This window comes from Ursus arctos, unplaced genomic scaffold, assembly GCF_023065955.2.
Source record: "Ursus arctos isolate Adak ecotype North America unplaced genomic scaffold, UrsArc2.0 scaffold_2, whole genome shotgun sequence".
Taxonomy (NCBI): domain Eukaryota; kingdom Metazoa; phylum Chordata; class Mammalia; order Carnivora; family Ursidae; genus Ursus; species Ursus arctos.
The window spans coordinates 97,998,786-98,102,180 of NW_026622874.1; the positions used below are offsets into that span (position 1 = coordinate 97,998,786).

General features: G+C 43.9%; 6 protein-coding genes across 37 annotated transcripts; 2 read left to right on the forward strand and 4 right to left on the reverse strand.

Annotated features, from left to right (window-relative positions):
• Positions 1-10,569: 10,569 nt before the first annotated feature.
• LOC113267897 (putative olfactory receptor 1F12P) lies at positions 10,570-11,514 on the forward strand. Its single transcript, XM_044390288.1, has one exon. It carries the CDS (start codon positions 10,570-10,572, stop codon positions 11,512-11,514), a length of 945 nt encoding a protein of 314 aa, XP_044246223.1.
• A 9,255-nt stretch (positions 11,515-20,769) lies between these two features.
• ZSCAN25 (zinc finger and SCAN domain containing 25) lies at positions 20,770-33,483 on the reverse strand. 8 transcript variants are annotated; one of them, XM_026516195.4, is made up of 7 exons: positions 33,407-33,483; positions 31,777-31,894; positions 30,496-30,911; positions 29,096-29,297; positions 28,402-28,493; positions 27,760-27,886; positions 20,770-24,059 (listed from the first exon to the last, which is right to left on the reverse strand). In XM_026516195.4, exons 3-7 carry the CDS (start codon positions 30,880-30,882, stop codon positions 23,227-23,229), a joined length of 1,641 nt encoding a protein of 546 aa, XP_026371980.1. In that variant the 5' UTR covers positions 30,883-30,911; positions 31,777-31,894; positions 33,407-33,483; the 3' UTR covers positions 20,770-23,226. The 8 variants fall into 8 exon arrangements, with proteins under 8 accessions (XP_026371980.1, XP_026371979.1, XP_048080693.1 ...); XM_026516194.4 differs by having other exon boundaries at positions 30,496-30,914; XM_048224736.2 differs by having other exon boundaries at positions 30,492-30,914.
• A 9,507-nt stretch (positions 33,484-42,990) lies between these two features.
• On the reverse strand, positions 42,991-73,256 carry TMEM225B (transmembrane protein 225B). Of its 4 annotated transcripts, none has more exons than XM_057315239.1 (9): positions 73,022-73,251; positions 72,622-72,777; positions 56,094-56,312; positions 54,379-54,457; positions 52,844-53,054; positions 51,220-51,277; positions 50,729-50,799; positions 50,266-50,403; positions 42,991-43,333 (listed from the first exon to the last, which is right to left on the reverse strand). In XM_057315239.1, the coding sequence occupies exons 3-9, from the start codon at positions 56,252-56,254 to the stop codon at positions 43,161-43,163; spliced, it is 891 nt and encodes a 296-aa protein (XP_057171222.1). In that variant the 5' UTR covers positions 56,255-56,312; positions 72,622-72,777; positions 73,022-73,251; the 3' UTR covers positions 42,991-43,160. The 4 variants fall into 4 exon arrangements, with proteins under 4 accessions (XP_057171222.1, XP_057171220.1, XP_057171221.1 ...); XM_057315237.1 differs by having other exon boundaries at positions 50,658-50,799; positions 51,220-51,366; positions 73,022-73,238; XM_057315238.1 differs by lacking the exon at positions 50,729-50,799 and having other exon boundaries at positions 51,220-51,366; positions 73,022-73,130.
• Positions 62,759-63,271, reverse strand: LOC130544239 (zinc finger protein 22-like). The gene has a single exon (XM_057315127.1). The coding sequence runs from the start codon at positions 63,269-63,271 to the stop codon at positions 62,759-62,761; it is 513 nt and encodes a 170-aa protein (XP_057171110.1).
• Positions 73,257-76,088: 2,832 nt separating the features above from the next.
• Positions 76,089-90,202, reverse strand: LOC113267894 (zinc finger protein 655). Of its 16 annotated transcripts, none has more exons than XM_057315229.1 (6): positions 90,074-90,201; positions 88,928-89,070; positions 87,652-87,737; positions 87,126-87,300; positions 80,286-80,390; positions 76,089-79,777 (listed from the first exon to the last, which is right to left on the reverse strand). In XM_057315229.1, exons 2-6 carry the CDS (start codon positions 89,061-89,063, stop codon positions 78,384-78,386), a joined length of 1,896 nt encoding a protein of 631 aa, XP_057171212.1. In that variant the 5' UTR covers positions 89,064-89,070; positions 90,074-90,201; the 3' UTR covers positions 76,089-78,383. The 16 variants fall into 16 exon arrangements, with proteins under 16 accessions (XP_057171212.1, XP_057171214.1, XP_057171211.1 ...); XM_057315231.1 differs by having other exon boundaries at positions 87,126-87,252; positions 88,928-89,090; XM_057315228.1 differs by having other exon boundaries at positions 88,928-89,090.
• FAM200A (family with sequence similarity 200 member A) lies at positions 89,583-99,432 on the forward strand. 7 transcript variants are annotated; one of them, XM_057315236.1, is made up of 3 exons: positions 89,623-95,050; positions 95,728-95,756; positions 97,422-99,432. In XM_057315236.1, exon 3 carries the CDS (start codon positions 97,670-97,672, stop codon positions 99,338-99,340), a length of 1,671 nt encoding a protein of 556 aa, XP_057171219.1. In that variant the 5' UTR covers positions 89,623-95,050; positions 95,728-95,756; positions 97,422-97,669; the 3' UTR covers positions 99,341-99,432. The 7 variants fall into 7 exon arrangements, 6 of the variants coding, with proteins under 6 accessions (XP_057171219.1, XP_057171218.1, XP_057171217.1 ...); XR_008960422.1 differs by lacking the exon at positions 95,728-95,756 and having other exon boundaries at positions 89,583-90,259; XM_057315235.1 differs by having other exon boundaries at positions 89,623-95,756.
• The last annotated feature ends 3,963 nt before the right edge of the window (positions 99,433-103,395 follow it).

Sequence of the window (103,395 nt, forward strand, 5' to 3'; positions counted from 1 at the left end):
GAGGCCTACTTCTCCCTCTCACACTCCCCTTGCTTGTGTTCCCTCTTTCGCTGTCTCTCTCTGTCAAATAAATAAAATATTTTTTAAAAATATCAGCTATGTTCATGCACATTAACAATGAATAGCCCAAAAAGGAAATTAAGAATTAAGAAAATAATTTCATTTATAATAGCATCAAAAAGAATAAAATAGGGGTGCCTGAGTGGCTCAGTTGGTTAAGCGTCTGACTCTTGATTTCCACTCAGGTCATGATCTCAGGGTCGTGAGATCAAGCCTCGACTGAGGCTCCATACTCAGTGAAGAGTTTGCTTGAGATTCTCTTTCTCCTCCCCCTCTGCCCCACCCTGCCAAGACAGATAAATAAATCTTTAAAAACAAAAAGAATAAAATACTCAGATATAATCAACTAAGGAGGCAAAAAACCTATACACTGAAAAACACAAAAAGTTGCTAAAAGAAATTAAAGACACCAATAAATAGAAAGACACCCCATATTCATGGATTGGAAAACTTATTGTTAAGATGTCAATACTACCCAAAGCAATTTACAGATTTAATGCAATTTCTATCAAATTCTAAAAGGCATTTTTTTCAGAAATAGAAAAATCAACCGTAAAACTTGTATGGAATATCAAGAGACCCTGAATAGCCAAAACTATCTTGAAAAAGAAGAACAAAGTTAAAGGTCTCAGACTTTTTATTTCAAAACTTACTACAAAGCTACAACAACCAAAACAGTGTGGTACTTGTATAAAGACAGACATGTAGACCAATGGAACAGAATAAAAAGCCCTGAAATAAACCCTCATAGTATGGTCAAATGATTTTTGACAAGGATACCAAAACCATTCAATGGGGAAAGAACAGTCTTCAACAAATGGTGCTGGAAAAATGCAATATCCACATGCAAAAGAATAAAGTTAGATCCTCACTTTTCCACATATAAAAATTCACTGAAAATGAATCAAACTCTAAATGTTAAGAGCTAAAGCTATAAAACTCTTAGAAGAAGTGGCGCCTGGGTGGCTCAGTTGGTGGGGTGGCCAGCTCTTGATTTCGACTCAGGTCATGATCTCAGGGTTGTGGAATGAGCTGTGCTGGCCTCTGCACTCACCACAGAATCTGCTTGTCCCTCTCCTTCCCCATTGCCTCTCCCCCAGCTCTAAAATAAATAAATTTTTTTAAAAAATTAAAAAATTTTAAAAAGTTAGTACAGCCACTTTGGAAAACAGTGTGGAGGTCCCTTGAAAAGTTAAAAATAGAGTTACCCTGTGATCTAGCAATTGCATTACTGGGTATTTACCCCAGAGATACAGACGTAGTGAAGAGAAGGGCCATATGCACCCCAATGTTCATAGCAGCATTGTCCACAATAGCTAAATTGTGGAAGGAGCCGAGATGCCTTTCAACAGATGACTGGATTAAGAAGATGTGGTCCATATATACAATGGTATATTACTCAGCCATCAGAAAGAACGATTACCCAACATTTGCAGCAACATGGACAGGACTGGAGGAGATTATGCTAAGTGAAATAAGTGAAGCAGAGAAAGACAATTATCATATGGTTTCACTCATTTATGGAACATAAGAAATAGCAGGAAGATCAGTAGGAGAAGGAAGGGAAGAAGAAAGGGGGGGTAAACAGAAGGGGGAATGAAGCATGAGAGACTATGGACTCTGGGAAACAAACTGAGGGCTTCAGAGGGGAGGGGGGTGGGGGACTGGGATAGGCCGGTGATGGGTATTAAGGAGGGCACATATTGCATGGTGCACTGGGTGTTATACGCAAATAATGAATCATGGAACATTACATCAAAAATTAAGGATATACTGTATGGTGACTTACATAACATAATAAAAAATTATTATTAAAAAAAACCTCTTAGAAGAAAACATAGGGTAAAACCTTCATGCTATTGGATTTGGCAGTCATTTTTTGCATATGACACCAACAGCAAATGAAACAAAAGAAAAAATAGATAACATGAATATCAAAATTTAAAACTTCTGTATATCAAATGACACAATGAACAGAGTGAAAAGCAACTTATGGAATGGGACAAAATATTTATATATCATATGACTGATAAAGGCTTAATATCCAGGATATATAAAGAACTCCTGCAACTTAATAAATTTAAAAAAGACCTCATCAAAAAATTGGCAAAGGAACTCTGGAAAACAGTATGGAGGTTCCTCAAGACGTTAAGAATAGAGCTACCCTATGACCCAGCAATTGCACTACCAGATATTTACCCCAAAGATACAGATATAGTGAAAAGAAGGGGCACATACACCCCAATGTTCATAGCAGCAAAGTCCACAATAGCCAAACTGTGGAAGGAGCCGAGATGTCCTTCAACAGATGAATGGATAAATAAGATGTGGTTCATATATACAATGGAATATTAATTACTCAGCCATCAGAAAGGATTAATACCCACCATTTACATGGACATGGATGGAACTGGAGGGGATTATGCTAAGTAAGTCAAGCAGAGAAAGACAGTTATCATATGGTTTCACTCATATGTGGAACATAAGGAATAGTGTGGAGGACCACAGGGGAAGGGAGGGAAAACTGAATGAGAAGAACTCAGAGAGGGAGACAAACCATGAGAGACTCTGGACTCCAGGAAACAAACTGAGGGTTTCATAGGGGAGGAGTGTTGGGGGATGGGGTAACCAGGTGATGGGTATTAAGGAAGGCACGTGATGTGATGAGCACGGGGTGTCATACACAAATAATGAACCGTTGAACATCACATTAAAAACAAATGTTCTATATGCTGGCTAACTGAACATAATTTTAAAAAATTGGCAAAGGATGTAAATAGACATTTCTCCAGATATACAAATGACCAACAACCACATGTAAAAATGTTCAAAGCACTAATCATTTAGGAAATGCAAATCAAAACTTCATATCCATTAGAATGTCTACTATTATATATATATATATATATAGTATAGGTACATATATATGTACATATACGTGTGTGTGTATGTGTATGTGTATGTGTATATATATGAAATAGTATCCGGGGCGCCTGGGTGGCTCAGTCGTTAAGCGTCTGCCTTCGGCTCAGGGCGTGATCCCGGAGTTCGGGGATCCAGCCCCATGTCAGGCTCTTCCGCTGGGAGCCTGCTTCTTCCTCTCCCACTCCCCCTGCTTGTGTTCCCTCTCTCGCTGGCTGTCTCTATCTCTGTCAAATAAATAAAATCTTTAAAAAAAAAATAGTATCCACTCTACCTTCCTCCCAGTTGCACAAAATAATTACAAAAGTTTCAATTATCATGGTTAAGGAGGCGCTTTTGCAATTCCACCTTATGCTGGTGCCTGAGTTCCCTCTGGCAAGACAAAGTTTTAGCCCCTTGACCATAAATTCATAGGTGGAAGCGTCCAAGTCACAGTGCCCCTCCCATGCTCGCATATACTTGCTGACACTGGTGTCTGTGATTCCCTAAATGTTTCACATGTATATTATATTTATTGATGTTCCCTCTGCAGATTCTTCTTTGTTCTTAGTAAACTTTAGTAAGTAAAAACAGAAAATAAGTGTTGAGGATGTGAAGGAAGTAGAACCTTCATGCACTGTTGGGAATGTGAAATGGTACATCTGCTGTGGAGAACAGTATTGGAGATTCCTTTAAAAAATTAAGAATAAAACTACCACATGCTCCAGAAATTCCATTTCTGGGAATCTACCCAAAAGAACTGAAAGCAGAATCTCAAGGAGATATTTGTACACCCAAGTTTGTAGCAGTATTATCCACAATAACCAAAAGGCAGAAGCAACCCAAGTGTCTCATCAACAGATAAAAAAAGAAAATGGACTGTATCTACGTGGTGGAATATTATTCAGCCTTAAAAAGGAAGGAAATCCTGACATCTGCAACACTGATGAACCTTGGGGAGATTACGCCAAGTAAAATAAGCCAGTCACAAAAGGACACATACAGAATGATTCTACTTAGATGAGGTACCTAGAGCAGGCGAACTCACAGAGACAGGAACTACAGTGGCGGTTGCCAGCAAGCGGGGGGAGGGAGGAATGGGGAGTTGTTCCATGGGTACAGGGTTTCAGTTTGGGAAGATGAAAAGAATTCTGGAGATTAGTTACACATGATATGAATGTACTTAACACTACTGAAATGTACACTAAGCAATGGTTAAGAAGGTAAATTTGATATTATGTGCATTTCATCACAATTTTTTTAAAATGACCATCAACCTGAACGCTGATTGAATAAACAACATGAATTCCCTACACGGAAGGTAAAAAGTAAGAAAATGTTAAGACTTTCCCTGTAGACAAAAGTAACAAATAAAACCACTGGAAGTAAAAACTTTTCAGTCGAAAAACCCTAAGGAGATGATGTGTCTGGAGTCCAGGAGAATCGGGCCCAGCCAGACCCAAGGCAATTACTGCACATTTATTTTTAACAATGCCCACTGAGTATTGCTCCCTGGAGGCCAAGAGCAGCCCTGCAAATAATTCAAGTGTGAGCCCCACATATCTCTCCTTGGTCCAAGAATCAGGGAACGAGCCCTGCTCTCTCAGCCTCCTTGCTCACCCTGCCTTCCCCCTACACACTTGCTCTGCATTTTGCTTCCAATGGGGCCCGGGCTTGAGTCTCTGGCTCTAGGATGTTTATGAGCCATCTGTCTCCCCTTAGAAAGGAGGCACAACTCAGGAGGAGGCAGCTTCCTTGGGTGGGCTTGACAGAAATCACACCAACTGAACAGGTCAGTGATAATGTGGGGACAGAAGAAGCCACTCCTCTCTCAATGCCCCCAAATGTGTAAGCCTAAAGATATCTACTCCTCCACTTCTCAAAGACAAGCAGAATCAGAGACGTGTAGGGGACCTTGGAAACCATGCAGGGATCCAACCCCATCAATTTCCAAGCTCCCTAAACTCACACGGGACTAGATTTCGGGACAATCTCTTTCAACCCCACCCTCATTCCCGACTATGAGGGCCTACGCAGTATTCCCAACACCTTCTAATGCTTATCCTTGACAGAGACATCTGAAAATGTTTACTGGTGCTCAGATATGCTCAGAAGCACTGCGGGTGACTGCCTACAATGGCCTAATCCTGTTCAATGGAAGCAACTTAGCAGAGAAAAAACTAGCAGAAATTAAACCTCAAACTGTTCCCATTACCCTCCAAATTAACATATTTTTGTTGTCAGATGTACATAGATGTCATCTGTATGTACCTGCTACCTTATGTTCTGCTTTTAAAGTTTATGTCATAGACAAATATCCGGAAATCAACACACTTTTTCATTTTTAATATCTGTATAATATTCCATTGCATTGATACATCATAGTTGCAAAGATATAGACTCTGGGGTAGAATTTAAAAACTAATGTTTAAGTACTTGGTACAGTGCCTGCTATAGGGTATATATTTATTATTAATAATATATCTATATACTTGGAAGCATGATCATCTGAATTAATTAAAACCTTTCAATTAGAATATATTTCTGTTTTATATATTCCTTTACTTTACCCATCATAATTTCCTTTGAACAAATATTTCATTTTCCAAGTTGAATTAAAATCCAAATATTCAATTTCATCATTGATAGAAATGAAATCACCATTTTCATTCCTTTTTTTTGATAGTTATTTACTGTTAATCTATCAGTAAGCAATTTACTAATTTGTGTGTGACATTACACTCTACAACTCTGCTCAGCTAACTTTATTTTTAGCAGTGACTTCATTTCTTTTAATAGCTTAGCTATGAGATAGATATTTTGCAAAAAGTTATGTTTTTATTTCTTTTTTCTTTTCAGATAGTCATCACCAGCATTTCTAGCAAGATATTAAATAAGGAATGAAAACAGAAAGGGGAATGAAGCACGAGAGACTATGGACTCTGAGAAACAAACTGAGGGCCTCAGAGGGGAGGGGGGTAGGGGAATGGGATAGACCGGTGATGGGTAGTGAGGAGGGCACGTATTGCATGGTGCACTGGGTGTTATACGCAACTAATGAATCATCGAACTTTACACCAGAAACCAGGGATGTACTGTATGGTGACTAATATAATATAATAAAAAAATATGATTATAAAAAAAAAAAGAAAGAAAACAGAGAATACCCATATTTTGTTCTTCTCTTTAGGGAAAAAGTAAAAGTCTTCAATGAACATGACATTAACTCTTGTTTTTAAATACACTGCTTATCATATTAAGAAAAAATGATGGGTAGTAAGGAGGGCACGTATTGCATGGTGCACTGGGTGTTACACGCAACTAATGAATCATCGAACTTTACATCAGAAACCAGGGATGTACTGTATGGTGACTAACATAATGTAATAAAAAAACATTAAAAGAAAAAAAGAAAAAAAAAAGCACTATTACTGTTTTCAGAGTTCTAATCTATAAGGTTTTGATAAATTTATCTGGATCTCATTACAGGAGTTGGTATTTTGTTTGTGTTAAACTAGGTTAATGGATTTCCTTGAATCTGATGGATAATCCTTTTAATTCACCGTTTTCCTGGCTTGCACATTTTTTCACTTGGGGCATTTGGATCCATGTCTACAAACAAAATTGGTCTAAAATATTCCTTTCATTATCTTGTTTAGTTCAAGTTTAAAATCATATTTGCCTCTAAAAATGAATTGAAGAATAATAACAGAATAACAATAGCCAAGTTAAGTGGGCACCAACTGTGTGCAATGCACTGTTCTATGCACATTATGGGTATTTCCTCATTAAATGTTCATACCAACCCTTGTACGTAGATATTATTAATCCATTTTACAGATTATTAGTATGTCATAACTTTTGTTTTTATACTCTTTATTATTGGATTAATTGGTCCTTAGAAAGTTGGAATATTTTCTTCATTGGAGACAGACTGTTTAATAAGTTTGTATTTCTTTCTCTGTGTTATATTCATGCTCTCTAATTCTTTTTGCATCTTTGGGGCATATTGAGCATATCTGTGAGTAGCCAGCTATTTTATTTGACAAGATGTATTAGCCTCTAACTGAAAATAATAGTCAACTTAAATACGAATCTTTTGTACTAGTTATTAAATATTCCAAATCCTGACATCATTCTCATTTTCGTTCTCATTTGGTTATCAAAATTGCTTATTAACTCTTTTTCAAAGAATCGATTATCAGATTTCTGCTTAAATTATTTTTCTTTTTCTAGGTCATTCATTTTTACTTTTATTATCTATATTTTAACTTGTTTCCCCTTCTCAATTATTTAAGCAGAGCTAATTTGGCTCGATCACTGGATAAAATTAAACATGAGGACTCCAAAGTCAAAGACAAGCATTTTCTCCACCCCTTGGGCTCTCGCAAAACAGGTCCCGTATTCAAGCCAACACAAACCCCAGAGCTGTCGTGGTCACCAGAGAGAGGTGGAGGACTGCCGCTGAAGCAAAGCACAAGGCCAGTCTGTGTGCTAGCTGCCCAAGATCAGACCTCAACAAGTAGGTGTCTGAGTCCAGGTATGTATGGGTTAGTGCCGTGTGGAGCCTGTACCTACGGGGGTCTCAGTGCTGGCATTAGGTGGTTTACAAAGTTGAAGACAAGTAGCATCAAATCACATGGTGAGAAAGTGATTCCTTTTTGAGTTCTCCCTCAGCCTTTCTGACTCCCTCTCAGAGAACTCCTCAGGTGCTATTTCCCTAACTCCTCCCTAGGACTTCACATTCTCTTTTTTTAACCAAGGAAACGTAGGTTTCAGACTCAGAACTCTCTGCCGGTAATGGTATCTAGCTAAAATTCAGGAAGTGATACTGTTTTCTTACGGATCGTGGAGTACAAATTTTCATTTTTAATAAATGAACTTCAATTAACAAAATCAGTGAGTTAAATAAAAGTATTAATGAAACAATAATACAGGTGATAAGTAAATGTGAGTGACATTTGGGAGACACGAGGTTGATATCAGGTGAAGGAGGACTACCTTTAAGGTCTCACCCGATCTCAAAGATGTATGGTCGCAAAGGGGAACATTAAAAACAGTTATCCCTTCATCCAACAACAGGATAAAAACACTGAGTGTCTCCTTTAGTCCAAGCATGGTTCTAGAAACTGGGGATATAGGGGTGCCTGGGTGGTTCAGTTGTTAAGCGTCTGCCTTCGGTCCAGGGCCTGGGTCCTGGGATCGAGCCCCGCATCGGGCTCCCTGCTCTGCTGGGATCCTGCTTCTCCCTCTCCCACTCCCCCTGCTTGTGTTCCCTCTCTCGCTGGCTGTCTCTCTGTCAAATAAATAAATAAAATCTTTTTTAAAAAAAAGAAAAGAAACTGGGAATAAAGCAATATATAAAAATAAAGCTCCTGCCCTCATGAGCTTATGATATAATAGGTCAGAAGAATGAGGAGGACTGAGAACAAGAAACCAGTAAGACAGGAGAGGTGCCATAAAAAAAAACTGTGCCTTGAAACCTGATGAGGAATGTGTTTCCAAAAGGTGGAAATGACTGACCCTACCAACTGCGGCTTGCTGGTTTTAGTAGGATGGAGCCTGAGAACCAACCTCAGATGTGGCAATGGTGGCCTTGACCAGGGAAGTTTCACGGACTGTGGGGAACGCTCAGAAGGGGGCTTCATGAGGAAACAGGAAGAAGGGAACTGGGGTTTGCGTACTGGCCACAGTTTGAGGACTTTTGTGGAAAGGGGGAGTCGAGAAGCGAGCTGACAGCCAGAGGGGAATGTGGGTCAAGGATGGATTTTTAAAACTGGGTGATGTCTGCATGCTGACAGGAATGATCCAGAAGCTAGGAGAAAAATCCTTTTTGTTTTAAGTTAGACTCTCTTAGCTTGGGTTTTCTTCAGATAGGGAGTATTTGGGAAGAGTATTTTCCTAACAAGTGGGAAGTAGTAACAAGAAATTCTTCTCCTCCCACATCTCTGGGGAAGTGGAGAATTGGAAGGAAAAGAGGATGGTGTCACCCTGGTTGGAAAAGAGTGCTAGTCAAGGAAGGGACAGAGCATTTGCCACTACACACGGCCGCAGCTCCCCGTCTCAGAATGTATCCCTCCCAGTATAGGCGATCCTCTCCCCACCATGTCCCTGCTCCATCCCACCGGCTCCACCTCTTCTCCTGCCCCAGCGCCCCTTCTCCTGGCCACTCAGGGAAGCTCTGACCTATGACCCATTTACACAGATGTCCCAAGGCTAAGTTCACCTGGAAGCACTTTTTTGGTCTTTTGGAGAAAATCAAAGCCGTGAAATTGAAGGAGCACGTTTACCTTCCACACTAAGGAAGAGCTCTCAACACAGGCCAAGAACTCAGCTGGGATCTACAGCTTAGCCAAAATCTCTATCCCACCTTTACCCTCCCCACCTGCACTGGTAAGTTCTTTGCTCCAAGCGGGCTCCACCTCAGCAAAATGGTGGGGTGGACAAAGGCAACCTCCCAAGATGGTTTTCCCCTTGTCACTCCCTGCCCAGTACCTGGTGGGCCATAACCCCACCCCCATGGCTTTTCCAGACTGATTTCCCCTGTCAGCTCTTCCCCCATCCCCGCTCAGCACACCACTGGCTCAAGTTCTTCCTTTCCCCCTTCCCTCTTTCTGATTTACATTCTCATAGGACCCAAATCCCAACTATGTCTTGTGAAGCAGTGAAAAATAATTGATATTGTATCTAATGAAACTTCAGCTGAGCTCACACTGAACTATTATGAACTCCAGTTTAGTGCGGTCCTATTGTTTCCCTTTTACCCATTCCATTCCTTTGAGCAATATTATACTTGTAGTGTCTCTCTGTTATCTGCAGGGGCAACTCTTACCCTCCAGAGGCAAGTCCCTTCCTGGATAAGCCCAAACGGAAGGGCTGGCTGAGCTGTCCCAGTCAGCAGGCTCTTCTGTCCAGGTTGTCCTTACACACTCCATCCACATCATCATCACCAGGACCCAAGGTGACCCCGGGCCTGTGACAATTGGCAGCCGGGGCACCCTAAGCCCTGGGCCATATGTGACTAGGGGAACAAAGGGAGACCAAGTATTTGAGGGGGAAGGAGGATATGTACAAATAATACCCTCTGGTTCTATATATGTGCCATTGTGGTTCCAGAATTCTGTAGAGAAAGGGGCTTCCAGTGGCTATCTTATTGGGAGTAAGAAGAAACTATATTTCTATGGTTCTTTAGTTAATAGTGAGATAACATCAGTTGCTCAAATCAAAGAATGAAAGTACAACAGAAGTCTGGGGGGCAAAACACCCTAAGCACTCTTTGTTAGCACCACTGAGTACCTGGCCATATGTCACAAGGATTCTCCTTAGAGGGATGGCAGATGGGGCTTTGCAGGTTTGGGATCAGCAGCATTTTGGTAGTGAAATAATTAAAACCCTGACTTTGGGGTCTGTTGGGGCCATAAGACTCCCTGGTTGAAGCTTCTCCTTTGGTAGATGGAGAGCCTTCTTTGGAGTTCATACCAAACAAACAGAGAGATGAGTTAGCCAGATGTGAGTTGAGGGGTTGTATGAGGGAAGAAAGGAGGCATGGGTGCCACCCCCTATTCCCTATAGCCTGTGCCTGGTCTGGATCTCCCAGCAGGACCGATCATGGAGGGAGAAAACCACACGAGTGCCTCTGAGTTCATCCTTCTAGGGCTCTCCAGCCAGCCTGAAAGGCAGGAGCTGATCTTTGGGCTCTTCCTTGTCATGTACTTGCTCGGGGCAGCAGGGAACTTGCTCATCATCCTGGCCATTGGCTCAAATTCCCACCTCCACACGCCCATGTACTTCTTCCTCAGCAACCTTTCTCTGGTGGATTTTTGCTTCATCTCTGCCACAGTCCCCAAGATGCTTGTGAACATCCAGATGCAGACTCGGTCCATTTCCTATGGCGGCTGCCTAACCCAGATCTACTTCTGCATTTTGCTTGCCAACATGGACAACTTCCTCCTGACAGCAATGGCTTATGACCGCTATGTGGCCATCTGTCACCCCCTACGCTACTCCACCATGATGAGTCTGCAAATCTGTGCCCTGATGCTGGGGAGCTCCTGGCTCATTGCCAGCCTCCACTCCCTCCTACACACTGTCCTCATGGCTCGCCTGGAGTTCTGTGCCAGCAACGTCATCCCTTACTTCTTTTGTGACCTCATTCCCCTGCTCCAGCTCTCCTGTTCTAACACCCAGCTCAACCAGCTCATGATTCTGCTGGTGGGAGGCTTGATTGTCCTCATCCCCTTTCTCGGCATTCTTGTGTCCTACACCCACATTGTGTCTGCTGTGCTCAAGATCCCATCTGCCCGGGGCAAACAAAAGGCCTTTTCCACTTGTGGCTCTCACCTCACTGTAGTCCTCCTCTTCTATGGGACCATCACAGGGGTCTACCTGAATCCCTCATCCTCCCACTCAGCTGACAAGGAATCATTGGCTTCAGTGATGTATATGGTGGTCACACCCATACTGAACCCCTTCATCTACTGCCTGAGGAACAAAGACATGAAGGGAGCGCTAAGAAAACTATTTGGAGTGAAGGCTTTATCCTGTGGGCTATGACAGCAAAGACCCCTCTCAGGGCTTCTGTGCTGAGAATGGGATGAACCAGGGACAGGCTCCACATACAGAAGGCTGGAAGAACACAGACCTCATTGGTTTGGGTCACCATGGCCAGGGAGTTCTCTCATTACTCCATAAGTAATTTGCAAGCCCCTTCTTGGCCCCCACACACAGACTACTGAGGGGCATAAACTCTCCCCTAAAGACAGAACCACATAAACAGATGCAAATTATCTTTATCTGCAGACCTTCTGGAGAGGGTTCATGTGAAAAAGGTGAACTCATAGGAATCTATGGCCTGTGCTGATAGCCTGTGCCAAAGGGATGCCCTCTGAGAGCCCTAGACACCCCCAGTTCCTCAAAATCCTTAACTCTCATGCATCGCAATTTCTAAACTCCTCCACTACTTCCTACTTCCTCAACCATCATCTCCACATTCTGGGTTGAATCTAGCTCTGGAGACAGACTTGATTATCCTCGAAGCCATCCCACTCTTGGCCTTGGATGCTGCTGGGTGGGGTTCCATACTCTAGGTACTTGCATCAGGAGTGCCTGCAGCAATATCTCAGCTGAAAACCTAGGCAGGCTGCAAGGGGTATGGTAGAGCTTGAAAGAACATTACACAGAAAGTCCTACCCGCTGGCTGCTAGTCCTGGCCCCACAGTTACTGGCCATTTGACTCCAGTCCATCTGAAATTCACCATTCTACCAAACACACTGTGCTTTTTTAGTCTCTACTTTTGTGGTTCCGGCAGGCCCAACTTGCCCATTTCTATCAAAATTTCAGGTGTCCTTTAAGCTCAGATAAAATACTATGCCCTTCAGGAAGCCACCTCACATCACCCCAGCTGACAGAGAGTATTTTCTCTCCACTGGAATGCCATATAATTCTGATTCTGTTCAATCCTTTTCATACCTGGCTTTGCATGATTCATGTTCACCACAACTCCACTCCAAACAGGATGGTTGTGTCCTTTTTAAATTTTATAAAAGGTCCAATTCATCTTAAGAAACTCATCCTCAGAAGACTCTTATCCTAGTGCTAGGTTTAAAATAATGACTCAATAAAAGTATGCTGCTAATAGATGCTGATGATGACCATGACAATGGTAGCACACACTGCAAAAAGAACACTTATGTCCTCTCTCCCCATGATTTAGTCTTAACCAATACCTTTCTATCTCCTCCTCCCCCTCCAAGGAAAAAGAGTTACCAATCTGGCTGGTCAGAACCTAAAGAGTTCACTGGTGCATATTTTACGAAGGGCAGTGTGCCCTAACGGGTCAGCATCCAGGGATGAAGCCCCTTTCCTTCCAGCCTGCCCCTGGTTATTCCTCTTCTATTCATGGTCTCCCTGGAGTCCTCATTTTGGGCCCTCTCTCTATATACATCATGGCTAAGCACACAGATCCTTGATTCCGATTTGGGCTGAGAGTGGGAAGGGGGTAGGTCTAGACTATTTTCCAGCTCACCTTTGACAAGTGAGTCCACGATAGAGGTTACTGGGTAACTCAGACACTAACGAAGTGGCACTCTGGCTCAAAGTTTGCTATTGTTCTTTGAGCATATTGTTTCCTTGGGAGCCCTCAGGAGTTGGGATGACTGGCAGGGCAGGATATAGGCTTCCCTGGGCCTCTGACCATAAAGCCACAACAATACCAACAAAATCTCACCTGAAACCTGTAAAAACGATATGAGAAAAGTTGACGTCAACCACCCTCGGCAACATAAACCCAATCCCATGAACGTACCAGAATGTTAATTTTAATTTAAAAAAATAAAGTATTCAACAGGGCGCCTGGGTGGCACAGCGGTTAGCGCCTGCCTTCGGCTCAGGGCGTGGTCCTGGCGTTCCGGGATCGAGCCCCACATCAGGCTCCTCCGCTATGAGCCTGCTTCTTCCTTTCCCACTTCTCCTGCTTGTGTTCCCTCTCTCGCTGGCTGTCTCTATCTCTGTCGAATAAATAAATAAAATCTTTAAAAAAAATAAAATAAAATAAAATAAAAAATAAAAAAAATAAAAAAATAAAAATAAAAAAATAAAGTATTCAAGAAGAAAGGAAGAAAAATAGTTCCATTATCCACATTTTAAAAATAGCATTATTAAGTACCACTAGTAGTAAAGTGGAAGTTATCTTCAAGAATAATGAGAATAATAAATATCACCTATACAGCATTTTCCAAGTCCCATGTAATCCTTTCACGCCAATACCTTCTCGTTCCTACTGCATGCCTTTTCCACAGCAGAGGGCCACAGCTACATCCACTTAACACATACAATTTGAGCTCAAGTGACAATTCTGTACCAGGTACTATACTCTAGGCACTGGGGATATATCAGCAAACAAAGTTTCTGCAGCTGATGTTCCATGGGGAGGAAAACAGAAAAAAAAAAAAAAATACACACACACACAATATGTCAGAAAGTTCTAAGTGCTATAAAGAAAAACATATCCAGGTCAGGGACTAGCAATTGATAAGGAGTGTAATTGTGGCAGGGTCATGCTTCAGGTGTCTGCTGCAAAGAAACAAACTACCCAAATTTAGTGGCTTAAAATAACAATTGCTGGAGAGGATGTGGAGAAAGGAGATCCCTCCTACATTGCTGGTGGGAGTGCAAGTTGGTACAGCCACTCTGGAAAACAGTGTGGAGGTCCCTTAAAAAGTTAAAAATTGAGCTACCCTACGATCCAGCCATTGCACTACTGGGTATCTACCCCAAAGATACAGACGTAGTGAAGAGAAGGGCCATATGCACCCCAATGTTCATAGCAGCATTGTCCACAATAGCTAAATCGTGGAAGGAGCCAAGATGCCCTTCAACAGATGACTGGATTAAGAAGATATCAGTCCATATATACAATGGATATTACTCAGCTATCAAAAAGAACGATTTCTCAACATTTGCTGCAACATGGATGGCACTGGAGGAGATAATGCTAAGTGAAATAAGTCAAGTAGAGAAAGACAATTATCATATGGTTTCACTCATCTATGGAACATAAGAACTAGGAAGATTGGTAGGAGAAAAAAGGGATAAAGAAAGGGGGATAATCAGAAGGGGGAATGAAGCATGAGAGACTATGGACTCTGAGAAACAAACTGAGGGCTTCAGAGGGGCGGGGGGTGGGGGAATGGATAGGCTGGTGATGGGTAGTAAGGAGGGCACATATTGCATGGTGCATTGGGTGTTATACGCAAGTAATGAATTATGGAACACTGCATCAAAAACTGGGGATGTACTGTATGGTACAAAATAAAATTTATAAAAAAAATAATTATAAAAAAAATAATAAAAGATAAACTGAAGCATATTAAAAATGTTAAGAGTTTGAGCAAAAATCAATTCCCATCAGACAGTACAAACCAGAAGTGGCTAGCAGCATTCCACCCACAGAAGGTAGCAGCCAGACATTTATAAACATAGGAAGCAAAGCAAAGAAACTATTTGATTGGCTATAGCTTAAGATTGCCTTATAGGAGAAAGCCAAAGGCTATTTGTGATTATTTGCCCTCGTGTTTCAATTTCTTAACTTTGAGACATTGACAGACTTAGGTTTTGGGTAGCTTATGTGGGCTGCCATGGCATTAGAATTACCTGTTTAATGGCCTTCTTTAATTAATTTAACACCGTGAAGGACAAAATCTCCATCTGGAATGTTTTAGGGATAGTTTTCACCTTGAGTATCAAGTATATCAAGGACTTGCCGACTCCACCCCCAGCAAAGGAGTGAATAAAGCTCAGCAAGCTGACAGAGCTGATTTTACTGAGTGTTGACTACCACCCAGAGGCAGCAATTTTCTCTGCAGGATCACGGAAACAAGGGAAAGGTTTTAAGACAGTGGAGCTGGATCACTCACTTCTAAGATCTTTTGAGTCAGATGCCATTATTCCATGAGCAAATGATCTTCTAGAGTCCAACCTCCTACGATCTAGTTACCCCTCCTACTGCTCCCCTGAGCTTCCTGAAGCACTTCAATGTAGAGGTATGATCAGTGCCAGGTGGGATTTGAGAAGCATCTGGGTCCTTTTTGGAGTCAGGGAGGGTACAGAAACCAGGGAACAGTAAGGACGCTGGAATGTTGGTGGAACAGCTTCTGCTGGTCTAACGGTGCATGAAGACACTGGCTGTGGGCTGGAGCTGAGGTCCTCTGAGGTTTGCTAGGCCCTGGTGTTAGGGGAGCTTTCAGATGTATACCTACAGTCACTGGATGGTACATAAACTCTGTTACACACTAGAGGTGTCAAGCGAATGCCTACTCAGTGCCTAATTCCCAGCATATCAGCTAAATCTAAAAAACAAAATACACAAAAAAAGGAGGCTTTCTGAAGACCAGTCCCTAACATCTAACAATCCATCATATTCAACAATTCTAAATTTAGACTTACTTTTCCTTTTTAACTCATTGCTGCTCAAACCAGTTAACCCTCCAGATTTCATTTATATGACCATCAATTTTGCCCTATTATAGAGGTCTGTCATAAGCACCGAGTAAGTTACAAATTGTGAAATAATTTCAAAACTGAGACTAAATGCCCACAGGGATACCTGTACGTTTGTATTAACCAGAACATGAATTAGTTACCAAAGATGCTCCCTGAGGCGATGGGCTAAAACCAGTAGGTCTGGGGAAAATGGTCCCGTATTTGGGGCAGAAGGTATAATGTAACTGAAGGCACCTGGAGAGGCTACAAGGCCTTAAGCAAATGACCAGTGTAAAGGCTGAGGTGAAAGTATCCTGTGAGTACGCCCACACAAAACCAAGCCCAGGGTGAAGACACTGAAAACAGGACCTTCCATAAAGGAAGCTGCCACAGGAAAGGTCTGTCTTCAGCCACTGCATGAAGGAGCCTTGGCCAACCACGCACACAGTGAAAAAAGCACGGGAATGAATCTGCAGCTCTTGCACAAGATGAGGTATGATGAATTCAGTGCATCTCATCAGCTATACGCTGCATCACCCTCCTGCTCCCACCTCAGGGCCACTATCATCGGACAAGGACTTGCTACACTTTTCCTCCCACATTCCTAACTAGTAAATCCTGTCGGGTTTTTTTTTTTTTTTTAATTTTAAATTCTTATAATTTAAAGCTTACAGAAAAAGTTGCAAAAACAATAGTGCAAAATAGCCACATATCCTTTTCCCTGATTCATTTATCATTAACATTTTTACCTTCCTTTCTTCCCTCCTCTCCCCTGCCTCCACCTCCCCTCTGTACATACATGTATGTATATATTTGTGTATGGACACACACAATGGCCCTTTATCCTTAAATACTTCCGTGTGCATTGCCTAAGAACACAGATATTTTCTTATATAACCACAACATAGTTATCAACACTAGTACTTTTAACATCAATATGATAATTTTATCTAATCCAGATCCATATTCCAATTGTGAAAACTGAACCAATAATGTTTTTTAAAGCTGCACAAGACTACGTTGTGTGGACATGCCATCGTTTTTTAATCACCTATCCTGCATATTTACATAGCTTCCAATATTTTTGCAGTTAGCAAGAAGGCTGTAATGAATAATGTTGTGCATATGTATTTTCATATTATTAGAGGTGTCACTTTAAACCCATCCATAATTTTGTAAGATACTGCTAAATTCTCCTCTGCATGAGGTTGCACTGTTTTGCATGCCATTAGCAACACAAAAGAATTCCTGTTTCCCCACAAACTCATCAACAGCCTGTACTGTCAAGCTTTGGAATTTTGGCCAATCGGATGGAAAAAAAATCTCTCGGTGTAGTTTTAATTGGAATTTATTTTAAGTGAAAGTCAACGTCTTTGAATATGGTTAATAGCCATTTTTTTAATCTTTTTATGAAGTCAAGTTTGTCAGTTTTTTGATGCGATTGTTTCGTTTGGGTTTTTTTTTTCTCTTTTTTAAAAAAAGTTCTTTGTATATTAGAAATATTAGAATTTTGTGTTATGTTGAAATTACCTTCTCCAAACCTGTCATTTGTCTTTGCTTATTGTTTTTGCCATTCAGAACTTCTTTAAATTTTTATGTGGGAATGCACCAATCTTTTCTTTTATGCCTCTGGATTTTCAGTCCTAGATTGAAAGTCTTTCCCTGAACCCGTGTTTTAAAGGAATTCACATCCACATTGCTATCTGGTACTTGTATAATTTCATTTTTCACATTTGGATTCCTGATTCATTTGGAGTTTATTCTTGAATGTGATGTGAGAAATGGGTCTATTTTTATCTTTCTCCAAATCACTGTTCAATTATTCCAATGCAACTTTTTAAAAAAATAAATCTTTGGGTGGCTCAGTCCATTGAGCGTCTGCCATTGACTCAGGTCATGATCTCAAGGTCCTAGGATCAAGCCCCATGTCGCGCTCCCTGCTCAGCAAGGAACCTGCTTCTCCCTCTCCCTCTGCCCATCCCCCTGCTCCTTCTCTCTCTCTCTCTCAAATAAATAAAATCTTAAATAAATAAATAAGTAAATAAAACTGCCCAGTGATCTGAGATTCCATCTTTATTACAAACTAGATTTCTATACAGAGCCGGGGCTATTTCTCAACCTTTCCTGCTATCCCATTCATGTGCAAATCCCACACTGTTTTAACTGCTGGGTTTCTTCCCATCACTTATTTCCCATTCCTTCCATTAGTGCCTCAGTCCCTGCAGCAAGAACCCTTGGAAATAAAGGCTGGAGAAACCTCGTTCGAAGACTGGCTCTCAATAATAAACTACTTATCATTCATTCTACTTTTCCTGTTCATACAACATGCTGAGCCCTTTTGCAGGAGTCAATGACATTTCTAGATGATACAGATCAGGTTTTCCTCAACTGTTTCAGAGACAGAAATAACACGCAAATAGCTCCCGGAGGTGGGCATCAAGAAGGCATAAATGGCCTTGTAGCACCTCTTTTTCCCAACCTATCTAAAGGTTAATCTACTACCTTCTCCAGAGATTACAATTTTTACTTAGGAAGGGAAAACACATGAGGCAAGCTCCTGAGTTTGCTGCCATTTCCTGGTGTCTGGCCACTCAGACGACAGAGCTATGGCTGGAGCATGTGGCAGTGATGGCAGCCCTTTTATTGGAGCCTATTTGCTCTTCCAGAAAACTGAAATTGCTTCTCCCAAGTCCTTCTGCTTGTCAAGGCACAACACCTGCGTTACCCAACCCTTTCCACCCTCTCTCTCCTGGCAGTTTAAATTCCCAGCAACAAACACAAGGGAGAACATTGCCTGCCTTAACAAATTTTTACTGAAATTTGTTAAAACGTGTCAATACTAGGGACAGGACTGACACGATAAATCTCTAGAAGTGTGTCCTTCAGAAACTGAGATAATAAAGGGAGAAAAAAGTAAGACAGGAATACAAAATTGTAGGAAGCCCCAGTGAACTTCCTTGGCTTATAGAATTTCTAAGTGATTTCGACAGGACCCTAATTGGTGGCACAGCTAGAGATGACTGCCATATCAGAAGGGCCACTAGGGGCGATGTCCTGTTTCTTCCTCAGACACCTGACCAGCCTTCTAGCTACTGAAAAAAGGCAGAAATCCAGGCCTTCCAGTCATTCAAATATTTACTGTCTACTGTGTGCCTTGAAGACCTTATTACAGAGGAAAAAAAGGTTGCACTGGCTGCACTAACCTTAAGTGGCCCCACCATACACATGCATTTACAGGGAAGATGAATCTAGGCCCCAAGAAAAGTTCTTTATGATGTAGAGGATCCATGGGAGGTGCCTACCTAAAAGGAACCCAAAGCAACAAGCCAGGTTGCCTGCATAGAAACCACCTAGGTTCTAGATTTCCAGGCCCCTATCCTGAAATTCTATTCCAATAGCTCTTGGCTCTGCAGGGCAATAATACATTTAACCCAAGTGATCTTTCATAAAACTCCTTTGTTTTCTATAAAGTTAGGCTGGGGCATTAAGCTTAGCAGGAAATCGCTCTAGTCCTTGCGAGGCCAGTCCTTTCTTTCAGTAACTAAACAATCTGATTCGCTTCAGCTATTATCCTGAATACTATAAGCAGTGATTCTCAGCCAAGGGTCAATTTTGCCACCCAGAGGACATTTAGCAATGTCGGGAAACCTCCTTCATTGTTACAATTGGGGGGTGCTACTGGCATCTAGTAGATCGAGATAGTAGGTTGAGGCCAAGGATGCCACTCCACATCCTACGATGCACGAAACAGCCAGGGCAGCCTCCAAAACAAAGAAATATCTGGCACAAAATGTCAATAGTGCAAAGGTTGAGCAGACCTTGGGCAGAAAGTTACCTGGTTTTTTCACCACCGAAATGATAAGGAGGGGTTTCTCTTACAAAGGTCATACCCCTTGGCACTCTTCATTATCATAGCAGCATGGCACATGCAGCCAGCCCTGAAAGTGCACATTATAGTTGGGTGAAGAAACTGCAGACCCCAATCACACACGATGAGGGCTGTAAACAAAGTCACCAAATATCCCTGTTTGTCCTGGAGTCCCACTTTACAATACTGTCCTGGCATAATTAACAGCACTTCCTTCACAGTCAAAGGGAGCAGGAAATGTATGAGACGAGCTTGCAACATCTTGTCATACCAGAAAGCAAGGAAACTATCAAAGATGATTTAGGGTTATGTCAATAGGAATCAGAAGCCAAGTTGAAAAGGCTCCTACTGACCAAAGGTGAAATTATCTGAGCATCAATAAGAAGAACTGCAGTGGACTGGTTTAAATCCACGAATGCATTTTGATTGAAAAAATAACTATCACAGTTACAGGAAGCAAAGCAACAAGATCCTTATTGTGAAAACAAGCAAAGGGAAGAATCAAGCATTTCCTTTTCTGTATGAACTGTATCTAAAGGTAATCTATTAGTTAATGAGGGGAAGTTTCTGATAGAAGCATCCCAGTTAATAAACGAAGAATCATTTATAGAATTAATGAAATAAATAGATCTAGGCTCCTAAAAGCATATATAAACAACCAGACATGCCACCATCTCTAATGTGTTCTTGCCAAAATACGAGAAGTGAATCTTGTTACACCTCTAGACTTGCAAGTTTTCAGTTAATACAGAGGGCAGAGAACTATATTAAATTATGTCATGAGTATGCAAACAGCAAAATTCAAAGACAAGAAATTCTACAGGATAAATAAATAATGTAGTCGTTTCAATGAATGAATTTAAAGAGAAAAAAGAATAGGAACTATAGATTTTAAGACTTAGTAGACAAAGCAATCAATTGCAAGTTATGGATCTTATCTGGAGAGTAACTCAAACAAGCCTTTAAAAGGTACATGGTTTTTATTAAACATTAATTACAAATGAAGGAATTACTCATTTTTATTGGTATGATAATAGTATTTTGGGTTTTCTTTTTCAAAGAGTTCTTGCCTTTCAGAGATACACACTGAAATATTTATAGACAACATTTGAGAGCTGTTTCAAAGTACTTCAGTAGGAGTGGAAGAGAGGGAAGAGGGGGTAGAAAGAAAACAAGACTGGCTATGAGTTTATGATGGGTAAAGCCAAATAACGAATACACGGGGATTCATTATATACTTGATAAAATAACGTGTTTCAAAGTAGACTGAGTAATGCAACCATGTTGAAGTCATCATTTATCTTATTTACAATGAAAAATGGGGAGGTAAAAACTCAGGAAAAGAATCTAATATTAAAAGGCACTGGGACGCCTGGGTAGCTCAGTCTGTTAAGCGGCTGCCTTCAGCTCAGGTAGTGGTCCCAGAGTCCTGGGATCCAGTCCGGCATCGGCATCGGGCTCCTTGCTCAGCGGGGAGCCTGCTTCTCCCTCTGCCGGCCCCTCCCTGTTTCTGCTCTCTCTCTGCCTCTCTCTGACAAATAAATAAAATCTTAAAAAAAGGGGGGGGGCACCATAAGGGACACCTGGATGGCTCAGTCAGGAGTCTACCTTTGGCTCAGGTCATGATCCCAGCATTCTGGGATCAGCCAGCATTAGGCTCCCCACCGCGCGCCCCCCCCACTCAGCAGGGAGTCTGCTTCTCCCTCTCCCTCTGACCTTCCTCCCTGCTCATGCTCGATCATGCTCTCTCAAATAAACTTTTTAAAAAATAAATCAGTGAAATAAAAATAAAAGGCACAAGACAAATCACATCTTGTAATTACAGTACTCAGACTAACTCACTCAGCAGCCAGCATTCAAAGGCACAGCACTATAAGGATACTGCAGTGTGGTCCATGCTCATTACAAAGAACTTTAAGCAGAATATTCCAGAATTTTAAACAGAAAGGAAACCCTTCACTGATGGCAAAATAAAAAAGCATGAACAGTTACAAATACTGTATCTTCTCATTATTATGTATTTTTAAATGCCTACAAACATCTTTATTTTTCCCGAATTGGCACTCATGCAACACTGATCACTACCACCTCATCATCCCCAGTTGGCGACCAAGAGCCTCTCAGATGACAAGGATCTAGATATATCAACAGAGACTATTTAGTAACAGGAGGTAGGCGGCGAATGCATTTCAAGGTAAGACATTGACAGGACCAAGGACAAAGGCTCAGATCCCAGGTCCAGAGTGTTTATGGGAGTATCGACGGGTTCCACCTTAGGTGGTTCTGAAGATCAAATATATTCACTAAAACATAAGCTCTACGAGGTCAAGGATCTTTTCCCATTTTATTCACTGATATACGGCAAACACCTAGCTGAGTTCCTGTTGGGCCTCAATAAACGTGTGTGGAATGAATAAAATAAGAATAAAAAAAAAAAGCATCTTATATGCTGTAAAGTGCCATCAAATATAGGGTATTAATTAATACCAGTTCATCTTTCAGATTCATTTAATTAGATCTTTATATAGAACTGCTTTTTAAAATACTTTCATGTTTATTTAGTGATCAATAACAAAATATTAATTTCCTAATGGATGGGTGAACAGTTGTTACAATACAAAGAATAATGGGGAAACTTTACAGATGAGGGTACAATGGTACAGAGACAAAGGGGGCTACAAATAAAGTAAAACAAACAAAGCTGCCTGAGAGATCACAACTGGGGAGGGAAAGATCCAGCACCTGAGCAGCAGGGCAGAACGAGTGAGCACCAGAAACTATCCTCTCACACAGCACTTAGCACAAACATAACTTAGAATGCCTGGAGTTATTAATGGTTCTGTGTGTTTCCATTGCTAAATCACAAGCTCCGGAAGCTCAGGTCTCATGTGTCTTGTTCACCAGTGTTCCCAGCACCAGGCACATAGTAGCTGTTCAATAAATATTTGTTAAGTGGAAAAGAAAGAAGGCAGATGATCTTGCAGGTAGATACAGCCCTCATAAAAATGAGGTTTAAGCTGCCAACATGGGACAGAATTTTGCCTTTACTATCAGACTTGCTCAAGAGGCAGATATAAACATCCCACCAAAGGAGGCTCTGAAATTCAGGATATCCTTCTCCAAAAGACGGTAAGAAACTGTTCACGCCACCTGGATAAGAGACATGAGGAGCTGTACCCTCTGGAAACTCAAAATCAATGAAGGCCTTTCCCTAGTTCTGTTTGACAACAAATGGAAAGAAAATTGGTCAAAGTGCCTTTCTGCAGCCCATCACTCTTCAACCCCCACCTCAAAGCCCTTTGGTGACCAAACACGAATGCATCCTCCAATGAGGTCTCCCTCCAATTGTGGTCCTGAAAGGTCCTGCACCTTCCAGGACCTTCCATCCGCAAAAAAGGTGCATTTCAGCATGGCACCCTTACTGAGCCAGGGTTTCCTGGCGATGCTGAGTTTTCTGGTGCCGATTGAGGATGGACCTCTGGTTGAAGCTCCTCCCGCAGGCAGGACAGTGGTAGGGCTTCTCCCCAGTGTGGATCCTCTGGTGTCTGACCAGCCGCTCCCCTTTACTGAACCGCTTCCCACACACCTGGCACCCGTACGGCTTCTCGCCTGTGTGGGCTCGCCGGTGCACAGCCAGGTTTGCGTTCCTGCTAAAGCTCTTGCCACACTCACAGGTGTAGGGCTTTTCCCCCGTGTGAGTTCTCCGATGCACCTGCAGATGCTGCCTCCGGCTGAAGCTTTTCCAGCAGTCACCACACTTGTAGGGCTTCTCCCCTGTGTGACTCCTCTGGTGGACCTCAAGGTGGTGCCTCTGGCTGAAGGTCTTCCAGCACTCACTGCACACATAGGGTCTCTTTCCCAGGTGTGTTCTCTGGTGCTTCATGAGGTACTCTCTCAAGGTGAATCCCTTCCCACATTCAACGCACCCATAGGATTTCTCCTCTTCATGAGTTCGCTGGTGTCTGACAAGATTTGAGCTCCGACTGAAGCCTTTTCCACACTCGGGGCACTGAAAAGGCTTCCAGAAGGAGCTGTGGGTCTTGAGGTCATCCGGAAGGGGTATGACACCATGCTGAGGAGGCGGCGGCCCTGGCATGTTTCCCACAGAACTACTGGGCTCCTGCTCACACGTTCTTCCAAGCTCAGGGCTCTGAAGCGTGGCTTCCCCAAACCTCTCTGATGTCACCCGAGCAAGTGCCCCTTTGAGGTCTGCCTGCTGGGTTTTAGCCTCCTTTTCCTTGCTCCCAATGCCTACAGGACAAAGGAGATACAGGCTGATTCTGCAGCAACTATGAAAGTAAACTTATATGTTAGAATTTGGTTCCTAAGGGTGTCCTCCTAACAATTCCTTCTTTTTCCCTTTGACCAACAATCTCAATACAGTTTCCTTTCATTGACTCTAAAACCAGACTTTGCTCTATTTCTTTCCATCTGTTAGGACTAAATGTCTGTGTCCCCAACCGCCCAAATTCATAGGTTGAAGCCCTATGCCCCCGATGTGATCCTATCAGAAGTAATAAGGTACAGTCATGAGGGTGGAGCCCCCCTGTTGGGATTACTGTCCTTATAAGAAAAGGAAGAGAAACCAGAGCATTTTGCACACAGAGGTCATGTGAGCATGATTCCTCAAGATGGGATTACTGCCCTTGTGAAAAGACAGAGACACAAGACGGATCCCTCAATTGTCTGCCTTCTGAAGATGGTGAGGTGGCAGCTGGCTACAAGCGAGGAAGAGGGCACTCTCCAGACACTGAATCTACAGGAACCTTGATCTTGAACTTCCAGAACTCTGAGAAATAAATGTCTGTTGTTTATTTCAACACAGTCTATAATATTCTATTGTAGCAACATGAGCTAAGACAATCTCTGTACCTTTTTACAGAATAGTCTGCCAAAATGCCCACTCACTTAACTTTCTACTAACTCAGACTTTCATTTCCTTCTAAATCTAACTCCATGATTTCCTTGAAGAAACATGCCCTGCTTGCTTTCTTCAGCTAATATATACTGAATTAGCACTTGGCTTATCCTGTACTTATTTACATACAATCTTGCTGAAAATGCAATTTTACATTCATCAAGGTGTTCTGCCTTCCCTAGAGATTATAAACCAATTCCAGGGATGGTGAACTACTTGGAGTTCTCCATATCCTCCCTACACTTGCTCACCAAGTGGTCCCTGCTCACGCTGTTCCCTCTGCCTAACCAGGTTTTATTAATCTGGGTCTCCTGGGAGCCTGGCACAGGCTTAGTGGCTGCTGCATGAATGAACAAACCCACTCTGTCACTGACCGCTACCAGACTGAAATGCCCATAAATGCTACTGAAATGCCTCAGCCCTTCTAGATGTCCTTCCTCTGATTCCTCTTTCACTCTCTCTAAATTAACAGAACAAGTATTTACAGAACAGGAGGAAGGTGAAAAAAAGGGAAGGCTCTAGGGAGCAAAGTACCCAAGACAGAAAAAAAGAGAGACAAGGGGTGCCTGGCTGGCTCTGTCTGTGGAGCGTGAGACTCTTACTCTCAGGGTTCTAAGTTCGAGCCCCATGTTGGGCATAGAGATTACTTAAAAATAAAATTTTTAAAAAGAGAAAGAGAGACAGACAACAAGCAGCACTTAGGGATGGAAAGGGTCCTTTCAGGTGAGGCTGTTAAAACACAAAAAGAAAAACATCACATGCCTCCCGACCTAAACAAAGATGGACACAGCTCTCACCGCCGATGGATTCTTTTGTAAACTTCCCAGGAAAGTAAAAGTGCACAAAACATAACTGTAGAGTTCAAAGAATTTTCATAATGAACACAACCATGTAAACAGCATCCAGCTCAAGAAACATATTACCAGCATCCAGAAAGCCCTCTCCCATGCCCTCCAGTGACTATATTCTGCCCCCCAGGCAAACATGCTATCCAGACTTTTATCACCATAAAGTGTTTTTGCGTGGTCTTGAACTTTATGCAATGGATTCACACGTTGTTTCTGGCTGCTTCTGCTCATTATTATGCTTTTAAGATTCACCCACACTGTGAAACATAGCTATAATTACACTATGTTCTTTTTCGTTGGTATAAGGTATTTCACTGTAATAATATATTGGAATCTATTTATTAACTTGGCTGATGTTCATTTGGGTAGTTTCCAGTTTTGAGGTGTTATGAATAGTAAAACTGAAACTAAATGCAAAGCACAAGCCTTACCTGGACCCTGAGGAGATGTAAATATGTGCTAGGTATTACGTATCATGGAATTCTGGTTTCTCAGGCCCAATCCTACACAGCTGTCAATGCAGGAGCCACAGGTACATGGGACTAAATCCCAGGACGATCTGAAGGTTGAGACAGCCAGTGGATAGTATGTATGGGAAACGGATGTTGGCCCACCCAGACTCAGCATAAACACTCAAGGAAGTGCTTAGGTTGTCTGAAACAATGGGAAGAGGACAAGCACACAGCCAGACACTCTAGAACAGTCAGAATCGCCAAGGGCATGTAAAAACCCTCTGGGAATAGGAAGGCAGAATCCTTTCAGCACATGGCAGCACCACTGGCAGAATTTCATCCCTGAGGGGGATCAAGGTTCTGGAATGCTAGTACCACCATCTCAGGCACACTGCACGAGCTCCTCCACTACACGGTTATGTCTGAGGGTTTCCACATCCTCTACCGTTACAGAGGTCTTACATTTCTTTGTAATATATGTTGGCAGTCTCTGACCACTCACATCACTGCCATGGTGTGACAACCCTGTCCTGGACCCAAGTCTCCTAAGCTCCTCCTCTAGTGCCCCTTACACTACTCCATAATGACCATTATTACATACACTTGGGCTCTTCATCTGAACTGCTAAGATCGTAGAGGCAAGCACCTTTAAGACTTCAAAGTCACCGGCAGAATGTTGGCCACATAGTAAGTGCCAAATAAATATTTTTGGGTCAATAAATAAATGAACGTTGACTGACTCATAAAGAAATAATATTTGTACAGCTAATAAAAATATCTAGCACTACTATATTCACCAAACAGTAATCCTTACAATGCCATGAGATTTCTATGAACGTTCCCAATTTGCAATTGAGAAACCAGAGGCCTGAAAAGGTCACCTTTTCAGAAAAGGTCACAATCAGTAAGTGATGGAGCCAGAATGGGCTCTCATGTGCTAAAGGCAGTATAGTGATACTCTCACTCACCACTCAAGATGAAAAATGGCCAGATGGGGTGGGGTCAGTAGATGAGTAGTCAGTACATAATTTAGAAAGTTATGAAAGAAAAAGCAGCAGACGGAACAAAGGAGATGGCCATTCCTTTTGCTGCTCCTCCTCCAGCGAGCTCTTTTCATGTGCATCATGGTCTCACACTTCCAGCTCCAATCCCAGGTAAAACCTGGCCACCACCTGAGACAGGCCCAGCCCAGGGTCTGCTCGCTCTGTTACCTGGGCCCACATGGACCCCTCCGGTTTCTAACTTCATTCTGTCCATCCTCCTGCCATCCTCTGTACACACACGTCCTGCTCCAAAGGCTTCCCTGCCTTTAGTCCTGCCCCAACACAAAGCTGCTAAGGTGGGGCCAGCACCCAGGGGGGGACTCAATAAATCCCTGCTGAGTGAACAAGATCAGAGGATCATCTTTTGCGGCTCTTTTGTTCTCGAGCCTGGGTACTCTTCAGTCACAGACAGAGTAGGTGCTTCAGGAATCCTAATGACCGACCGGTCTCATTACAGCCAGAACAACTAACTACCTGGTGTTTTCTTGCCCCCTTGTCTGCTCCTCTCCTGACAGGAAAGCACAGGGCCAGCTCCTTAAACTTGGGTCCACACTCTTTCCTTGGACCTGTTTACTCATCTTTTTTTTGTTGGTAGTACCAGGTTCTGAAATCTGGGACAAGGGCAAGAACCCTGACCTGTAGCTTTCAAAATTCCTCAGTTTCTTACCTTTGGAACGGAAACAGTCTTACCTGGAGCTGAGACCCCACAGTCCCGGGGTTCCACATATTCCCCAAAGCAGTCTATCTGGGCTGGGGTCACATGCCTCCACTCTTCCTCGGGGAAGGCCAGGGCCATATCTTTAAATGGCCCCAACCCCTGAAACAACAGGAGACTGTTATGGATAGAGAAATAATCCCAAGGTAGGAAGAGTCTAAAAGCAGGAGAGAACACAGGGGACAACACTCTAGGGAAGAAAAGAGCAAGAAGACAGAAGGAACCGGGTCGCTAGTGGTCTTGGGAGAAGGGCCTACCTCTCAACAGTTTAATAACAGGGAAGTAATGGACTCGTCTGAGCCACTGTATTTCCAAGACTCTGCTGCAGCCACTGAGCTTATGCCCTCACAACCACAGAACCCAATTCCCATTCAAGCCTTGGAGCTATTTATCCCCTCATCTAAAACTGATTTTAGACCCTAAGGCCTAAGGCTCAACTCAAGTTAACAACTGAAGATGATAAAGTGGAGAAAACAAAGCTGTCACATCCATCAGAGTAAGAAAGGTAGAAAAATTCAACTTGTGAATGGCACCTTGTTATGCAGAGAAACCTTAGGGAAAGTGAGCCTCATTCAAAGCAACGTCATGGTCCCCAGAAGGGCAGAGGTACAGCTCACCTGGGATCCAGCTGTAAGGAACCCAGCTGCCATCTCTTGGTCTCTGGTGCTCACTGGAGGCAGGCCTGGACCAACCTGAAGAACTGGCAGAGCTAAGCAAAGGAAAAAAGCATGTGAAAGATTAGCGCTGCCTTGCAGTTAGCTTGTTCAAAGGTGTCCAATGTCTGACACATAGAGCCCTAGGAACCTTAAGGAGACTCCACACAGATGGGGTTTGGGTACAGCCTACCCTGTTCTCAACTGGAAAGACAATCCCGACCCAATACGCTCTGCCCCTTGAAGGCTAGCCATGCTCCCTGGTCACACTCTGGCAATAATTCCCCTTTGAGATTCAGTAACACGATGAAGTCACATATTACTTTTAGGGATATGGGTTTGTCTGCCCACTTAAAAAAATATCCCTACATGTCACCTGCGTATTTCCAGGAGGTTTCTAGAAAGGGACGTGAGGAAAAAGAGAAGAAAAGAAAAGGTAAGAAAGCACAATCCCAGGTATCCCCTGCAGAAATCAGAGAGTCAAGATATAGAAAACAATTTCACTTCATCTGTTTCCTACTGAAGTCAAGGAAGTAACCAGGAAAACTCATAATTACAGCCCACAGGTCACTTAATTTATCAATTGCTGGGCTTGTAAAGGACAGGGTCACAAAGCATGGTTTTCTGTGTCCTTACTTCTTTACTGTTTGCATCTTACCCTGCTCCTGGAAGGCTTGTGTCCCAGCTCCAGGGTCCTGACTGAGTTGCTCCTCAGTGCCTTGGTCTAGGCCTTGAACTCCTTCCCCATGGGGCATCCCCCACTCGGGCTTGATCTCCACCGGCCCCAGGTGGACACCTGGTTCCCAAGGGCCTCTGCCAAGTGCTGTCTCCTGCTGCTCTCCCTGCACGTGGCATGGAACCTAAGGACAGTCCCCAACATCTATTAGAATGAGGCCTGGGTGAGGGATTTGAATTAAAACCTAAAATGAGAACCAAGAAAAGAATCATTCCAGCTGCAAGGGAGGGGAATAAAGAGCTGGCTAGGTTCTTCCCCAGGACGTCAGAGAGAAGGTGAAAAAGAGGCTAACCTCTCTTTATTAGGCTCTGAACAGCAGTTATGTGTCCATGCCATTTGGCAAGGGTCCCTTCGGCCGGACCGAATTCCACCATGAATAATACCAGAGAGACGCTAAATACTGTGTGGTTGAGAACTTTAGCCCAAACACTCCCTACTAGAAAAAAAAAAAAAAAAAAAAAATCCCCCAATTATAAATGCTAAAAGTAAAAAATACAAACCTTGATTCTGTAGTGAATTAGCTAGTGAGAAAAACTTGCTCTAAAAACAGCAAGGAAAATCAGGACAACTCACATTGAAACACATTCACAAAAACAGGCCCTTTTTGGTCTACTTTTAAGCTCCTAGGTTGGAAGTAAAAATAAAATTCTTAGGATTATGGAGGAAGTCTGGGGTAACTACAGTAGGAAAAGGAAGGATGAAGTGAAGAAAGACGGTTACTTGCAAGCAAAACAGTAATCTTAAGTCCTGCTCTCTTCTTTCCCAGCCAACAATCAGGTGACTATACCAAAGAGTCACAGACACGTGGCCAAAGTCCCAAGGAAGCATCTGAGATGCAGCTGCCTGGTGTCACCAGAACACCACCACAGAACCGCTAATGTGAGCCAGTTGAGTCGATATCCCACATGTGGAAACAGCACTGCGCAGACCGTGTTTCTTAGTAAGAACATTCACCCAAGTGGAATTCTCTGCATTCCCACATGCATCTCTGCCCAAAGAGGAATAAGTCTATGAGGAACCTTAAAACTGGTCACAACTACCTTCTTTAGGCCTGAGGCTCACAAGGAAATATGGCCAGGCCTCTGTCCTGATGACTAAAAAGGAAGCTAACTGCCCTTCTACAGGCTCTGCATCTTCCCTGAGAACAGCTTTTCCTGCTGAAAACTCCACTGCCCTCCAAATAGTACCTCAGGGAGTCTGGGAGCAGAGGAAGGAGACTGTACACCTCATCTATTCCCACTGCTTCCTCAAACCTTTCAATTCTTTAAATCTCCCCTTCCCACACCAATGAAACAACACCCAGATACCCCCTTCTCACCCACCGCCTTGGCCTCCAATGTTCTCTCTGTGAAGTCCTCCACCATGGCCACAAGAGCCTTGCCACTCTCCAGGCCATGCTCCCGAACCCAGGCATAGAACTCCCGCGGCAGGATGGTCAGGAACTGCTCCAGAACTAGCAGCTCCATGATCTGCTCCTTGGTGTGCAGCTCAGGCCTCAGCCACTGGCGACAGAGTTCCTGGAGTTCCCTGAGGGCTTCCTGGGGACCAGCTGCCTCCTGGTAGCGGAACTGCCGAAACCTCAGACGAAAAGTCTCCGGACTAGGGTCCTCCTTTCCCCTGCCCCATGGCAACTCTTTCTCCAGCTTTACCACAGGAACACCCATCTGCTGCTGAGGGTCTTCTGCCATCCCTGGACGCTCCTTAAGCATCTTCACACCCCTCCCAGAAGACTGAGGGTCTGCTGGGAAGACCAGACAAACAAAAATGGCAGCATAAATGAGACAAAGGAAAAGTCAGTGCGTTCCAGTTCTTTGTCTACATCAATGGATCTTCTGCTGAGAACATGACAATTACTTTCAAAAGACTGAACATGTACCCTGAAAATCATGTCAATTCAATAAGTTTATGCTAACCACCTGGTATGTGCAGAAAAATGTACAAGGTTTACTTTATACCCATAAACGCTGCAGGATCTCATTAAGGAGATAATACTAAAATCAGAGAATATAAAATAGGTTATAATTAGATCAGTCACATGGGCCTACTCTTCCAAAGATGTAATACACTTTCAGTAACTATATATGCCAGACCTGCAGAAACTAGAAATATAATACAGAACAAGAGAAACAAGGCACTTACCCTTTGCTACTCATACACTACTGCAGCAGAGAGAAGAAATATATAAGCAAATAAATTAAAATTATAAATGGAGATAAGTTCTAGAAAGGAAATATGTAGGGTACTCTGTTAATGGAGGATGAATGATTTTCTGAAAAGATGACATGTAGGCTGAGACCCAAAGGATGAGAACGAGCCAGTCATTCAGATTTTTCCAGGCACAAGGACTGAGGCCAGAAATCACTCTGTGTATCTGAGAACAAGCCAAAGTGCAGTACGGCTTCCGCAGAATTAAGTGAGGAACAAAGCTGCACAAGAAGAGGTGGTAGAGACAGGCAGAAGCAGATTATCCAAAAACTGGGTCAAACTAAAAATTATAGCTTAACCTTACTTTCACAGGGAGACATGTTTTATAAAGGTCATTTTGCCTTTGGCATGTCAACAGACAATAGGTTAAAGGCGACAAGAAGGGAAGCAGCACTTACAGTGGTCCAAGCAGGAGAGACTCAGGATGGTCTCTGCAGAGCAGAAAGAGTCAAGACATATTTTGGAGGTAAAGCCAATAGACTTGCCAGTGGCTTGGATGTGACCATGTGGCTCAGCCTAAAGAAAACAACCGAGTGACACATGTATCATTACAATTGATCAAAAGATTTTTAACTTGTGGGGCGCCGAGGTGGCTCAGTCAGTTAAGGGCAGACTCCTGATTTCCCTCAAGTCATGATCTCAGGGTCCTGGGATCCAGCCCTGTTTTGTGTTCCACGCTCAGTATACAGTCTGCTTCAGGATTCTCTCCTTCCCCCTCTGCTTCTCCGTCCCCTGCTCTTTCTCTCAAAAAAAAAAAAATAATAATAATAATAAATTTTTTTTTAATGTTTAAAAAGATTTTTAACTTGTGTACGCTCTACCAGTTAGAAAGCCTGTGAACACACACTCATTTAAAACTTAATAACCAGGGGCGCCTGGGTGGCACAGCGGTTAAGCATCTGCCTTAGGCTCAGGGCGTGATCCCAGTGTCATGGGATCGAGCCCCACATCAGGCTCCTCCGCTATGAGCCTGCTTCTTCATCCCCCACTCCCCCTGCTGTGTTCCCTCTCTCGCTGGCTGTCTCTATCTCTGTTGAATAAATAAATAAAATCTTAAAAAAAAAAAAACTTAATAACCATCCTGTATAGGGAGTATTACTCCCCTCTACTTTTCAAATGAAGAAACTGGAGATGTAAGAGGTTAGATGGCCAAGGTCTGCCTCCCAAAAGATACAGCACAGATGAGCCACACGGGGAGCCAAAATGAGAGAAAGGTTAATGTCGGTTCAAGTACTCATGAAAAAAGAAGGGGCTTACACTAGACTAGAGGATGAGTACTATTTAATCTCATGATGGGTTCAGGGCAGGGGTGCAGGGTCTCCAGGCGGAGGAGGCGGACCTGGGAGTCCAAAGTGGGGAAGGGGCTCGGTTTTCAGAGAAGCGGAAGATCACTCTTAATGCCACAAAAAATGATTAAACTGGCAGAAGGTACTTCCGAAGCTTCTACTTCATATTCCACTGGGTGTCTGTGTACTTAGATACCCTCCTTAAACCCATTTTACGTTTTCAGTCGATTCATTTTCTCCGCTGCACCAACTGAGATTTCCCTTTCAAGACTTCCAGCTACTGCATTTATTCACCCCCCTGTTGCATTTAGGGCACTACGGCGCAAATGTTCACCAACGCGTCTCCGACTACCTGATTCCCTGAAGGCTAGAAAGGTCCTCATTCATCTTTCACCCCTGGCACTTCACGAAGAGAAGGCTTGAAGAGAAGCCATTCTCTACCTTGAGTGTCCCACGTCTTGCTCTAAAACGGCTACTTTCAATTTTCTGACAGATCCGCGCTGGTTCCAGGTCTCGAGTTCGAGGACGGCCCCGGGCGCTGAGGTAACCCTGGCCGGGCGGGCCCAACCCCGCTCCCACCTGAGTCCCCGCGTCCCGCCCCTCCAAGGCCTCCGGAGAGACGTGCCGTCCGCGGCCTCAGCCCCGCCGCCACCGCAGCGGCCCACAGCGGCCGCGAAGCCCGGCACCGCCGCCGCGGCAGCCTCAGCCCAGCCGCCAGGCGTCGTCCCAACCCGCCTCTCACCTGCGGCCCCTCAGCAGCGCCCGCCTACCCCGAGCCCTCAGCGGACCGGAAGTGGGCCGCGGACGCTGTCAGACAGGTGCGTGAGGAAAGAGCCCCTTCCGCTTCCTCTCTAGGACTCCCGGAGGTCGGTGCGTCTCTATGGCTGCTGGTCCCCTGGGTCTGTCCCCGGAGACCGAGCGCCTCTTCCCAGGCTAATTCGTCCCCTAGAGGCTCGCGGTCCTCGCGGTCGTCAGGACCGTTGGCGCCTCCGTGCCTTTGCATCTGCTTTTCCTCCGTGAGAAGGACTCTCCAGACATACTACCTACCAAACACGAAGCCTCTGTCAATGGGCTTTAGAGGCCAGTCGGTCAACACGTGATTATTCCGTGCATCTTGTACTTTGTGCGAGGCACAGAGGCAGAGGGTGACGGAGGAAGCATCGAATCCTATAGGTTCACATAAGAGGGGTCTCCACCCGAGTAGTTGGGAGGCGGGAGTCAGGGAAGGCTTCCTGGAGGAGCCGGCACCTCAGCTCAGATTTGAAGAGTGAGTTTTTAAAAAGTGAGTTGAGGGTCCCCAGTGAGTGTGGAGGGATTGACGGCATTCCCACACCACCTGGGCCACTCGAGCAGACGGTTAAACTAGGTATTTCGGTTGATAAGTTAAAGGCAATGGGAAGCCATGGAAAGGTATAAAGGTGGGAAGGGACACACTTTGGAAAGATGCTGCTGAGAACACTTTGAGAAAGACTGAGTAAGAGGGGAAGGAGGTGGACAAATGAGATGGCCGACTGTCACATAAAAAGAGGCTTATAAACTGCGGAAGGAGCCGAGATGCCCTTCAACAGACGAATGGATAAAGAAGATGCTCCATATATACAATGGAATATTACTCAGCCATCAGAAAGAATGATTACCCAACGTTTGCAGCAACATGGACAGGACTGGAGGAGATTATGCTAAGTGAAATAAGTCAAGCAGAGAAAGACGATTATCATATGGTTTCACTCGTGTATGGAACATAAGAAATAGCAGGAAGATTGATAGGAGAAGGAAGGGAAGAATGAAGGGGGGTAAACAGAAGGGGGAATGAACCACGACAGACTATGGACTCTGGGAAACAAGCTAAGGGTTTCAGAGGGGAGGGGGCTGGGGGTTGGGCTAGCCTGGTGATGGGTATTAAGGAGGGCACTTATTGCATGAAGCACTGGGTGTTATACACAAACAAAGGTCATGGAACACTACAGCAAAAACTAATGATGTACTGTATGGTGACTAACATAACATAATAAAAATTAAAAAAAAAAAAAAAGAGGCTTAAAAAGGCAGTCCAGGAGAGAGAGGATGAGACAGACCTGGGGCAGTTGGTGAGACCAGAGATTGCAAGGAGTGATTTGATAGGAAACTTACTGGGGAAGTAAAATTGCCAAGGTTTGAGGACTGATTGGATCTGGAGGATGAGAGAGAAGGTGGAATAATTTAGTAAATGACCAAGACCACATATATCTACAAGAATGAACATTTAAAAAGCACACAACTGGTTGGTCATCTGGAAAGAGATAATGTTGGGTCCATACCTTATACCACGCCTCCAGGACCAAGTCCAGCTGGGCTCACAGGATCTCAAATTCTTTTATATTACAAATTACATGATCAATCCATCGTGGAAATAGTGTCAGATAGCCTCCATCCACTAACATGCACTGACATCTGAGAGGTATGAGGCAACTTTGTCATCCAGGGCCAAATGAAACTGCATTATTGCCTCAATCTGTCTGGGAAAACTGAGCCATTCCTAGTGATATCAAAAACCTTCCTTCAGCTTGCCATGAGAAGACAGGGAAGAGAACATTCTGGCAGAAGCAGGAGGAGATTGGATCAGATCAGAGGTTTCCAGGGCAGCTTTAGAGAAGAAAGGGGCTCCTCTGAATTGGGAAGAAAAGAATCAAAGATGAGTGATGGTCTAGGTTGGGGCTCAGCAAACTTTTTCTATGAAAGGCCACAAAGTAACTATCGTAGGTTTTGCTGGACACATTTTCACATATTCTTCATTATTGCAATCCTGTAAAAATGTCAAAGCCATGTTTAGCTCACAGCCAGTACTAGATTTGACACAAGGGCTGTAACTGGCTGATCCCTGAAGTAGATGGTTTTAAAATCATTCTACAGTTGGGTAGCGCAGTCGTTAAGCATCTGCCTTCGGCTCAGGGTGTGATCCCGGCATTCAGGGATCGAGTCCCACATTGGGCTCCTCTGCTGGGAGCCTGCTTCTTCTTCTCCCTCTCCCCTGCTGTGTTCCCTCTCTCGCTGGCTGTCTCTCTGTCACATAAATAAATAAAATCTTTAAAAAAATAAAATAAAATAAAATAAAATAAAATAAAATAAAATAAAATAAAAAATTCTACAGAGGTTTTTGAGGAGTTCATTCTCAGCCTCTTTTCCCAGTGATATTACCTGCTGAGAATGCATCGGACAATGATAGCCTTAAATAATGGAGTAAAAACTAAAATATCTATTGTGAGGTATAATGTAAGAAAAAATTGTAGGGGTGCCTGGGTGGCTCAGTCAGTTAAGTGTCTTCCTTCAGCTCAGGTCATGATCTCAGGGTCCTGGGATGGAGCCCCGAGTCGGGCTCCCTACTCAGCGGGGAGCCTGTTTCTCCCTCTCCCTCTACCCTTCCCCCCACTCGTGCTCTCTCTCCTTCTCTCTCTCAAATAAATAAAATATTTCAGAAAAAAAGAAAAAATTGTGAGGTGAGTGAAAAGATCGTCAAGAAACAATGAACCACCCAAGTGAGATTGAAAGAAAACAAGTGACAGAATCAATCCACACAATTGTTTGTGCGATAGGGGGAAAATCTGCTTAAAACAAACAGGTGGATTAACCTAACATTGGGATTTGACATATGAGAGAATGCCAAGGCAGAGGGAATGAGGACTCTGGTGGGAGAAGTTTGTGTTGAGTGACCAGGAGTCCACTGAACGGAGAGGAGGAATGGAAACCAATAAGAACAAGGAGCAGCTGAGGAATCAGAAGTTGGGATGAGGCCATTAGCAGGTTCCAGAACTGTTACAGGCAAACTAAGCATAAAATGCATATCCTGTTTGCTTTCCATAAACAGAATCATGCTATATTCTATTGTGCACTTTGGTTTTATTCACTAACCAGCATATCTTTCCATATCTACACGTATTCATCTACCCTACTCTTTTTAATCAGCTGCATAACGTTCCAGTGCATGGATTTGCCATGACTTATGGACACTGGGTGGACTTTTAGGATGTTTCCAGCATTAGGATTTACCAGAAATCTAGAATGAACATAGTTACATGTTCCTGCACTTTTTGCAAATAAATCGAAGCATGAATTTCCATACGTGGAATTGCTGGGTCTAAAAGTTATATGCATTTGGAATTTTGTCGGCTACTGCCAAATTTTCCTGCAGAGTCTGCACTAATTTCCATTCCCACTGACAATGGGCCATTAACATTAATTTCCCCACAATCTCATCAATACTGGATGTTATCAAAGTTTTCTATCCACGCCAATCTGACGAGGGAAATAAATGATGCCCCAATTTTTCTTTTCTTTTCTTAATTATAAGGGAAGTCAATCATTCCTAACCACATTAGTTACTTGTATTTCTTTTTATGTGGACCGGCTATGTTTATCCTTCCCTCTGATTCTATTAGGTAATTTATCTCTTTCTTATTGATATGTTTTTTGGACATTAAGAAAATTAGCCCTTTTCCAAATAGCTTGCAAATATTTTCCCATTTGTCTTTTTTTTTTAAGATTTATTTACTTATTTTAGAGAGAGAGAGAACAAGGGGAGGGGCAGAAGGAGAGGGAAAGAGAGAATCCTCAAGCAGACTCCATGCTGACCACAGAGCATGATGGAGGGCTCAATCCCAGGACCCTGAGATCATGACCTGAGCGGGAGGTAGATGCTTAACCAACTGAGCCACCAAGGCACCCTTCATTCATTTTTAAAAATCTCTGGGCCTTCCATATTCCCAATGGCTAGTAAGTTTTCCTCAGCACCATTTGTTGAAAGCTCTATTTTTTCCTTGTACAAAATTGTCTCTATGTTTGGACTCCTATTCTGTAATCTATCTGGATCCTGTGTCAGGACCTGCCAAATTGTTTAATAACCACAGTTTTATACTTATCTTTTACATTTGGCAGAGCTTTTCTACGTCACTGGCCCTTCTTTCACATGATATAAAGAGAAGATTTTTGAAAAAAAAATAAGAACAGTAATCTGAAAACTGCAAAGGAAACCAGAAAAATTCCAACCTCATGCTCCTGGCCCTGAGAGATCAGAATATAACCAAAGGATTGCTAGGGAAATGGCAAAGTCAAAAAGAAGACAGATTTTCAGGGATGCTGAGCAAATGAAGGTATTTTTTTCCTAGCAAGGAATAGGTCACTGAATGAGTTGAGAGCATTGTGAGGGCCTGAGAGAAAAGAAGGGGGAAAGGGAGGGAGGACGGAAGAAAGAGACAGAGGGGCAGAGGGAGAGAGGAAAAAATTATCTGACAAAAGACATCACCTCTCTGGTTCTTTAATAAGAAAAATGGGTAGAATTATACCTGACCTGTCTTTAGCAAGACAAAATAAAATGGCAGATGTGAGAGTTGTTTTAGCATTAACTATAGAAGTGAAGGTTGCATGGGGTGCCTGGGTGGCTCAGTCGGTTGAGCAACTGACTCTTGATTTCAGCTCAGGTTCAGGGGGGAGTCAGCTTAAGATACTCTCTCTCCCTCTGCCCCTCATGCGCCCCCCTCACTCTCTCTCTCAAATAAATAAATCTAAGAAGAAGAAGAAGGAGGAGGAGGAGGAGGAGGAGGAGAAGGAGAAAAGAAGAAGGGTGAGGGGGAGGAGGAGGGGGGAGGAGGAGGGAGAGGAGGAGGGGGAGAAGGAGGGGGGAGGAGGATGGGGGAGGAGGAGGGGGAGGAGGATGGGGGAGGAGGAGGGGGAGGAGGATGGGGGAGGAGGAGGGGGAGGAGGATGGGGGAGGAGGAAGAGGGGGAAAGAGGAGGAGGAGGAGGGGAAGGGGAGGTGGAGGAGGGGAAGGGGAAGAGGAGGGAGAAGAAGAAGAAGAAGAAGAAGAAGAAGAAGAAGAAGAAGAAGAAGAAGAAGAAGAAGAAGAAGGAGGAGGAGGAGGAGGAGGAGGAGGAGGAGGAGGGGGAGGGGGAGGGGAAGAAGAAGAAGAGGAGGAGGAGGAGGAGGAAGAAGAAGGGGAAATAATGAAGGTTATAGAAGTTCAAAGTGTTGATATGGACAGTTTGAGATATTTTATTTATTTATTTATTTAACCTTTAAAATTTAATATGAATTTTTGAATAGGTAAAACATTTACATGATCTGAGAGTCAAAATCATATAAAAAGTTACCCACAGAGAATTATTGCTCCTACCTCTGCCCACTCCTCCCAGCCCATTCCCTAATCTACCCCCATCTTCAAACATTTATTAGCTTATTGTATGGGCTTCAAGCATTTACTTGCAAATACTAATATTTGTATATTTTTCCCCATCTTCTCCCCATTTCTTTTTTTTTTTTAAGATTTTATTTATTTATTTGACAGATAGAGACAGCCAGCGAGAGACGGAACACAAGCAGGGGGAGTGGGAGAGGAAGAAGCAGGCTCACAGCGGAGGAGCCTGATGTGGGGCTCGATCTCACAACCCCGGGATCACGCCCCGAGCCGAAGGCAGACGCTTAACCGCTGTGCCACCCAGGCGCCCCCTTCTCCCCATCTCTTACATAAAAGGAACTACACCAGATACCTTGTATTTTTTTAAAGATTTTACTTTTTTTATTTGAGACAGAGCATGAGCGCACAGAGGCAGAGGGAGAGGGAGAAGCAGGCGCCCCGCTGAGCAGGGAGCCCAACGTGGGACTTGAGCTCCAGGACCCCAGGATCATGACCTGAGCTGAAGGCAGAGTGTAACCGACTGGAGCCACCCAGGGCCCCCAGATACCTTGTTTTTTAACATGTAATATGTCCTAGAAAATTTGCCATGTCAGTACACAGACATCTTTCTCACTTTTTTTTTTTTTTTTAAGATTTTATTTATTTATTTGACAGAGACAGAGACAGCCAGCGAGAGAGGGAACACAAGCAGGGGGAGCGGGAGAGGAAGAAGCAGGCTCATAGCGAAGGAGCCTGATGTGGGGCTCGATCCCATAACACCAGGATCACGCCCTGAGCCTAAGGCAGATGCTTAACCGCTGTGCCACCCAGGCGCCCCCACTTTTTTTTTTCTTAAGCTAGGGTGGATGTAACATAATTTAACACGTCCCCTGTTAATGGACGTTTGAGTTGCTCATTTGATGTGACAAATGCAGCACTTCGTATACCTGTACCTATATCAGTTTGAAACGTGTGTGCAGGTCTATCTGTCAGATAAATCATTAAACTGAGAATGTTAAAGCAGGAATGCTTCTGTAGTTTTGCACACATTGCAAGATTCCCCTTGGCAGGGGTTATGTCATTTTGCACTTCCCTCCGCAACATGTGACAGTGCCCGCCACCCCACACATTAGCCAACACAACGTTGCATCAAAATTTTTATTTTGGGGCGCCTGGGTGGCTCAGGCATTTAAGCGTCTGCCTTATGCTCAGTTCATGGGACAGAGCCCCGCCTCCGGCTCCCTGCTCAGCGGGGAATCTGCTTCTCCCTTGGGGGGAGGGGCGCTGCTCGTGTGCATGCACGGTCTCTTTCTCTCTCTCTCTCTCTCTCTCTCTCTCTCTCAAAAATAAATAAATAAAATCTTTAAAAAAAGAGAAACTTAAAACTCTAAAAAAAATTGCTTTTGCAGATCTCATGGGGAGAAATGGCATGGCGGTAGAGTTTTCTGTTTTTTGAAGACTTTGCACTTCTTTTCTTTTAATTTAACATATTAATAGCTATCTTAAAGTTTGTGTCCCCTAACCCCAATGCTTGGATGGTCATGGCATCTGCTTCTATGGGTTATTTTTTTTTGTCTGAGTCGCATTTTTGCATGTCTGGCAATTTTCTATGGGATGTCGGTATTTGTGCATAAAGGAAATAAAAAGGCTCCAGGTCTTTCATGATAGGGATAGTGCTTCCTTCCAGAGTAACTGTGTGTTTCAATAAACAAACAAATGGGACTCCTGGGTGGCTCAGTAGGTTAAGCATCTGCTTTGAGCAGGTCAGATCCCATAGTCCTGGGATTAAGTCCCACAATGGGCTCCTTGCTCAGCAGGGAGCCTGCTGCTCCCCCTGCTTGTGCGCCTGCTCTCTCGCGCTCTCTCTCTCTCTGATAAATAAATAAAATCTTTAAAAACAAACAAACAGACAAAGCACTGCCCCATCATGGAAGGAGTTGATCATTTTGTATCAATTGTCCCAAGTAAATGTTACTCCCTTTCAATAGAAAGTTAATCTACTTCAGGAAAATTTTCTTGCATTGTCATTAAATATCTGTTCTGTCCCTTTATTTCAGTCCCTTCCTCCAGTTTTACCCATCTTGAATCTCCTTTGCCTGTCTTTTATTGCTTCCGCTTTCCCGCTCAGCCTTTTGCTTCTTTCATTTCCTTCACTTTTACTGTCCTTATCCTTTGTGTCTCTTACTGTTCCAGCATCTGCCCTCTCTGGTGCTTCTTGGTAGTCTCCAATCCCCGACTTTTTCCGGTTCTTTCTTGAATTCTGTCCATTCTCATGTTATATTCCTGTTATCTGGTCTTCACCTTCTGTTCTTCTCTGAGTTCCTCTGATTCTGATTTGTGGGATTTTTTGTCCTCCTAGCTGCAATTGTTTCACTAATTTTTAAAATTTATCTTGGAATGTTGGGTTATAATTTTCCTCTAGTTTGTGGCAACACTTTTCTGGTGAGTTTTCTTCATATCCAGACTTTACAACTTCTCTATCCGTTTTTGTTGGTTTCTTTTTCAATAATAATACTTTTGATTGATACTGCTGTTTTACTCTTTTACTCGGATGAGTTTGGTTTTCCTGAACCAGCTCTTTGCACGAGGATCCTGTGGAAGGGAGTCAGGGCAGGAGAGCGTTCCCTGCTTCTCAGTGTGAGAATCCCTGTGTAGCCAGGATTCCTGGATTCTTACATCCTAACTTGATTCGGAGGGTTCATACTACCGTTCACCTTCTTTCCCCAAGCGATACTGTCACCCACCCTACAAGGTGGTCTCTCTTTTAAAAAGTGGTACTTCCTTCAATCTTTCTTTTATAGACTCCCATGCACTTTCTGTGCCTTCTCTGCCTCCCCGACATATGTGGCCCCCCCACTGCACCCCTCACCCCCCTTTCTTCCCTATCCTGTTCATAGCCATTCCCTCTCAGGGTAGATCCTTCTCTGACATCTGAAGGTTAATATTTGCTAATTTTTTTAATTTGCCACCACTAGGGCCTCTACGTGTTCTCTGGAGCACCCCACTTTGCCCACCATGCCAGTCTCCCAGTTGTGGCTTCCCATCCTGGTTCTGCTGGTTTAGTGTTTGGGGCTATAGGTACATATTCTAGAGTTCGTAAGTTTTCTCTATTCCTAGTTTCATTGATAATTATAGTTCCTGCATGGGGTTTTTTCTTGTTGTTTTTTAGGAGGAAAAGTGAGAAGACGAACTTCAGTGAGAAGAAGAAACTCTCAAGAATCCTTTTGGAGAGAAATGTAATAAGAAACTAAAAACAATCTAAAAACACCGAGTGACTGTGTTTAAGTGTGTATGTCTGAGCTTCTCTGCTTGGGTGTGAGCATCTGGAGAACAGGAAATGACCCCCATGGTGCACTGCACAAGGTCACCTTTAACAAACACTGGCTCAGAGTCCCAACAAAGCCCACCTGACCCTCGCCATCACATGCCTCCATCACATGCCCGTCCAGAAAGACACACAGCTCCCCGTACTTGTTTCTGAAGTTGCACTGCTTAAGTTATAAGAGCTTTTGGCACCTATGTGTTCGCTAGAGAGCTAAGGGGGGAGGCGTTGCTGGTGGGTATTGTTCAGATGAAGGTGGATATGAAGCCAGCAGAGGGCTTGGATCACTGGTCTAGCCCCACTACTGCCCGGAAGCATTCGTACTTCCCAGCTACACCCATCCTAGCTGGGGACCTGAGAGCCCCCCAGTCTGTAAGCACCCTCAGGACAGTGAAGGCGGGGCACATTAGAGATGCCCCTGGCTCTAGTGAGAGGATGGAACACCCATTGTTGGTTGGCTAACTTTTTCTGCTTTCCCCCGGGGGGGGGGGGGGGGGGGACAGACCCACGAGACTCAGACTTCCAGACCTGGGGGCTCAATCCTGAGAAGCATTCACCTTTAACCACTCCCAACCCTTCCCTCCAACACATACTTAAGTGTCCTGTACTAAGTCACACCTTTGTCTGGGGACATCACTTTCTTTTTAATGTCACTAACTCAAACACACTTCGTTGAGGTTATGTTCTGTTCGGTTTTTGTTTTACAAAAGCTTACTTCACTTGATCATTTTGTCATATTCCTTCCTCCCCTGCTGTCCTCCAGGCTGTTTTTCTGAGGTTTGGATTAACAGACAGTAGTTCTTCTATTGAAAACACCTGCAAAAAAAAACCCAAAAAAACAAAGCATTCAGGAAACACAGAATAATTCAAAAACAATTTTAATAAATTGCAAATACAAGCAAGACAGAATCACTGTGAGTACGGGGAAGGGGAGCACCGATCTGACTCAGGAAGCTCATGAGAAGCGGCAGAGACCGGCTGCCCCTTCAGCCTCCACGCCCCCCACATTCACACAGCTGACACTCTCTCGGACTAGATTATCGTTTCTTCCTTCAGCAGTGTCTCCTTTTGTATTGAGCTCAGGTCTCCTCCCAAACTCTCCAGATTCTCCAGGTGTGGGACCCCTTGGGTCTCCTCGATACTCCGGGAATTGGGCAGCCAATGGCAGCTAAAGCAGGCTGTTTCTTGAAAGAGGCAGACGGCACCTGGGTAACAGCGAAAGTTCGGCTCAGGTTAGAGAGTGAGCTCAGGGACTCCCTCCTCGAATGTGACCCCCTCTGGCCTGCACCCGCCCTCCCTAGTTCTCCCCTCCAACACAGAGTATTACAGAGATAGACGGAAAACAGAATGCATCACATGGCAAGGCATACAAATAAGACGGATAAACTCACAGAACCATAGGCAGTGCTGGAAGGCATCTTAGCAACTGGCTATTAATAGGTAAGAAAACAAGGTGTAAGAGAGGAAGGTCAAGCACAAAACCCAGCCTTCTTGATGCCCAACCCAAGACCCCCAGTAAAGTAAAAGAAAGGAAAAAGAGAACCGATGTCATAAAACAAATGGAGATATCTTTTTTTTTTTAAAGATTTTATTTATTTGACAGAGAGAGAGAGATGGCCAGCAAGAGAGGGAACACAAACAGGGGGAGTGGGAGAGGAAGAAGCAGGCTCCCAGTGGAGGAGCCCGATGGGGCGCTTGATCCCAGGACCCCGGGATCACGCCCTCAGCTGAAGGCAGATGCTTAACGACTGAGCCACCCAGGCGCCCCACAAATGGAGATATCTTGAGTGAATAATAAATGCTGTATTAAGGTTGAGGCTAAGAGAAAGAACAACCTCCCTGTTCAGCACAACAGCAGACTACATACTCTCCCACTAAAAACCACAAAAATTCTATATAAGATATTTCTTCAAAAACCTATTTCTAAATACATCGTCAAACTGGCATCAGGGTAAGGCATTCTTAGGAGCAAAACCCTAGTGAAAACAGAAACCTAGAGAGTTTAAGCAAGCACACAATTGGCCTTCACCTTGGAGACATATCCTCAACCCAGGTGACCCTGAGTTTCCATTCTGTTGGCCATTTGGGACACAAAATGAGAGGAAAAGCCCCAGGCCTGCTCAAGATAAGGAATCTAACCAGGGTCTGCCATATGAAGCTAGAACTTCAAAGTTACCTGTACTGACTGAGAATTCATAAACAGAGGCTAGCTGTTCTGTGGGTCTGCAACTAACTTCACAACACCAACTGCAATCCTTGGCTAGTTGTGCACCCAAGCAACAAGCAGAACCAAATGTAAATACCTTTTTGAAAAAACACTTTAAATACAGGCCTCTGATGGGTATGTAGGAGGGCACGTATTGCATGGTGCACTGGGTGTTACATGCAAATAATGAATCATGGAACACTACAGCAAAAACTAAGGATATACTGTATGGTGACTAACATAACATAATACAAAATGATTATTAAAAATAAATAAATAAATACAGGCCTCGAAGAATTATTAAAAATAAATAAATAAATAAATAAATAAATAAATAAATAAATACAGGCCTCGAAGAATTTCTACCCGAAAAAAAAAATTCCAAGGAAAATGAATTCACAAACATACAAGAAACAAGACACCACAAGCAGGAGCCTGCAAAAAACAGCAGCCAAAGGACTCATTCAGTTGTTAAGCTTATAAGGCACAGAATGCAAAGTACGCTTAACTAAATGTATAATAAAAATATATTTAGAGAATAGATTAAAAATATAAGTAAGGAAAAAGAGTATAAAGATAACACGAATTAAGGGAAAATATAATTTCCAGTTATAAGAACAGATTGACTGAAATAAAAATGTAATGAACGGGCGAAGCAGCCAAACAGACACAGCTGGAAAGCGAACGGATGAACCGGAAGACACATCTATGTAAGTTACTCCAGGAAGACAAAGAGACGGAAAGTATGAAAAGAGAGAGACAGACAGACAGACAGACAGACATAGGATGGAGTGACAAAGTCTAACAGATGTCTTCCTGGAGTTCCACAAAGGAAAGAAAAGAGAAGGAAAGAATATGGAGATAAAAAAAGAGATTAAAATGGTTGAGAAATTCTGAAGGACATCACTCCTCAGACTTAGTTCACACCACAGGTCATAACACAAAAATTCACACCCTGTAAAGTACCAAAGAAAGTCTGAGAGAAAACAAAGATTGCTTCAAAAAGAATGATATTTTTAGAGTCAACAACAATGGAATGGAAGTGGTAAAATAATAATAATAGAATAATATCTTGAATGCTTGGGGATACTGTCAACTTAAAAATGTAAGTTCAGCAAAACCAATTTTAATAAACAAAAATGAAAGGAAGACAATTTCATACAAACAAAATGTGAGAGTGTATCTCTAACTGTCCCTGACTAAAACCCGTTATAAAGGATGTATTTCAGGCAGAAGGACTGAGAAGGTTTGATGAGCAACTAAATTGGTAAATATGTGGGTAAATTTAAACCAATGAATATCAAATGCATAAAATAAAAATGTCAAATATATAGAATTAAAAAGAAAACAGAAGAAACTAAAATGTGAAAAATAGCATATAAATTGGGAAGGCATTACCTTGTATTATTTATAAAGAGACTAAATATGTTGATGAACTCTCAACTTTGTTTAGTAAGCATGTTAAAATGTCAACAGTAGCTCCTACAAGAATACAAACAGACTGCATAACTTCCAAACTAAAGAGGGGGAAAATGTAATGAGAATTCTATCAATAAAAGTCAATCAATTGAAAGCAAGGCAAGAGAGGTGGGGGTTGGGGAGCAGAAAAAACTGAAAGCAAAAAGTAAGGTGGTAGGAAAAAATATAAATATATCTGTAGTCACAAAAAATGTAAATGAATAATAAATGTTCCAGTTAAAAGACAAAGATTATAAAACTAGATGAAAAAAAATACAATCCTAAGCTATGTGATCACATATAAGTAGATTAGAAAGATATATAACAGGCAAATACTAAACTAAAGAATGTACAGTAGCCAGAGTAATATCAGATAAAACAGACTTTCACAAAAGGGATTATTAGAAATAAAAAGGATCACAGCATGCACAACGATTACAAGTTCAATTCACCAGTACAACAGAACAATTCTTTTTTTCTGCCTTTAAAATAATTTTATACATAATTTTCCCAATTTGCTCCCCCCCCCCAGTTAATAGAGCATGAATGGCCCTCCACATCAACACATAAAGATTTACTATACTTCTTAACAGCTACGTAGTACTTCATTACGTGAATGTAATGTAATTTTATACATTTCCCTTCCTTGGATAATGCTGCAGAGAACATTCTGGTATTTCCCCATACTTGCACTAGTATTTCCATTTCATTGTGTTTTGAAAGGCTTGCTCGGTAGCTTTATTTTATTATTTTTTTTTTTTTAAGATTTTATTTATTTATTTATTTATTTATTTGACAGAGACAGCCAGTGAGAGAGGGAACACAGCAAGGGGAGTGGGAGAGGAAGAAGCAGGCTCCCAGCGGAGGAGCCTGATGTGGGGCTCGATCCCATAACGCCAGGATCACGCCCTGAGCCGAAGGCAGACGCTGTGCCACCCAGGCGCCCCTCACTTTTTATTTGTTAAACTGGAAACTACATTAGCGTCAACAAATGTACTGATGAGCAGTGGTGAGCAAAACCTTGCTTAGGTTCTAGAAAGGAGAGAAATAATTCACGTCCTCAAAAAGCCTTGCAATCTGTTTGAAAAGATAGATCCATATTCACACCCACAGAGATTTGCGCTGCTATATAAACTTAAATTCAGCCTAAACTCTCTTATGTTGCTGAGAAGGAAAGGGGAAAAACAGTGAATAACCAAGCTGGTTCCTATTTCAATACAATAAGACAGGAAGCTTCAGTTTTTCTGACAAGTTGAACCTTTCTCCCTGCTTCATCATCAAGTAGAAGGTACCTTCCTGCTCAGTAGCTTTAATTGGTAGACTTTCTTTCTGCATGTTGAACTGAAATCTGTCTACCTGTGAATTTCTCTGCTGCTGCCACTCCTTTGATGTGGTTTTCTACTTCACTGTGAGCGCAAGTCTAGGCTTATAAAAATTTGTGAATACAATTTCATTATACATATATTTGTCTCTTTTACTGGTAGACTTGAACCCACATGTTTTCTTGCTTTAGCCTTGAAGCAAGTATGATGCAATTAAAACGTGAGTTGACTTTGTTAATACCTAAATTTCTTGAAAGGTATGCTTTTGTAGGAGACTGTGGTTTTGTGGACCTTTTCACATTGCTTCAATTCTGTTTCTGGCCTGAGAGACGCCAACCACATTGGTGCGTTCTGGGGTAGAGCGTTAGGCTGTGCGTTAGGCTGTCATGAAGCTGCTTATGAAGACAGCTGAGAGGAGTTTTGCAGGGAAAAATCAAGAGAAATTTCCCAAATATGTGTGAGCTCCGCCCCTCTGAAACTGGCATCTGAATCCGTCAGGAATAGTTCCTGCCACATTAAGTTGGAAGCAATGAGAAAGGAAAACAGGGCATATACATGAATGAGATGGAGAACGGCCTATAGGAAGTAGGTTCTATTGTACTTTTTTTCCAGCTTTTTAAAATTAATGTAATTTTCTTTATTTAAAAAATATACTTGGATATCTTTATCATTTCTATTTTTCAAAACACAAATTCATTCTTTTCAGCTATTATTTTAATTTTTTTATTGTGGTAAGCATACCTAACATGAGATCTACCTACTTAGCAAATTTGTAAGAGGACAGTACAGTATTGTCAACTGTAGGCATTACGTTGTGCAGCTCATCTTTAGAACTTATTTATCTTGAAGAACTGAGACATTATATCCATCAAACAACAACTCATTTCGCCCTCCTGGCCCCTGGCAACTACCATTCTACTCGGCTTCTATGACTTTGACTATTTCGGTCATCTCCTATCATGCAATCATGCAGTATTTGTCTTTCTGTGACCAGCTTAAAGTAGAACAATTCTGAATCAAGATTAGAATATAATAAATAAGCTTGATCTAATGTTTACAAATGAAAAGTTGCATTCGACATAAACCATGAAAATGGACCTCAAACTAGGCTATAAAACAAGTCTCAATAAATCTGAACACATTAGGATTATACACCCCATGATCTTTCATCACATTGAAATTAAGTTAAAATCATTAACACGATACAATAAAAAAATTATATGCTTGGAAATTTAAAAGTATACTTTAAAATAACTCACAGAGCAAAAAAATCATAAGGGGAACTAGAAATTTGAAATAGAACAATAACATAAAATACTGCATATGAAAATGGGAGCTGCAAATAAAGCAATTCTTACAGGTGAATTAAAGCTTTAGTTGCCTACTTAGAAAAGAAGAAGCAGGGGTGCCTGGGTGGCTCAGTCAGTTAAGCATCTGCCTTCAGCTCAGGTCATGATCCTGGAGTCCCCAGAGAGAGCCCTGTATTGGGCTCCCTGCTAAGCGGGGAGTCTGCTTCTCCCTCTGCCCCTCACCCCTCTCATGCTCTCTCTCTCAAATAAATAAAAAAAAAAAAAAAGAAGAAGAAGTAAGCAATAAGTTTAGATCCTAACTTAAGAAGCAAGAAAAGGAATAGCAGAATAAATCAAAGAAGTAGTAGGGAGGGAAGTTCAAAATAAGAGGCAAAAATTAAATAGAAAACAAACATAAAATATGAAGGTTCAAGAAAGCTAAACCGTGGTTCTTTGGAAGACTAAAAATGTGGTAAACCTCTGACAAACTGGCAATGAAAAAAGAGAAATTAAGTATAAAAAAAAGAAGCATATAACTACAGATGCATCACAAAATAAAGTTAAAAAAGAAAACATTTCAAGTACTTTATGTCAATAAATCTCAAAGTTTAGACAAAATGTATAAACTTATAGAAATACATAAATTACAAAACTAACTCAAGAAGAAATAAAATACCTGAATAATCCTATAGTCATTAAAAGAAACAATGATAAGCTTAAAATTCTCCCACAGAGAAATACCATGCTCCTTCTACAGACAAGCTTAGTTATACAATTAATTACTTAAAATGGTAAAAATAAATGAACCTTAGAGTTCCTGGTATTAACATGGAGGTTATACTGTTGTATAAACACAGTATGATTATTCAAAGTTTTAAAACAAGCAAAATTAAGTAATAATATTGTTTAAAGATAAATATGTGTGTAGTAAATATGATTATCACAAACTTCAGAATAATCAGTTCCTGAGGGACAAGAGGACGCGATCAGGAAAATCCACATGGTTGAGAGGAGGGAAAACTTGAAAGATACTTAATATTCTGCCATATTTCATCAATGTTGACAAGCCCACTGTTTTCACATTTCTGGAATAAGGATGTGCCTTACAAGCTACAGCACCTTATAATTAATTATTCTTGGCATCCTTTTTTCTTTCTCGGTGATACATAAATGAGAATGTAACTTACAAACAACGGATTCCATGAAAATAATGGCTAGTTCTTAAACTATATGGTGGAAATGGGCATACGGTTGATTTTTAATTACCTATCTCATATATTATAAATATTTTTATATATTCACTGTATAATAAAATCAAGTTAAAATAGATTATGTCATGGGTCAGGTTAATAGAGCAGGAAGATTCAGAAAAAAGGACAAAATTAGGATTGAGGGCTTAGACGGTGATGGTATATAAAGATAAGACGGTAAGGTGAAGGTGAGGTGAATAAGATCAGAAATTCCAAGACAGAGACAGAGACAGGCATAGAAACCTGTAGGAGTCCAGACAGAATAACACAGAATACGAAATCTGGAGGTTGGTTCTAAAATCAAGGAGGACTAGGATGAGAGATAGGGCTGAGGCTCTAGAGAAGTGCTGTTCAGTAGAACTTTCTGCAATGATAGAAATCTCTACATCTGCACATTTAATATGGCAGCTTCTAGATACATAATAATCTTACCGAACACCTGAAATGTGGCTAGCTTGACTGAGGAACTGAATTTCTATTTATTTCATTTTAATTAATTAATTAGCCACAAGTAGCTAGTGAACAGTTTTGGACAGCACCGCTCTAGAGCGTCCATGGCTCCTGAATCCAGACAGAGGGCAGGGAGAAGGGCACCAGCCCCAGGACACTCACCAGCCACTATGAACAGAACGATGGCAAAGCCAAGGACGTAGTAAGGCCACTGCACGGAGAACTGGGGGGGGCTGGGCTTCATCCTCAGATTCTGGATCTCCAGGGCATGCAGCAACAAGGCCAGGAAGGCACAGACCCCTGCAGGGTCACAGGGAGGCACTCTTGCTCTCCTCCCATGGTTCCCACATTTGCTCTTCATCAGACAGAGTCACGTGGCCCACAGCCGGTGTGGCTCCTGTGTGGAGGCTCCTTTCTCCAGCCCATACCTGTGCCCTCTCAGAGCCCATAACCTCTACCCCACATGCCTGTCTTTCCCTCCATCCCAACTCATTTCAAAGCCCATGTGCCTCACCTCCCAGGGGCCCCATACCAGAAATCCCTTTCCCAGGTACCCTCTGTGCCCGTGCCGTTGGCTGACTCCAGATGGGGCCCCCTGGGTGTGATGCTTTGGGTGCAACTCAACCTGATTTCCCACTGTGAGCGTTCCACCTCCTCCATGTGATGGGAGCCTCCCCGGGTAGGGCCTTGGCCAGCCTTTTAAAGTCAAAAGGTTCCAAAGGGCAGAGATGGTGTCTTCCATCCATTCGTCCAAGAAACACTTATATTTCACTTACATTATATATTTCACTTCCATATTGTCATTCTGTGCCAGATTCTATGACAGTTGCTGGGATAGAGATTATGGTATAAAGACCCCCAGACAAATGACCCCAAGCCAATGCAGTGAGGGCTGTGCTAGCTGGAAGTGCAGGGTGCCAAGCGGCCCCCGGGACAGCAACTGTTATCCTGGGGGGCAGCTGCCTCAGAGAAGGGAGCAGGCAAGATGGGTCCTAAAAATTCCCTCTCTCCTCACATCACAGAAACCAACCATCTTCCTGCCTTTGGGTACCCCCCACAACCCCTCCCCGAGGCCGAGGCTTGCCCGAGGACGAGGCCTGCCTCCTTCTTCCACACCTGTGAGGAAGCTGATGAAGGCTGACACCAAATTGTGCTTCCGGGTCCTCGGAAACAGCTGAGATGCAAAAGACACCAGGATGAAGGTGGTGAGGAAAGACAGGACAACTGCAGACAGCAGGAAAACTCGGCCGAGAATGATGTACACTGTGGGGGAGGGAGGCTGGGCTGCAGCTGGACACCCTGACCCGTGACAGGGGACAGAGCCCCGCAGAGCCTGCGCAGAGAAGGCCCCCGCAGCTCGCCACCCTCAGTCCCACAGTGCAGCCTGGGACCATGGCTCCAATCCCACCACTCTGCCCCCCAGAATGCTCTGGTCCCAACATTTTGTTCCCTGTGACATGGAAGTGTACAGAAAAAAAAATTAGATGGACCAATGGTCATTTTAATAAACAACAGACGATAAAAGTTGCGTGTGGAAACGTGAAGAATTGCATCTGTATTGGTCACACTGATATAAGCCGCCGGTGGAGAATCAGAACTTGTGAGGTTAAGATGTTCTGAACTCTGGGGGGAATGCTTCTTTAATTATGCCGGTTAACAGACCCAAAATAGCAGAGCCAGGGTCTTGATGATCCCCTACTACTGGCGTGACTCAGACCCGTGTTAAAACAAGTTCGTATATCCTTCTAAGCATGCAGAGATGGACAGCTGGTGTGGGAAAAAAGACAAAGGTGTTGCTAAAGACCCAAATGTTCTGGAATCTACTCTTGGGTTAAACCAATGGTTCTCAATCAGGGGCAGTTTTACACCCCCACTGGGGATATTTGGCGATGCTAAGAGGTAATTTTGGTTCTCGCAAATAAGGGCATCGACCGGGTAGTAGAGGGTAAGGGTGCCGTTAACTGTCCTGCAAGAAACAGGAGAGCCCCCACAACAAAGATTATCCAGCCAAAGTGTCAGTAGCGCCAAGGCTGAGGAGCTCCAGATCAAAGAGCTCACACAGTGTGGCCCATCTTCCCCAAAGAGGTTTCTCCTCTTCTATTACCAGGAGAGATCCCCTAACGGCTCTTCCCCAAAGAGGCTCACCTCTTTTCCAAGACAGACATCCTCCCGACCTTCCCAAGTCCCTTGTAAAACACGGCCTCAGGTGTGTCCACAGGCCGCTGAGCTCATATTCGTGTGCATTCCCTTGCAAATGCGGTTCTCGGGGCCTAAGCACGTTATCTGCAGAGCTGCCACCCACAGGGGGACAGATGTTTGGCAGAGGGGACAAGCGGGCCTGAAATCCAGCCTGTGCTCTACTAACAAGGCTCTTCCCTGGCTGGGAGCTGTGCCCACCCACAAAGGTCCCATGTGAGGGAGTTAACAGGAGCCCTGAGAGGTGGCGGAGCCTCACGTGGTAGGGTGGGACCCCCGCCCCTCCATCCTAGGTGGGGGCACTCCTACCCCAGAAATAAACTTTGTTACTGACACACTGCTCCTGACCCTGGTGGTCAACTTGATATTATTAACCTTTTGCTTAGCCACATACTTTCCTCTAACCTCAAGAGTAGAGACTCAGAAAATGCCCTTATGGGCTTATTAAATTCTGTCCTCTGTGACTCCATCCGGTCCTCTGTCACCCAAGTCCCTACACTGGCCCCATCTCCCCCTGTCCTGTCCCCGCCTCCATCTCTCTTACCTGACAAGGGTCGAGGCTTCCAGCATTTGATATGGAAGCAGTTCTCAAACAGGCCACTGAAAAACACTTCATGGGACTCCTCATTCACAAGCCGTACCCAGAAGGGGAAGACGGAGACCAGCAGTATGAGCAGGTAGCCCAAAGAGGTCAAGGCCGGGGCTATGGCCCACGTGAATCCCTTCACGTCCTTGTCCTGTAAAGTCAGCATCACCTGTTCAAGGGAAAAGTGAGGGCTTCTCATGCGGAAGAGGGCAAAGGAGATGACGCCTGCGGAAATGTTAGCATGTATGTGAGCCTCGGGAAATGGTGATTTCTTTGCCTGGATAAACTATACAACCTCACAGAACTCTTCGGCAGACCTAAAATATGCATAAAACATTTTCTGCTGCTAAGTTACCGGGGGATCTTGGGCAAGGAGGGTCCCTTCTCTGAGCCCCAATTTCCACCTCAATAAAATGAGGTTGGACGAGGCCATCCCCAAACGCCCGCCAATCCAAAAGTTCTCACCCCTGGATTCTGTTAACAATCACGCCATCTACAAAGACCCTCTGCACTATGGTCCACAGGCAGCTAACAGCCAAGGGCTTCGGGGATTTCAGGAGGGCCACGGGGTGGTACTTAGGCCGGGCTCCGAAGTGTAGAAGACAGGACCTCAAGAGTGAGTGGGCCGCTCGTGCCGGTCCACACCCTGTGCAAACATCTGTGCTCATGCCCAGGCACTGGGGCCTCTCCAGGGTCCCGAGTCAGACCCCCTTACTGCAGCCGGGGCGGGGAGTATCTCTGAGGCTGTGGGACCCGCAGAGGGCCGAGTGTGGGTGCGCTCTTGCACCCCCCTCCCAAATCTGTTTATAAACACGTAAACAGCTATTCCTCTCTAAGCGTTGTCGGACTGGTTTGGAAACATCCCCGTGTGCTTTCACCTCCTTCCTGTCACTAGGTTCTCTTCTTCTCACCTGAATAATCCTTCCTTCTCTCCAAAGCTCCCCTTAGATCCTCCCTCCACCCTCTAGGCCACACTGATGAGTCACCTGAACTGCCGGGCCTCAGTTTCCTTTGCTCTAAAATGATGGAGTCGGTCGGCCCCGAGAGCAGTCCTAGCTCTAAAACTCTCTGGTAGGAGACATGGCTCCATCCTGACCCCCGTGCTCCAGATGGGACAGAGCACAGTGGACACTGTCAACAGATGGTCTGTGCCCCTGCCTGTCCCCCAGCAACCTCAACTTGTCTAAAACTGGCCTTCATGTTTTCCCCATTTCGGCCATGCTCCGTCACCACACGCTGGCGGGGAGCTCAAGCTGGGCTCTCCCTCTCTCCATGCCTCCATCTCATTGGCCTTCCTCCCGGGAAGTCCCCAAGCCCCCACCCTTCCTGCCCCACACCCACAGGTCTCACTTCCAAGCACTTCTGGCCTTCATGTGTGCCTTCCTTCCCCGGGGGTGCCCTCTCTGCCTCTCCTGTAAAGCTCAGCTTGGCCCCATCCACCGCACACAGCCTCTCAGCCACCAGCCACTACCCATAATTCCCTCCACACTTACTGGACGCCCCATGCCCAGCTTAGGCCAGCGGGAGCGATTCAGGGATGAAAAAAGACAGGAACTCGCAGGCTCTTGGTAACTATGGGGGAGAAAGAATCATAAACATGTCACTGGGTACAATGCTTTCCTCCCCCCTGCCTGGGTGACTTCAGGGCCAGATGTACCCCAGAGCGCCACCTCCTATCTGTTCCCCCGCTGCCAGTGGCTCTCCAGTGAGGAGGACCTTGCCAGCCTTTTGGAACAGCCCTGAGCACGGGGATTGGAGGACTGTGTCCCAAGGATATACAGCTTGGGGGACGCACTGATCTAGGCCAGAAACAAAGGACCCTAGACATGTTAATAAAACAGGGAATCTGCGGATCCCTTTCTACTGCTGAAACAGAGAACAGGAGAGAAAGATCTGCCACTGGTCCAGCAACCCATAGTCAGTCCGTGCTGGGGCAAGGACCAGAATCCCACATGGCTGACCCCCCCCCCCACTTCAGGTTTCAGGCCAGCAGTTCAGTTTGGTGACTCTCAAATCTGGAATTTAGTGGAACCAGTGAATTCTTCCTACTAGGTATGCTCATTTGCATGTGTGAGAAAAGGAGAGTGAAGGGGGGTATAGAATTGCTAAAACTTTTTATTTTGCCAAAAGCATTCAAAACAGGGACGCCTGGGTGGCTCTGTTGGTTAAGTGTCTGCCTTTGGCTCAGGTCATGATCCCAGTGTCCTGGGATTGAGTCCCGCATGGGGCTCCCTGCTCTTGGGGAGTCTGCTTCTCCATCCGCCTGCCGTTCCCCCTGCTTGCGCTCTCACTCACTCTCTGTGACAAATAAATAAAATCTTTTTTTAAAAAGCATTCAAAGCAAAATGTAAACGATTGGCAGCAACTACCACACTGTCTTCATTATTATTTAAAAAGGACCCAGGAAAGTGAAAGAGTTGCTCGCTTGGAGCCCCGGGCTTGGGTGGAGCTTCCTCAATCAGGTTCCCTCTGGGAGAGTCCCTGAGCCACCCAGCAGCAGCCTGAATGCAGCCCTGGTCCCTCCCAAGGCCCCGCACAGCCCGGGCGTCAGCAGGGAACTGTACTGGGGTATGAAAGAGGTGGGCGACCGACAGTACATCTGGGTCGGAATGGTGGGGGTACCTGTCTGGGCCGCAGGGAGCCTCACTCCCTTTCCCACCAGTGATTTGGGGCAACGTGGACAGCAAACCGACCCCGATTTGGTCAGAGGAACCTTCCCGCTGACAAGTCTCAGCCCTTCTCTGGCCCCAAAGCCACTGGGACATTTTCCAGACCCCAAAATGGACCCAGATCTGATGATCCGCCCCCAGCCCGCAGTGGGTCCCAACAGCCCGTAGAGTTCTGTGTGGCCTGCAGATTGGTGGGGTTGGGGGCTCTCTCCACGCTCCCCTATCCGTGGAGCCACCCCGCCTCACCCTCCCCCGTGGCCTCCCCTCACTCCTTGGGCACCGTCGGGGTCTCCCAGCCTCCAAGCAGGGTTTCCCTTCAGGAGGGCCCTATGCAGCAGGGCGGCCCCAGGGGCCCCCACTTGCCCCTTGGGCCCAAGGCCCGGAATTTCCGTTGGCCCTGGAGGCCGGAGCGAGAGGATGCGGCGTCTGAGGACAGAGCTCACCGAGCCCGCGGGAACGGCGGAGGTTGGGCAGGGGCTCACCGGCCCTGCGGCCACGCCCGCCGCTCACCTGGCCCTCCGACCACGCCCGCCGCTCACCTGGCCCTCCGACCACGCCCGCCGCTCACCTGGCCCTCCGACCCGGTACCCGGCCTCCGGGGCTGTTTGCCGTGTGGGCCTTGCTCACCCGTGAGCCGAACGGGGTGGGAGTGGAAGCGATCCGGAGCCGGGCGGATGAATTCGAATTCCAGCTCTGCCATTACCAGCAGGGTGACCTTGGGTAAGTTACTTCTCCTTCCTGGGTATCAGTTTTCTCATCTGTGAAACAGGAATAATAATAGTAACTCCTCCTGTTGTTGGATGGCTGCAAGAGTCTGACGACAAGTGCCTGGAAGCAGCCCCCTGACTCTTCAGGACCCTGCCAGGTCACTCCCCTTCTCCAGGACCCTCACCCCCCCATGGCCCCCTGCAGCATCCCAAGCCCCTGTCCTGCCCACGGGCCTGACCACCCTCGGGCCTCCCTCATCCTCCATCCCTCTCCCCTTCTCTGCCCTCCCCTAAGAAGGCTGGCGGCACCGCTCACTGCTCGGGCTGGTTTTGAACTGCAGGAAGAATCTTCAAAGAGAGGGCACTGAGTGGGGGTAGGACTGGTCTCCAGCTTTGGGAGACTGGTAGGGGGAGGTTCGAGGGGAAGGAGTGGCCACACTTGGAACACTTTCTGCCTTGATCTCAGATAACTTTAATCTCCTCCAGCGGGCCCGCATTCATTCTCCAGGTGATGGGGGCAAACAGTCCATTTCCAGACTCACATCCCTATATTTAGGCACCTTGGAGAAAAAGAATGTTTTCCTCTCCCTATTCTCACCCCTACTTGGTCCACAATTTCCCAGGAAGTATTCTAATAAGCTAAGCTCGAGTCACATGCTCATTCCACTCTGGTCAGAGAAGGTTAAGTCAGCTGTTGGGTTAGGGTTAGGGTTAGGGTTTAAGGTCAGGGGGTTAGGGGTCTGGGTTAGGTCATTGAGAAGCCAGCAGTTTGGATCACCTGTTTGGAGCAACATAAGAACTTTCTTAAAGGAAGAGGGATGGTGTTATCAGAAGGGAAAATTACAGCAGACCCCAACAGCATTTTCATATGCATCGTTATATAATACTTTTAAATCTCATTACACAGTAAATCCAAACAACAGGTAGGTATTATTATCCTCATATTGAAGATGAAGAAACTGACTCTCGGGTTAAGAACTTGCCCAAAAGATCATGGATGGTTGCTAAAAACATTAACCTGCAGAGGAGTAGATTTTTTGCATGGTGCTAGAGTTTATCATTCCTAAAAATTACTCACTAATTGCAAAGGGAAAACATACCTTTACGTAGGAGAGATCTGGCAGTCGCTACCTTTAACAGGTGAACAAACAGTACTACTTAGGGTGGAATAATGCGGTATCACATGCCTATTGAGGTGATACAGTATGGAGACAGGACCTGTAAGTGTTCTTGCCAAACATGTTTAATCAAGCCTCTAAACGTCGTTCCAGTTTAGAGGAAATTCAGGTGGTTGGGAAAAAAAAGTTAACTACCACCACAGGAAAACAGAGGAATCAATTTTGTGGAAAATTCTAAAGGATAACTGTTCTTGACTTCTCCAAAAGTCAATGTCACTTAAAAAAAAAAAAAAAGTAGAGGAATTATTCTAGATTAAAAGAAACTAAAGGGCCCCCCTCAAAAAAAAAAAAAAAGAAAGAAAGAAAGAAAAGAAACTAAAGAGACATAAAACCAAATGCAAAGTGACCCTTGATTTTTTCCCCCCAATTCAAACTAAAATAGCTAAAAACACATTCTTGGGGTAACGGGGGAAAGTCTGAATATGGACTGCATTTTAGACGGTATTAGGGAATTAAATTCTTTTTCTTAGGTATGTTTAATAGTGTTGCAATTATGTAGGAGAACAACCTTACTTCTAGGAGAAGCACGACATGGTACTTAGGGGTGAAGGTTACGTCCACTCTCACTTTCAAATAATTCAGAAAAAAAGTATATGGATAGAAAGCAGATATGGGAAAACAATAATAATTATTGATCTGAGTAGGGGATATATAGGGTGTTCATTTATACTATTTTCAACTTTTTGGTATATTGAAATCTCTCAGATAAAATTATCGTTTAAGAACATATACACAGCTGGACCCTGAACCTGGGTTTATCCTTCAGCTACTCAGTATCTGAGTGCTTTCTCGAATGACAGATAACGATGTTCGCTGCAGACAGTCCTTGCCCTCATGGAACTTGCAATCTAGCACAGAGACAGGTAACTGAATAAATCATTTTTTCATATGATCAGTGCACAAAGGAAGCATAGCACGCTAAAGGGATTGCAGAGGACAATTCAGTTCAAGGGAAGATCTGCAAGGAGGCAGCATTTAGACGGAATCTTATCCCCGAGAGGTGACCACAATGTGCAAAGGTTTTTGCTCGCTCTATAGCAAGAACTACTATACATGGCACACATGTGTGCACACACACACAGAAAAGTCCCACTTACCTTTGCTCAGCACCACACACACAAATATTGTCTATCCCACTCCGGTCCTGCCTACTGTTTTCTTTTACCCTCAGTGCAGATTAATAAATTAATCTGAGGACCCACTAGTTGCTTTGACCTACATTTGAAAAAACTGTGTTCAAGGACCCAATTAATTTTAAAATGACTGGCAGGAGTAGCGCCAAGAGGACTGAAGAAATCAATGGGCAGAGCTGGGATGTGAAGGGTCTTGCATCCTAGGGACCACGAGAGGTGAGAGTAAAGCAGTCACGTTTGGGTGCCAGCGCTCAAATTCCTCTTCCTCCTCCTGTCTTCCCTTTGCCCAGAGACTCCTACATCTTTTTTTTTTTTTTTTAAGATTTTATTTATTTATTTGACAGAGATAGAGACAGCCAGCGAGAGAGGGAACACAAGCAGGGGGAGTGGGAGAGGAAGAAGCAGGTTCATAGCGGAAGAGCCTGATGTGGGGCTCGATCCCATAACACCGGGATCAGTATGGAGACAGGCATACTGAGCCGAAGGCAGACACTTAACCGCTGTGCCACCCAGGCGCCCCCAGAGACTCCTACATCTTTAACCAGAGCACAGGAACTGCCTCTCACTCAGGGGGCCCAGGGCTGTGTACACAGCATAGGGACCACCAGGCTAGCCCCCACGAGGACCGGCAATTTCAGGATGTGTTCACAGGTTTAGGTTATAGCCTCTTCTGGAAGCATTTTCCTATTTTCCTAGGTCCAGGGCAGAGGACAGGCAAGGGAAGAGTAACTGCCTGCTGGAAAACGGGGTGGAGTCCCCATGAGCTGGGGCTCTGACTTACCCCAGGCTCTGTGCTTCCTTGGGCCAGAGCTCCAAAGGGAAAACCCAAGTCACCTGAACTCATTTTACCAGGTAACAGAAGTGGGCAGTGAGCAGGTGCCTGCTTCCCCAGCCCCAGACCGAGCTTACTGCCCTCAGGGAATCCACCCAATAGCTGGCTCCATTCTCAATGCCAGGGCCCCCTCCCACAGCTCTCCACTTTCACACAGGGCCCCTGATGCACTCCACACTCCCAGCCCCGTCCTCTTGCTAGCCCTCCGTGACTGAGCCACAGATCTTATGTGATCTTTTTGTGTCTTTCTCTCGGCACCCGTGTATTGTATAGGTTCTCAACCTTCGGTGCACATAAGAATTCACTGGGAACTTGCAAAATCCCAATATGCAGGCCATACTCCACACCATAAAATCTCTGAGATTGGGACTGAGGCATCAGTACTTTGAAAGGTCCCCAGGTGATTCCAGTATGCAACCTAAGTTAAGAATTCCTGCTCTACTGTGTCCTATTGCAGCTAGGAGCCATGAGGGGACAGGGAGGTGGGGTTGCTATGGGGTCAGGGGATCAGCCATCCTGGTTTGCACAGGACTGAGCAAGCATTTCCCGATGTGGGGCTTTCAGTACAAAGACTGAGAAAGGCCTGGCTAACAGGGCTGAGTGGTTGCCCTTGTGTTTACCTGAGGTCTAAGGGCTTGATCAATTGGCCACTAGTAATACTTGTGCCCAGAGAACCAGAGCCTCACTTTAGTGGGGGTTTTTTTCAACATTTTATTTCTTTAAGTAATCTCTGTGTCCAACACGGGGCTCGAACTTACAACCCCGAGATCAAGAGTCACATGCTCCATTGACTGAGCCAGCCAGGCATCTCCCACCGTCCAACATACACACCAACTTCAGTGCCTTTGATGCTGCTAGACAAACTCTTCCCCAGCCCCCCAACCCCCCTCCACCCCCCACCCCCCGGTCTCCAGAGACAGCTCTGCCCTTGATGCCTGGCATGTGACCCAGCACACTCACCTTGTCCCGGGATGCCCCTCCCTGCTATTCTCTGCCAATCAGAATCCCGCCCAGCCTTCAACCCCAACTGGTCAAGCCCTGCCTCATCCCTGAAGCTTCTCAAGACCCCACAGAAGGAAAGGGCCCTTTCTGTGGTGAAGGGAGTGGGGAGGGACTCAAGGAGGGTCACATGCCAAGTGGAGTAAGTGGGCACACTAACTCAGAGCTCACACCGGACTCACAGAGTGCAAGTCCATACTCGGGACATCCAGATGGCAAGGCGGTCTTTAGAGCAAGGTGACCTTCAGTTAGTGCTAATAATCACCTATCACTTACAGAGGAGAAAAGTGGAGGAGTACAGACAGGAGATCTGAGACAAGAAGACTTTGGTGTCCAGTAAACAGATTCATTCCAGAGCCATCCACTCAATACCTACTGTGTACACAGCACCAGACCAGACTTGGGGGCTACAGGACAGGCAATTTTCAATTTTAAGAGTCCACATTGTAAGTATAATTTTCACTGATAATTTTAGATAATCATTAATGCAAACTAACTGGAGGAAAAATAATCTGATTTTTTTGTAACCAAAAATAAGTGTTTACTTGGGGTACCTGGGTGGCTCAGTTGGTTAAGCGACTGACTCTTGATCTCAGCTCAGGTCTTGATCTCAGGGTCGTTTAACCACCCCCCCCCCCATTGGTTTCCGCGCCCAACACTCCTACTTTAAAGAAAAAAAAAAAGCATTTACAACAAAGTAGGTATTTCTCTCAGATACCTAATCTAACAATATACTACCCAGTAGAGGTACTTTTGGAATTTCTTTTAATGATTAAAATATTCATGGCGGGGTGCCTGGGTGGCTCAGTTGTTAAGCGTCTGCCTTCGGCTCAGGTCATGATCCCGGCGTTATGGGATCAAGCCCCACATCGGGCTCCCTGCTCAGCTGGAAGTCTGCTTCTCCCTCTCCCACTCCCCCTGCTTCTGTTCCCTCTCTCGCTCCCTCTATCTGTCAAATAAATAAATAAAATCTTTTTAAAAAAATAAAATAAAAATACTCATGGTAAATGGATGCTCAAAAGTTGTTGTTGTTGTTCTTTAATTTTATGGGGATGCCTAGGTGGCAGAGCGTGTGACTCTTGATCTTGGAGTCTTGAGTTTGAGTCCTACATTGACTATAGAGATTTCTTAAAAATAAAAAATCTTTTAAAAAGTTTTATCCATTATGTATTGCACTATTCAACTGGTTTGCTATTCAACTTTTTCCTCGACAATTACACAGTAGTGAAGCTCTGCCTCAGGTTATGATTTAATTTTTGTTATAAAGGAGTTTGAACCGTGGCTTTTTCTCAAAGGACTTCTTGAAAGTTATTGATTTTTTTTCAAAAACAGCCAGAAACGAACCATTTCTATCTAAACTTAAAATAAATGTGTACTTGTTTCAAGAACAGTAAGCATGCATATGACCAGGATTCAATCAGAGAAGTAAAACCACCAGGACACACACATACACACACACACAGCCCAGCAAAGGCAGAGGAGGAGCCAAGGGAAGGTAGACCAGTTGCTGGCCCAGAGGCTGCATCTCCCTAGGGAGCTGAATCAGCAGATCAGCAACTACAGGGGTGAGCCACAAAAATAGTAACTGCTGCTTTTCTTCTGCCCTCCTGGTCTCCTAAGAATCTCCCTCTAGCCCATAAGAACCAAAAAACCCAGGAACGGGAATTCTGGCAAATGCAGTTCGGCCTACCCAAGTTGACACATAGCCAAGCCCATAACATGTCATACTGAGTTGTTTGGTCTAGAAAACTTGCCTGTTTACTAAGTGCATTTATGTCATATAAAACAAAAAGAGATTCAACAGTCTGCAGAACACTGAGGAGCGAAATACTGGTCCAAGACCCAAGAGGCACTTCCACTGATAGTTACAACAAATGGAATAGATGAGATAGAAGGAGTGTTACTGGGCAAAGGTCACCCTGCTGCTTTCTTCACCTACAAGTCTGAATCTAGAACTCCCTGATTCTTTCTTCCCTGGGATAGACCTAACTCATTCCGTTTTCAGAAGACAACTATGAAGATTTGGAAAGGAAACCACAGAATCTCCCTCTGATGCCGATCCTCACCATCAAATCAGCAGTAGTGCTAACAAGGTTCGGCTTAGCCATCACCTTGGTCGTGCTGCATTATGCCCCTTTCACGCCCGACTCTGACACACTCTCCTCCAAAGGAATCTCCTGATGCTGGGTAAGCGGAAACTCCATCTAAAGATTTTTGTGCATTGAACACACCCATGAGATTTGTCTACTATCTGGATTTTCGGGTTTTAGTAAGAGTTGAACCAGAACTGAAGGCCATCCACCCTCATAAAGCCCCAAAGGGTTTCTCCCCAGTTGCAAGCTCTCTGACATTCAATCAGAGCTGAACTCTGGCCAAAGGCTCTACCACCTTCATTTCATTCAGTTTCTTTCTTGTGTGGATTCCCAGATGATTGGAAAGGTATGAACTGTACTTAAAGGTTTTCCCACATCCCTTGTATTCAGAAGCTTTTATTCCACCGTGAGTTTTCTGGTGCTGAATAAGGTGAGAGTTCTGACTGAAGGCCTTCCCACATTCACAACATTCATAGGGCCTCTCTCCAGTGTGAAGCCTGTGGTGTTTAATAAGAAGTGAACTCCTACTAAAAGATTTCCCACACTCACTGCAACCGTAAGGAGTCTCCCCTGTGTGGACTCTCTGGTGGTCAATGAGGTGCAAGTTACGACTGTAAGTTTTCCCACAGTTGTTGCGCTCATATGGTCTCTCCTTGGTGTGAACTCCCTGGTGTTCTATTGGATTTGAGCTCTGGCTGAAGACCTTCCCACACTCGCTACACACATACCCTGGTGTCAAACAAGACTTGAGCTCTGACCAAGAGCTTTCCCACATTCACTACACATGTAAGGCAGCTCTCCTGTGTGAATTATCTGATGCTGGATAAGGTGTGAGCTGCGCCGGAAGGTTTCCACAGTCACTACATTCATAGGGTTTCTCTTCAGTATGTATTCTTTGATGCTGAATAAGGTTCGGACTATGGCCAAAAGCTTTTCCACATTCATGACACTCATAAGGTTTCTCTTGTGTGTGGATCCTTTCATGCTGAATAAGGTATGAGTTCTGCCTGAATAATTTTCCACAAATATTACACATTTGGGATTTCTCTCCAATTAAGAATCTGTGGCTGTTGGATAGAGTTTGTGATGTTACAGAAGTTTTGCCCATATTCATAGAGTCCCTTGTGTTTGTTTTGTTCACATTTATCTCCTTCTTGTAGTCGCAGCCCTACTTCGAGAGTTTTCTGCTTTATAATTAATTGATCCTCAGTCCAGGTCTCACCATCTGACAGGAAATATAAAAAAAGTAAAATGTAACAAGAAAAACTCCTGGTGGGAAACAGGATGATCAGAGTATTCCCGGAGTATTTGGTTCAAAAAAGTATGAAAAATGGCCTTGCAATATAGGGAAAAGATGGATACAAGTTGAGCAGATTTGGAGAAAGCGGTGGGGAAACTAAAATTCGGGTTTATATATGAAGTAGCTAACCAGACAGACATACCTGGATTAGCAGAAAAGGGAAGCAGAGTTTGAGGGAAGTAGAGTCATCTCAGAACTTTAAAAGGGAGATGCTGGGGGCTACGTGTGGGGAGGGGCGGGAACTGAACAGATAAAGAGAACCTCACCCCAGAGGTTCTGCCCACATAGCACCCTGGCCACATGATCATCCCTGAGGTAACAGGGAAGACTCCCTCCACGTAATCAAAGACCAACACCTTCCTCACCAGAGTCTCTCTCTCTACACACAGATGTTCACATGCTCACTCGTGAACACAGACACGCTCAGACCTCAAATACATCTTTTAGAAATAATGCAAATGGGAAGATTTGATAAAGGAAGAGGGGGGAGGAGGGAAAGTTATTTAAAATACAAAACACGGGGTACAGAGAAATAGTCCCAAGTTGATTTTGACTCTAAGAGAATATACAAAAACAAATCCTGTACCCCTCCCTACATTCAAGGGAGACAGGATAGAAAAACACCTCCTGTTTACTTTAATACATTTCTCCTCTTAATTGAAATACCGCTTACTAAAGCTAGAGAGGCCGTTTTGCAATGATATTAGAGAAAGTAGGCCCTCTGCTAAGAGGGATCTTTATGAAAGGAGGGGGTTCTGAGAAATAGCCAATGCAGCATTTCCATCAGCAGTGAAAGCCTAACACATAATCAGCCCTGATTTTATTTGTCAATGGTCATTTTCTTTAAGGAATTTAACAATTTGTGATATCTTATCAGAGAGCCATATTTACATTTGTTCTCCACCTCTCTATGTTCAGTTTAGATATTGTGTTTTTAACAATTTTCTCCTCGTGATAATTTTTAAGATCTTCTCTCTTACCAATTTTCAAACACACAATACGGCATTATCAGCTATAATTGCCAGGCTGTACAATATATCCCCGGGACTTATTTATCTTGTAACTGGAAGTTTCTACCTTTTGACCCCCTTCATCCAATTCTCCCACTCCCACCCCCCACGTCTGGCAACCACCAGTCTGTTTTCTGTGTCTGAGTTGCTTCTTTTTTTTTGATTCCACATGTAAGTGAGATCACACAGTATTTGTCTTTGTCTGATTTATTTCACTTAGTGTAATGAATGCCCTCAAGGACCATCCATATTGTCGAAAATGGCAGGATTTCCTTCTTTTTACAGCTGTTCAATATTCCAGTGTGTATATTCACGTATGTTTGTATGTACACCACATCTGCTTTATCCACTCATCCATCAATGGACACTCAGGCTGTTTCCATGTCTTGGCTATCGTACATAATGCTGCAATGAACATGGGGGTGCAGATATCTTTTTGAGACAGTGCTTTCATTTCCTTCAGACAAATACTCGGAAGTGGAATTGCCGGATCATATGTAGTTCTACTGGTAGTTCACCAATTTACATCCTCGCCAACACTTCTTACTTCTTGGCTTTTAGGCGATAGCCATTCTAACAGGTGCGAGTGGATTACTGGCTTAATGGTTTTACATCCGCTTGTACATGTGTTTCACTGTTTCTCTTATATGTCATACAAATTGCAAACAGTCGGAGAACACCAACTAGGTATACAAAGTTAGGTACTTAAAAAAAAGTGATAAAGGCAACAGTCGAGTCTAACTATTAGCTAGGCAGGCCAATTCTTTTTAGCAAGATACCATAATGAACTGGTACTATAAATCCAAGTCACTCACTGTGCATAGTCCGACGGAACTTTCTGTGGTTATCAGCCGTTCCACATCTGCGCTGTCCAATACAGTAGCCAATGGCCACATGTGGCTACTGAGCACTTGAAATGTGGCCAGTGCAACTGAGTAGCTGAACTTTTAATTGTATTTAATTTTAATTAATTTCAATTTAATTAACACATTGTAGCTGGTGCTACCCTACCGGACAGTACACTCTAGAGATTCCTAAACCTGCCCCATCTGTCCCCCAGGCCTGGGGGCACCTAAACTTAGAAGCCCTTCAAAACTGGGTTCACTAATAAGGTGAAACACCAGACAGAGAAGGTAACAAAGTCTCCTCAGCTCATCAAAAAGTGAAAGATCAGGGGCGCCTGGCTGGCACAGTCAGTTAAGCTTCCAACTCTTGGTTTTGGTTCAGGTCATGATCTCGGGGTCGTTAGATGGAGCCCTCCGTGAGGCTCTACACTCAGCTTGGAGTCTGCTTCTCTCTCTCCGCCTCTCCCCACACTCGCACTCCCTCTCTCTCTAAAATAAAATAAAATCTTAAAAAAAAATAGAAAGGTTAATAGCCTGGGCATGCTTCCATTTGGACTTGGATTTGGAATACTTCATGAGGCAGAAGACATGCCTTCTGTGGTTGGCTTGGGCAAATATTAAAACGAGGGTTTCTTCTACATCTCTCTGACCTGGCCCCTGTCTTTCCAGCCTCATTCGCATCTCCTCCCCTACACCAAGCCTCTTCTCCTGTCTGTTGGACCACGCTATTTGTTCTCTCCCAACATGTGAAGGCTTAGGTGTTCTAGAAGAGAACTGGCAGCCTGCCTAACATCTTTATGAATGTAAATCCTACAGGCCTCAGGCCCTGTTCAGTATCACCTTCTCCATTAAGCTGAAGGCGAGCGATCCTTCTCCTCTAACTCTTGAATTCTTCTCCTCTTTACCAGTCCTGTGACATTTGACTCATTCATATTTACCTTACTGAGCAACTGACAACATGCCAGGTACGGTTCCAGGTCCTGAGATACAGCAGGGGGCAAACAGGCAAAAACTCTGCCCTCTAAGATCTTTCATTATAGTAAGGGAGCTGGACAAGAAACCTCATAGATTACATTCTACTAGATGGTGCAAGTGGTATAAAGACAAAAGCGAGGAAGAAGGAGTAGAGTGCCAGAGGGAAGGAGTGGGCAAAAGGGTAGCAATTTTACACCCCATGGTCAAAGAAGGACTAGGAAAATGACACTGAAGCAAAGACTTGAAGGAGATAAGGGTTTCTGGGAAAGAGCATTACACATAGAAGAAACAGCAAGTGCGAAGGCCCCGGGTGTTCAAACAGGCAAGTATGACTGGAACGCAATGAGCAAGGGGAAAAAGTAGTAAGAAATGAGGTCAGAGACACACAAAGGGAATCAGAGAACATAGGACCCGATAGGCTACTGTAAGAGGTGTGCTTTTACTGAGTGAGAGAGGAAGCCTTGGGAGGCTCGTGACAAGAGGAAGACAAGACCTGACATTTTAACAGGATCACACTGCCGGCTATGCTGGGACGAGACGGTAGGCCGGCAATGAAAGAGGCAGGACAATCAGCCAGGAGGCTACTGCAATAATTCAGCTGAGGGATGATGGCACCCTGGACCAAGATGGTGGCAGAGAGAAGGTGGTAAGAAGTACTGGGATTCTGGAAAAAAAAGTTGATGGCCGTGTGGGCAGGATTACTGATTGATGGGTATGAATATGAGAGAACAAAGTTTTCTCTCTGGGTTGAGTAGCTGGAGGGATGGTGTCCCCATCTCTGAAATGGGGGATATTTATAACAGGCTACGGCATCTTCGATAATCAAAAAAGACATTTCCACGTGGCTCTCATACCAGTCTCGAGTTCAGTATGTCTCATACGTGCTCCTCCTCCTGGCATATGAGTATCTGTTCTACTGCTCTTGTAACTCTCCTGTAGCTTTAGCGTTTTTCAAAATAAGAAGGGAAGGGGTGACAACGAGCAGTGACTCCTTTCTCTGCCCCCATGCCCACTCAGTAAACAAGTACTGTTGCTTCTACCCACAACACACTTCTTGGTTTTTGTCCCTACCTTCTGTTATCACTAGTGACGTCCTAAAGTCAGATCCTAACCACCTCTCACCACCCAGACCACACTCAACAAACCAGATTCTCTTCCTTATACACAATGCTCACCAGCTAGCCGTTTAGTAAGATAAGCTAACAACACATACTTCAATATCTACCAAACAAAAGCTAAGCTCTTTGGCCTGGCATTGCTCTCGCACAGTCTTACTCAACTCTGCCTCACAGACTCATCTCCTATCACATCTCCTCTACGCTCCAGTCAATGTGAACAGTTTCCTGAACATGTATATTCCCACACATGTCCCTCTTCTCCATCTATCAAAATCCTATTCAACCTTCCAGACCCAGCTCAAAGGAGCCTCCTTCCTGAAACCTAACCCTACTCTAATCCCAGCTGGAAGTGAGCTCTCCTTTGCGTCTCGAAAGCATTCGCCTCCTGCCTCCTTCATGGCATTTAAACACATTGTCTTTGGGCCTCTCCTCAGAAGTATTTTTAGTTGTATGTGTGCGTTCCCTTCAATTTATGTTGAAAGCATCTCTAGATTAAAAGATGTCTTCCATTTCTTTGTCCCCAAACCCAGTACTATGTAAAGAACCCTGCACACATTCAGTGCTTCAGAATGCTCCTGATGGGGGCGCCTGGGTGGCTCTCAGTTAAGCGTCTGCCTTAGGCTCAAGTCATGATCCCGGGGTCCTGAGATCGGGCCCAGCATCAGGCTCCCTGCTCAGCGGGGAGCCTGCTTCTCCCTCTCCTCCCCACATGCTCTCTCTTGCTCTCTCTCTCTCAAATAAATAAAATCTTCAAATAAGCAAACAAACAAAAATGCTCCTGATTATTTCCCAGCGATCAAGAGAAGAATCTGTAAGTCACTGAGGGTCCCAAATAGACCAGTTATAAAAAGCCTTCACCAGACTGAGGTTCAAATGGAATTCAGAGAGATGTATCTCCTCATGGGTCAGAGCCACGTACAGAAAAAATATCAAAAACTTGGACTCAAAGTCTGGTAGGGAGCAGGACCCCCTGGAATGCCTCAGCAGACAATGGCCGGTCTGAGACAGAGCTCGAGAAGCCCAGGAAGAGAGCAGTTGCCCTGTGAAATAAGCAAATCAAATGTGTCCCCATGTCCCCATGGACAAAGGTTTAAAAACAAAGTTTCTTCGCTGATCTGCTTCTAATTTAAAGGAAGGGGGTAAATCTATGCAGTTCTTCAAGTAGTTTAACTACAAAGCCGTGGGATCCCAAGTATATTTACTCCTAACAGCAGTAGAAATGAGCAATACTTATTGTACTGGGTCTGGTGTAATTTCCCTGCCCCACCCCCACTAATTCATGTCTACGTGGAACCTCAGAATACGACCTTATTTGGAAGCAGAGTCTTTGCAGAGTTAAGATGAGGTCATAATGGATTAGGGTGGGCCCTAAATCCAATGACTGCCATCTATATAAAAGAAAGAAGAGGAAGATTCACACATGGAAACACAGAGGAAAGAAGCCCATGTGACAATGGAGACACTGACTGATGATGCAGCCTTAAGCCAAGGAGCACCACGGATTGCTGGGGACCACCAGAAGCTGGGAACAGCCAAGGAGGGATTCTTCCCCAGAGCCTTCAGAAGTAGCAAAGCCCTTGTGGATGTCTAGCTTCCAAAACTGTGAGAGAAGACAGTTCTGCTGTATTAAGCCATGAAGTTGTGGTCATTCATTACAGAAGCCCTAGGAAACGAATACACTCCCTGTTTGATTTAACCAATCAGCAAACGTACATACCACCTACTACGTGCAAGATACCGGTAGAGGGATTATAATGGTGCTTCAAAGCGCAATTAGGGGTTGGAGGACAACCCCTACCTAGGTGAGTTGGAGATGGCAGCCTCAAAGAATGACGCTGAGCTGGATCTTGAAGTATGATCAGGATCAACAAGGTGAAGAGTATTCCAAGCAAATGTCATAGCATCTGCTAAGGCTCGGCAACACAGAAAGGAGTAAGTTAAGGAATAGTGAAAACAAAAAACAAAACTCCATGTGAGTGAAATGTATGCCCCCATACAGGGAGGAAGCAGGAGATACAGCAGAAAAATAGAGTAGAGCCAGATGGGGTGCCTGGGTGGCTCAATCAGTTGAGCGTCCGACTCTTGATTTCGGCTCAAGTCACGATCTCAGGGTCCTGAGATCAAGCCCCACATCGGGCTCTTCACTGAGCATGGAGTCTACCGGGGATTCTTTCTCTTCCTCTGCTCCTGCCCCTGCTTGTGCTTTCCCTCTCTCTGATGAAAGGAAGGAAGGAAGGAAGGAAGGAAGGAAGGAAGGAAGGAAGGAAGGAAGGAAGAAAGGAAAGAAAGAAAGGAAAGAAAAAGAAAAATACAGTAGAGAAAGGAAAGAAAAAGAAAAATACAGTAGAGCCAGATATGAAGAGGCTTATTTGCCACACCTAAGGCTTTGGACTTTATTTTATAGGCAGAGACTGACATGGTCAAATTTGTTTCCAGGGAAATTCACTGAGGCAGCAGAATGGAGGACAACCAAGAGTAGGGGACATGACCAATAGCATAAGGATGTGTCAACAATCCAAGAAAAATAGAATGGGCCTAAAATGAGGACATGGCAGTCATAGGCAGCAGAATCAGGCTTTTCTGAAGAAAAACTGACAGGATTTGATGGCTCACTGAATACGGAGGGAAGGAGAATAGTACAGTACAACTCCAGGTTTTCTAGCTTGGGAAAATCAGTTACTAAAATTAACCAAGGTAGTCACTGGAAGGTAGGGAGGTGGGGGCCTGGCAGAAAACAATGAGCTCCAAAGTACACCCACGAACATCTAGCATCCAGGACCCAGCTGGCAGCAAGAGAAGCACAGAGCGGTTAAGAGAAGTCCTGAAAGGGGACAGGATCACCTACAGGAGTGAAGAAAAAAGAGGGCTAAGAACGGTCTTGGGGAAAAATCAATGTTTAGAAACAGATGGAGAAACAGGAGTGGGAAAGAACCCAGAAAAGGCAAGAGGAAGACCAGAAGAAAATGGTGCTTCCAAAACAAAGAACAAGAGCTGCAAGAGTGATCACATCAACAAAAAAATAGTAAGGGGTCAAAGAATTAAAGCTGAAAAACTGTGTCCAGTGCATTCGTTAGCTAAGCCACTGGCAATCTGGATATAATCAGTTCTGATGGAGCAAAAGCAGTGCCCTGGTTACGAAAGTAATAGCAACTACGGACAATGTTTTTAAGAGGTATGACAGTGAAGGGAACAAGGGCGATTATACCCAATTTCTCCCTAATGCTCAATCAGCCACCAAGTCCTCAGGTTTTCATGTCAATGTCTCTTGCATCTGTTTGCTTCCTTCCTCACAGCCCAAGTCGGTTTCAGAAAATTCCCGTAGGAGGCTGCGCTACACGGGACGCTGGGATGTGACGTTTGGATAGGCAGAGAATGTAGGGCATAGCAATGCACGTGAGGAAAAGGACACAAAGGCACAACGGTGTAGAGTGCAGGGTCTTTGGCATTACTTTGTGCAGACACACCAGTCTTACTGGGTTTGTTTTGGGGCACACGAAGGAAAGACTTTTAAGGTAGCTTGAGGCCACACTGCAGAGAACCCTGGATGCCAGGTTATGGAGTATGGGCTGAATGCAGTGGGCACTGTGAACCAACATGAGTAAATGAGTATTCTAGGAAGGTGAGTATGGGCACTTGGCCTTTTAGAAAGACTAGCAACAGGGAGCATGTGGTAAGTATCTATCCCCTCTCACTTAAAACTTGAATCCTTTCTGGGGTGCCTGGGTGGCTCAGTCAGATAAGTGTCCGACTCCTGATTTCAGCTCAGGTCATGATCTCATTGTGAGATCAAGCCCCATGTCAGGTTCCATGCTGGGCATGAAAACTGCTTAAGATTCTGCCCCTCTGCTCACTCACTCTCTAAATAAATAAATATAACAATAGTATACTACTTAAGAAAGGCCAACAATTCCTTCCTTACTCTGAATTCTTCCACGGCCAAACTTGTGACTTTCTAAGACTTCCTGGGCCAAACCCCAGTTCACAGGGATCTCCTCTTGTAAACTTCTACATAGTTCACTGTCCCATAGCCTCTCACAGCTAACTATTTCAACTCTAAGTTTGCGGGTGAGTAGGGGTTAGGTTTTCTTTCAACTTAGTCTCAACACCTCACAATAACAGCTCAATAAATACCTATCAAGTTAAAAATTAGTCTGAAAATATAGTTTTTACACATAAATGTGTAAAAGAAAATCTCCCCAAATATAAACCATCACAGAGTCCATGATGTGGATTATCTAAGCCTTTGTCACCCAATTAAATAATCCAAGTCCATTTTTTTAACAGCCAAACATATACCGGATAATGGTGGGATGGCAGATTGAAATAAAGATGTTGATACTTCAGGAAAAAATGTTGATACTAACAGTTTAACCTCATTTTCCATCAGCAGGTGGCTGGCTTATCTACTATACTCCACAGGCAAAGCACCTGCTTGGAGTTTACACCTTAGGTGGTAAATGTATCTTCCCTAAGGATGAAGGAGAGCTTGGGTAGGATGAGTGGAGGAGCCCGCTCTTTTCCTGGTACTTGAGGTATGGGGCATACTTGGCTGAGTTCATTTATTTATTCACACATTTACTGAGCTTCTCCAAAGGCCAAGCCAGTTAGCAGGTGCTGGAATGACAGATCCTCCAAGACTTAGTGCTAGGATAATACTGCCGCTGCCAGTCTGCTCCACAGGTCAAGAGAGGAAACGCTGGTTACAGGCTTTATTTACACGTAATAGAGCCTTGGAGTTAAAAATAAATAAATAAATAAAAAGGTAGTTTTTCACCAGGGCAATTCTAAGTGTAAAGTTAATCGTGTCCATCTAATCCGAGGCCGCGGCTGGAAGGACAAAGTTTAGACAAAGAAAGCCAGCTAGGTCAGCTCCTCACCCTTGCTCTTTCGGGGCTCCTGCTTGGAGGATGGGTACGGGGACTCCGGGGTTATCCGCTCAGGTAGCTTCTCCATGGGCTGGATCCAATCCCCGGTGCTGCTTCAGGACCTCCTCTACGATTTCTAAAAAGCGCGGCACAACGGACGGGCAGTCACTGCGGGAAAGGGAGGGAGAAGGGGGCAAATGTAGGGGAAACGGCAAGTGAAGCTTTTCCAGGACCGGCTCCCACTTCACTCTCCTCGGACTGGCTGGGCCCCGGCGAGGGGGTGCGGTCAGGCCTGCGGCCCCAACCCCACTCCACCCGCGTCCCCTCAGCCCGAGCGCCCCGCCCCGCATCCCGCGCTTCCCCCCGCAACAGCGCGAGCCCGCAGCCTCCACCCCGGGACCCCGATACTCACTTGCACGGCCGCTCCGCAGCGGCGGCGACCTCGGACCCCGGGCACCGCTGGAAACTCGGGCTCCCTGGCGCGCACTTCCGGGTCCCGTCTAGGCAGCTCGGAGGTCTCCTCTCGATCGCGGGTTCTCCAGGGGCCGCTGGGGAGCTGGGCCCAGAGCGGCGTTGGGATGGCCCCTCCTTCGGCGTTTGTCCTTCGCCAAGGAGGGATTGAGGGAGAATGGGGCTAGATTTCTCTATTTGCCCTTCACCGCCCATGGGGACCTAGGATCTAAATTGGTTGTTTTCTTCTTTCTCATCCCCACTGTCCCATATGCACCCTCTTTGCCTCCTCCCTTGGCCCGTGCCGTTTTACCACCCATCCCCACCACCCTTCTTGCAAATCACAAGGCGGGGATGACTCCGCTGGGCCTGAATCCCGTATCTATGCCCGCAGTCCGGGCTGTCCTCTCCCTCTGTCGCTTCAACCCGACTGGTGTTTCCCCTACACTACTCCAGTGCCTCCCAATTGTGCCTGGAGTATATAAGCAAGCAGGAGTAACATATTGGTACCAATGGGCTAAAAGAGGAAGAAAAGCTTTAGAAATAGTGTCAAGATTTCAAGTACCCTATGCTTGGACGAGCTTGCCAGAGGTATATTTGGTATGTTGAAGAGGGAAAAATGTTAGGGAAATGAGTTGCTCGTGATAGGGGGAGTTTCCTGCTAAACTGAGGAACAGCAGTTACCAGTTATAAACTGGCATTATCTCATTAATTTTCACAACAATCCCATGATGTTCGTACTTTTTCACAATTTTAGGTGCTGAAAACTGCAGACTCAGTAAGTAGGTAAAAGCATCCTTTAGAACCCTGGCCAATTCAAACCAGAGCCTGGAGTCAAACCGCGCCTGGGGATGCGGGAAAGAAAAAGACAGACACTGTCATTATGCCCAAGTTGTAAATTTATAAACATGAATGGAATACAATAAGAGGTTAACCATTTTCTAGAAGTGAAGTGTGTGAATGGGATGCATCGGCAAAATCAAAAATTCCAGTATTTATTTTCTCATTGACTTGTACAGTGTGGTGTTTGAAATCATCCTTCCAGCCTCGGATTAAACACTGGTTCATTCATGTGCCCGTATTTGGAAAGAAGTATAAGATGTAATGCCATAGGATACAAATGTTAGCAAGAAGACACTGATATCAAGGTTTGCTGACTCCAGTAAGGAGTGTTTATGGGGAGGCAGTTCCTACCACAGTTCTAGGATTCCTGATGACCTCAAGCCATATTCAAGTTCTCCAAACCCAAGATATCCCTCCCTGAACAATGCCAGTCCTGCACTGTTAAATGCTTGCTCCTTAATTCCCTTTTTAGATTCTATGCTAAACACTTACGTTCTCACTGGTTTCTGTCTTGGTGTTTATATTCGTAACTTTTTGGCACTAAATATATGACCAGTACCTTTTACATTACTTCATTTAATTTTCATGCTATTATTAACCACCGTATAGATAAGGAAACCAGAGAGGATAAAACGTCCAAAGTCACACAGGTAGTAAACAGCTTCAGTTCAAACACAGATATGTCCAATTCCAAAGTCATTGCTGTGACAACTAATGTTTTAGTCATTACTTAATAGATGGTTTAGCTGTGCCCATGCCCTAGCACTGAACATCATAGCATCTGGCAACTGTACTACTGAATGAATGGATAGATGAGGTCACATTTTCAAATGTGGGAATGCCATTGTGCTGTGCTGTTACGACACCCCAGGGGCCTCCTTTGAACTTCTTAAACTTCAATTACCCACATACTTCGTAGGATGAGGCATTCCTCCAGAGAGCTTATTACCTTGAAGATGTCAAACTCTTTCATCTGAAGGCCTCCTGATATGCTCTTTTGCCTGAAATACTCTCCCTGCACCTCTTCCAGTGGTCCCCATCTGTCCAGTCTATGTCTATCCACTCTTTTGCTCAAGTCAAAAACCTAGAAATCAAACTCGATTTTTCCATTACCCACCTTGCTCCACTGCTATAATTTAATCAGAAGTGATAGGAAATCTAATACATGTCCATCAATCAGCAAGTTCCAGTTAGCAGGGAAAAAGCATTCTGAGCACTGAGAAATGGAAATGTAAATCTAGTAATGGGAGCTGGGATACCTTGACAGGAGGTAAGAATTTGGGAGCACTGACCTGTGGCATGTCATTGTCAAAATTATTTAAGCCTGTTTCAGGGAGCAGGGTCTCTGACTAGCTCCCAAAAGATTCTGGGATATCTTCTCCTAGTATCCCAGACAGTTCTGGGAGCATTCAGATCAATTGCAAAGTGGTAACAGTCAATCACAGAGGATACAACAGTGTATGAAAAGCTATCAAAGAAAACTTCTCTGCATTCTGGGATGTCTAACACCAACATCATGATGATGGAAATCCTGGGAGTCAGGCCTGACTTGAGCCATTAACTTGCTGAGTGACCCTAACAGATTCTTCAACCTCTCTACACCTCAGTTCCTCTGTAAAACGAAGCTAGTTCCCTTGCAGAGTTGTAAGGATTAAGTTTGAATATGAGCATACATACATACACATGTAGGTAGGTGGACAGATAGAAGATAGACTAAATTTGGTGTACCTCAACTATTAGATTTCTCCCCTTCCCTCCCATCTTCAAGATTAAAAGACTAAAAACACAAACTCATATTATAATGGACTGATAAAATATTACAAGTTTAAAGAGACAAGTTAATTGTCCTTGAGGATTATTTTGGTTTCCCTTTAAAATGTTTTACTTATTAAAACACACACACACACACACACACACACACACACACACACACAAATTCTGCCAGTTCTACTGAAACCTCAAAATATTTATGTGCCAACATCCCAATCAAATAATCCTTAAAACCCTGAACATTCAGACTTTGTTCCCAAGTCTGTGGAAGAGCAAGCTTTGTATCAGTATGAAGGAGAATGATCCACTCTTGTTGTGAAGCAGGTTTCTGGAAGGTAGAGAGTCGCAGCCAGGAAGGTGATTCCAAGATTTCCAAATGCTTCTGGTTGAGGCCTTTAGACATTTTTTGAAACAGATTCTGAGTATCAAACACACCTTTATTCAAGTGGAAGTACAAAAGCACATTCCTAAACCAAATGTATACATGTGATTTTTACATATTCTGCTATTTAGGGATTAATCTGTTTCATAATCATCAGAAGTGACCAATGGTCTCTGTACATAAGGGCATACACATTCATAAACAAGGGAAAAAAACATGCATGTTTCATTTGCTTTTATATTTAAATCATTTAGATCTCTACTTTGCCCTGATAAGATCCTATGCTTGCTGATGGTTAAGAGGCAAAATATGGTGGCAGAACTATCTTAGAGCTTAGCCATAAGAGGATTATAGAATAAGCAATAAATTCTAATATATCTGTTGAGGATCCCTAGTGAATATTATAACATCTGAACTACGAAGGCCTCACTTGCTGGAATGACAATAAGAATTTTAAGTAACACTTGTTTTATTCACAAAATGTTATGAAACTTAAGATGGAAAAATATAATAAAATGCTTTGACATCACCTAAAGAATCATGAATTCTTGGCTAGGTGTTGACAGTGACCCTAAACTCTGGACATCCTGACTTCTGTGACCACTTTCATCAATCAAAAAACCAAGTTCTTTTATATGGCCTACAGACTCGTAAAATACAGAAAATGTGATAATGAATAAACAATTATACACAAAGCCCCCACACTTCAAATACTGTCCTGGGTTGATGGGAGAGGGGGGCGAAAATCCAAACAGATGATGAAGCAATCGTAGTGGTTAAAATTTTACCAGGAAGACCCGCCACTCTCTTGAAATGCTCCCTCTAGAGAGATTACAGAAGAACAGCAGTATCTTTTTTGAAAAGCTGCATTCCCTTATGAAGTTCTTTTTTTTGTATATGTTCTTCATATTTTGCCCTATCAAAAGCAGACCTGAGCATTTTGCTGGCCTTCAACAGAAGTATATAAAATAATTCTAAACTTTGACATGCAGAATAGGTGCTGACTGAATGTAGCTAGACCACCAGGAGTCCTGTTGGCTCCCTGATGTCCTTATCTCTTTTAGAGGGCTGTGGATGCAAACAAGGCAGCAAAGAACTTGGGTGTCATTTGAAAATGTTTAGCTGCCTGCCACAAACACAGCAGAGATGGGATCCTTCAAACTCATGGATGGACAGGATGTGAAAATCCCATTCTTTTTAGGTAGATGCTTCATTTTAGGGAAGAAGACACCAGAACACGAGCATCAAGCAGGGACGGCATACCTGCTGGTGAGAAGCTTAATACTAGAAAACCATCATTTGAAGGTACTAAAAAAATGGAGAAATTAACAGGAATCCAAGTGTTGTGGTGGAAAGGAACAGGAAAGTAGGATGCTCAGAAAACAGCAGACCTAAAAGTCTGTTTTGGAGAGAACTTGGGCTGCGAACAGCAGAAAAAGCTAAATGCGCTACTTTCCAGAAGTTAATTATGTTTTTACAGTGCTATATTAACAATATTTTAAAGAAGCCATACAGGAACCAAATTTCAGGAAAAATAAAAATGTTCATAGGCCATATTTTTAAAAAATAGTTTAAATGAGTTCCATAAATAAAGTTTATATACCTACTTATACCTCCTATTAAATAAAAGAATGCCATGAGGATACAGCACTGCATTCACCAAGTCACTACTCAGACTATCTTCTGCAATGAAAAAGATCAGGGCTATATATTAACAATTTTATATAAAATTTTCTCTCCAATATTTTGATGTTGAGTAAAGCCTGAAATGTGGAGGAACATTTTTTCCATTTGCATTATATCAGATTCTGGTGTGGTATGGAGATTCTAATGATGAAAAAGACTTGAACTCCCACTGAAAGATTTGTCACCTTCGCTACACTTGAATGGCTTCTCCTGGGCATGGATTCTTTGACGTTGAGTAAGGGGCGGAATATGACTGAGTCCTCCCACTTGCATACACGCTTGTTACATTCATAGGCTTTCTGCATGGAATGAATTTGATGCTGAACAAGGTAGTTTCTTTGACTGAAGGCTATTTCACATTTATTACAGTGAAGGAATTTTATTCCAGTAAGAATTCTCCCAATGGTGACTAAGGTATGAAAATAGCATGAAGCATTTACCACATTCAATATATTCATAGATTTTCTCATTGGTATGGGTTTGCAGATGTTGATGAAGTTTAACACTAACAAATAGTTTTCCTACATTCATCACATTCAGAGGGTTTCTCTCTGCTGTGGATTCTCTGATGCTGAATAAAAGTTGACTGACTGAAGGCTTCACCACCTTCAGTATGTATATGATTTCTCCCTGGTGTGAACTCTCAGATGTTGAATGAGGCCTGAATTTGACTAAAGGTCTCCCCACGTTCATCACATTCATAAGGTTTCTCTTTGGTATGAATTCTTTGATGCTGAACAAGGTGTGCTCTCTGACTGAGGTTCTTTTCCCATGCATCACAATCAAAGGCTTTTTCTCTGGTGAGGACTTCTTGCTGAAGAATGAGATCTGAGCTGTGATTGAAACTTTCCTCATAATCATTACACTCATAGGACTTCTCCTTCCCGTGAATTTTGTGATGCTGAATAAGGCATGAAGTTTGACCGAAAGCTTTTCCACATTCATTACATTCATGTGGTTTCTCTCCTGTGTGAATTCTTTGATGCTGAATAAGATGGGAATTCAGTCTGAAGTCTTTTCCACATTCGTTACACGTATAGGGCTTTTCTCTGAGATGAATTCCTTGATGTTTAACAAAGGTCAACCCACAATCGTTGTATTCATAGGCTTTCTCTTCACAGTGGACTTTTTGATGTTCGGCAAGGTATGAGGTATGATGGAAGTCACTGCCACATACAGTACACTTACAGGGCATCTCTCTGTGAATCTTCTGATGTTGAGTAAGATGTACACTACGACTGAAAACTCTTTCACAATTACTACATTTGTAAGATTTTGCTCTAGTGTGAATCCTCTTATGTGGAGTTATGTCTGAGCTCTGACTACAGGATTTATCAGACGCTTCACAGGATTTATCAGATGCTTCACATTTATAGGGTTTTTCTCTAGTGTGTATTCTTTTATGTCGACTAAGACTTGAACTCTGACTGAAAGATTTTTCACATTCTTTACATTTGTAGGGTTTCTCTCTAGTATGAATTCTCTGATGCCTAGAAAGGGCAGAGCTCTGATGGAAGACTTTCTCACATGCATCACATTTATAGGATTTCTCAGGGGCAGGAATGCTGTCACATTTACTAAGGTGGGAGAGATCCATTAAGCTGTCCTTGTATTCACTACTCTGAACATCCTGTATTAGGTTTATTTGTTCTTGTTTACCAACAGCTGAATTCTGATTCACACCCATGTCATACTTATCAGTATCATCAATATTCTGTATTCTAAGAACTCTCTGATCTGTATCAAGGGTAGAGTCCAGACCGAAGCTTTTCTCAGGTTCATTACATTCATTGTTGTCACCGGTGAAGGCTTTCTTGCTGATTGTTATTTGCCTAAACTCTCTCTCCAGGAAGAGAAATTTCCTTAGGATTTCCTGAAGCCTTTCTAATCTGTCCTCAGGTTTAGACACTTCTCTAGTCCCGGGAACTTGGGCAATATCCTTTTTGAGTCTTCCTACTCTCACTTTGTACGAATGTACTTCTTCCAAAATTTCCTGCTTAGGAATCAACAGCTTGTTCTCTTCTCTGGTCTCTCCATCTGATTCAATATATAAATAGAAAATGCAAATGTAATCTGTACCCTGTGCTTAGGGGGGAAAAAAAACTCAGAGAGAAGAAAACTAAGTAATCTAGAATCTACTAAAATGAGAGAAGTTTATTTACTCCGAAGCACAGGTACAAAATCTCAACAGCAGATGTAAGGGCATGAATAGGAACAGTGAGGTAATGAACAAATGGTTCAGGGTGTGGTAGAAATGGAGGACATTTGGCAAAGAAGATAACCAACTAAGGTGTTTCAAAGGAGGTAACAGGGAGTAGTTCAGAAGAATTATGGAGAAGCAACTTGAATAGGGACCCAGTACAACTTGTGGATAAGGGATAAAATAAATGAAAAGAATTCAACATAACCGAAGGGAAAAGGAAGGAGCTCGCCATCTGGTATGTAGACCGAGCTCTTCATTCTGACTGCCAAAGCAGCTACATTTTGGCTCAACAACTTGACTCTTACTTCCCTAATTCCATCTGATTGAGTCTACCTTACTCACCTGAGCAGTCATCTCTTAAGACTTCTCTATTCTTAGTTTCCAGATCAAAGACCTGTAGATCTTGTTCCCGCTGGGAGATCCCATCAGGCTTGGAAATTGGAAATCCTGCTCACAGAGAAGGAAATGGGATGTGGCGATTTATCCCCAGACTACACAAAGCCACTTTTTCTTTTAACTAATGGTTAATGGAGAGAGAAAGTAAATTCTTAGAAGACATTAGGGAAGGCCTGGAGAGTGAGAAGGGCAAAGATGCTCTACAAGGAGCTCCTTCTTGTGCTCCAGAAAAGCTGTGTTATGGGGCAAGTTGATGACTCTGGGAGAAGTATCCATTTAAACATTACTCAGACAAGGTAACTGGTGCATGAGTGTGTACCTGTCTGCACGGAAGTGATCATCTTCACTTTCAGCTGCTGCCTATAGATCAATCTCTGTATTAGACCTGGTCTATAAGTATTAGACCGGGTCAAAAGGGAAGTCATCAAAGTATAACCTGGCTGGACTGGAGGAAGGTGAATACTCAAGCTCCTGTTGTGTGGTGAGCTATGCAACAACATAATCAGTGAAGACTGAATAAATGTTCCAAGAACCAATCTCAAGAAACTTAACCAATCTCAATTCACTTCAGTGCACATGAGGAAACAAAAAATAACACATTCTTACCCATCTGTGGGGTGCCTCCCATACGGAAAGTAGAGACAGATATAAACAGAGATACAGAGAGGCAAGTGCAATAAAAGTGCACCTTCACATAAAAATGGTCTTTCTTGGCTTACATAATGGACGGCTAGGATCTAATCTCTTTTAAAGCAAAAGCAAGAAGCAGTCTGATCCTGAGGGGGGCAGAACTATTATAGTATCAAACGGGCAGTTTTTATACATCTTCAGCCCAGAAATCTAGTAGCACATACACAAGGTCTAGCTCAAGCCTGTCAACTCCAAAAGCCTCTCTCTATTATTTGTTCCTCGTATCCTGACATGTCACTATATAATGGAATTACAGATTTTTATTTAATTGGTTTCATGAATTATCATCCCTCTTCATTTATAAACTCTTACTAGCAGGGACCATATAGCTTGTATCTTGTACTTCTTTTGATTTATTTACTTAAGAGCTACTTACTGAGTGCCAAATTTGTGTCCTAGCATCAATATATAACAGATAACCAGCTTCTAAAAGGGCACTGGGCCTGGAAAATATGACAAACCAACAGCTGTCCTCTTGGGATTCCATGTGAGAGCCTATGAACAGCAGATCAGAAGAGATATAAGGAAGGCATTTACTGTGTTTCTGAATTCCTGCTGGGCATTAATAGTCTATTCCCTCCTTTGGACATTTACTTAGTTGAGGTCCTCCGTGTCAAATGAAATAGTTTTCAAGTTTTAAAAAAAAAAAGTTAGTGTGGCATGAAGCAGCAAATACTTTGCTCAGAATTCTCATAACAGAATTTGTAACTTTTAACTCAGATATCAAAGTGTTTCTAAATATTTGATAACTAAAGCAAATTTTGGTTATTTATTCTGTATCTATACCTACATCACCCATACACAACAAAAAAGACTGTTTCCATGTGGAAAGAAGGGTTTGATTTTAGACTGTGTTTAAGTTAACGCAGTCAGGAATAAGAGAAAATGCCTAGTAGACAGAGATAAAAGACTACAGTTATGATGAGAGAACAGGGTTTAAAATACAGACTTAAAAATCATCTGTATCATTAAAATATTAAGCTAAGGTTTTCTGCACATTTGATAGGTGCAAAATTCCACACCAAGAACTTGACAAATTTTAACTTAATACTCATCATAACTTTATAAAGTAGAAACTACCGTTGTACCCATTTTACAAATAAGAAAACTAAGACTGACAGTTTAAGTAACTCGCCCAAGGTCACAATAACGAGAAAAGCTAGGGCTCAAACGCAGTCTTTCAGAACCTGGCTTTTAAGTAATCTGCTAGTAAAAAATTATGATTGTAAATGAAATCTGTCCCTTCCTCCAAAATATGTACAGAAAGACAACAGAAGATCAATATACTGACAATGGAGTAAAAGGCGAAAATAAATAAATAAGAACAGAGATGGGTGCCTGCGTGGCTCAGTCGGTTAAGCATCCGCCTCAGTCGGTTAAGCATGACTCCAGGTCATGATCCTGGAGTCCAGGGATGGAGCCCCACATCCGGCTCCCTGCTCAGTGGGAAGCCTGCTTTCCCTCTGCTCCTCCCCCCCACCCCTGCTCCTGTTCTCTCTCAAAAAAAAAAAAAAAAAAAAAAAAAAAAAAAAAAAAACAGAGAAATAGTGATTGGAGTAATACATGGAGAGCCAGGATCCAACAGCTTTGGAGTCATGGACGTTCTAATTAAGCAAACTAAAAGATCACTTAGTGTCAAAGAAATCAAAGTCTCTTTAAAATAAAAATCCAGGGCGCCTGGGTGGCACAGTGGTTAAGCGTCTGCCTTCGGCTCAGGGCGTGATCCCAGCATTGTGGGATCGAGCCCCACATCAGGCTCCTCCGCTATGAGCCTGCTTCTTCCTCTCCCACTCCCCCTGCTTGTGTTCCCTCTCTCGCTGACTGTCTGTATCTCTGTCGAATAAATAAATAAAATCTTTTAAAAAAATAAATAAATAAAATAAAATAAAATAAAAATCCAAACTCCTACACAAAAGTATGAGCAATACTCAATTTGAGGAAATTTCACTATAAAGATAATGTGAAACATAGTCCTGAAATTTGTATTAAAAAATCTGATCTATAGCTCTTATCACTTGCAGTCCTTTCCAAAAAAGCATTCAAGTAACTACCATGAGCCAGGTACTTACACATACAACGTAATTTAATCCAATTTAATCCCTCACACAAACCCAGAAAGGCAGACATTATTTTTCATGTTTTATAGTTGAAGAAAATGAGTATCACTTTAAATAATGTAGACAGCTGGTAAGATGAACCCAAGTCTGATTCCACAGTTTATCTTCTTTCAAGTCTATCATTCTATGGGTCACAGGAAGCATTAAGGCAGGTTTTCTTGCTACTGGCCTGAACGCCTTTTTCCTAAATTTTAAAGTCAAAACTCTGTGCTTTCAAAATATGTGTCTGCAATTAATTTTTCCTATCTAAAATTACCTAATATTTTATTCAAATCTTTTGATTTTTTTAAATTTAAACCCTGACAGTTCTCCAATCAGATTTATTTTTAACTTAATCTGGTCTTTAAAAATAACATTTAAAATTCACCTCATTATTTGGTTTGTTGCCTATATCAGTTATGCTAAGATTTTAGCCACCTGGAAGCTTTATGCCCTTCTTCTTGGTCCTTAACACACACATAAAATCTCTCCTTGGTAATATTGTTCTTGTGTAGATACCTATTTTAATGGAACATAACCTTACACAATTTTATTTCTTCTCGAATGCATGTTCTTTCTGCTCCCAAACTGCATAACCTAATGCCCATCTGTCCAATTTCTCATCGTTTTTTCTAACTGCCATCAGAGTATAAAACCATAAGCATATAGGGGCGCCTGGGTGGCACAGCGGTTAAGCGTCTGCCTTTGGCTCAGGGCATGATCCCGGCGTTCTGGGATCGGGCCCCACATCAGGCTCCTCCGCTATGAGCCTGCTTCTTCCTCTCCCATTCCCCCTGCTTGTGTTCCCTCTCTCACTGGCTGTCTCTATCTCTGTCGAATAAATAAATAAAATCTTTAAAAAAAAAAAAAAACCATAAGCATATAAAAAACCACATGTGGGGCCCTCGGGTGGCACAATCGGTTGAGCATCCAACTCAGTTTCAGTTCAGGTTGTGATCTCAGGGTGGTGACCTCAGGGTCATGAGATCAAGCGCCATGTCAGGCTCTGCGCTCAGCACGGAGTCTGCTTGGGACTTTCTCTCCCTCTGCCCCTCCCAACGGCTTGCTCTCTCTCTTAATAAATAGATGGATAAATCTTTAAGAAACAAAAACAAAAAACACCATATGTGGTTGGACTAACTGTCCTAAGGGGCAAAACAATGAAAAAGAGCACGATCTGAGTCCTACACCTAGTTCTGACCCTGAGTGGATCACTTAACTTTTGAGCCTCAGTTTCCTCAGGTATAAAATAGAGTAACATCTGCTCACAGGGTTATGGTAAGGATTAAATGAGGTATGCATGGTACCTCGTAACACACTGGCCCCTCAGTAAACAGTAAATAGCCATGGCAGTAGAAGACATTCTATACAAAACCATTTTTGTCCTTATGACATCAACTTCAAACAGCAAAGGGTATGTGCCAAACATTTCCTGATTTACCAACTTTACTTAACAACCAGAATTCCGACAGGCATGTTTCTAATGATGTCATCTAATAAGGCACCTGCCACACTGACCCTGTGTGAAATGCAACCCAGACCACTTTCCTGACCTTAATCTCCAGCACTAAGTCACAGATAACTTCCCTTTGGGTATGACCCTCAAGCCAGTAATTCACTTGCCGTCAAAAGAACATGCTTCTTTTCAGATTTGGTAATGAAAAATATGACTTTTTACTTACTTTTTTATTCTTTTACTCAGCTATTCATACTCTGTATGTATATTTACTACTATATAGTAGAAGCACTTACCCAAAGGAACAACGTTTTGATGTCTGTGACAACTGAGCTGCTGCCGTGGGAAGAAGATGTGAACTTGACAGTGGGGCCGCTAAGTCAAGAACTGAACTACAATGTCCGTATTTTACAACACCAAGCATTAAGCTAATTAAGTATATAAACTTACATTTCAGATGGAGTTTGCTGAGCCCACAAATTTGAAAATTATTTCCTGAGAACTGTAAAAAAATAATTACTAAAAAGATGCTGCTGACTTAGTCACAAAAGCAAGGTGAACAGGAGAGTTTCTTGTATGTGTTTGTAGCCAGTATGTGTGCGTGTGCATGCGTGTCCCGTACTTGTGCAGAGATGACACAGGAAATGGGATAAAATTCAGTCTAATAGCACACCGTGCTACTAGGCTGATTAAAGTGCTAAGAAGTTTGTTTACTCCAAAAAGTAGACAGGTTAACTGTTGGAAATTATGTAATTATTAGATAAAATTAACAGTAGTTTACAATTACATCACTTTACAGTTTACAAAGTTGTTTAAATATACATTCAATTTGATACCCTGAAATAAAGAAACTCTTTTTCCCTCCCATTTCCCATCCATCACGGACAGAGCTAAGGAACACTTGATCAGGAAAGGTCATTTAAATGCATCAATCTGTATAGCACCATGAAGAATAAAGGGGACAAAGTCAGGGCCTTGGAGGGGGTCATGGGGACTTAAAGGAGAAGACTAGAGTGCTAAACATGAGGAAAGCCCAGGGGTCACAGAAAAGTCAGACAACAGAAGGGGCAGGTCATATTCACTACAGAAAAGAGGGGTGCACAGCATAAGTTCCACATTCTAAAATAACATGAAAAGATCATAACTGAAGAGCTGGAGTTGAACTTTGTGGCTTCTCAGAACACAAGTAGATGACCACCAACCGTGGCTTATGAATGAACTCAGAACTCAGGTTCAAAATTCATCTGGCTGCAACGGAGGGCCTCCTCGCCCTTCAGAAATTTAACAAAGGTCATCTGAGGAGTTGCAATTTTACATAGTGGTGGCATCCTGAGAGCATCAATCAAGTGTAATATCTTACAATCGTGGAAAAGGAGTTTCCGAGCGGGGATGAGCAATATCGATGGGAAGCCGATACTTGGGCCATCTCTTGGAGATTCCTGCTGAAAGAACTGCAAGTGTTTCTCCAGAGAAAGCACTTGCCTGGGTATGACTCAGGGCCGGACAGGAATTCACACTATGAATCCGGGTGGTAGGAAGGCGGAGAAGTATGCCTACAAAGATCAAAGAGCCAGGAATGGGAAACACACTAAAAACCTTCCCAGTGGGCAGGCTGCCTCCCCACAGGTAAAAAGACTTCTTTAATTCTGAACATAATCAAGGAGACAAAGGAACACCCTGGATGCCAAGAGCATAGGCAAAGCCAAAAAAATAAAAAGAGAGAGAGAGAGAAGAAAAAGTATGATTAAATACATACATACATATTTAAAAAAAAAAAAAAGCAGAAGCAGAGAATGGCAAAAAAAAGAGGAAAAGGAGCAATGCTCTCATCAAGGGGGCTGCCAACAACCCCACTGATGCCGCTTTAGAGCACTACTGGGTGCCTAATCCCGGAAGGCCTCTGCACCAGCCAAACGACAAAGGAGAGACTCAGTTTAAAGCTGAAACTTCTGCTGCTCCGGGTGAGGTTACTTAGGACTACCGTCTGGATGACTCACTGAAATAGACTCGCAGTGAGTCATATCTTTAAATGAAGTCTCTCAAACGCTGCCTCTTGGAGATGAATTTAGGAATGTTAAGAGGTGAGGGATCATTCTACAAGGATTTTAGCCTATCTTTAAAAAAGGATTTCTTCCTCCGAGGAAAATGGAAAATTTTCAGACATGGGGGCACTGTATTACCAGGAAGGAACATGTCTGGCTGTGGACTGGGAGACTCTAGGGTCCCCCTCATAAAAAAAGGAAAAGATAGGGAAGGTGAGAACTTAGGCAAAGCACAAGCAAGTTTCCCTTTTCTAACAGGAAACAGATGCCCCACAAAAGCAGGTATCAGTTAATTAAAGATAAGGAGTAAAATGTCTTATCTTGAAACCCCTCCCAAGAAAACCCACTCCCAGAGAAGAATGACGTTGAAGATGGAGGATTAAGAGGTTCTAAGACCTGGAATTTGAGCCACACGCTACTTTCTCAGAGACCTCACACCTCCTCAGAAACAAGGAAGTAAAGAAATCCTAATAGGTAAGCTGAGTAACAAGAAAGTCCTTACCCAACGACACCACGTTCCCATAATTCTCTAACATCACTTCTCTGTAGAGATCCCTCTGAACAGGGTCCAGGCATCCCCATTCCTCTCGAGTAAGGTGCACAGCCACATCCTCGAATGTCACAAACTCCTGAAATAACACAGCCTGGCTGCTCCGGGGAATGAAGCCACTATAGCACTGTGGCCAGAAAATGAAGGAGATGACAGAGAGGGTGTCCAGAGCGTAGCAAAGCTAGGGAGGAGGGAAAACAGACTAGAATCTAGGGAATAAGTTCCATAACCTTTAACATCTAATAAATGCCCATCACAGCACCAGAGATAGAGAAGGAATAGTGTTTATTGGTGGTGGTGGTGGGGAGATGGGAAGGTGGTTTCTGTGAAGTCCAGGCCTCTGAAGAGGATCAATTCCTAAACTGGGGTCTGCTATTGAAAAAAATTTGAGGCAGGGTTTATGGATGGGATGAGGGAAGGGCCACACTCGATCAGTATCAACAGTCCCTGAGGAAAAGCAGAGGGTTCCTCAGCTCACCTGGTACCTGGCTGTCAGGAGCGTAGCTGCCTGGTCTCCTGGGCTTCCCTCATGGGGAAGAGCAGGCACCTGGGGAACAGGAGGAGCTGAGGGAGGAGAAAGGAGCCAAGAGTGAGAGCAACCCTTCCCCAGGGCTCCCTGACAGAAGAGGGAGTCAGTGGGACCCTTCTTCACATCAACGTTCTAATAAAACCAATGAATGTTTATCAGGTACTGAGTGCATCTACTCTGCTCCTTCTCAGCATCGGCATGCCCTCCTTACCCATGTTCAGACCCGTGATACAGGACCTTCTTATGAAACCTCGTATTTCACTTTATTCTCATGTCAGGACATTCCTCTAACAGCAGGATAAGCACTATTCCTGTTTTGCAGACCAGCAAAGCAAAGCATAAAGACTTGCAGTAACTTGTCCAGGGCAATAACTACTTAGCTGACTTCTGACGCTTTCCCAGACAGTGTTCTGTAAATTTCAGTAAGCCCGCATGTGAATGGGCACTCTCTCTACAACCAGTGTGTAAAGGCTCCCAAGAATAAGGAATGGTCATCTGTTTCCTCACAACCTTTCCCACATTCCCACAACACCCCACAGCACCCCACACACCATGGCACTCAATTGGCGTTGCTGACACATAAGTTATTTCAGGCACTGCAGTTGGCCACAAGCAATTTAAAACAAGGTTCTTATAAAGCAAAAAAAGTACAAGACATGTCAACCTATCTATACGATAAAGATGTTACTGTGGAGTCAATATGTGGTATGTGTACACTCATACAGGTGTTGTGCTCAACCAAGGAATTAAATGGTTGCTTTTTTGGCCAAAATTAGATTAGTCACAAACACTGCAGCTGCAACAGAATGGCAGGTGGCAAAGCTCGCAAAGTCATCAAGGAGGAAAGAAACTAAGTGAAGGGAAGAGGGGGAGAGAAGGGCCCTAAATCTAAGAGGAAATAGAAGCGAGGCAAGGATTGTGAGATGCAGCAAAAGCAGCATATCCTAGAATTTTTCTGGATGTGAAACCAGGATAAAGTGAAGGTTGTATGAATGAAAAATAGCCAAAGCAGAGTGAATGACCACCACTCTGCCTATTAAAGAAAGACGGTTGTCCTTAACAGAAGAGCCCAAGACCAGGACTGAACTGAGTCACATCTGTCCCTCCCTTCCAGACCTCCCCTAGGGGCCACCTTCTTATTGAAGTTCCCGGCCTCTCTCGTACCAGGCCCAGGAGCCCCACTGTACCCCCATTCTCTTGGATTTAAGTGCTCTCTCAGCCTTACCCCCGTTGAGCTCCTGTTCCATGTCGGTGTCCTGCGTGAACAGAGGCTCTGGGGACAGACCCTCAGACAGGCTCTCCAGAGATTGAAACTGGACAACTGGTGATCCTGCTGCTTCCTGGGCGGATATTTCCTCCATCCCTGTTCTGGAGGACAAGGACCATCACTGCTGGGTGAGATTGCGAGAATTTATTGTACTAAGTTAAGCCAGCCCATCATTTTACATTCTCAGGACTTAGCAAAGTATCTTACACACTGCACGTACTCAATAAAAAGAATTAATAATAACTAACCACCTAAATAAAACAACAGAAAAGAAAATGGAAATTATTCAGTTTCAAATATTTAAGAACCAAATCATATGGTCCAAGCACGCAGCTTTAAACTCCACTAACTCAGAATTTGTGGTATTTCAATGAAAAAAAAATCAAGAAAGCACAACTTAATAAAGATTTCTGAGTGAAGTTTAAAATACTGGAAACGTACAAACTTCTTTCAAGGGTCAAGTTTGTACCCAAAGAAACATGGTAGTTACGATTACTTTTTTTTTTTTAAGCAGGCCCCCGAGGAATTACTTGGCAAACACTCTGCCTGCTCACTTTGAATTACTAAACAGGCTTGCCTAATGACAAAATTCCATTTTGTGGGGCGCGGGGGTCAGACCCTTCATCAACGCAGACAAGGTGGGCAGGCCGCTCCGCACGGCCCTGACAGTGATCCAGGGAAGAGCTGCGACTCAAACAGGTTTGGCTCGTGTCCTTCAAACCCAAGGACGCCACAGGGCTCCGGCCCGCTTCCACAACCCTCAGAAACGGCACTGGCGCCCAGCCCTCGGAAGGCCTCGCCCAGCGCTGCCCTCCTCCCACTTCCCTGTTAGGTGAAAACGCGCTCCCCGAAGGGCGAAGCGGGCCACAGAGACCCAGCTCGCACCAGGGCAGGGTCACCGGGCCCCGGAGGCGAGGCCCTCGGTCCGCGGGGCGTCAGGGTGAACCCTGACTGAAGAGAAACAGGCCTTCGCACCCCGCCCCCAGAGCGCTCCTGGGGACAGGAACCGCCGTCGGCCGGAACCGGGCGCCTCCTCCTCCTTCCCGGGAGCCTAAACTAACGGCGACGCCCACCGCGACCCCAGAACCGCTGTTGGGCACTCACCCGAGCGGAGCGGCAGGCCAGACGGCCGTCCCGTTGCGAACACCCTCGCTCTAGAAGCAGCCCCAGGGTTTCCGGGGTCGCTCGGCACCGCTTGGAGGCCGGCGCTTCTCAGCGGCACTTCCGGAGGCGGAGTCCGGCAGCCGCGTGGGCGGAAGGCAGGCCCCGGATGAGGGCCCCGGATGAAGGGTAAGTACCGGGAGGCTCTCGTGCGTTGTTTTTCCGCGTGCTTCTCCCCATCTGACCTCCCTCGGTGCTGACCCCGCTGGCAGCTTCTGTAGCCAGTATATCGGCAATGACCGCAACAGCCCCGGATTTGGGAAAGCGGCTCCGCTGGCCCTTCCCTGGCTCCAGCCAACCGTCAAGACGCCGCGGGGTAGTGGCCAGCCAACGTGGGGTGTGTCCCGCCATGAGGAGTGGCGGACCTCATGATCCCACTTCCTTAAGTGCGGGTGGGGAAAAATACACTGATTATTTTTTTTTTAATGTATTTACTTATTTTAGAGGGGGGTGGAATAGGGGCAGAGGGAGAGAATCTCAGGCTGACTGCGCAGTGCAGAGACTGTTGTGGAGCTAGATCCCATGACCCTGACATCAGACCTGAGTTGAAACCAAGAGTCGGTCCCTTAACTGTGCCACCCCTGGCGCCACCAAAATACACTGATTAACGAGGGTAGAAGGCGTTTGGGTGGTATGAGGACCACAGAAAATCGTGGGATCAGAATCTATTGTTTTGGGGCAAGGGACAGGGCGTTGAGGAAGTTGGAGTTTCTCAGAGAAATTGAGCCTGGAAGATAGCTGCGTTCCTGGTGGAAAAACTGGACTATACAGAAGCGGATAAGTAAAGCGGGGAGCAGGAGGACAGGCAGGCCGGGCGCTAGAACAGAAGCCCTGAGGGCATTGTGACCTCCCAGATCCTTGGAGAATGGGACGTCTTGTGGTGGAACGGGATCTGCTAGGGACTGGCAAGTGTCTTAAAAAATAAGTGATTTGCAAGGGACTTTAGATATTAGTCCTTTAAGTTTACAAATCAGATATAATCCTTTCATGACGTTTGACATTTCAAATTAAATATAAGAAAAATCAAAAGTGTAGTATTCTACATGCTTTTTGAAATTCTGTCAGCCTCTCGAAGATTCTGATATGCCTTCCCTTTCTTTTCTTCTTGACTGTCATTGATCTCATGCAGCTTCCTACTATGACACAGTCTCTAGTCCACAGTATCCGGCGCAATGGAGTCAGCATCACGGAAGATGCACTGCTTAGTCAGTTGATTTCTGTACAGCTCCAGTTAGAACCTTTTTCTTGTGTTGAACAAAAGTATACTCCCCTGGTGATGTTTGTTGTTTCTGTTGAGATCCCTGAGACAGTGGATGGCCCATTACTTCCTCCTCTTCATGAACAGCTCTTCTAATATTCTAGGATTGCTGTGAGTTTCGGGTTTTTTCCTGAGTTGCCATTCCCCCACAAGTTGTACCAATTAGACTGCTGCATTTCTGCAGCAGAGGTGGGTGAACTATGGCAGTGGTGTGTTTTTGTCCTAAGTTTTAGCTGACTCAGGCAGTTTGCTCCACTAAGAGGACCTTAGGAGGCACTCATTTAAGAGTCCTCTTCTCAGGGCTCCTGGGTGGCTCAGTCAGTTAAGCATCTGACTCTTGGTTTCAGCTCTGGTTATGATCTCAGGGTTGTGGGATCGGACTCCAAACGTCGAAGAGTCTGCTTGTCCCTCTCCCTCTGCTCCTCCCTCTGTGCTCTCTCTCTTTAAATAAATAAAATCTTCAAAAAAAAAAAAAAAAGTCTACTTCTCTTCAGAGAAGGCATCAGTCCCTAACAAAAAGTCCTTAGAAATTTATTTTGCTTTTGAGCAAAATTTTCTTTCAACAGTTCTTAAAATGACATAGGTGGCAACAATTAGCTAACTCATAAAATTTGTCATTTTTATCTTACACTATATTGGTTTGAAGAAAAATATATGAACAAGTATTCTCAAGGGATTGAGCAGTTCCTTAGTCTTTCCCACATGCCCACCATTGCACTAGGCATGGATAGTCATGAAAGAAAATATTATAGCAGAATTGACACAGGCTCTAAATATGGGTTTGTTTTCCCTGACTGCTTTATCTCCACCAGCACCATCATTTGAGGGTTTAGAGGTTGCCTTATCCATTAGACATAACCTTAAATCAAGGAACCCATTTTATAGTCAAGGAGGGCTGACAATGAGCTTGCCACAGAATTCATGGTGCTTACTCATCACCCAGAAGCAGCTACCTGACAGAACTGTGCAATGGCAGAGGCGCCTGGGTGGCTTAGCTGGTTGGGCTTCTGCCTTTGGCTCATGTCATGATCCCACGGTTCTGGGATCAAGCCCAGTGTTGGGTTCCCCGCTCCGTGGGGAGCCTGCCTGTTCCTCTCCCTCTGTGGCTCTCCCTGCTTGTGCTTCCTCTGTCAAGTAAATAAATAAAATCTTAAAAAAAAAAAAAAAAATGGAATGGCATATTGAAGACTCAGCTAAACTACAACTTGGGAATTTGGGGAGTTGTCCTCTAGGATACAGTATATGCACTGATACTCAGTGAACCGATAACATATATATGATATTTTGTCTCCAATAGAAAGACTAAGTGGGTACAGGAACCAAGGGGTTGAAGCAGGAGCAGCCCCTATTACTATCATACGCAGTAACTCACTTGTGGATTATGTGCTTCCTGTCTCCAAGCCCAGAGAGTCTTCTGGGTTATGGTTCTGATTCTCAGGAAGAACATTGCTTCTAGGAGCTACATTAAATGTTCCAGTGAACTAGAAAGTGAGAATATCACCAGGCCACTTCAGGTTCCTTGTGCCAGTAGATCAATAGGCAAAGAATGGGGTTATTGTAAAGGCCCCCACAATCCCTGCCACATACACTACATAAATACAAAAACATACCCAGCCATCTGCATTCAATAACCTACCTTCCTGAACCTTTTAGGCACTTTAGTGTAGGAATGGAGTAGAGGGGGAGTAGGGATGAAGGGGAGAGAGCAAGGTTTAGACAAGAAAAACAACATGTAACAATTTAATGGCTCTTAGAGACGACTTGGAACATGAAGGAAATTTGAGGAAGTATGTAGAGGAAGAAGCTCTGGGACTACAAGGTCTTCAAGGAGAACCATAGTTTAGTGAGCCAACCAGTGATGAAGGAGCAAAGATCTGGGGCGCCTGGGGGGCTCAGTCATTAAGCGTCTGCCTTTGGCTCAGGGTGTGATCCCAGCGTTCTGGGATCAAGCCCCACATCAGGCTCCTCTGCTGGGAGCCTGCTTCTTCCTCTCCCACCCCCTCTGCTTGTCTTTCTCTCACTGGCTGTCTCTGTGTCAAATAAATAAAATCTTAAAAAAAAAAAAAAAAAAGCAAAGATCTGCTCAAGTGGTTTACTGAAAAGTCAATGGGGAAGTAGAAAGAAAACAGTGACAGTCACAGCAAGGTCAAACCTCGTAGGGAATGGGGTATTATTTAGGGCTTGGAAGGTTACTCAGAATATCACCTGGTCACTGGTTGCCTCTGTAGCATGTGGCTCTTCCTTTGGTGGGCTTTCCATTGTGCTCAGACTTGTCTTGGAATTTAGAGTGTGTCGGTCTTTCAAGGTCTTGGTTATGGTTTTGATGTGGGAAACAAAGGCAGAAGAAAAACTATTAAATTTCCTTACTACCTACAGCCCATTGACAAGTCCTTGAAACAGGCAGAGTGACATTCCTCTAGGGACTCAACTGCCTCGGTGTTAATACATTGCTAAGGGCAAAAAGGTAATCTTAGCCTGACTGCCACTGCTACCTGCCCCCCCCCCCAGGATCCTGTAATCTACTTTAACGTATAAATATTCCTTTGGAAACTTCCTTTATCTCTAAACCCCCCAAGGTATGCGTTGGCAATCATCCACCAAGCAAATGGCCCACCGATACACATCTGAAGGGTCTCATGAGTAAGGCTTTATTAGTCAGTAATAAATGACCTTTTCCCAACAATAGCTAGCCCTCTCAAGGTCGTGGAAACCTTGCTTCCAAAATTCCTTAGAGATTTAGCTATCCCTAACCCCCTCCCAACTTGAAAGTATATAATGGGCCATTCCTCATGACCCCATTGCAGCTCTTCTGCCCCTCGGTCCTGTCTCCATGCTTTCATGGAATCACCTTTTTTCACCAAAGACGTCTCAAGAATTCTTTCTTGGCTGTGGGCTTCGAACCCTAACGTCTTTCCTACATCAGTTTTATAAAAGGTGGTTTCTTGACCTTCTCCTGAAGTAATGGTAAAAGCCGTAACTATTGTGCTAACATTTTGACAGCAAAGTTGGACTTACTGTACTAATTACATTATTGTGAGGCCGAAAACTCCCTGGTTACTTTAGCCAAGCTCAGGATCTCACCACTACCTACTGCTAAAGAAGTCTATTGCCCCCGGAAGAAATTTTTGAAAATACTGCCCATACGTAATCAGGGTCCCCAGAGAAGCCACCACTTAGGTTTTGTGAAACCATTCTTGCCTTTGATATTCTTCTGTCTACATTTTTGTTACAGTTGCTCTGACAGACACAGCATCACTAAGGAGTAGTATTGTTTGATAATAACTAGAATTCTTACGATTACTGCCAGCAATAAAACGTAGGAGAAGCGTGTAAGCATTTGAGCAGGATGGTATCACAGGAAATTTAAGCCGCCTTTTCCGAGGCCGGAAAAGCTGATCAGAGGTGAGAGATCCCCAAAGCCAGACTCGGAGGTTGGAGAACAAGGCCGCAGTCCTCCCGCGTTCCTAGAGAGGACCCCGAAGGGCAGCCCCGTCCAGAAAGGCTGGTGTTGCACTTCCGGCTTCTGCGAGCCGCACGGACCTGCGCGCGCACTCAGGGTTGTGGCGAGCGGAGGGCTTGGGTCCAAGTGTGCTGCCCTTCGACTCCCCCAGAGTCACCTCCCTTTTCCGTCCCAGCACCCCCAGACTTCTCCGGGGTTCACGGTGAGACGTGGGTCCGGCCAGGGAGGATGGGCGGGGACAGAGGTGGATGTGTCCATCAGTGTTCCGCGGCTTCCCTCGCCACGACCGCCCCCGACGGGTGGAGGAGGGTCCGCGTCCCCATCCTCCATCCCAGCCTCGGCCGGAGGACCCGCCGTCTCCCAGCAGAGACAGCCCCGGATCCAAGCGTAAAGGGAACGGCGTTTTGTTTTCCGGGCTAGGATGAGGTGCCTCTGGGACCGGGGAGAGGCAGTCTACTGCGTGCCCCCCCTGGGCGCGCCCGTCCTCCTTGTGCTCCCCACCAGGGAATGTCTGGGCTAATGTCAGCGTTCCCCAATTGTCCGCATTTGCTTTCCTTCTGTTGGGGGTTTTTGGTTTTTTGTTTTTTTTTACCCGAGTCCTTAAGAGACCGTAAAATGTAAAATGAGGAAGACCCACGAGGTTATCAAGCTCACGGTTTTTTGGTTTTTGGGTTTTTTTTTTAAGGAGTCAAGTTTGCTAAGCCTCGTGAATGTTTGCAGATCGTTTGCTCACCCCCAAGCTCATCACCAATACTGGTGGTGATAGTGTTCGAAACCTAGTGAATAAAGTGATTTGGACGCAGTAGGAAAATATTACATCTACTTCACTGTTTTCCTTGCAGTTTCTGAACGTTCTGATTTTTAAATGTCTAATTTCAGACCTCAGGTGGATTTTTCGGTTGTGCAAGGTAATTGTGCTTGACTTGAAGCGGTGAGTGGTGAAGGGGATTTGTGAGGATGCAGTGGAAAATGCGTGGGGCTACTAGGAGACCATTTCCAGTGCTCTCTCTGCCACTGATTAGCAGGATGATCTTGGACAGAACACCACGTCTCAATTTCGTCCTAAGTAAAATTGACTAGATTATCTCAAAGGGCCCTTCCAACTTGGAAATTCACTGATAAGGGAATTTAACTGAAAAATCACCTGGGCCGAACCTAATGTCCCATCTCCATTTCCTGCAGTGCCACCAGAAAGATACTTTCATTATTGAAAGTGGCAGAGGACCAAAACAAACAAACCAAACACACAGATCAATGCTGAAGAGATAGTACGCAATTAATCAGTTCAATCAGTTGTGGAGAATTCATTGAAAGCATCAATGAAACCTTACTATTTGCTGGAGAAGGTTGGTTACACAGTGCAATGGAAGATACATAAGTAACTTACCCATGGACACGTAATTTATTTCTGTACTTTAAATTGTGCTACTGCAATATTCCTCCCATTCTTATTCAGATGTTTTACAATTAACTTGATAGTCTCTTAATTTATAAAGGGCATGCCCTTTCAAATGTTGAAATACCAGGCCTATAAGGAATTTGTTATCTTTCTAAAAATGGGCAGCAAATACTGACATTGTATTCAAACAAATATTTTTTAAATGTCTATGGGTTGCAAGGAACTACATAGAATGACTTAAGGGCAAGGCTAAGAGCAAAAGAGAGTCTGTTCTTGAGGGACAGTCGAGATAAGGCATAAAAACATTCAAATTAAATTTCAGGGTAAAAGCCACAAGAATATTACATATACCAAACTAGTAATGGAAACAGTGAGTCTAAAGTTGAGAGAGGACTGGTGCTGGGATCCTTCAAGAAATGTAAAGTAAAACCCCGTCTTTCTGCTGCTCTTGCCCAGAATATCAGCACACTACTCCCTGCAGGCCTGTTCAGTTCAGGGAGGAGTGACTGTGCTCCTGACCTCAGTCGTGTATCTTCTGAGTTTCACTTTCTGTCCCTTCATTTTGATTCTGCGGTAACGTATCTTGGAACGTGTGATTCCCCCTTCCCCAACTTTAAAACGTTAACCCAGATGTCAAAGACTGAGAGGCCTTTTCCTTCATCTTAAAAGACCAGAGACAGATGGGATTTTCAGAAGATCTATCACGAAACATGGAGAGAAATGAGCAAAGAAAATGTAATAGTTGGAAGGTGAAGTTCAGCAACACAAATGGTGACAGAACATAAGTGCTATGAGATGGGGACCAAAAAGGGGGGGGGCTATCAGGAAAGGTTAAGTGGGTTTCAGTATTTTTAAAACATAAATACAGGTTTTAATTTTTTCTCCCTGTGCCCCAGTGGGTCATCCTGTACACCCCACTTGGCTGGTCATTTTAAGAGTGACCGGATCGCTCTTTGATAGTGACTCGATGGCAGTGTACCAACACAGTTAGAACCCTGGGCTTCAGACTTGGGTTCGAGTAGTGAATCTACTACACTGTGGTGTTAGACACATTAATTAATAACCTTTCTGAGCTTTCTAAAATAGGAGTAGTCATGTACTGCATAAGGTTTACGTGGGTATTAAATGAGCTGTATACAAAACAATGTAATGAACCGAATCTGTCTACACACAGATGCGACGACTTTGGATTTAGTGAATTGTCTTCCTGAATACTCACATGCGGTGTTAGCATCTCACTACAAGGTTACTTTTTCATACTGCTATTAAATTTTTCTACTCTGCAGAATAGCAAAAACTGGTCTAAAATATCTAGGACAAAAAGGACAATCCTGCAGACAGACCCTGTTTGGATCAAGTGAGCCAGTTCTTTGAACCCGAACAAGGCATACCGCAGGTTGGTCTCCCCACGCCACCCAGGAGATGGAAGGCATAGTGATAGTGAAAGTGGAGGAGGAAGATGAAGATGAGGAAGACCATTTCCAAAGGGGAAGAAATAGCACAGAATCGTCCCCACCATTTCTTAGTCAGTCCACAACCATGAACGAGAGGGCCTTGTTATCATCATACTTGGTGGCCTATCGAGTAGCGAAAGAAAAAATGGCTCACACAGCTGCTGAAAAAATTATTCTTCCAGCATGTATGGATATGGTACGGACAATTTTTGATGATAAATCAGCTGACAAATTAAGAACCATACCCCTTAGTGACAATACGATATCTCGTCGAATCTGTACGATCGCAAAACATTTAGAGGCAATGCTCATTGCGCGGCTGCAGTCCGGGATAGATTTTGCAATCCAACTTGACGAGAGCACCGAGATCGCAAGTGGTCCAACACTCCTGGTTTACGTCAGGTACGTGTGGCAAGATGATTTCATAGAGGATCTGTTGTGTTGTTTAAGTTTAAATTCACATATAACTGGATTAGATTTATTTACTGAATTAGAAAAGTGCATTGTTGGTCAATATAAATTAAACTGGAAAAACTGTAAAGGAATTTCGAGTGATGGAGCAGCAAATATGACTGGAAAACATAGCAGGGTTATTGAAAAATTGTTAGAAGTAACACATAACAGCGCTCTTTGGAATCACTGTTTTATTCATCGAGAAGCTTTGGTGTCCAAGGAAATTCCACCAAGTCTAATGGATGTATTGAAAAATGTAGTGAAAATTGTGAATTTTATTAAAGGAAGCTCACTGAACGGTCGACTTCTTGAAATATTTTGTTCAGAGACTGGAGTTAACCACACCCACTTACTGTTTCATACAGAAGTTCGTTGGTTGTCTCGAGGAAAAGTACTGAGCAGAGTATATGAACTCAGGAATGAGATTTACATTTTTCTCACTGAGAAGCAATCTCATTTGGCAAATACTTTTGAAGATGACATTTGGGTAACAAAATTGGCATATTTAAGTGATGTTTTTGGCATTCTTAATGAATTAAGTTTGAAAGTACAGGGGAAAAACGATGTATTTCAATATCTTGAACGTATTCTAGGATTCCAGAAGACATTATTGTTGTGGCAAGCAAGACTTAAAAGTAATCGTCCCAGCTACTATATGTTCCCAACTTTGTTGCAACACATTGAAGAGAACATTATTAATGAAGACTGCTTAAAAGAAATAAAATCAGAGATACTGATGCATCTCACTTCTTTGTCTCAAACCTTTCATCATTACTTTCCAGAAGAGAAATTTGAATCATTAAAGGAAAATATTTGGATAAAAGATCCATTTGTTTTTCAGGCCCCAGAATCAATCATTGAGTTAAACTTGGAGCCCGAAGAAGAGAGTGAATTATTACAGCTCAGTTCATCATTCACACTGAGGAATTATTATAAGACATTGAGTTTATCAGCATTTTGGATTAAGATTAAAGATGAATTTCCATTGCTAAGTAGAAAGAGTATATTGTTGTTATTACCATTCACAACTACCTATTTGTGTGAACTAGGATTTTCAATCTTGACACGATTAAAAACAAAGAAAAGAAATAGGCTCAACAGTGCACCTGACATGCGTGTAGCCTTATCCTCCTGTGTTCCTGACTGGAATGAACTTATGAACAGGCAAGCACACCCCTCACATTAAATCCAGTCTCTATGAAATTTTGGTTTTGTACTTTTTAAGGGTTTTTTTTTTAGTAGACTGTATTTAAAATATTAATAAAACTGTATTTGGAATTTACTGTTTCATTTTCCTATGTAGTAAGTATCATTTCAGGAAACCTGTTCCAGTTACACGAATTGGGTGTATGTGTGTATCCAGAATAATGATGTGAAACACATTTCTGTGTATTACTGTCAGTTTTGAAAAATAGCACTCTTAATACATAATCTTATATTCGGATCTGTTCCCCTCTCCTCGGCTGCTGCCTTGCTTCTCTCTTTCAGGCAGAGCCCCATTCAGGTTCAGTTTCTCACCATCTGTGTACTTAATGTGTTCTTCCTTTTTTGTTCGAATTCCAGGAAGTGAATCTTGATGCTAATCCTGGTTTAACACCATCCTCACACGGGGTTTATTTAAGCATGGGCACGTGTTACAATTCTAGCTAATGAGATGCATGTGTAGGACACTCTGTCAGTATATTTTTGTAAAGGTGTCCCTTGCTCTCAAGGGGACACAAGAGAGAAAATAGTGATAGGGGCATAGTTTTTAATCTCCCCAAGTCCCTCCTTAAAAGCAGAGCAACCAAGATAGCCAAACGGAAACTCACAGACATCATCTATAGCAAAACCAGGTGACGGTACCACCAACAGTTAAAAACTAAGATGGTTTCAAGTCATTGTGTAAAAGGAAGCAGAAGAAACAAGCATCTGATAGATTTGAAAGCTGCAAAATAATCAACAGGTACTCATACAAAATTTCTGTGAGCTATACTGAGACCAGCCGCTTAAACCAGGAGCAGCTTGCCCACTGGAGTAGAGGGTGAGTTTTAGGGGTTGGTGGTAAAGTCTGGGAGCGGGATGGACCTTGTGAAATAGAATCCAAATTGACCAGGACAGGAGAGACCAAGTCTTATCTCCGTGTCCTTGAGGACAGCTTTGTTTGTTTTCCTCTGCCCACAATCAAGACTTTTTGGTCTCCTGATTAGTGACAATTGGCCTTTGGCACTTTGGCCAAATTCCAAGATGCAGGTTTCCACGAGCGCCATCCTTATGGGCCGGTGCAGTTTATGATGGGTCTTTTCTACTAAAATCCTGCCCCTTTGGGATCAGATACCTGCTTCCTTTGTGTTTTCTCATGAGGACACAACTAGTACATGTATCTCACCAGCACCATTTAACCAGGGACAATTTGGAATTGCACTGACCCCTTTGAGCGAACATGTATCCACATCCCAGTCACCCATCTTTATGTGGGAAGATGTTGGAATGGGAAGTGAAGCTCACGCGATTTGCTGCCGGAAAGAGAATTAGAAAGCTACGAAAACATCAGATACAGACCTTTTCTCTCACTGTAGTGTAGAGCACTGTCTAGGTTAGGACTGAGGAGACCTGAGGCTCCCGGGTCCAGGCTCCATTTCAGAGATGATAAGTTATGGTCAAGTCATATCTGTGCCTCCATTTCTTCTGTAAAATGAGGACTGTACTGCTTGCTTTCCCTGCAGAGCTTTTGAAGACCATATTAAATATCTTAGAAACCTAAAGCACTATATAAACAGGGTGTAAATACTCATAGAAATGCATAAGAAAAAAGATATGCCAAATGCTGGTGAGAAAGAATTCAGGCTTCAGAACTGGACAGATGAATTCTGTCTCTGATCCTTACTACCCATCTGATGGTAGACAATTTATTAACTTTCTGAAACTCGGATTGCCCAGCTCTAAAACTGGGACACACATGGGGTTCCTGGATGGCTCAGTCATTGAGTGTCTGCCTTCGGCTCAGGTCATGATCCCAGGGTCCTGGGATGGAGCCCTGCGTTGGGCTCCCTGCTCGGAGGGGAGCCTGCTTCTCTCTCCCTCTCCCACTCCCCCTGCCTGTGTTCCTCTGTAGTTCTCTCTCTCTCTCTCAATTAAGTAAATAAAATCTTCAAAAAAATAAAATTGGGACACACTACTAAGTAGTTATTAAAATGTATTGTATTGTAAATGTGCATGTATTAGAAATACATTGGAAGCCAGTACGTTGTAAATACACTGCTAAGTAGGACTGAATTGTCTCTCCCAAAATTCATACATTGAAGCCCTAACCCCCAATGTGACTGCTTTTGGAGACAAGGGGGTAAAGTTAAATGAGGTCACAGGGTTAGCCCTCATCTATAGGACGGATGTCCTTATAAGAGGAGGAAGAGCTACCAGGAGTGCACGCACACAGAGAAAAGGATAAAACAGATACTGCACCAAACTCATGATTTATTATGCTCAGAGGTACCAAGAGACAGATGAAAAGAGGTAAAATTGTCCTTGACATCAAGTCCGAAACATGCTAGTTCTTCCATTTTGGTGTTCATCCCTGAATATACCTAATTTTTTTATCTGCTACATTTTCTGTATCTCTGTAGGTACTACTTTACTTTCCTACCCTTGTATTTCCTCCCTGTATCATTCTGATTTCAATTAGTGTCTCTTAGTTCTACTACATGGGATCTGACAGGTTCAAATCCGTGGTCACCCTGATTTGTGTATGTCCTTTTTCTGGACCTTCTCTAAGTTCTGTTCTTTCTCTTCAGGGCCAAGCCTCCAGAATTACACTTATCGGTGAAGAAATTCTAGGATTCTGTACAAGAGCAAAAAAACGCTCATATCTCACGTTTTTTCTCCCATGCCTTTCCTAATGGAACCCATCATTTAGGATTAAGGCAAAGCACAAAGCTGGGCTGGGCAGGGGCACCGTGGGGGAGGCGCTTCCCTCCACATCCTGCTGGGGCCAGACGCCCGGGTGCTGACGGTGCACGTCGCGACCGCCCGCCAGCCGCACGCCGGAACTCAGAACCGCGGGGTCGACCCGGGAGAGGGAAGAAGAGCAGAACACCAGAACTTCCGGGAAAATACAAGTCCCGGAAAGCCCACCGGAAGTGCCCCCCCAGTCCCGCCCCTGCCCCCTCTCTCCACTTCATTGATGTTCTCTAGGAATCCGGAGGTCTCGCTGTCTCGGCGGTTGCCCGAGCCCTCCTCTACACATGCAGGGGGATTGAGTCGCCTCAGTCTGGGAAAAAGACCCAAGTTTAGAAGCATTTCCTCCCCACCGAGAAAGAAATAAGGGAACGAAGGGGAATATAACCTCTAGGGTGGAAGGTGCAGGTCACAAATTCCTTCTGCAGGGAAAGTACCTCAAGCTAATGACTGGGGCCTAGCTGCACTCATATGGTTCTAGGACTTTTGTAAAATCAGAAATTTTTTTTATAGAATCAATCACAGGCTTCCTCTGTGCCCCCCGGTACCATAGCAAACATTTCTATGCAATTCGACCAACATGCTCCATGCACCCGTTTACCAATGTGATCGGAACGCAGCCTCTACTGTTCTGTTCCCTTTTAGCCTTAGTCCCTCCAACATTTTGTTAAAAAGGATAAGTAGTGTCTCGAGCAAATAAATCTTGCTCTAACTTGCCCAAACGTGAGCAGATACAATGCATGACCCTAATGTTTTGTTTCCCTTTCTTTTTGGAGGTTTGGAAAAGAAGGTATGATGGATGTGGTGACTGGTTAACAGCAAAAGACTTTTCAAACATTCAAATCATAAAACTGTCTTAATTTTTTTTTGTTTTCCTGCAACTAGGAGCAATGGGGGAAAGCCGTAAGACTATACAGATCAACATAGTTTTCAGCTCAGAAAGATGTTTCTGGCAATCAGAAACTGGATAACCAATTGCCAGCAAATGTTTTCTCCAGTTCAACACGTTTATTAAGCATTTGTTACATAAATGTGCCTGCAAACTGGGGCTTCCTCCAACAGGTGGGAGGCTGAGTTTGATAATCCCATGGGACCCGTGACAATTTTAAGATTCTGAAACCGTATGATTTTATGGTATTTTGAATCAGAACTATTTTTCACACAGGTGACAAAAACAGAGTTTCACCACTTCCTAATGTTTGATGTTTAATAATAAAAGACAAGAGTGCCTGGTTGGCTCGGTCAGTTAAGCGACTGACTCTTGATTTCAGCTCAGGTCATGATCGCAGGGTCGTGAGATAGAGCCCT

What these genes read in the sequence shown, in the direction of transcription:
- LOC113267897 (XM_044390288.1), top strand. Translation starts at nt 10,570, where the DNA reads ATGGAGGGAGAAAACCACACGAGTGCCTCTGAGTTCATCCTTCTAGGG.
- ZSCAN25 (XM_026516195.4), bottom strand. Translation starts at nt 30,882, where the DNA reads ATGCTTAAGGAGCGTCCAGGGATGGCAGAAGACCCTCAGCAGCAGATG. An exon ending in GAACATTGGAGGCCAAGGCG is followed by an intron (nt 29,298 to 30,495) that starts GTGGGTGAGAAG and finishes GACTGTCCTTAG; the next exon opens with GTTCCATGCCACGTGCAGGG. An exon ending in ACAAGCCTTCCAGGAGCAGG is followed by an intron (nt 28,494 to 29,095) that starts GTAAGATGCAAA and finishes TCCTTTGCTTAG; the next exon opens with CTCTGCCAGTTCTTCAGGTT.
- TMEM225B (XM_057315237.1), bottom strand. Translation starts at nt 56,254, where the DNA reads ATGGCAGAGCTGGAATTCGAATTCATCCGCCCGGCTCCGGATCGCTTC. An exon ending in AGCTGGGCATGGGGCGTCCA is followed by an intron (nt 53,055 to 54,378) that starts GTAAGTGTGGAG and finishes TCCCTTGAACAG; the next exon opens with GTGATGCTGACTTTACAGGA. An exon ending in CAACGGCACGGGCACAGAGG is followed by an intron (nt 50,404 to 50,657) that starts GTACCTGGGAAA and finishes GTGACCCTGCAG; the next exon opens with GGGTCTGTGCCTTCCTGGCC.
- LOC130544239 (XM_057315127.1), bottom strand. Translation starts at nt 63,271, where the DNA reads ATGTGGGAAAGCTCTTGGTCAGAGCTCAAGTCTTGTTTGACACCAGGG.
- LOC113267894 (XM_057315229.1), bottom strand. Translation starts at nt 89,063, where the DNA reads ATGGAGGAAATATCCGCCCAGGAAGCAGCAGGATCACCAGTTGTCCAG. An exon ending in GGAACAGGAGCTCAACGGGG is followed by an intron (nt 87,738 to 88,927) that starts GTAAGGCTGAGA and finishes CTCCTCCCTCAG; the next exon opens with CTCCTCCTGTTCCCCAGGTG. An exon ending in TCCTGACAGCCAGGTACCAG is followed by an intron (nt 87,301 to 87,651) that starts GTGAGCTGAGGA and finishes TTCTGGCCACAG; the next exon opens with TGCTATAGTGGCTTCATTCC.
- FAM200A (XM_057315235.1), top strand. Translation starts at nt 97,670, where the DNA reads ATGGAAGGCATAGTGATAGTGAAAGTGGAGGAGGAAGATGAAGATGAG.